This window comes from Myotis yumanensis, unplaced genomic scaffold, assembly GCF_028538775.1.
Source record: "Myotis yumanensis isolate MYYU_CA2020_CCGP unplaced genomic scaffold, mMyoYum1.0.hap1 SCAF_19, whole genome shotgun sequence".
In the NCBI taxonomy this organism is placed as follows: Eukaryota; Metazoa; Chordata; class Mammalia; order Chiroptera; family Vespertilionidae; genus Myotis; species Myotis yumanensis.
Genome location: NW_027223770.1, coordinates 11,665,350 through 11,766,670, shown reverse-complemented (window position 1 = coordinate 11,766,670; position 101,321 = coordinate 11,665,350). Strand labels below are relative to the sequence as shown.

The 101,321-nt window shown below is 40.8% G+C and overlaps 2 protein-coding genes and 1 non-coding gene across 4 annotated transcripts; 2 read left to right on the top strand and 1 right to left on the bottom strand.

Annotated features, from left to right (window-relative positions):
• Positions 1-18,468: 18,468 nt before the first annotated feature.
• Positions 18,469-77,179, bottom strand: KNTC1 (kinetochore associated 1). The gene is made up of 63 exons (XM_070400268.1): positions 77,051-77,179; positions 72,452-72,572; positions 70,614-70,729; positions 70,183-70,261; positions 69,282-69,359; positions 67,812-67,846; positions 67,464-67,574; positions 66,277-66,370; positions 65,874-65,926; positions 65,531-65,646; positions 65,050-65,101; positions 64,200-64,298; positions 62,612-62,655; positions 62,439-62,504; positions 62,265-62,340; positions 62,023-62,148; positions 61,843-61,932; positions 61,415-61,468; positions 59,044-59,105; positions 57,415-57,526; positions 56,254-56,397; positions 56,005-56,061; positions 55,813-55,914; positions 53,815-53,934; positions 53,585-53,728; positions 52,973-53,071; positions 52,096-52,199; positions 51,843-51,942; positions 50,812-50,946; positions 50,155-50,274; positions 49,025-49,097; positions 48,370-48,437; positions 46,578-46,858; positions 46,030-46,202; positions 45,505-45,602; positions 44,415-44,553; positions 44,133-44,189; positions 43,076-43,242; positions 41,714-41,818; positions 40,733-40,861; positions 39,774-39,890; positions 38,509-38,618; positions 36,890-37,097; positions 35,394-35,483; positions 33,893-34,064; positions 33,748-33,806; positions 33,404-33,620; positions 32,079-32,152; positions 31,590-31,800; positions 31,361-31,470; positions 28,682-28,728; positions 27,366-27,444; positions 26,157-26,275; positions 25,623-25,758; positions 25,149-25,244; positions 24,761-24,817; positions 23,657-23,711; positions 23,509-23,572; positions 22,845-22,974; positions 21,156-21,245; positions 20,591-20,736; positions 19,737-19,827; positions 18,469-18,758 (listed from the first exon to the last, which is right to left on the bottom strand). Exons 1-63 carry the CDS (start codon positions 77,177-77,179, stop codon positions 18,738-18,740), a joined length of 6,627 nt encoding a protein of 2,208 aa, XP_070256369.1. The 3' UTR covers positions 18,469-18,737.
• On the top strand, positions 73,004-73,110 carry LOC138998215 (U6 spliceosomal RNA). The gene has a single exon (XR_011469087.1). It is a non-coding gene; the product is annotated as a U6 spliceosomal RNA (small nuclear RNA).
• Positions 77,180-82,759: 5,580 nt separating the features above from the next.
• RSRC2 (arginine and serine rich coiled-coil 2) lies at positions 82,760-100,140 on the top strand. 2 transcript variants are annotated; one of them, XM_070399624.1, is made up of 10 exons: positions 82,760-82,895; positions 88,139-88,295; positions 89,391-89,434; positions 91,848-92,038; positions 92,809-93,012; positions 94,542-94,664; positions 96,794-96,873; positions 97,311-97,543; positions 98,317-98,406; positions 99,175-100,140. In XM_070399624.1, exons 1-10 carry the CDS (start codon positions 82,890-82,892, stop codon positions 99,352-99,354), a joined length of 1,308 nt encoding a protein of 435 aa, XP_070255725.1. In that variant the 5' UTR covers positions 82,760-82,889; the 3' UTR covers positions 99,355-100,140. The 2 variants fall into 2 exon arrangements, with proteins under 2 accessions (XP_070255725.1, XP_070255723.1); XM_070399622.1 differs by having other exon boundaries at positions 91,827-92,038.
• Positions 100,141-101,321: the final 1,181 nt, after the last annotated feature.

Here is a 101,321-nt window from a genome sequence, read left to right as displayed (position 1 = left end):
AAGGGAATTAATTAGAGGAAATATTTTAATATTGCTATTTGCCCTTTCTCTATAATACAAGTGTCAGGGATGAAAGAAAATTAGTAAAATGTACATGAAAATCTTCCTCCTGTCAGAGTCTGGGGCGTGCCATGGGAACCAGAGTCAAGTCCCCGCCCACCCACTTGCGCTTCGAAATTGCACAAGACCCAGACCCAGCCGGCCCCACCCCCATTGAGCTAGATCCAGATCCGGCCGGCACCTCCCTCGTCAAGCCCCACCAGGCAGTGGGCACAGCCTCAGGTCCCCTGCTCTGGCCCAGTGCCATGCAGCCTCAGGTCCCTGCTAATTGCTCATTAAAGCTCATTTAAGGGAACTCAGCCTCCGCTGTGGGCGCAGCCATCTTGACCGTTATGGTGTAATGGTCAATTTGCATATACCCTCTTTATTAGATAAGAAGATTTTTATTGATTTCTCTCTAAAGATCAATGGAAAAAATATCATTGGGTGAGGATTAAAAACAAGTTTTAAAAAAAGACTAATAGCATCTGATCATCTTCCTTATACAGGGTGGGACTTTAGTAAGTTCCCTGCCCTGGCCAGTGTGGCTCAGTGGAGCGTCCGCCTGTGGACTGAAGGGTCCTGGATTTGATTCTGATCAAGGGCGAGTACCTCAGTTGCAGGCTCCTCCCCAGCCCAGGCCCTGGTCAGGGCTCGTGCGTGTGGGAGGCAACCAATTGATGTGTTTGTTTCTCTCACATCGATGTTTCTCTGTCTTTCCCTCTCTCTTCCATTCTCTCTAAAATTCAATAGAAAAATATCCTCGGGTGAGGATTAAAAAAAAAAAAAGTAAGTTTACTGTTGTTCATATGGAAAACAATACAATCACTAATTAATAATAACACAAGAGTAAACTCTGTGCTTCCCATCCTCACAGCTGTAACCCTACCTGGGTCCCACCCTGTTCGCCTCCATCGGCCAGTGGTTTTAGAGCTGGGCTGGAACACTGTACGTGTTTATTTAAAGCCACTTATCACCTATAAATCCGAGCAGAATTTCACAGGAGGCCTGCGGTGCTGCACAGCGGAGAAATGCAACTGCAGAAAAAGGAGAAGAGCAGCGTGCAGGGCAGGCTGACTTTCCGTCGGCAAACATTGCCCACCTGCTCCTTCTCTCTCCCCGTCTCCCTGTGTTCACTGGCGAAACCAGCCTCAGAATTCACTAACATGCCCCCCCTTTTTTTTGGGGGGGGGGGTAAATAGTTTGCTCAGTGGATAGAGCGTTGGCCCTCAGACTGAAGGGTCCCGGGGGGGGGGATTTTATTTATTTATTATTTATTTATTTATTGTAAACTGTAATTAGAAGATAAAATTAAATAAATGAAGTTTTGAATGGGAATGTCAATGATTGTGTTTGGAAAGCAGAAAACTAGAGACTGGCTTGTGTCTCGTTGGTGGAACACAGTTCGTGTGGGCGGGACCTGTAAGGCTTGAAGAGCCTTTATCTTGGGAGGTAAGTCATCTCCCCAAAGCCCACTCCCCACGGACTCGGGCAGGATTTCAAGGCAGATTTGAGGCAAAAGCTTTCTCTAACATGTCACCCTCTAGGTAAAGCCACCCTTGTTCTAATATTAAACCACATAAGAAAGTAAGTACCAATATTAAACTGAATTTTTTTAAATCTTCACCTGAGGATATCTTTCCATTGATTTTTAGAGAGAGTGGAAGGGATGGGGAAAGAGAGAGAGAGAGAGAGAGAGAGAGAGAGAAACATCGCACTAACATGCCTACTTTTAGAAAATGGAATGAGATAAAAATATTATACTGCTCTCTGGGGTTCCCAGAGAGGCTGACATTTCAGTCATATATATATCCTATATAATAAAAGGGTAATATGCAAATTGACCCTAACAGCAGAACGACTGGGAATGACTGGTCACTATGACACACACTGACCACCAGGGGACAGACGCTCAATGCAGGGGCTGCCCCCTGGTGGTCAGTGCACTCCCACAGGGGGAGCTCTGCTCAGCCACAAGCCAGGCTGACAGCTGCCAGCACAGCAGTGGTGGTGGGAGCCGCCCCTGCCTCCTCAGCAGCGCTAAGGATGTCTGACTGCAGCTTGGGTCTGCTCCCCGCTGGCAAGTGGACATCCCCCAGGGCTCCCGGGCTGCCAGAGGAATGTCTGACTGCCAGCTTAGGCCCAATTCCCCAGAGAGCGGGCCTAAGCCAGCAGGTGGACATCCCCCAAGGGGTCCCAGACTGCGAGAGGGCACAGGCCGGGCTGAGGGACTCCCCGAGTGCACAAATTTTTATATATATTTGTATTTGATTTTTAGAGAGAGAGGAAGGGAGACGGGGAGAGAGAGGGAAACATTGATGTGAGAGCACAACATAGATCGGCTGCCTCCTGCACGCCCCCTACTGGGGAAAAAGTCTGCAACCCATGCATGTGCCCTGATGGGGAATTGAACTGGCGACTTTCAGTGCATGGGACAATGCCCAACCAACTGAGCCACACCAGCCAGGGCTCAAAAAATATTTACACAAAACTACTAAAATTATTATAGTCAATCCAGAAAAAAACCTTTCTCAATATTTTTATCTACTGTTATTACTTCTTTTTTTTTTTTTTTTTTTTAAATTATCTTTTTTTTTTTTTAATTTCTTTCTTTTTTTTTTTTTTTAATATATTTTATTGATTTTTTACAGAGAGGAAGGGAGAGAGATAGAGAGCCAGAAACATCGATGAGAGAGAAACATCGACCAGCTGCCTCCTGCACATCTCCCACTGGAGATGTGCCTGCAACCCAGGTACATGCCCTTGACCGGAATCGAACCTGGGACCCTTCAGTCCGCAGGCCGACGCTCTATCCACTGAGCCAAACCGGTTTCGGCTGTTATTACTTCTAACAGAGAATTTTCACGTAAAGCTCCTAAGAATTGTCTTTCTAAAACAAAAAAAAAATTGAATTATGCCTCTTTTCCTACCTCAAAAACCTTTAATTATCAAAAGAAGAAAGTTCAAACTTAGTGTGGCCTCTTGCCGCCAGGCTACATGATACCAAAGTGGTATGGCAGAAGCAAGAGAATGAACTTTGGAATCAGACATTCGTAGGATGAAATGTGAGCTTTTCCACATTTACCGCTAGGTGCCAGGGACACAGAGAGGATGAAAGAGGCCTAGGGACCCTGCTAGCCTTTTAAAATATATATTTTTATTGATTTCAGAGAGGAAGGGAGAGGGAGAGAGGGTTAGAAACATCAATGATGAGAGAGAAACATTGATCGGCTGCCTCCTGCACACCCCCCACTGGGGATTGAGCCTGCAACCCAGCCATGTGCCCTTGACTGGAATCGAACCTGGGACCCTTCAGTCTGCAGGCCGATGCTCTATCCACTGAGCCAAACCAGCTAGGGCCCTTCTAGCTCTTTCAGCTCCTGATATATATTTGAGGTATAATTCACATACTATAAAATTCACCTTTTTTTTTGCCACTTATTTTATTGGCTATCTTGTGCCAGACACATAGCAGCGTTATTTATAAATAGCTAAGATCTGGAAATAGCCCAAGTGCCCATCAGTAGATGAGTGGATAAAAAAACTATGGTACATTTACACCATGTGCTGGGGTCCAATCCCAGCGGGTCCAGGGGTCCCCAAAGGTGTGGACGGAGTCGGCGAAGAAGGAATGACACGAAGACAGCCTTCAGTTGATCAGCAGCCTAGTCAGGACCTCTAGCCAGGATCTCCAGCCAAAGTTCTGGTCGGAGTTCTGGTTAGGAACTGATGAGGATCTGATGTTTATTGTCTTGTTACATCCATATTTATACCAGCCGATTTTAATCCTGTCAATTCTATTACAAAGGTTAGGGCGTTTCTTATCTCCATTCCAGGGAGTAAAGATTATGTAGCTTAACTACCCGCCTGGCACTTAATTAAGGGGTTGTATCCCCTCCCTAACCTCAGGGAAAGATCCCCACCTGAGGAAACAACCTTTCTCCGAGAGGTGACCTTGGTTAAAACACATGGCACTAAAGGGAGCAAACATATTAAGAACAGTATGCTATATATGCCAGGTCCATTGAAACATATGCTGTGCAGATGTTTCTTTCCTGCAGCGACTGTGTCAAGCAGCAAGGATGGACCGGCTCCCGGCAACCATGGAATATTATGCAGCAGTAAAAAAGGAAATCTTACCCTTTGTGACCACATGGATGAACATGGGGAGTATTATGCTAAGTGAAATAAGCCAACCAGAGAAAGACAAATGCCATGTGATCTCACTCATAGGTGGAATCCTAAAGCCCCTGGAATCCCCTGAGAGACGTGCCCGTTATATGCTGATGAGATGACTGGGAGCACCGGGGCCCCCAGAGCTTCAGGATGGGGGCTGGTGGCCAGGAAGACCAGGGCATGAATGGAGAGGTGGAACTTGCAGGCCCCACCCCGGACCTCCAGAGAGGTGAGCAGGGCTGGACATTGAGTGGAACCACCAATTGCCGGTGATTTCATCACTCCTGTTTACATAACGAAATCTCCATTACAAACCCCAAAGCTATGGGAGTCAGTCAGCATCCCAACTCCCCAGCATAGAGGCTTCAGTGCTAGGGACCCGCCCAGACCCTGCCTACGCACCTGTGCGTTTGCCTCCCGCATAATAAATCAGTAATAGGAGGAAAGCAAGGTCCTGAGTTCCGGGAGCCGTTCTAGCAAGTGATCGGACATGGAAGCCCCTGATTATAGCCGGTCGGTCGGTCAGGAGTACAGGTGGCAACCAGGGGCTTGCAACTGGCGTCTGAAGCGGGGGGTGGGAGGGGTGAGGAGGTGGGAGGGGTGGGGATACTCCGGTGGGGCCGAGCCCCTCACCTGTGGGATCTGATGCTAACTCTGGGTAATTAGTGTTACAATTAAACTGAATTGTAGGACACCTTTTTTTTTAACCCTCACCGAAGGATATTTTTTTCTATTGATTTTTTTGAGAGGGTAGAAGGCAGGGGAGGGGGAAGAGAGAGATACATCGATGTGAGACAGACACATTGATTGTTTGTATCTTGTGTGTGCACCAACTGGGCCCGGGGATTGAATCTGCAACAGGAGTACGCACCCTTGACTAGGAATTGAACCGGAGACCCTTTGGTGCACCGGCAGATGCTCCAACCGCTGAGCCATACCGGCCAGGGCAGGCTGCCCTTTTAAAAAAAAACTGTTTTTGATGTCAGAGAGGAAGGGAGAGGGAGAGGAGAGAGAAATATCAATGATGACAGAGAATCATTGATCAGCTGCCTCCTGCATGCCCCCACTGGGGACCGAGCCCACAACACAGGCATGTGCCGGGACAGGGAATCAAACCATGACCTCCTGGTTCATAGGTCGACACTCAACCACTGAGCCACACTGGCCAAGCAGAGCGGCCATTTTTAAAAATATATAATTTTATTGATTTTTTACAGAGAGGAAGGGAGATGGAGAGGGAAAGAGAGAACCATCAATCAGCTGCCTCCTGCACACCCGCTACGGGGGATGTGTCCGCAACCAAGGTACATCGATCCCTTGACCGGAATCGAACCTGGGACCCTTCAGTCCGCAGTTCGACTGAGCCAAACCAGTTAGGGCAGGACAGCCATTTTTAACCAGAGAGCTGGAGAACTGGTTGGTGTGTAGGGGGACACCCCCACATTTGGCGTCAGCAGTGTTGTGGGTAAAGCAGACCCCCCATATCACAAGCCACGGGGTGGAAGCTGAGTGTGGCTTCCACACAGTAGGAAGGCCCCGCAACTAACCCTGCGCCCAGGCGGCCGACCGAGCCGATAGCAGCCCAAGGAGGAGGCGCAGGCGCCCAGAGGCAGAGCCGCGGGCACAGCTCTCAGAACACTCTACCCTGGAACTGAAACAGCCAGACACCAGCGCACAGGAGGAAAGCCAGAGACGGCACAGGGACTTCTTCAGCAAACAGCACACGATTTCTTAAACTTAAGGAATTCAGTTAAAGGAGAGCAGGTACTCTACTGAGATCCAAATTAGGTAGAGTGCTAGAAACGTCTCAAAACAAAGAGCAAAATGATAGAGCGCTCGGAGGGACCTGCTTGAAGAAAAGACTAGCCACCCTGACTGGCTGCACCAAGGTTGTGGGTTTGATTCCCCGGCCGGGGCACATCCAAGAGTCAACCAGTGAACGCATCCACGAGTGGAACGACAAATCCATGTTTCTCTTGCCCGGCTGGCGTGGCCCAGGGGTTGAGCGTGGACCTAAGAACCAGGTTTGATTCCCCGTCAGGGCACATGCCTGGGTTGTGGGATTGATCCCCAGGAGGGGCCTTGCAGGAGGCAGCTGATCAATGATTCTTTCTCATCGTTGATGTTTCTATCTCCCCCTCCCTCTCCCTTCCTCTCTGAAATCAATACAAATAAGTTTTTAAAAATCCATGTTTCTCTCTCTGTCTTAAATCAATTAAAAATTAAAAAAAAATAAAATAAAAAAGTGTTCTAAAGTTCTCATCTTACTGGGTGAAGGAGAAGACGAGAAATGGACCGAGGAGTCGGGGCGACCGTGCGCCTCTGAGGATCAGAGGAAGGAAATTCATCACGTAACCACGGGGGGAAATTCATCTCTTGCAACCAAGCCTGGGAACCCAGGAGCTGGGGAAGAAAAGATGGACATATTTGACTATGTCAACATTAAAACGTTTTGTGTGACAAACGATGCCATAAATAAGGCCAGCTCAAATGGTGGCGCTGGAAAAAGATTTGTCACATAAATAACAGTCACAACTGCCCTTGAGGAACGTACTGCGCGCCGGGCACCGTGGTCTGTACATTCCAGGTCCTAAGTCATGTATGTCCAGGACAAACACTACGAAGTGGGATGGCGAGGATGAGGGTGACGGCGACGCCCTGTAGGTGAGCCCACGGAGGCTTAACCAGCTTAACGGACTTGCCGAGGTCACAGCAGGTCCGGGGCGGAGTTCTGAGTGACCCTTGGCCGCCGGCCCCAGAGCCACTGCTCTCAATCACTTCTGAGCAATTCAGCCAAAGGCCAATGGACACTATATAAAGAGCTTTTACGGACTGACCTGAACAAGACAAACAACCGATGCAGAAATGGACTTAGCCTATAAATAGACCATCGATAGACGGCCACAACCAAATGGCCAGGGCACATACAAAAAGACCCTCACGTCCAACAGACGTCAGGAAAGTGCCAATGGAGGAAGCAAGGGGACCTCCCTACGCATCCATGAGTGACACGGACAAAAACAAGCGGCCACAGCAAACGCTGCCAGGAATATGGAGGAAAGGGCGCGCTCGCTCACACATGTGAAGGTTTGCAGCCATTGCGGAAAGCAATCTGGCAACATCTGTTACAATTGAAACTAAACATACCCTTTGACTCATTAATCCCACTTCTGGGAATCTGTCCCAAAGAAATAAAAAGACCACTAGTTAAGGATAAGGATGTTTATTGGAGCTCGTGTGTGTGTGGGGGGGGGGGGGGGGGGGGAGGCCGGGGAGGGGGGAGCAACAAAGCAAATGCCCATCTAAAGAAAAAGGGGAGGATGGAATGGATTATGCTATATCCTCCCAACACACATTTTTAAAAATATATGTTTTTATTGATTTCAGAGAGGAAGGGAGAGGGAGAGAGAGATAGAAACATTAATGATGAACCCGGCAGGCGTGGCTCAGTGGTTGAGCATGGACCCATGAGCCAGGAGGTCACGCTTTGATTCCTGGTCAGGACATATGCCCTGGTTGCAGGCTCGATCCCCAGTGTGGGGCATGCAGGAGGCAGCCAATCAATGATTCCCTCTCATCATTGATGTTTCTGATTCTCTCTCTCCCTCTCCCTTCCTCTCTAAATGAATTTTTTTAAAAAATATATTTTATTGATTTTCTACAGAGAGGAAGGGAGAGAGATAGAGAGCCAGAAACATCGATGAGAGAGAAACATCAATCAGCTGCCTCCTGCACATCTCCCACTGGGGATGTGCCTGCAACCCAGGTACATGCCCCCGACCGGAATCGAACCCGGGACCCCTCAGTCCGCAGGCCGACGCTCTATCCACTGAGCCAAACCGGTTTCGGCCTCTCTAAATGAATTTAAAAAAATATTTTTTAAATGTGGTGGATTCATACAATGGAATATTATAAAAAGGAATGAAGTGTTGACACATCCCACAATGTAGGTGGACCTTGAAAGAATGCTAAGCAAACAAAGCTACATGAAAGGCCCATGTTTTATGATTCCAATGATACAAAATGTTCAGAACAGGTAAATCCTGAGAGACAGAAACCAGATTAGTCCAAGGATCAGGGAAGAGGGAATGGGGCGTAACTGCTTGGTGAGTATGGGGGCTCCCCTGAGGGTGATGAAGCTGTTTGAAACTGGATAGAAGTGGTGGTTGCGAACATTGTGAATGGACTAAATGCCACTGAATTGTTCACTTTAAAAATGGTTCATTTGATGTCATGTAAATTGCACCTCAATATTTTGTTTAAAAGGACCTTGAGGAATTTTTGCCTAAGGGTGTAATGTTTGGAGCAGCTGAGCCCCTTGGTAGTGTGAGGGGGCAAGCAGATGAAAGGATGGCCGAGCAGAAAGATGGAAAGAACCTGGGCTCTTTGGCGCGCTCTGCGAATGGGATCTCTGTACTTCTGATGATGCAATGTAGTAAGTAAATGCCTTCTTTTCTTACAACCATTTCTAGTGGGGTTTTCTGTTACTTGCAGCCTAATTGATATGGACTTCAAGGTTCTGGAAAAGGAAGGCAAAGGCATTTCAGTTTATAAATAGCTAATGATGAAGAATTCTGAATAGTAGTTAATTCTCAGGATTAAGCATGGAGTGTGTGTGTGTGTGTGTGTGTGTGAGAGAGAGAGAGGGAGATACCCAAATGAAGCCCAGTCTCAGCCTCCCTGTTGTGTCTAGCCGGTCTTAGTATTACAAAATCAGGGTGGACTTGCTTTAGGTGCAATACTGAAATAATTATAGGCTTGTCGGCTCTGAGAACTACAGGCAAGATGGAACCGCTGGCCCCACCATTGAGAGTGTGTGCGGCTTCCCTTGGGATTCGAGAACTTCACGTTGAACACCGATATGCCACCAAACATTGTAGAAAAGCTGCCCTTTCTCTGTGCGAGGTGTCAGTCCTACGTGGTGAAGGTGAGCGCTTCCCTTTTCAAAGTCGGGGTGACTTTCCTGCATCACGAGGCTGTGACTGGGGGGAAGCAGAGAAAGGGTGGTTCTCTCTCCACTTCTCCTGTCCCTCGCCTCTGTGTGGTTCCAGTGAGCCCTGTCTACGCGGCTCCTGCTCTACACACACAGAAAGGTTTCAGGAAGGGGCGGTGGGGCTGGGCGGGGTTTTTTGAGGACGTGTAAAGGTTAATGTTAGGGATTAGTACTTGAAGGGCTGGATCTGATCTTGCTCTCACTGTGTTTCTTGGCAGTTAGGCGTAAGTGGTTGTGTAATGTGTAAACTATGGAAATAAATGACTGAAGTCGCCTCGGTAAAAACCTGTTCCACGGCGGATGGATGAAGGGAAACAGATCCTTTATCTGTGCTCATTAAGGTGCGATGTGTGCAGGTAAAGGTGGCAGGGAAGCGTCCGCCATGACAGTGAGGGGAGGTTGGTTCCTCTGAGACTCTCTCGGGGCTGTGGAATGGCATTCCTCTCTTGTCTTCACTTCTTGATGGTGGTTTTTTCCACTCAGCTGGGAATTCATAATAGTCAATGGGTCTTGTCTAGGAAGAGGTGAGCTGTTTATTCCAGAAGACTTGACTCGCCTGGAATGTGAGGTATTTCCAAAACAATGAGTAAATGGGCTAAAATAAAAGAAGAAACAAAATACAAAACCCTGCTGACTTTCAGAGGGCCCCGGGGATGAGGACACTGAGCAAAGTCTAACCCAGGCCAACCGCCTGGCGGGGGGCGCGGGCCCTGCTGGGGGCCAGCTGCAAGGAAAGGAAGAGGAAAGAGGAATAAAATCTTGTTCTCTGAGATTTGTCCCTCCAGTTACTCTTATGTGCTTTGAAACCTGTTACTTCCTTAGCTTTTCTATAGACTCCAGGGGATAATTAAAATACACAAGAGATTGGGCCCTCACTGGTTTGGCTCAGTGGATAGAGTGTTGGCCTGTGGACTGAGGGTCCCAGGTTCGATTCCAGTCAAGGGCATGTACCCCAGCCCCTAGTCGGGGCAGGTTTGGCAACCAGTCAATGTGTCTCTCTCACATAGATGTTTCTCTCTCTGCCTTCCTCCCTTCAAAAAAAAAAAAAAAGCAATCAATGAATGCAAAAATAAGTGAAGCAACAAACCGATGTTTCTCTCTTCACCACCCTCTCCAAAACCAACCAATCAATCAATCAAGAGAGAGAGAGAGAGAGAAGCACCAGCATATGCTTTCGTATCATTTGATGAGGAAAGTTTTCCTAGATATTCTGGCTCCATGTGACCAAAACATCAACTACAGGACTTGTGACATTTCGGGTTGAGGATGAAGGGAAGAAATTTTGTAAATTACCACTTCTCCTTTTGAGTTATGAAATATAGTATGGGTTATGAGTAATATATCCTTTTGAGACTTAAAAAAGAACCAAATCTATATTAAAAACGTTGGGGGGAAATGAGTTGACAATCTTGGTTTTGTGATAATGCGATAATTCGATTCCTCCTGGTTTATCGCGTGATCTCTTTTTATTACTGTACAAGGAATATCCCAATGCTTCATACGTATACGCATAGCCATATAAATGAGAGATTCTCTTAAGTAATTTAAGGAAGTTGGATACTGAGTAAATATAATATAAAGAATGAATGGGTGCCCTGGCCTGTGTGCTCAGTGGTTAGAGCATTGGCCCGTGGACCGAAGGGTCTCGAGTTCGATTATTAGTCAACGGCATGTACCTGGGTTGCAGATTTGATCTCCAGCCTCCAGGTGGACAGGTGTAGGAGGCAACCAATCAATGTGTCTCTCTTACATCAATGTGTGTTTTTTTCTCTCTCTCTGTCTTCCCCTCCCTTCCTTCCACTCTCTCTAAAATCAATGGGAAAAATATCCTCGGGTGAGGATTAACAAAAAAACAAAACAAAAAAGAATACTGTAAGGTCTCCCATAAGAATGGGTAGAATTAAAAGAACTGACAGCCTGGCTGGTGTAGCTCAGTGGTTGTGCGCCAACCCATGAATCAGAAGGTCATGGTTTGATTCCCAGTCAGGGCACAAGCCATGGTTGCGGCTTGATCCCCAGTGGGGCGTGCAGGAGGCAGTGATGATTCTCTCTCATCACTGATATCATTGATGTTTCCATCTCTCTCTCCCTCTCCCTTCCTCTCTGAAACCAGTAAAAACATATTTTAAAAAATGAACTACTGCCAAAACCGGTTTGGCTCAGTGGATAGAGCGTCGGCCTGCGGACTGAGGGGTCCCGGGTTTGGTTCCGGTCAAGGGCATGTACCTTGGTTGTGGGCACATCCCCAGTGGGAGATGTGCAGGAGGCAGCTGATCGATGCTTTTAACTCTCTATCTCTCTCCCTTCCTCTCTGTAAAAAATCAATAAAATATATTTTTTTAAAAATGAACTACTGCTACACAAAATAGCATAGATGAATCTTTCATTATTTATTTATTTATTCTTTTATATTTAGATTTTTAATGTTATTTATGTAATCTGACCACATTTATGTTGTTTCCCAAATTTGTGTTTGATTTAAATGAAAAAACATCTCATTACTCATTTAATTGCTTTTTTAATGATGACCAGTCAATAGTTGAATACTCATAGATGAATCTTTTAATGTTGAGTAATGAATTCAGACTCTAGGTCAGCCCATTTATAGAAAGTTAAAAACCATGGAAAATGTAATAATCTATGATGATAAAGGTCGCAACAGTGGTTACCTTTGGAGAGAGTATGCTCCAAGGAAGGGGTACGAGGTAAGTCGTCTGGGGTCCTAGAATGTTCTAGATTTTGATAAGGATCATTATTATACAGCACCATAAGCATGTAAAAGGTACCCACTGGTCTATGGTACCTATGACACTAGCATCCACTAAAAAAGAACCTGTTGGCTTCCCCAACCGGATAGACATGATCATCAAAATTAGTCTTTTTCTCTTACTCAAAAACATGTCAAAAACTGCTCAAGGGAGGGATCCAATGTGTTTACAATAAACATAGCTTCCAAATCTCTGGGCCCCCGAGAGGCCGTACAAAAAAGACTGCATATCCTACTAATACAATTCTCTCCTCTAAGTAGTCACAGGCATGGACATCTAAGCCACCTCATCCAAAACAAGAGATGATGAAATGCGTGAGTCATGAAAATTAAATATAGTGCCTTCACTTATTTTGGTGTTGCTCACTTCCCCTTTTGTCTGTGTGTAAGGAGGTGCTGTCAATAGTTCATGGGATCATGACACATTCAAGGAAAATATTTCACCCTGATAACGCATAGTCAAAATCCCCCTAGCTCATACATATTTGTTAAGAGCCTACTATGTGAGGTGCTGTTCCAGGAACTGGGGACAAAATGATGAATAGTGAGGTAATCAACAAGTCAACAAAGATAACTTTGGGTGGTATTGCAAAGGAGTGTCAATGTCATAGCAAGTTGGTTGGGCTGGTTGGGAAGGCTGGTCAGGGGAAGGGGGAGCGGCAGGCACTGAGGTTAGAGAGACGGCGGGGCAGGCTCATGCAGGACACCCTAAGCCACAGCACGCATGGGCAGGTAGCAGAGTTGTAAAGAGCCAGCTTTTAAACACAGTGCTTTTTAAAAAATGGGACCCTCCATAGGGAATACCTTTTTGGAGGTCCACCGAGAGATGGGCCTTTTTAATATTTCATCTTCTTAGAATGCATCCTGTTTGTCATTGGAACAAGGGGGCCCGTGGGCCTTAGCCGGCAGTTTGGGTTTTATGCCGAGTAAAATGGGGAGCCAATGAAAAGTGTGAGGTCAGGCATTGAGGATATTTGGCTTATCTCTTTTTATATCTATAATAATAAAAGGGTAATATGCTAATTAGACCGGACATCATTCGACTGGACATCATTCCGGACATCCTTCTGGACGAAAGCCAGGGCCGGAGGGAAGTACAGGTCCCGGGTGCCAGAGGGAAGGTGGTGCCAGCAGCTGGGGGAAGGAACACCTACTCTCTCTCTATTTATTTCAGAGAGGAAGTGAGAGGGAGAGAGAGATAGAAACATCAATGATGAGAGAGAATCATTGATTGGGTGCCTCCTGCACACACCCCTACTGGGGATCGAGCCTGCAACCTGGGCATGTGCCTTGGCCAGAATCAAACCTTTGACTCTTCAGTCCATAGGCCAACACTCTATCCACTGAGCCAAACTGGCTAAGGCAGGAAGGCCAACTCTTGCATGAATTTTGTGCATCGGGCCTCTAGTATATATATTGATTTCAGAGAAGAAGGAAGAGGGAGAGAGATAGAAACATCAATGATGAGAGAAGACACATTGACTGGTTGCCTCCTGCATGCACCCCAACCAGGGCTGGGGGTCAAGCCTGCAACCGAGGTATGTGCCTTTGACTGGAATCAAACCTGGAACCCTTCAGTCCACAGGCCGATGCTCTATCCATTGAGCCAAACTGGCTAGGGCTGGCTTATGTCTTAAAAATATATTTCGGCAATAGTATGGAGACAAGAGTGGAATAATTTAGAAAAATGATCATAGCTAATAAAAATGGTATAATAAATATAACAATAGATCTGGCTAATTGTATCTATGAACTTCAAATGACCTTATCTTAAAATAAATTCAAATATATTATTTTTCAAAAAATTACTTCTCACCCAGCCAGTGTGGCTCAGTGGTTGAGTGTTGACCTATGAACCCAGAGGTTGTGGATTCCTGGTCAGAGCACATGCCCAGGTTGTGGGATCGATCCCTGGTGGTGGGTGTGCAGGAGGCAGCCGATTGATGACTTTCATCATTGATGTTTTTCTCTCTCCCTCTCCCTTCCTCTCTGAATACAATTTCAAAGCATTTTTTTTTTTTTAAATTACTTCTCTGGCATACCAGAAGCTAACCCTTTACCTATGACAAGGGTGGGGAACACCTGGCCCGCAGGCCATCTAAGGCCGTGAAATCATTTGGTCTGGTCCTGCCAAGGCATTAGTGGTGAGTTAATTAAATGTTTGACCATATATAGCAGGCTAATTTTTTTTGGTTAGTTGTAATTATTTTTAAATAGTTCTTTATTGTTGAAAGTATTACATGTCTCCTTTCTCCCCCGGCATTGACCCCTTTCAGCCCACCCCCGCCCCCAACCCCAGGACCTCACTGCCCCATTGTCTGTGTCCATGGGCCATGCATATATGCATACAAGGTCCTTGGTTGACTAGCAGGCTAACTTTTAAGCTGATAATTTTGCATGGCCCCCAAATGATGTTATATCCAAGTGGCCGTTGGCAGAAAAAAGGTTCCCCACCTCTGACCTGAGGTCTGAATTCTGAGCAAGCACACGGGTGTTAGGACTGGCAAAGAACCGTTTTGGCTGAGCTTGAGACGGTTTGGCAGGCGGCTCATTTCCATTTGTGACGGTCTAGTGCCACCCCTTGACCCTTCCATTCCTTGCACATTTATGCCCAAGGATACAACTATGGGCTCTGCTTGCAATGTCAGCCTCATGTGTACTATTCTTAAGGTTCAATTACATAAACATCAAAGAAATACAATCCTAAACAGTGAGACACCACTGTTACCTAGCAAATCAACAAAAAGATTTTGAAATTTTTAAAAACTTCTATTGATTTCAGAGAGGAAGGGAAAAGAGAGAGGTAGAAACATCAATGATGAGAGAAAAATCATTGATCACGCTGTACACAGAGGATGAGCCCACCACCTGGGCATGTGCCCTGACCAAGAATCGAACCGTGACCTTCTGGTTCATAGGCCGACGCTCAGCTACTGAGCCAAGCCGGCCGGGCAGCAAGAAGTTTTTAAAAAGTAAGATCGCTTCGCATTGGCGAGGACGGGTGCAGGACAGCCGACATTTGCCAAGGTCTCTTGACATGCACGCAGTGGCAGTTTGCATCTAGAGCAGTGATGGCGAACCTATGACACGCGTGTCAGAGGTGACACGCAAACTCATTTTTTTGGTTGATTTTTCTTTGTTAAATGGCATTTAAATATCTACACTAATAAAAGAGAAACATGGTAATTGGCGTACGACCGCTACCCTTCCCATTGGCTAATCAGCGTATCCTTATGCAAATTAACTGTCAGCCAAGATGGCGGCCGGCAGCCAGGCAGCTGGAAGCTAACAGGAGGCTTGCTTGCTGTGGACTCCAACGTTCCCGCCGGCCTCTGAGCTTCAGTTGGAAACATAGTAACATTTACAGAAGATAAACAAAACTCCAGAAACCTCCTGTCAGTCAGCCGGGATCTCAGAGCTGGAGTCGCAACATTGTTTCGAATACAGAAAACAAAGGCCAGAAACCTGCTTTCAGCGGAGCCTCAGAGAGAAAGCCGGCGCTCAGCTCCAGTGACAGCCATAGAAGGTAAATAAATGCCAGAATAAAAAAAAAAAGAAAAAAAGGAGAGGTTTGGAGCTTCAGTTGCCCACCAGCCGGAAAACAGCCCTCAGCCCCTCACCCAGACTGGCCAGGCACCCCAGTGGGGACCCCCACCCTGAAGCAACAAGATGGCGGCTAATTTGCATACTGAAGGCAGGCAGCAGTGGGCAAGGCTGTCTGCGGTCTGGGACCCGGATCTGTGACCCTGTCGGGTGGGATCAGCGGAGCCTCGAGGCCTCCCGGCACCGGGATCAGCGTCACAAGGGGCAGCGCCCAAACCCCCTGATTGCCCTGCGGCTCTGTGTGTGACAGGGGCGGCGCCACAACCCCCTGATTGCCCTGCGGCTCTGTGTGTGACAGTGGCGGTGCCCCAACCCCCCCACGGGCCCTGCTCTATGTGAGACGGGGTAGAGCCATACCTCCCCATCGGCCCTGCCCTGAGTGTGACAGGGTGTGGCGCCTCAACTACCCTGCCCCCCCCCCCCCCCACGGGCCCTGCTCTGTATGTGACAGGGGGCAGTGCCCCAGCTCCCCTATTGGCCCTACTCTGTGCGTGACAGGGGGGAGCTCCTCAACCCCCTGATTGACCCTGCTCTGTGTGTGACAGGGGGCAGCTCCCCAACCCCCTGATCAGCCCTGCTCTGTGCATGACAGGGGGGAGCTCCCAAAACCCCTGATTGACCCTGCTCTGTGCATGACAAGGGGGAGCTCCCCAAACCCCTGATGGGCCCTGCTCTGTGTGTGACAGAGTACGGAGCCCCAACCCCCCTGATGGTCCCTGCTCTGTGTGTGACAGGGGGCAGCGCCCCAACCCCCTGATCGGCCCTGCTCTGTGCATGGCAGGGGGCAGCGCCCCCAACCCCTGATCGGCCCTGCTCTGTGCATGGCAGGGGGCAGCGCCCCCAACCCCTGATCGGCCCTGCTCTGTGCATGGCAGGGGGTGGCGCCGCAACTTCCCTATCGACCCTGCCTTGAGTGTGACAGAGGGCGGTGCCCCAACCCCCCAATTGGCCCTACCCTGAGCGTGACTAGGGGTGGCATCACAACCTCCCCATCTGCCCTGCTCTGTTCATGACAGGGGGCGGCGCCCCAACTCCCCAATCGGCCCTGCTCTGAGCCCGACCAGGGGCTGCACCTAGGGATTGGGCCTGCCCTCTGCCACCCAGGAGCAGGCCTAAGCCAGCAGGTCATTATCTCCTGAGGGGTCCCAGACTGCGAGAGGGCACAGGATGGGCTGAGGGATCCCCTCTCCCCCCCGAGTGCACAAATTTTTGTGCACCGGGCCTCTAGTATAAAATAAATATCAAAAATATAAGTCTTTGTTTTACTATGGTTGCAAATATCAAAAAATTTCTCTATGTGACACAGCACCAGAGTTAAGTTAGAGTTTTTCAAAATGCTGACACGCCAAGCTCAAAAGGTTTGCCATCACTGATCTAGAGCCTTAGAAACGGTCTTCATGTCCTTTGATCTGGTAAACATGTTCCTGGGAATGTATCTTAAGGAAATCATTGCAAGTGTGGGAAAGCTTTGCGGGAAATAGTGGTGCAGTCTGTGCATGTCCGGAGAGAGCAGGTGAACGGCCACTTACACCGCCTGCAACTAGGAGGCTTTACGAGTGGGGCATTCAGGCTTTGGGAAATTCTGTAACTTGCCAGGGTTCACACAGCTGGTACAGGATAGAACCATATTCAAATCCAGACGTGTTTTATTCCAAAACCCATGCTTTAAATCATGATGCTGATATAGAAACAAGTATTTTCTCAACTGGCACAAAAAGGCCAACCAATATTCGTATCATCAAGTTATTCACAAGCGTAGCAACAGATTATGAAGGCGGAATAAGAGCTACGATTATTTTTGTGCCCGGCCGTGTCTGCTGGCTTTCAGCACCACGCTGCCCTTCTGGGCCATCCTCCTACTTGGGGCTTACAGCCTGCACACGCCACGCCCCACGCTCCCGGCCAGACGGCTTACTGCTCTGTCCCGTCATTTCTTGGCACTGGCACGAGGATCAGAGGTTGGTGAAAGCACAGAGGTACTTCCCTTCGGTAGTGGCTTGGCAGAGGCAGCCACAGCGGAGGATGCCCGAGGACGGCTGCGGTGGTGATGCCGCAGCAGTACTGGAGGGAGGAGACTCAGCCCCCAAGCAGAGGGCTCCACCAGCTCCGTGGAGAATGGGGGCTGGAGGCTCCAACCCAGGGGCAGGAAGGGGCAGCTCCCCGACCTTAGACTAATAGCCTTCCCTTGTGCCTCCCAAGTGGCCTCCCTCCATCCCCCTTTTGGCCTTTTGGTTCTTTTAACAACTTTGGAACCAATTCCTGGCATTCAATCCATCTCCACTTGAATTATCTGGAGTGTTTTCTATTTTCCTGTCTGGCCCCGAACTGACATACTCTGCATCTGCAGCAAAAATTATATACTTTTTAAAAAATCCTCACCCGAGGATATTTTTCCATTGATTTTTAGAGAGAGGGAAAGACAGAGAGAAATAACAATGTGAAAGAAACACATAGATTGGTTGCCTCCTGCACGTGCCCTGACCAGGGCCCGGGTTGGGGAGGAGCTTGCAATTGAGGTACCTGACTGGAATCAAACCTGGGACCCCTTGGCTATCCACTGAGCTAAACTGGCTAAGGCAAAAAATTATATACATGTTTACTAGAATAACACTAGTTAGAATGACATTCTGGCCTGGCTGGTGTGCCTCAGTGGTTGAGTGTCCACTTATGAACCAGGTCAGGGCTCATGCTCAGGTTGCAGGCTTGCCCCCCAGTAGGGGGCCTGCAGGAGGCAGCTGATGGATGATTCTCTCTCATCATTGATGTTTCTCTCTCCTCCCTTCCTTTCTGAAAAAAAAAGAAAAAAAAAGAAAAAAGACTGACATTCTTATTTTTATATGAGGAAGAAATAGGCTATAAGTACTTGCTTTTCTTCTGCAGGGAGCAAAATATCTTTGCATTTTGTTTCCTTCATATATGGTAAGAAAAATTGTCTCTCTAAGTTATACAAGTAACTTGGCAAATAAAAGATTTATTAACTCAGGATATAACTTTTTTATGGGACAAACTACCAAGTATCTTAGCATCACTTGCCAGATAATATTTGACAGCAGCTATAACACAGAGATTGCACAATTTTAACAACCGTAATAAATATGGTCAGTTGACAGCGGGCTCCAAACTTCCTCTGGCTCTTCCTGAGAAAGGTTTGATGACTGACTATGATCCATTAAGAAACATCTAAATGGGAAGAAACACAGAAGTATTTTTATGAATGTCATTTAGGTTTGTGTTTTTTTAAATAGAAAATGCTCAGATAAACTAAAGAACTTAAGGTTTAACTGTATTGCTAAAAATCTACACATAACATTCTTGAGCAGTTCAGATGAACAGGACTATAGAAAAACCTATTTTTAAGGGCCACAAATTCATCTCCTAAATTCATATTCTCCCTTTTTGAAAAAACCAATTTTATGCCACTGAGCACAACAGACTTGGAAGTTATTAATGAAAGTTATCAACACGTAGGCTTATTTTAATATGTCTATTTTGGACCAAAGGAGAGAAAACCCCCCCACAATATTTAGGTTTACTAAAACTACTAATTCATGATCAAAATACAAATATTTACCTTATATTTAAATTCAAAATAAAAGCAGAAGTAATTTACATGCATATTTTATATATAAAGACATTTGGAAGAATATATACCAAAATGTTAACAGTGATACTCTCTCTTGGTAGTGAGATTTCAAGAGATTAAGAACTTTGTTTTTTTTTGCTCTTGCAAATTTCTTTTTCCTTAAGGAACACTTATGTCTTAGGTAACTAAAAAAGGAGAAGTAAAAGCAATTGATACTCAAGCACCACATTAACCAAGGCCTTTGGAAATGTAGTGTCTCACTTGCTTCAGTTTGAAAAGCAAGACTTTAGGAGGAAGCTGGAGAGCAGGTGGCCCAGGTGTAAAGCCAGAGCTGGCCCAGGGTCAGTGACCGGCTAGAGGCCACATGGCTGCTTGGTGCGGAGCTCAGAGGAGAGCTATGGCCTCTTCATTGCTGGCCTGGGACTCTCTTATAAAAAAAGGAAAATATAAAAAATATATGCAGTCACGTGTGAAAACACAGTGATCTCCAGAACAAGTCTGGCTCAATGTCAAGACCCTGGAAACAGAAATGGCGTCAGGCTGGTGAGAGTCCAGGTAACTGCGGGCAGCTTTACCTTCAGAATCTCACAGGGCGCGGCGTCTGCGGGCACGGGGTTCCCACGGTGCTTTGAGTACTCACTTATAAAGATGGAAGCTTCATCTATACTACAGCATCAGAGAGAAAAAGAAGGGCATGAGGAAAGTTTTGGGGGTGGGAACTATGCTCGCTAACTGGATTGTGGTGATGGCGTCACTGGTGTAGACATGTGTCAAAACTCATCAGACTGCATGTCTGAAATACGTGCAGCCGGTTCTATATAGATCATGCATCAAAAAATAACGCTTGTTCACAAATGACAGCAAGTGACTATGGTTGGACCCCAGCGATACACAAGCAGAAAGAGATCCGAGCTGTGGTCAAGAGAGAAGCACGCCTCCCATGTGATCAGCACAGCTAGGTGAACGGAGGGATAGACCCAGGAGGCATGTTAATCCCTTGCCTTTCTTCAGGGTCACCCCATTTCTTCTCTCTCCTTTTCACTTTACAGATCTGTTCCCAACCCGATCCCAAGAGAAGCTTGTTGTTTCCAAACTTGTGGATGCTGGAAAATTAGATAACCAAGCTTGGCCAACATTATGATACATGAGCTGAGCAAACGCTAAGAACTAAAGCTGTCACGTAGGGTTTCAGAGCGGAGCTGTGAGACACCTACTTTGGAGGTTCAGGCAGCTTGTTTGTCTGATTCCCAGTGCATGTTCCAAGGGACTGGGCTACAAGACAACTGACCTCTGGGTACGGGTAGTAACGCTACAAGGTAACGTTTAGAGCCTTGAGTTACAACCAAACAGCTCTATAAGTGTTTGATGTCTTCCTCCAAAATAAAGATACAATTTAAGGACATTCTATGGTTTTTTTTAATTGACTTACCTTACTTCATTTGCCAAATAGTTTACCAGGTCAGTGATGTTGTTGGTGTTTATCAGGTGCAGTTTCAACACTTGAAAGTATTTTGTCTTTGCCAAAATCCCAAACTCCTTCTTATTTCTGATATTATTCAGAACCAGATTTTGAATCTATAGAATGACAGGTATCGTCATATTAACAACGTGTTAAATGCCAAGTCCTAGTTAATTCCGAAACATTTCTGACAATCCGGAGTGAGACTGTCATCGTGATCTAACTCACTCCTTTGTGAGGGGGTGGGCCGGGGGACGGGGACTGCGCTGGCCCGTTTCAGTACTGTATACAGTGAATAAGTAGGAAGTAATTGTGGTTAAGCACTCTGGGACTTTTAATAAAGCACAGCAATAAACAAGACAGCCAGGGTCCCCGCCGTTAAAAAAATGTATAGGTTTTAATAAAAGCAAATGAATTGTATGTATTAACGAAAAGATTGAGACAGTAATTTTCCGCTTCATCCAGGTTTCGGGAAAACGATTACCTTCTAATACCTAATTTTTCATAGCAAAAAGGAGATGAAATTTTCTCTTACTTGATGTGAAAACCCTGCCAGCTGGCCAGAACTCATATGCTCCTCCAATTGCTGTAAAATGACCTGAGGGCTGCACGAGTTCAGAAAGGTCTAGAGAAACAAATCAAACATAGTTGACGGAAAAGCATAATTACTACTCATGTCTGTCCAATCTGTAAAGCATTCATTTTTTTTAATTTGAAATACCTTAAAGGATTTCTATTATAGGAAAAAATGCCTCTGTCAACCAAAAATTATTGAAATAAGGTAAGAAGCATTTTACAAAAATGCCCATTCCAACCGTAAGAGCTGTTTAATAATAAGCATGTTGTCATTCTAAGTGCCAAAAGGAATCTATTTAAATACTAGCACTCGGAAGAGTAGCAACAGATGAGGTTATGAATAGTCAGGAAAGAACAAAGTCAAAGATAAGCACAGACGGCTTTGAAAAAAATAAAACGAGTAGAACAAACGACAAATGAAACATTTCCAGATGCTTTGTTCTACTTGTTCTGTGTTACAGCGGGAATGAGTTTTTTTGTTTTGTTTTGTTTGTCCTCACCTGAGGATATTTTTCCATTGATTTTTTAGAGAGAGTGGAAGGGAGGGGGAAAGACAGAGAGAGAAACATTGATGTGAGAGACACACTGACTCATTGCCTGCCGCACACTCCCCGAACCGGGCCAGAGATTGAGTCTGCAACTGAAGTACGTGTCCTTGAACGGAATCGAACCTGGGACCCTACAGTCCAAGGGCCGGTGCTCTAACCACTGAGAAAAATGGCAAGTTATTTTTTTTAAAGTTTTGTCCTTAGAGTCCTTGTGGCTCCCTTTGGGGCACCCACACACAGACCTGACTCTCCGCTCTCTTCTACCTCCCTCTTCCAATCACGAAGTCAAGCTGCCTTCCTCGTAGTCTTCTCCCTCCAGTTCATTTTCATTCATTGCTACCACCTACTTTGAGGATTGATCCCCTCACGCTTTCCTGGCCTCTCCACAAGGTTGCTGCACATGGATTTAGTGAGATAATAGATTCCCCAGAGTTTCATTTCTTTTTTTCCCTTTTCTTTATTGATTAAGGTATTACATAGGTGTCCTTATCCCCCATTGCCCACTCACCCTCCTAGAGTTTCATTTCTTGACACCTCTTTCCTCCAGTCAAGCTGAAATGGATTATTCCTTCTGAAGTATTTCTGATCATTTCACTTTACTCTTCTGGGAAAACTGACTGTTCCCTACTGACAAAGATGCACTCTTTTTTTTTTTTTTAATATATTTTTTTATTGATTTTCCACAGAGAGAAAGGGAGAGAGATAGAGAGTCAGAAACATCGATGAGAGAGAAACATCGACCAGCTGCTTCCTGCACACCTCCCACTGGGGATGTGCCCACAACCAAGGTACATGCCCTTGACCGGAATCGAACCTGGGACCTTTCAGTCCACAGACCGACGCTCTATCCACTGAGCCAAACCAGTCTTGGCAAAGATGCACTCTTAAGGCTTCCCTCAGACTAGCCTCCATCTAGCTTCCAGTCTTACCTTCCACTAACCCTCCACCCCCACCCCACAATCCACAATCCTGCCCTGTCCACACTGATGTGCCCCTGCTCTGCTGGTTTGGTGAAAAGAACACGCAACCTTTCCCAGGGGACATGCAAGGCTAAGACCTTCCATTTCTTTGGCAGCCCCAGAGCATACTTTCCCGGATACCTTGATATGCTGGTGTCTTTTGCCTGAGTGGGGCAGGAGCATGAGACAGGCTAACGCAAAAGCTGGAAGCTCTAACTGGACATACTGCCTGGCGACTCCAACCATGTCGAGATCATCCGAAACGGGACATCTTGGAGAGAGCACACGATTAGTCACAAGATGACCCTGTCCGAGTCCCTTGTTTCTAGTGTTCCCCACTTGTTACTTGCCTATGCTTTCAGTAATTCTTAAGACACTGAAGTGCTGTGCATAACACCTGCTTAGCAGTGAGCAACTCACGTCTGCTATGGCATTCTTCCTGCAGTGAAAGGATCTACCCACAGGAATGCAGACCACTGGCTGCTGCTATGATTATGTGTGAAAGCCTCCACATAAAGACAAACGTTCTACGAGACAACACTGTGTCTGTCACTCAGGGTAGTCACAAACGGTACTCTATACTCACATTGAAATTGGGGACCAATGGCATATTCGGTTACCAGTGGTACCACACATGGAAAGTAGACATTATAAAAATAAGAGATATTTAATTTAAAAGCAAGTGGTATGTTTACCTTCCCAAGAAAAAGAAACTACCCCGTAACAGGTATCTATTAAAAAGGAATTTCACAAGCAATAAATTGGATTTTTTTTTTTTTGGTAGGAAAACAAATATTTCACTTACTCGAGAATAGCAATGAGACTCTCACAACAATCTGATAACTGGCTGGGGCTTAAAGGACAAGAGGCTGAAAATAAACAAATAAAAACAATGTGTACACACGCACAACCACAAAATGCGACCCTCCGTGGCCCAGAGGAGGGGACAGTACCTGAAAGCAGCGGGACCTGGACCACACGCTGCCAGGCCTTGCTGAAGTAGGGCACCTGTGGGGACAAGTGTGTCAGAACGCACGCCTGGGCCAGCAGAGGCTGCTGGACAGTCACAGCACGCACACCCAGAGCTCACAAGCTGGATGCTCAACCAAAGTCCTCAACTGAGACCTCTGTGTTTGAGGTGATTAGATTGTAGGATAATTTTTCAGCAGCCCTGGCCGGGTAGCTTAGTTACAACAAATTAACATTTCTCTCTTTTTCTCTCTCAAAAGCAAAAAAACCAAAAAAACAAAACAAAACCCCACTTAGTTGTACATTTAAAAGGGTGAATTTTACATGTGAATTATAATTTTTTTTTATTGTTAATTCTCACTTGAGGATATTTTTCCATTGTTTTTTAGAGAGAGCGGAAGGGAGGGGGAGAAGCAGAGAGAGAGCAACATCAATGTGAGAGACACATCGATTGGTTGCCTCTCACATGTGCCTTGATCAGGGCCAAGGATCAAGCCTGCAACCAAGGTACGTGCCCTTGACTGGTATTGAACCCGGCACCCTTCAGCCCGTGGTCTGAGGCTCTATCCACTGAGCCAAACTGGCTAGTGTGTGTGTGTGTGTGTGTGTGTGTGTGTGTGTATCTTAATTAAAAAAAAATGAGATCTATATGTGTTGATATGTAACAATCTGGACGACACCAATACATTATATATTTTTATGTGATAATGATGATGTGGGTGCACAACTTATGAAATTTAGAAGAAAATGACGTGGTCTCTGACTTTAAAGATCTTCAAAGTCCACGAGGGGTGGTCGAACGGGTAATTAGGGTAAACTGTGCTCTGACAACCATCACAGATGAGTCAGCGCTTTGAGGTGTGAGGCACGGAGCCTGGAGAACTGGGGACAGTGAGGTCTTGGAGGAGGTGACATCGGAGCTGAGTGTTCCGAGTGTGAGCACCACTGTCAGGAACATCCTCCCACAGCCGATCCGTTCTGTCCTTTATTAGGGAGACAGTCACTAACCGGGCGTGCCCAGGAGTCACCAGGCCAGAGAGCATAGAGATTAAATTCTATAAAACTTACTTAAAAAAAAAATTACATACCTGCCACAAAGAATGGATGCTAGAAATGGCTGTTAAAACTTTCCTTAGATAAGGAATCTGTGGGAAAATAAACAAAAAAAGAAATGTTCCAAAGATCACCAAAACAGAAAATTTCCACATGAGATACCGGATTCTCTCAAAGGAAGCATCAGTCAAATTCATCTTCCCTGAGAACCACCGGGGCAGTGCGCTTACACATCCACGAACATCAACGAGGCCAGGGAGCCCGCCCTCCCTGCTCCCTGGGAGATCTGCATCATTCTGAGTCTGCACTTTCTCTGGCCTCACATGAAGTCCTGAGCCAGGGAGGGTGACGTTTGCAGCATGCATCCGTTCAGCAGCAAGCATCGCTGGAAACGACACTGCAGGGGAGGGTACCAAGTCTTACCATGTTGAAGCCAAGAAGCTTTTGCAAGAGTCCGTTCCACAGCTGCAGGTCATAGATTTTGTATTCTAAGCAAAGCTCAGTCACCAGTCTCACTGCCTACGGGAGAGAGAAGAGTCGTACTGCTCTCCGGCACCAGACAGTCAAACCACCTCTGCCAAAGGCATCCGGCCCACCTGGGCTCCGACTGCCTCGGACACTAACTTCCCACAGACAACGAGGAGGTGAAGCTACACCCTTCCTCCCCAGGGCCGTCTCTTCTCTCGTCCAGACGAGGAGGGACAGGCCTGGGGAAGGGTGATTTCTCTTGAGAGGGATGGCCTTAGCCTTCAGGAAGAGAGGTAAGACGCCCAAGTCGCCTCGTCACCCGCCAGGACAGGACAGAAGAAAAGCTCTCATGCGGCAGACTTGCCCGGGAACAGTTCCTCTGGTTTTGTCTTTCAGAAAGCTGAGGTGACGGGTGCGCGGTGGACATACCATGGACTCGTGGCTGTGGTTTTTCCATAGGCCCTTAATCATGCCTTCCTTAGGACTGTTGCAAAATAACTCATAGGTGATGGGGATATTCAACATCTCAAAAGACGCCAGGAAAGTTATACATTTCAAGTAAGATCTGGAAAACAGAGGCATTCACAGTAAACATTCTCTTAGGCCACGTTTACACTTAAAATAAAAGCCACCATCTGGATAAATTAGGCCTGTTTGTTTTTAAATGCCTATTCTGGGTTTCTGAAAAGATCCACTGAACATAATATTAGGAAGACATCAGTTTGAGCAAGAGGCAGAAAACAGTCAGTGTCTAAAGGTCTCGCAGGAGCGAGGGGAAGGAGAGCTCCTCACAGGCCTGTTTCCCTGTTGCCACCATGTCAAGGACACCCAAGGTCCGTTTCCACGCCTCGCTAATGCCCTCTCCGATCCACGGCCCTGCCAGCTACCCTCCCAAACAACGACCTGCTGCTGTTTCTTCTTGTTGTTGCCTATTTCTTAATGCGATTTAAAAAGTCTACTTACTTGACTTCTTCGATGGGCTTTTTGAAGAGCGATTCTATGGTTTCCTTGTCAGCCAAATACAGGAGACACTGAAGAGCCCGCGTTCTGTGGGCAAAGGTTAACTGGCCCATATCCCATGTCTGCAAAACCAAACATGTTCGGGGAGTTGCATGTTTGCATGCTGTGCTTGAGTCAAAACTCAGGTAACACAAGCAACATCATTTTAAAAACATTTAAAGTCAATCTCCGTCCTGAGGGAGTCAGTAGTTGGCAAAGTGTGGTCCATGGAACCCTGAGCAGTGTTCCTTGAACTCATTCAGGAGGGAACGGTCAAAACTGTTCTCCTAATAACACTGCTGGTTCAAACCAAGGAAGGGACGCCCCCCTGTGGCGGCGCTGCTGTATGCTGCACAGCCCGCAGTGGCAGCACTGAGAATGAGCGAGGACCTCCACTCAGAAGGTTTGATGAAGCAGTAAAAATTAATTTGATTAAACCTCAACTCTTGAATAGATTAAGAGCTCACATTTGAATATTAATTAATTAAAGTGTACTCATGAATATTGTCTGACAAAATAGGAAGTGTTCGTCGGGCATACCGCAGTGTGATGGTTTTTTCAGGGGAAAGCGTGAGCCACTTTTCCTGGAATGCCATTTTTACCTGAAATAATAGCTGATATGCATGAAAAAAGGGAAAAATTCCCTCTCACTGTCGAGGACACACCCTCAGCTTCTCTCACTTTCCCCCTCTCCTTCCTCCTATCCTTCTAGCTACACCTTTGTCTCCCTGGGGTCCAATGGCCTCCGCACATTTCTAGATGCACAAGCCTGAAAGCAAAGAGGCCCTGCTGCCTTTAGGGGAAGCAACAGGGATGGGTCGGTCCAGCTCAAATTCACAAATTCAGTGCGTGACTGGAGGGGAAGCCAGTTGCGCAAGGCCCCGAGGCCAGGGTGGTTTTCTCTGGTTGGCCCCTTGCTATCAGGAATGCTGACCAACCAGGGAGTTAGCAACCGTGAGTGTAGATAACCTGTGGGAACTGGCACACCATTCGGTTTGCTAAGCGGGATGTTACAGAAGCCAGCACTACAGGGAGTTGGGCATACTTTGAATAAGTACACAAGTGAGCATTATCTTAATCACCTGTTAATGATATCGAGCGTGGCAAGTATGCAGAGAAAAATATTAAGCTGAGATGCAGGACATGAGTTTTGACTAAGTTCCCAGGACTTACAGTTGTAGCTGATGTTGCAAATATAAACAGCATTCTTGAACTATAATCAATCGGACGAGACTGAAGGAGATACAGGACTCTGAAAAAAGTTGTTATATTTAGATACACAGAGAAAGTCATTAGGCATCCCAAACAGAGATCTGAAGGGTTCTGGGTCAAGGACGGTTTTGCTTTCCCTTTTACCTAGATGATAACACAATAAACAGTCTTCTCATCCATCAAATGGCTAGTTGATCTCTGATCATTTAAATTCTATGTAAGAAATTAACACAAACCATAGCTGCAAAACACACCAACTACTACACACGGCCGATTTTGTTTTCAGTCGCAGGATGGGATCAGAGGCGCCGGCGTACTGGGCGGGTGTGGGGGGCGTGGAGCTTTCAGTGGGAAAAGGCCGGAAGTTACGCAATTGGCATGAAGGAAAAATCCCTTTTGGGCTCCTTTCTAGGGATTCTCTCTCTCCGAGTTGTTTCCACGACTTCGCTGCGGCTAATTTAGTCAGACATCCTAGGGCCTGCCTCGTGCCAAAGGTGCCTCCACCCCCAACACTGTGCAAGCACTCAGTGAAGTCCAGAGGCAAGGAGGCGGGGGGGGGGGGGGGGGGGGGGGGGCGGAGCAGGCCAGCTCTGTCCGAACCAGGAGAGATTTCTTTCCTTGGGCTGGTCCTTCCACGTCCTCTCTCAGATCTCCAGGGCTGATGCAGGGCTTCCTGGGGGACCTGACCTACTTGCGGCCTAGACCAGGAACGGCAGAAAGCTAGCATGTGTGTCACCACGCCCTCTCCCACGCCTGGGCCAAGCAGCACTAATGGGTTACCACATTCTTTCTGATTCCGGCCCAGAGAGTCTTCCCAGGAGAGCAAGTCGTGACCAATCAGACTGAGCACATGGGTGAGACCGATGTGCCTTCTCTGGTCTCAGTCTCAGGTTGGAAGGGAGAAGAAATCCTGGTGGCCCACGGCTGAGCCAACCCAGCTCACCAGGGGGAGAGAACACAAAGGGGCCTTGGGCCTAGGTCTCAGCTAATTGGAAGTTTTCCTTTGCCGGAGGCGCAGTCTCTGCCAAAGGTGTTCTAAGAGGCCATTAGTAGGAACTCGTTGAAGGTTCAGAAATTCTGAATCTTGGCTGCTGCTTATTTATTGCGCTGCAGACACTTACACCTGCTCACAGCCACATATCAAAGAATTGGTTCTTCTCAGAGACTCATCCAAGCTCTATCAGGAAAGGGCCTTCAAAACCGACCTCTGACAAATTTCCTAGTAAGATTCCGACTGGGCAAGAGGATACGGATAAATATAAGCAAAGAAAGAATACCTTCGCAGTGCTTCATCTTCTTGAAGTTCAAATATTTCTGATGGGTTCTTTGAGAAAGTAAAAAAGAAGAAAAAAAAAGTCAAAACTTAATCAAGTTTGTTGAGCTAGATAAAATTATGGAAAATCTATTAGATGAAAAACCCAATATAAAAATTATGTCTATATGCAAGAAATTTCAGTACAATTCACTACTTTAAGATTCTTGCTTAGAAAATGGGTTTACTAACATTCATTCAGTCAAGAAAATATTTGCACATATATGCATGGCCCAAGCACACAGACCATGGGACAGTGAGGTCCTGGGACGGGGGGAGGGGTGTGGGAGGGTTGGAGGGGTCAAGGAGGGAAAAAGGAGACATGTATACTACTTTCAATAATAAAGAATTATACCAAAAAAAAGGAAAGAAGATATTTACTGAGCACTCACTAAGTGCCAGGCATCATTCTGGGCACATGGGTTCCCTGAGCAAACAAAACCAACACTCCTGTCCTCCTGAAGCTTGCAGTCATTGGGTAATTTTTAAAAGGACTCTATGAATTTTAAATGAGTCACTCACTAATTCAGTATATTTTCATGGGATTTACAAAGCAATGTTTTAGGTGCTGTGTTCGGACCAAGTTCCTGGCCTTGAGGAACTTTTCGGTTTAGAACTCCAAATGTGTTAAACCATTCTGGTTCCTGAGTCAGCCACGCACTCCGAAGGGCCTAGATGTGCCTCTGACTCCTCTGTGCCCCCTGAAGCACAGATTTTGTTCTTGGTAAATACTTAGAAGAAACAGGACAGACATTTCTGCATTTGGATTGCTGAATCCCTCCATAAATTTAGATTTAATGATATTATTTCTAAAGAAACTGACATCGGCAAACCCACAATAAGACCTTTTACAAACCAAACTGGCCTGCACCCTTCCAAAACAGTGTCCGTCAGAGTTAATATAGGTTCAAGTGTGAATTCATGGACACAGACAAGTGCGGTGAAGGCCTGGGGAAGGGGCGGAGTGAGGTGGTGGGAGTCAATGGCGGGGGGGAGGGGAGGGAGAGAGGACATCTGTAATACTTTCAACAACAAAGATAAATCGTAAAAAAAGAATTATCAATAGATGTCAAATTGGGGCATATGCGTGGTGGGGGAGGAGTTTGAAGAGAAACAAAATATACTGTTTCAAAGTACCTCCCTCTAATAATTACAAAAGGAAACATAGTAACTGTGTAACAGAGAAATAGACAATATTTTCACTAAGGTATCTAATTTTTTTTAAATAGGTTTATTTGCGTTACACTTTATTTAAAAAAATATTTTCATTGATTTCAGAGAGGAAGAGAGAGGGAGAGAGAGATAGAAACATCAATGATGAGAATCATTGATCAGCTGCCTCCTGCATGCACCCCACTGGGGATCAAGTCCGCAACCTGGGTATGTGCCCTTGACCAGAATTGAACCCGGAATCCTTCAGTTCCTAGGCTGATGCTCTATCCACTGAGCCAAACCCTTTACTTACCAAAAGGGCTAAGTAAATTAACCTCACCTATTAGGGCAAACAGACATCTGGGCCAAATGTCATACCCTGAGAAGGACATAATATTGTTTAGGTAGTACTCTGGCCCAAAATGCATAATTCGAATCTTATAATATGAAAACATTATACAAATCCAAATTGAGGGGCAGCTTAGAAAATAACTGGATTCTACTCTTCAAAAATGTCAGTGTCACGAACGACAAGGAAAAGTCATGGAACTGTTCTAGATTAAAAGAGATTACAAATGTAACAAATAAATGTTGCACATAATCCTGAACTTGATCCTGGTCCCAGGAGGAAAAATTGCTATGAAAAAGATTATTGGGACAATTGGTTCAATTGTAACATGGACTATAAATTCTCAAGTCTGTTTGTATTGTATCAATATTATGTCAATATTAAATTATCTGACTTTGATAATTATACTGTGGGTAAGTAAGAGAAAAGCCTTGTTCTTAGGAAATATGCTTGTTACTATTAAAGGGTAAAGGGGCAAGACATATGCAATTTACTCTCAAATGGTTCAGAAAAATATTATGAATATATATATTATGGGGAGAGTAATAAAGCAAATATGGGAAAACGTTGAACTCTGATAGAGCTGGGTGAGGGATAGACAGGAATTCTTTCATACCACTGCAACTTTTCTGTATGATTGAAATTACTTCAGAATACAGTAAATCCCATGAATCTGAGTGTAAGAACAGGCTATTTCTTTTATACCTATATTCACCTGGAATCACCAATTAAAAGGTAAAATAGTTACAAAACAATATTTAAGCTAAAAGAAAAAGTGGCCCAGCCAGTGTGGCTCAGTGATTGAACATCCACCTATGAACCAGGAGGTCACGGCTAGATTCCCAACCAGGGCACATGCCCGGGTAGTGTGCTCGATCCCCAGTGTGGGGCGTGCAGGAGGCAGCCGATCAATGATTCTCTCTCATCATTGATTGTTTTTTTTAATCTTTCTCCCTTTCTCTCTGAAATCATTAAAAATACACATATTTTTAAAAAAGTAAACAACGTCATTAAAACTCATCAGATAATAGGAGGTACTAAACTGAACAAAGGTTTCTTCTTTTAAGATTCTGTGCTCCTAAGTAGAAGGTTCTCCCAGTGTGAGACAACAGATACGGAAGATACTCTTGAGGACAAACTTACTTCGCCAGGTTTTGTGGATGGGCACAGCCATTTTTTCAGCAACATGTCCCACACTTTTTCCAGATTAATTTCATTGACTTCGGCGATTTCTTTAGCTGCCGCGTGAATATCTAAAATATTCAAGATGAAGAATCAAAAAAAGAAAAGTCCGCATTCTCGATGCAAGAGAACTGGGAATCAAAATGACAGCTCTCCTTGGACCACAAGATAGGAAGGGCGTCGTCCTTACCGGGATAGTCCTTGCCAGAGGCGTTCTGAATTCTGAGGTTGATGCTGGGATGTTCGTACAGACTGACGATGAGATGTGCCGGTTTTCCAATCACCCTCAGATACTCCGCCGTGTTCAGCTTGTGGGCTATGAGCACGGCCTCTGTGCCTGACCGCCGGTACTGAATGTGGAGCTTCTTCAACAAAGCCTCGGCTTTCTCATGCGTTTCCTCCTTTAAAAATTCCCAAGCACAGAGAAACGCTTGCTTTCTCAATCTCAAGGGAGACACAGAGTAGCCTTCTTTACCAATCCTGGGAGGGAGGGCCCTGCCTTAGTCACATCCTTAAGGATCCAATGGAAAGGCCTCATTCTCTTTTTCCGTTATAGGTACCCAACCGTGGGAAACCCTGGGAAAAGCTTACCACCAGGGCAGGATGAGGAGGCATGCTAGGTGAGCACAATTTAAATAAAAAAGAAAGAGGAGCCTTCGATTTCAGCGTTCAGACACACCTTAGGTGGGATATTCTGTAGCCATTTCTCGGTTAAATACAGGCAGAATTTCAAAGTGGACATCTTGAAGGAACCTGAAAAGATAAAGAAGAGAGCAGATCTTAATCTTTCAAAACAATGTGTTAGTCAAATTAGCAAGTTTTTTTTTTAGTTACAAAAATGCATGCTCACAGTAAAGAACAACCTAAACAGGACAGAAAAGTACCAACTAGGAAGCAAACCCAGAGGCCCCTTCTTTAGCTTCCATTTCTATTTCTGAGCCTTATACTCCTCCCAAGTCTCCTGTGTGGGCGCACACACATTTTAACCCAAAAGGGATAAGATCATACGCACAGTACAATTTGCTGTTCTCACTTAATATACATCTTGGCCCTTTGCGACAGCATGGATGGATCTGGAGAGCATTATGCTAAGTGAAATAAGCCAGCCTGAGAAGGACAAGTGCCACATGATCTCACTCATTTCTGGAATCTAATGAACACAATAAACTAACATGCAAAATAGAGAGACTCACAGATAGAGACCAGGCTGACAACTGTTTGGGTGGGGGGGAGGGCGTGGGGTTGGGGGATTGAGGGATTGAGTAAAAAATTTAAAAAAAGAAAAACTTATGGGCACAGACAACAGTGTGGTGATTGTTCGAGGGAGGGGTGGCTAGGGAGAGGTGGAGAAGAGTATGGGAGGGATTAATAGTGATGGGGTGGTGAACACACAATACAGTGTACAGATGATGTGATGTGGAATTGTGCACATGAAATCTGTATAATTTTGTCAGCCAGTGTCACCCCAATAAATTCAGTAAAAAGGAAAAAAAATATATATATGTATACATATATAACATTTGGACATCTTTCCAAATCAACTACATAGCATTCTATTCTAAGAATGTGCTCTATTTTTTAAATCACTTTCTGACCAATGGACATTTTTTAAAAATAGTTTTTTTCAACTTTTGTTACAACAGAAACCATGGCAACGAGTACTTGTGTTTGTGTACCTGTTTGATTAGGTGAGACTATCTGAGGACTCATTATTGGAAGTATGACTGGATAGTGGGAAGTTAAGCATCAATTCACAGTCCCACCATCGAGGTGGAGCCCGTATCCACACGCCCTGAGCAAGGAACAAGGAGCCTTACTTCCCAGACTGGGGCCATTTTAACATCCAGCAGTAAAACAAGTGAAGAGAGAGGGCACATACTTTTCTGAAGTATCATATTGCTTCTCCTCAAAGCTATAAACGTAGTTTTGTTTTGTTTTTTTACTCAAAGTTCACAAAGCAACACAGCTGGCCATTCTAAGGGCAGTTAAAGGAAGAGCCCCTACCTTCTGGGATATCCTGGGCAAGACTGAAGGCAATAGCGACCGCCCACTCCGGGTTGACTATCGACAGTAAGTAGGATTCGATGGTCTGAGCAATCTTGGTTATTTCCTTGTTCATCAATGTTGAGGACTTCGCTTGTGGTGACTTCACTAGTTTTGGCTTCAGTTTTTTTTCAAAGACATGCTTGGCGACGGACACATACAGGGTGTCCAAAGAAAACTTCAGAGAAGAAAAAAAGAAAAGTTAAGGCTGATTAATGGGTGACAGAAAGCAGCATAAAGTCCTCCCCACAGGATCCGACTAACGGAAGGGTAAGGAAACGCCTTACAGAGCTGGCACCTGTTACCTTCATCAGCTTGGAAATGAGCAGCAGCGTCGGGAAGGACTCCTCGCTGAGCTCCGTGGCTGGAAGGGAAACAAGGACGGTGCGATTGGCTTAAGAGGAAAGTGTTGGCTACTCAGTAAAATTCGTAAGGAGTTAAAGAACGTACAGAGGATTTTCCAGAAGTTCTGTGCGGTGCCAAAAAATATGAGGTGGAAAGGCAGCCTGGTTTGGGCGGCTGATGGCAACGTTATCACGTGCTCCAACATATACTGATACTCGAGGTCCACTGGGGGGGAAATTCTCCTGTAGGACTTCAGGTGCTTTAGAAGACTCAAGGCCTGTATCACAAGAAAAAACATTTTCCTTTGAGATTAAATTAACCCTAAGTGTTTTAAAATTATCTACCTCTTGACTGGCCGGTGTAGCTCAGTGGTTGAGCGTCAACCAATGTATGAACTAGGAGGTCCTGGTTTCATTGTGGGCTTGGTCCCAGTGAGGGGCATGCAGGAGGCAGCTGATCAATGATATTCTCTCTCTCTCTCTCTCTCTCCCTCCCCCTTTCCCGCCCTCTCTGAAATTAAAAAAAAAAAACAAACCACCTAACTCTATACCATCATAGATTTCTGTTTCTGAGACGGTACTGTTTTCATCAAGATGATGGAAATCTTTTGTAGTTTTACCTTTAATGTTATTCTTCTAAACCAGTGATGGCGAACCTTTTGAGCTCGGCGTGTCAGCATTTTGAAAAACCCTAACTTAACTCTGGTGCCGTGTCACATATAGAAATTTTTTGATATTTGCAACCATAGTAAAACAAAGATTTATATTTTTGATATTTATTTTATATATTTAAATGCCATTTAACAAAGAAAAATCAACGAAAAAAAATGAGTTTGTGTGTCACCTCTGACACGCGTGTCATAGGTTCACCATCACTGTTCTAAACCATAATTAATACGGTCATGAAAAAAATTATACCATGTAAATCCATGGAACCCTGTTGCTGGTAGGATGTTTGGTAAAGGAGAGTGTTCCCTATGCTCTCTTCAAATAGTTTGAGAGCTATCGCCAAAACACTTGATTTCATTTTAAATATAGAGACAGTAGATCTAAAATTAATCCTCTATATCCTTTACTTCTCTTTGGTTTAGATCTCATATTTCTCAGACTTATATTTCTCAAATTACCTTTTGAATCAACTCATTCTAATTTTTAAAAAATCCAATTTAAAAAGATATAAAAGCTTCTATGATCAAAATTCAGAAAAAAACTAAGAAGTTACTGAAAGTACAGAAATAGAATGAGTGAGTCCTAAACCTACCTACTAATAGAGAAAAGCTGACTCAAATGCAGGTCCCACATACATGACCTACCCCCGCCATAACAAATAGTTTTGCCTTAATTTTTCCAAATCAGTCTGTTACTGACTTTGTTCTCTTAGGTTTAAATTGCCTCAGTACAGCAAAAACTGAATTAAGGTAAATGATAAAAATATGGGAAGCACAAAAAAACTTTTTATTTCTGTATCCCTTTTAAAGAAAAGGAACTAGAATAAAACGTAGAGTTTTAAGGAACCTCAAAAGACTGTCCAGTGAGACATCGGATAACTAATTTTTTAAGGATCCAAATAAAAATAAAAGGATAATTAAAAAATATATTTATTATACCTGGTTAATATTAATGTTGGTTATTTTTTCATCGGCTCTTTCGATCACTTTCAGGACAACTTCAACCATTTCATAGTCATAGGGATCCAACTATATAAAAACAAAAATATATCAAAACCTGAGAAGATGGTACCTGGCTGGTAGTTGGTTTTATTCAGCTATGTTCATTAGTACAGAGACTGCAAATACAAAATCTCAGTGCACAGCAACAGTAAATTAGATTATTCTTTAAAGAACATTTTCTCACTTCTAAAATTAGTTCTGTGAGGATAAACATACATGCTTTAAAATGCCTCAAAATGTCTTTTTTAAAAAGCTGGATAAAGCAATGTTGTTTTAATAAAGAAAGAGATTCGTACAGGCCTAAAACCCTAAAAAGATAAACATATTAAAATTTTATAATTTTGAAAGATTTTAAAATTAAAATTCTATTTCTTCCATTTATGATGGGAAAACTAGAATAGAAGGAAACTGACCTTTTCTTGGAAATGACATAACTAGAATGTTAGCCTCTAAGCAAATGCCTCCCAGGGTTCCATTCCAGCTCTAACCATATACAGACATGAATAATTAATTGGGTGGCATCTATATGTTTATTAAAAGGGAATATTCTCTTTGTTCTTTGTTCCTACTTACACATCATTAGTTTTTTTTTCTTCATTTTTTAAATGCCAACCCAAGGCACATGAATAACACTGAACAAAGTGGGAAGATGATCTCTATGGTACCTAAAAATTTTGAGCAAGTTACATATAATTTTTGGCTGAAGTGCAAGCAAAATATAAAACTGAAGTATTTCTTAGAATCTTATTTCCCCTTCCTTCGAATTTCATCCCAACACCAAACTACCTCTTGACCTAAAAATTCCAACTCTCAGATCTCCTAACAAAAATAATTAAACAAGAAGGTAAACATGTATGCGTAACGATATTCATTGTAACAATTTGTAGTAAAAAAAATTTACAAATAATTTAAACGTTCATCTATAAAGGCCTGATAAAACACAGATTTCATCCATATTGTGGAATAACAAATATGTATTTGTCAAAAATGAGATAGATGGATATTTACTGACATTTAATAACAATATAGTAAGTGAAAAAAGAGAGTAACAGGATAATATATTTAGTGTAAGATAGTCACCAAGCTATTAACATTTTTATCTACGGAAGTAGGGTTAAAAATTTTTCACTTTTTAGGTTTATACTTTTCTCTCTAGTTTTTCAAAGAATATGTGCTATTTATTAAAATCTGAAAAAAAAGGCTGTATCTACTTTTTTTAAAAAGAAAAACTGCTGTATTAAGCTATATTAAAAAATCTAAAATTACTTCAAAAGTAAAAATTTATAAAATAACGCAGGGCTTACATTTCCAATTTGGTCCTTAGAGCTAATTAATTAAGGGGGGAGGGGCATTCACAATGACCCGAGGTGCTCCTTCCACCAGCCCTCTCCCTTAGAGAGTCTGCCGACCACGCTCACTTCCCCACACTCTACCTTATGGAGTATCCCACTCAGACTGATGACCAAGTCTTTGGTGCTCGTCAGTAAAGGCACCATTTCCAGGGCTTTGGCCAGGAGTCTGGCGTGCCGCTGCGTTGTGGAGGCTGAGCTCGCGTCCCCCTGGCTGTGGCTGGCGTTCGTGTTGTGGAGCAGGGTTTCAATGAACAGCTGAAGAGCTGCATCACAGTTCAGCTGAAAGGTGCTAAGAGAAGCATTCGGTTACACACCAAGCCCTGCAAATGCACACGTTTCCACACAAATATCTCGGAAAACTTAAGTCCCTGCTCCTATCGCTGAAATCTAACCCTCCTGTTGTCGAGTCTTTTTTTTAAAAAAATATATTTTACTGATTTTTTACAGAGAGGAAGAGAGAGAGAGATAGAGAGTTAGAAACATCGATGAGAGAGGAACATCGATCAGCTGCCTCCTGCACACCTTCTACTGGGGATGTGCCCGCAACCAAGGTAACTTGGCCGGAATCGAACCTGGGACCCTTTAGTCTGCAGGCCGACACTCTATCCACTGAGCCAAACCAGTTAGGGCCTGTTGTTCAGTCTTATAATCAATCAGCTAATCTACCTGTCACCGGAGTTAACTATTGCCTTTAAAAAAAAAAGATCAAAGGTTATTCTTGCTCTTTTGCCATCTTGGAGCCTGTGGAGGCCTATTGGCACCAGGACCCCTCAAACGACCAATAGTCTGGAAAGCTGTGGTCCAAGATCATTTTTGTGGCTATTAGCAGGGTCTCGAACCAGAGAGAGCAGACAGCTCTTCTTAAAATTGAAGGTATTCATGCTCAAGATGAGACTGAATTCTGTCTAGGCAAGAGATATGTAAATTGATAATATGCAATAAAAACTGTAAAAATTAAGAGTTGAAACTAACAATGTGCCAGGAAATAGGTCATTCTATTAGAAACATCTAAGATATAAATTACCAATCACCTATTCCTACTCATCACAGTAAATTTTATCTGTAAGTAACATTTAATCTTTAATTTTTTTATTCACTTATTAAACTATTTTTTAAAATTCTCCCTAAATCCTACTTTTCACTGATTTTTATTTAAGATTACCTTGCTCCTAAATTGATCTGAGTTAGAAGTTTAATTGCTCAAAAGAATACTCCCAAACTTCCCTGACTGTGGGAGTCATCTGCAGCTCCTATTAAGGATCAGATTCCTGGGCCTTTGCCCAGACCTGCTGGGGAATCACCAGGGAGGGGCCCAGGAATCTGTATTTTTTAAATCATGTGTCCTAGGTGATGCTTATCATGAGGGGAGTTTGGGAAAACACTTAAAAAGGTGTTATCTTAAGAGAATTTAATCCTGGATTTATTCAGTTTGAGGCTGAGCAAAAGAAAACATCATGCCTAGCCAATGTGGCTCAGTGGTTGAGTGTTGACCTATCAACCAGGAAGTCACAGTTTGATTCCCAGTCAGGGTACATGCCTGGGTTTTGGGCTGGATCCCCAAATTAGGGTGGTGGGGGGAAGAGAAACTTCAGAGGTCTGGGGACCACAGTAATAACCATCCCTACTACTGTGTTCTCACGGTAAGGATTGCCACAGTTTGTATGGCTAACAGCAAAAATACCATTCAAGTTTTAAGTTACCTGCAATATTCCAGAAGGAGGCTTGTGTCCATATCTGTATTCTCCACAAGAGCTTTAATGAGGTCTTTCTTGGTGAGAAAATGTTGCCTGAAAACCGGCTGAAAAGAAATCTAGACATAAAAAGAGCAAAACAAAAAACTCCACTAAACTGAAATGCATTAGAATAAGGGTAGCATTGTGCTGTGCCTTTTTACTATCTTTTTTTAAATAGAAGCGCATTTTTCTGAGACACCCCCCCCCAGTTGTTTTTTTTAGCATACTACCCAACCTGACCACCATTAGGGGACTTCAGGTATATTTTGCGGTGGATCCTAAATCTCTCTCAGTCACACTAACCCTTGCCTCTTCATCGGTAAGTTTGGTTGTTAGTAACAACCAGTCCCATGACTGCACAGGAGTTACACCCCAAAACACATACCGTTTCTGTAGTGGTTACATTCTTGGTAGGTCAACTATTTGCAAATTAAATAAAACGTTTTACATTTATAGTAAAGAAAACAGGATTTCGTTTGTGTTTGAAAAGTAAAAATAAAGGCCATTTACTTTTCCCTAGTCGGAGTTCTTAAAGCTTACTGCACCTGTACATACATTTTAATATTATCTTAAACCAAGTAATAGCAGCACAAAAGTATAAGGCTAAAGGCTAGGCCTGAAATAGTATAAATAGTATAAATGCTAGACATATTCCTATAAATGAGAAAGGTAAACAGATGAAAATGATGTCAAGCCTCTTAATTTCCTTAAAAATACAGAGAAAAGAAAATGAGACAAAAGGCCTCTACTTCTTTGAAAGCACCAGTGAGTGTACTTAATATATACGTACACACATTTAAAACATACATATATACCATATATACATATGCATATATACACACACACAAACACACACACACACACACACACACACACATTATATGTATCTATATTTCTCTCCCCAAAAGTAAAGAATGAGAGCTTTGAAGTTTTCTAACTGGGTAGATCAGTGATGGCGAACCTTTTGAGCTCGGCGTGTCAGCATTTTGAAAAACCCTAACTTCCCTCTGGTGCCGTGTCACATATAGAAATTTTTTGATATTTGCAACCATAGTAAAACAAAGACTTATATTTTTGATATTTATTTTATATATTTAAATGCCATTTAACAAAGAAAAATCAACCAAAAAACTGAGTTCGCGTGTCACCTCTGACACGCGTGTCAGAGGTTCGCCATCACTGGGGTAGATATTAGAATGTATGGAATTTTCGGTACCACAGAGAATACTTACACCAAGTTTACCAAGGCGAATACCCCACTGGGCATCAGTACTGAGTTCACGAAATCTGAGCTCCATTTCTGTTTCGTGATAGAGACTGGCCAGCTGAGAGCCCACCAGGGATATGGCCTAAAAAATGAAAACAAGTAAAATTCAACTGCACACAGAATATGTTCCAACACCTTTTAGATGAAAACCAACAATAAAAATCATAACCTTTCTTTGTGCTAATCATGTGACATGCTATCTATTGCTCTGTACACAGTCATTGCTTATACAACATTCAGGTCATTCAGCTTTTGGCACGATGCCATCAATTTAGCCTGGCTTTCCTTCATAAGAAAAGACCAAATTGTAGTTATCCTGCAAAAGCAACTCCCCCTTCCCCAGGGCAAATTTTAAAACACACACATCGAAGAGAAATTTTGCATCAACTAAACTTTGTCCTACAAAAAAGAACAAGGTCATAGCTCAAAGGACTCCAATACACTAGAGTAAGCATAAGAAATGAGGTCTATGGCTGCGTATAGATTTTAAGAAATAAAACATTGTAATTCTTTTGGATGAGCAATGCTTAGAGCCTGCATACATTCACCGAAGTGCCACTAGTCAAGCAAAAGCTGGCAGAAACCAAGTGAGGTGGTATAACATTCCTTCTGTGAAATCTTAAGATCTGATGGCAAAGCCAACTTCTTTTCCCCCAAAATCTTCAATATTTTTTAAAAATCTATTTTTATTGATTTCAGAGAGGGAGGGAGAGAGAGACAGAAACATCAATGAAGAGAATCATCAACTGGCTGCCTCCTGCTCGCCCACACTGGGGATTGAGCCTGCAAATCGGGCATGTGCCCTGACTGGGAATCGACCCATGACCTTCTGGTTCATAGATTGATGCCCAACCACTGAGCTATGCCGGCTGAGCTAAATCTTCAATATTTTAAGTATTAACGGTCTGCACTCCCAGGTCATACCAAAATTTTGTCGTAATTCTGCCATGCTTTATCGATGAGCTTCCAGAGACTTTCAAACACTTCTTTTTGGGGTAAGAGAGTGCAGTAACTCAATGCCAAGTCAAGATCCACCAGGCGACAATTGAATACCTATGGGAAGAAAGCACCCAGAGAAGCAAATTCTTTACAATCAAAACAGAAAATGGGCTCTAAAAGCTCGTCATTAAATTTAATTACAGACCCTATTAAAGAACAATCGTTTCACACAAGGTTAGTTATTGTAACACAGTTCCAACTTGTTTGTTTAGTTTTAATGTCCTTTATCAATATTATAAGTTTAAGGAAAGCAACTATAAGAATTGTGTTCTAGCACTGGCCAGTTTTAGCTCAGGGGATAGAGCATCGGCCTGCGGACTGAAGTGTCCCGGGTTTGATTCTGGTCAAGGGCATGAACCTCAGTTGCAGGCTCGATCCCTGGTCCTGGTCAGAGTGCATGCAGGAGACAACCAAATTGATGTGTCTCTCTCACATCGATGTTTCTCTGTCTCTCTCTCCCTCTCTTCCACTCCCTCTAAAAATCAATAAGAAAATATCCTTGGGAGAGAATTAACAAACAAAAAAAGGATTGTGTTTATGGCACAGTAACCTTACCTTTTCTTTTGAATGACTATGACATCACTTTCTTCAAATCCCCTCCCCTTCTTCACTCTTTTAAAAAAATATATACATTTTTATTGATTTCAGAGGAGGGGAATGGGAGAGAGAGAAACATCAATGATGAGAGAGAATCATTGATCGGCTGCCTGCTGCACACCCCACACTGGCATCGAGCTTGCAACCTGGGCATGTGCCCTGACCGGGAATCGAACTGTGACCTCAACCACTGAGCCATGTGGGCTGGGCTCCCTCTTCACTCTTAACCTGAGACAGCAGAAGCAACCAGAAGAGAGAGAGAAAAAACACACCCGAAAACAAAACAGCTTACCAAGAACAAATACTCACTTTGTGCAACAGTGTGGTAGCATTTCCCCTGACAAACGTAATGGCTTTCTCTTTCAATGCCACCATAACTTTCCTTGAATTAACCAACATGGCCTCTCCAAATAGCTTTTAGAAAAGAACAAAAAACTTGTTAGGTCCACTTCTATGCATCACTGTGACAACTTTCATCAATATATGCAAAAAGCACAGGCAATTAATCTATAATGACAGAAAGCTGGGGCTGGGGGAGAACGGACTAGGAAAGGGCAAAAAGGAACCTTTTCAAATATCTAGATTTTATTTATTTATTTATTTAAAAATATTTTTATTGATTTCAAAGAGGAAGGGAGAGAGAGATAGAAACATCAATGATGAGAGAGAATCATTGATTAGTTACCTCCTGAAAGCCCCACACTGGGGATTGTGCCTGAAAGCTGGGCATGTGCCCTGACTGAGAATTGAACCGTGACCTCCTGGTTCTAAGGTCAACACTTCACCATTGACCCACACTGGCTGGGTTCAAATATCTAGATTCTTAAATCTGTCGATACCTTTGAGTCTATAGCTTTACTTTTTAGCCTATATCTTGATTGTTTTGTTGACAAGGCGAATAAATTGGGTGATAACCTTCAAACATATGCATTTTAATTTTGAAAGCTAGACTTCAATGAAGTTTCATTTTTCAAGAATTGTTATTTAATAAATAGCAATAGCCCTGGCCGGTTTTGCTCAGTGGATAGAGCGTCGGCCTGAGGACTCAAGGGTCCCGGGTTCGATTCCGGTCAAGGGCATGTACCTTGGTTGCGGGCACATTCCCAGTAGGGAGTGTGCAGGAGGCAGCTGATCGATGTTTCTCTCTCATCGATGTTTCTAACTCTCTATCCCTCTCCCTTCCTCTCTGTAAAAAATCAATAAAATATATATAATAAATAAATAAATAAATAAATAAATAAATAAATAAATAGCAACAGAGTAGTAGCAATGATCGCAATCCCCTGAGACCAGCTTCAAAGGCAAGTTACGAACAGGCAGTTGGTCTTCTAGAATCTGTTCCCTGATGCTGTCAGGTAATAAGTATAGTTTGGGCCACAACAGAACAAACAGCAGACGAGAGTTTTGGACTCATGGGATCCCTGGCCTCGGAGGTTTCCTCATTTGGAAAATGGAGAGTCTTGGGGTTGTTGCAAAGATTGAATATGAAATGTGTGCAAGGATCTGACCACCACCTGAATCTTAGGGACACTCAACAAATGTTTCTTAAATCTGATGAATTATTGATTTCCTTGTTATAGAGCCAAATAGGAAAATGTGGACCCCAAATGCCTTTGTTTGGCAGTGTTTCTGTGTCTGTATTCACCCAAAGTATTTGTCCTCGAACTGTACCTTTTCACTCAAACTGGCATCCATGAAGTTTGACACAGAGTACTGAAGACAGGTACCAAATGAAAGAACGACAAATCTCAGGGCCAGCTCCCACTGGCTCGATTCCTGCAGGCTCTGAAGCAGGGCGGAGATGGAATTTATGCAGGGTAAAAAAGTAAGGCTGTCTCCTGTGAAATGATAAAAAGTATTTTAATATTTAGATATTTTTAAACAAATTAGATCATATAATTAGAAATTGTTTTGAGGGACAGAATTACTTCCTCATTGCAGATAATAGTCTCCAACTTAGTAAATGAGAGTTAACAATGAGGTTTGATTTACGCCAGAAAATCTTAAAGTCCGCTAGATAATGAGGTATTTTGATTGTGACCTGCCTATTTTGAGATGCTTAAATCATTACCTGAGGAAACCATTTCTCCACTTGGAAAACCAAAATTTCTGAACAGCTTCAAAAACTTAAGGCTATAAAGCTAATCACATAGTTTTCTGACCCTTTGAAAGAATAACAATGTAACAGTAATCCTATATAATAAAAGGATAATATGCAAATGGACCCCAACGACCAGAATGATCGCTCAACCAGTCACTATGAGGTGCAATGACCACCTCTTGGTTCCTTTCCCCGGCCGGCAAGCTCCCATCGCCCAACGGGGGTGGGTGGCAGGGGATGCAGGCGGCACCAGGCCAAGGCCCCCGCCCTGCCAGTTGCCCAGCACACAGAGGGCGACCCGCAGCGGAGGCGGGAATGGCCAACCTCTTGGCCTCTCTCCCCAGCTGGCAGGCTCTGATCACCCCATGGCGAACCAGGAACTAGGGGGAGGTGGGGGGCAGGGCTGGCTGGGGGCAGCCAGGGAAGATGGCCCCGATCATGGCCCTGATCGCAGGCCAGGCATAGGGACCGTACCCATGCACGCATTTCGTGCTCCGGGCCTCTAGTAAATAAATAACTATATTAAGAACATGAAGTCAGAGTCATATTCAGGATTCCAAGGAATATCTACATTGGTATATTCACAAAATCATCATACAAAGGCTGTGCATTTCTGATGTCAAATACCTTCACTGATGGAGCAGTATGATAAACTCGTAGAATCCAGGGGATGTCTCTTGCTTTCTACAAGAGAATAAATTAAATAAAAATCAAGAAAATAACTCTCTCGTGGAGCGCATACGCACATCACAGAGACATCCTTTTGTGTCTGGCTTCTTTTGCTCGGCATGATGCCAGGGAGGTTCGCCTACATTACTATGTTGTAGTTCTAGTTCCAAACCTCTATAGTTTAAACTCCTGTCAATAAAGCAGAGAAACACAGACAATAAGGCCACGAAGGAGATTTACCAGCTAGAGGGACCAGTGATGAGATCAGCTCGTAAATCACAGGGAGCACCATCTGCGACTCCAGAACGATCCCATCCTCACTGAAGAAGTCGCTGTAGGACCACTCTTCATATGGGTCTTTGTGTGTTCCAAAAGAAGTCTGAAGACCAAATCGCACAGAAAAGACACCATAAGGAAACTCCAAAGCACACAGAACTATCCTCACCAAGCAGAATCCAGAATCAGGGATATTAGAGTCAGATGCAGTTTGATGGTCAAATACAACTACATAGTCTGTTCCTTCTGGTCGATGGCTTATCACAATGCCATTTTATTTTACTATCTATTTAAAATATATTTTTACTGATTTCAGAGAGAAAGGGAGAAGGAGAGAGATAGAAACATCAGTGATGAGAGAGAATCATTGATCAGCTGCCTCCTGCACGCCCCCCACTGGGGATCTGACCCGCAACCCGGGCCTGTGCCCTAACCGGGAATCGAACTGTGACCTCCTGGCTCATAGGTTGATGCTCAACCACTGAGCCACACTGGCCAGGCTGACAATGCCATTTTATGTTATTTTACTTATTTATTTTATTTTTAAATTCTCACCCGAGGATATTTTTCCATTGATTTTCAGAGAGAATGGAAGAAAGAGGAAAAGACAGAGAGAAATATCGATGTGAGAGAAACACATCGATTGGTTGCTTTCTGCACATTTCTGACCAGGGCCCCGGCCAGGGAGAAGCCTGCAACTGAGATATATGCCCTCAACCGGAATTGAACCCAGGACCTTTCGGTCTGCAGGCTGACGCTCTATCCACTGAGCCAAACCAGCTAGGGCAACAATGCCATTTTAAATTAAACTGTTAGCCTAAGATAAGGACAATGCTCAGAGGTGCCTTGTTTGAGGCCCAATGTTTCCTAAGACTGTGCAAATTAGAGGCAATCAATGTGACTGGAAAAGAGAAGTGGCTTCATACCCACTGGTCCAGAATAAGAAACTACAAAGAGACAAGTCACTATCTGTGTAGACGACGCACGTGGCTTAACAGTGGTGCGTGGGGAGTGGCAGAGCTTTGGCTTAAGGAGAAAATTCAAAAGCATTTACTTTCATCAGGATCTCCCCATCGTCCATCTGGCACTGTCTGGAAAGCTCGACGGCCATTAGCGTGTATTTACACAGTTCCAGAGCATCTAGGAGGAAATCTGAAAGATAATCAAGAAAAACCATTAACTAATAGTTCACTTATTTAGAACACTGACAATTCAAAATTCTAAGGCAGGCCACAAAGCAGAGAGGTTCCCACATAACCCTACGTAACGCACGTCAAAGGTTTTCTGAAGCTTGGCTGGAAAGTTAAGACCAGGTATGGGGGGGGGGAGGGGGGGGCAAGGAATGTCACAGTCCTACGAAAGTCAACATCGTCACGGTCCGAAATGACATCGTTACTACTTGGTGATGTTTTAAGAATCCCCACAGAGAATGGATCATAATCATCCCTTTGTAAAATGGAGATACGGTCAACCTCTTGTCTCGTGACTGCGATGTCCAATTGTAACGGGGCAGTGTCTGGGAGCTAAGCAGGACATGAACCACAGAAGATCAAACTCTGTGAAGGACAAATCTTGTCACCTGGACTGCAGATGGTGGCAGCTTGGCACGCGAGGTCATGTATTTCGGAAGGAAGGCTTAGTCCCACCGGTGCCGTCATCGGAACGTCATTAGCCAACATCTGACAAAGCTTCTGACACGTCAGAAACAGCAGCTTCCCAGTGTCCGTGTTGCAGTGATACTTAAACAAGTCTCTTCGGAAGAAAGGGAGAGCTGGAAGTTAGAACACTTATCGAAGGTAAATGCACTTGCCTTGCTTGGATCAATATACAACCACCACCAACTTTTAAAATGACTTCATGGTCAATAGTTCATTTTGTTTCTCAACTTATTTAGGATACTGTTAGCTGTCAGATGCAAGGTGAGGTTACCTAACTATGCAGTGTTAGTCAGTTGTCTTCTATGCTACCACCTTCGGACCCAGAAGCCCAAAATAGGCTCGCAGGGTGAGAAGCCGAGAATCACGGTGGTGGAAAAGGAAAGTGTCACTGGTCCTCCCCTGACCGCCGTAGAAGTAAACAAAGCAAACGCTCCCTCCGAGGAGCTGTGGGGTGCGGAGCCAGACGCACCTGCATTTTTTCAGCGCCGTTCCCACCTTCCCGTCGCTCAGGGCCCTCAAGGTCAGCTCCGCCTCCAGCTCTTGCTCGGACACCTGCAGGGCCAGGGCCTGTCGGTGCAGCTTGGACTCGGTGCTCAGGCTCTTCTTGGCCGCCGCCGCCGGCTCTGCAGTGCCCCTGGGTTTGTGCTTCGCCTGCGCGACTTCTTGAGCTTTGATGTACTGTTCACGGAGCTCTGCTACCAGGGAGTGATTGCTATAATCTTCAAAGGCAAGAAAGACCTCGAAGTTCTCCTGCCACAAGGAAAGCAAGACAAAGCCCCAAGTCTGTTTAGTTCATCCGCTGTACAAAGCACCGGGATGTCTCCAACTTCTTTTTCCCTCTCCCTCAAAGACTACTCCTGTGTAAATTAAGGATTTACTATAAGACTGCGTACATCTAAGCACTATGCTGTACACCTGAAACGAGTACAATATTGAATGTCAACTGTAATAAAAAAACTTTTAAAGTTAAAACAAAAAACACTTCATAGTCCAAGTCATGAAAGTAACAACTGACAAGGTTAGAAAATAGGAAAGCATTACTTGAACCCAGGTGTTCTCACCTTCAGCACTATGGACAGTTGGGCCAGAACTATGGGAAGCCCTGAATAGGAGGAGGGATAGGTACTCGATTTGGGCAATTCTACTCTGGAGGCTGGAAAAACCCAGCTTTGCTCTTTTCTATCCTAACTCCTGGTTGGCTGTTAATGGATTTTTCTGACCCAGCAGGTCCATCCCATGGAAGGCCAGGTGACGACGCCAAGAGGTGGTAGGAGTGAGGCGGACCTTTCACCGGACGCCTTACTTCAGGGCAGGTTTCTCAGTCTTGCCGGATGAGTCTTTGTGGTGGGGGCTGCCTTGTAAATAGCAGGACATGTAGCAGCATCCCTGGCCTCCACCCACCAGATCTGGTGCCATAAATATTCAATAAACAGTAGCACGAAAAATACACATGCCTTTGCCTGGATCAAAACCATTGCTTTAAAAGCTCTCTTTCAAATTGAAGAACATGAAGAAGTTAACTTATGCTGACTCCCCAGGTGGTTTCATGGAGACATCCGTTGTCTAATACAGTAGGTCTCAAACTTCCTGGTACAGCACCCCTGGACACTCTGAGGACCCCCAAGGAGTTTGCTTATGGGATATCTATCAATACTTACCATATTAGAAATTAAACTGAGAAATTTTTTAAACAAAAGGGGCTATAAAAGTGCACATTCCATTAGCCTTCAGAGTGACGATGTCATCATTTCATAAAGCCCATGAACAAAACACCCCCAAACAATTCCTTATTATTGCTGTCAATGTAGTTTTTATCTCATGGACCCCCAGAGAGGGTTCCAGGGTCTCTTAGGATTCCATGGGCTGTACTTTGAGAGTTAAATCTGCCAGTGTTAACTTAAGTTTCACAAAGAGATCCTCTACTTTTTTTCAATTTGATAAAACTTATCCCTTAACTTTGAAAGTCCTTTTATTTATACAATCTTTTACATTAGGAAGGCCCTGGAGCCAAAATAAAACTGTTTTCAAATCTCATATCTTAGGACAGTTAATCAATTCAAAGGTAACAAATATTAATTTTTAAGAAAACTGAGTTGTCTAAAATAAAACTATATAGAAAAATACTTAAGGCACTATGAAAGAGTAGACAGTATATCCAGTCTCTGAGGCCCGTGCAGAAAACTTAAAGGAGGGGCTCACCATCTATGTCAAAGGCACTGATTAGTCCAGTAATAATGTTCAGTATAGCTTAACACCTTTACCTGTAAGCTAGCAACAGTTTTAAATAGATTCAACATGTCTTCACACTCATCCTTCTTCTGCAGATTGTCTGTAATTAAAATTTTTAGTTATTGCAGACATCTAAATTCCCACATCATCACAATTTATAAAAGCCAAATTTTAATTAGCTAGGTCTATTGAGATGCTGATTTGAGACAACTTAAGTTCAAAAACAAATCTAATTATTCTTTCAGAAGGTACAAAAGAGAAGCTTATAGGTTACAAGAGAAATGGCAATTTTTCTGAAATAAATTGTAGCTTTTTTCTGCCCAAGAGTTACTTTGTTAATCATTTTATTTAAGTTCAAGATTAAATAGGTCCCCCCCTCCCCATCATAACCAAATGATAAGAAGAAATATGAATAAAAAGTGCAAGGCACCAAAGAAATCTAGTCTAGCATGAAACAGCTTCCTGAAACATAACAAATGAAAAGTTGATTTTAGGTGCATCTATTCTTATGCTACAAATCAACAGGATAAGGCAAGGAAGACTTTTCATGAAGAAAAGTGGGTGGGGTCATCAAAAACCATCAGGCAGAGCAACTGAGGGTCAGGATAAGATTGGGATTTTCGTTCCCTTCTGAAAAGAATAAACTTTAGAACAAAGCCAAGGTGGGGGGACAGAGGTAGGCATTACCTCTCTGAACATCGCACAGCACTTTAAGAACGTCTACTGATGTCTTCACTACAGACATTCTCCAGGCCTTGTCCTAAAGAGAAAGATGCAAAATGAAACCTACGTCCTTATTTGCCACTTTCGTAGTACACACACATAACAAACACATGAAAACAATGGGATCAGAAAAAGCAATAAAAAATTGCTGGAAAGTCCCTCTCAGGGGCACTCCCAGTGCATTTCCGCATTTCAGGTCTCGCTCTTCTTCCCCCCTCTGCCCCCCACCCCCGCGAGTTACCTTTGCCTTTCCCTCTCCTAGAGCTGGGGAACCAAGAAATGTCCGTCACCCCCCCCCGCCAAAACCCACAAAAAACAAACACCTCATTTCCCTAAAAGTAAAAAAATTTTGTGAACTGCTGAGACAGGTTAGGAGGTATCTATCTCTAAAGGTTTAAAAAACTCAGCTACCCTGGATAAATTAGGTATTAGGTTCCTTATCTCTATAAAGAAGTGAACTGGCTCTCTCGAAATGGTTTCTAAGTTTCAACCTTCTAAGATAATTTATATTTATATGCTGTTTCTGTGGCTGACATTTGATAGTAATGGCTATGTCCCATACAATGAGGAAAACTGCTTATACTGCAAGGCATGATGGGAAACTCCTAAGTAAACAAAGACTTCAATTAATCCTAATTCATTTAGTGTGGGCTCAAGCCAAAGCTCCAAAGCAGCCCTATGTGGCTTTTTTCTTTATTTTTTTAAATTTTTTTGAAACTTAACTTTTTATTATTGAAATGGCTTTTTTTCTTTTTAAAAAAATGTTTTTTATTGATTTTTAGAGAGAGAGAGAGGGAAACATCAATCAGCTGCCTCCTGCCTGCCCTCTCCTGGGGATTGAGCCCACAACCCAGGCATGTGCCCTGATCTGGAATCCAACTGGTGACCTCTTGGTTTATGGGTTGATGCTCAACCACTGAGCAACACTGGCCAGCTGGCTTTTTTTCTACGTAGTGCATTGATTGACACAGGAATTTTTATATTACGCCATTCTAGCAGTGAGAAAAGCAGATATTCACATTTGTACTTTTACCCTATTGCTTCCTCTCCATAAAAATTAGATTTATCTACATTTTATTCAGTGAAAATCTCACCTCTTTAGAATCATCTGGTTTTTCTTGCATTGCCAGTCGTGCCCATATAATGACCCTTTCTGCAGTCTTCTTAGCTTCCTCTGGGGGCAGAGACCGCAGCAAAAGGACAGAGTCCTCACCCTATAAACAGCGTTTACAGGAAGAAAAAACAGCTGACACCTTTGTGCAAAAAACAGTTGGGACTTACTTCTCATTTTCTATTTAAAGAAAAAAAAGATATTTTGAAAACTAGATTATGGTAAGATAAAAACATGAACATTCTGTTGACGATAGCAAACAAAGAAATTAAATTAAAATGCTACTCTTTGTACTTTGTAATTCTATGCTTACTGAATTATAGAAAAATAACGACACTTCTGAATAAAAATAAAAAGCCCATAACCTATTCTGGAGTCAAAGGGTGCCACAGAAAACGTAAGACGTGAATCTGAGTTTTGTTAAGTAGTAAAGAGTGTGAAAACCCATTAGCTATTCACAAAACACTTTTACAGAACCTACAGATATGAAAAACAGGGTCAACTTAACATTCAGTGTTTTTATCTTGGTATAATTTTATCTTGTGTTAATCTATGTAGATAATTTGGTGGTTTTGAGTTTTTAAGGGTTTCGCTAACAAAGAAAGCACACGGAAGAAAGGACACTGTAACACATCCACACCTGGTCTCTATCTATCAGGTCTATAACCCTCAGACTGTAGATTTCATCAGGAGGCAACATGTAGGCTTGGGCCACCTTCAAAGCGTCTTCTAAGGAGGTTGGGACATCTTGTTTGAGAATGTATCTGACCACCCTCTGAAACAGACAATAGACACATTAATTTCTTTGTTAAAAAATCTCAGAGAACCCAAAAACCATCCCTTCGAAAGGTAAAGTATTCATTAAAATAAGGCAGTGCCCTAACCTGTTTGACTTAGTGTATAGAACATCGGCCCTCGGACTGAAGGGTCCCGGGTTTGATTCTGGTCAAGGGCATGGTTGCGGGCTCGTCCCCAGTGGGGGCCGTGTGGGAGGCAGCTGGTCGGTTTCTCTCTCATTGATGTTTCTAAGTCTCTATCACTCTCCCTTCCTCTCTGTAAAATCAATATATTTAAAAAATAAAATTTAAAAAAATAAGATAAGGCAGCAAGAAACTAAGCTGTATGAAAAACATTAAAAAATAATTTACATTCTGACTTTTTAAAAAAATATATATTTTATTGATTTTTCCACAGAGAGGAAGGGAGAGGGATAGAGAGTTAGAAACATGGATAAGCTGTCTCCTGCACGCCCTCTACTGGGGATGTGCCCGCCACCAAGGTACATGCCCTTGACTGGAATCAAACCTGGGACTCTTTAGTTCGCAGGCCGATGCTCTATCCACTGAGCCAAACCGGTTAGGGCTACATTCTGACTTTTATGACAGTCCTGCCCAACTCCCCCTCCCCCAGCTTTATTGGGGTATAAATGAAAAATCATAGTATATATCTAAGGTGTACAATGTGATGATTTGATATATTCATTTAGTTTCTTAATTTACCATCTGTTGTCCTCTCTACCCTAATAAACAATTAAGTGCCCTATTAACATTCTGTTTGACAAAAGCAAGTTAGTGGAGAACCTAACTCTATTACCTTGAAGAACGTGAAATTCTCATTAAATTTCCCAGATTGCCCTAGAAATGGGGTCCAAAGACTCCTCATTGTACTTACCATTATTTCCTTGTTTAAGAGGTTCACCTCCCTTATTCCGTAGCCTCGTAAAAGTTTTTTCATTTCCATTAGTTTGTAACTCTCCTGTAATAACTTGACCCTAAATGTAAATTTATTGGTATTAACATGGATTATCTTCTCTTATGAAATACCAGGGGACACGGTAAAGGGCAGAACACCAGAAATGACTGTCAACTCAACACACGAGGTTTATCCAACACCAACGAAGCTGCTTGGTGGGCTGCAATCTTACTTGGGGTGGTCCATTTCCAAGTGCTGCTTCACCAGCTGCTCCACCGCTGCACTCCAGGGAACCACGGCTGCGTACATTATCTTAAGCACAGCATCGAATATGAGCTACAAAGACACACACAGGGCAGTGAGTAGCCTGGGAGGTCGTGCAAATTCATGACATTGCCAACTCTGTAGCAGAGGTTCTACATCTACTGTATGACTGCAAAAGTATACCTTTTTTCCGATTTTCACACATAAAGGGCAATGTTAATATTTAAAAAAATATTCTCGCTGAAACCGGTTTGGCTCAGTCGATAGAGCGTCGTCGGCCTGCGGACTGAAAGGTCCCAAGTTCGATTCCGGTCAAGGGCATGTACCTGGGTTGCGGGCACATCCCCAGTAGGAGATGTGCAGGAGGCAGCTGATCGATGTTTCTGTCTCATCGATGTTTCTAACTCTATCTCTTTCCCTTCCTCTCTGTAAAAAATCAATGAAATATAAAAAAATATTCTCTCTGTTGGAAATTAAGTCATATAACTCTATTACTTTCTACAGACTGTCTTTAAAAATATTTTTTCATGAGTTTTTTTATTCATATTTTATAATGGTGCTTAATAACAGTGAAGTAGAAATAAAGGCATATTGTAATGTATTTTTCAAATTTCTCTATGTTTGAGAAACCATATGCATCCAATTGTCTATGGTGGTTCTTCTTGGGTGGGAATAAGAAAATGTTTCCTTTTAATTTTCATAATTAAAAAAAATAGAATTATGGGTGGTTTTTTAATTATTCCTATTCCTTTTCCATTCTACACAAATTCTCTTGTGACGAGAAAGTCAGTGTTAAGAAAAGCTGCAGTGCTGAAAAGGAAACTGCATGGTCACTATGTACTCACGTCTGTGTCAGATAAACATCCTATGACCGCCATGGCTTTTGCTTCCCAGGCCGTCTCAAAGAGTGACGTGGACTTTGAGCTACATCTCTTCAATAAATCCTAACGCGGGATAAGCACATATATTTTTAAATTTAAAACAACAACAAAAAAGTAAAACACACATACAGATATAAATAACTTTTATGAATGTGTGAAAAAACAAAAACTAGTTAGCAATGGTAAAAAAATACAAAATTGCTAAAACCTTGGCCTTCAGTTTTACATGGTACAGAAAACTTAGGAAGGAAACATTCTTGAAGAATCTATAAATAAGATTACTGCACCTTATTAATGTCTACAAAAAAATAACTGCTAATATTTATAGAGCTCATGTTCCTATTATCTCACAATAACCGTTTGTAGAAAGCCCTAATATTATCCTGTTTTGTTCAAGATTACCAGTCAATCAATAACAGAGTTAACCCACATTCTTAATCAATAATCTGCACAAATCCTAACGGTAAAGCATTAAATGTTTAACTCAAAGGACTTAATAATACATCGTATTGAAATTTAATGCAATCATACACTGCATAGATGCAAGAAATCAGACTAGACGTAAGAAAAAGTTACCTCTATGTAGAGGAGAAGGAGTTCCTCCTCTTGCAAGTCATGTTCCCTCATGTAAACTCTGATAAACTTCTCTAAGATGGAAGGAATAAGCTCGGGCGCCAACACTTTATCGAACATTCGGAACACAATGGTGGTAGTGTTCTCCTGGATGCCAAAAAAGACGGTATAAATGCCAACTTTACTCATCCTGGCTCCAGTACAAAGTAACGTTGATAAACCTAGACCTTTACCTTCTCAAAATCAGAGAGGGCCAAGTTGCAGTTGTATTTCCTGTGCAATGTGATCAACTCTCGCAGGTTATTTACCAGGGTCCTTAACTGACACACTTCCTCCGTGTTTTCATAATCCTTCTGGAATAGAGGTGTTAAGGATACGAAAGAAAAGTGTGAGGGAAATATGCAAAAAGGTCAGAATTATTTAACACAAAATGTGAAACTGCCATGATTATGTACATAAGAGGAAACCTGCAAATTATGCCTTTAAATATTGTAGGATTTTAACTAATTGACTAGTACAAATGAACAGATCAGAATTTGACAGAAATCTGAAATTTTCTTTCTTAAAAATATAGAAAATTATTATTAGTGTAATATACTTAGGTACATAAACATCATTTAGATGGCCCTCAATGTCCTATCTGTATTGATCGTGACCAAACTTTTTTTTTTATTATTAACTATACATTTTTTATTGATTTCAGAGAAAGAAGGGAGAGGGAGAGAAAGATAGAAACATCAATGATGAGAGAAAATCATTGATCGGCTGCCTCCTGCACTTCCCCTACTGGGGATTGAGCCCACAACCTGGGCATGTGTCCTTGATCGGAATCAAGCCCAGGACCCTTCAGTCCGCAGGCCGATGCACTATCCACTGAGCCAAACCAGCTCGAGTGTGACCAGACATTTTTTAAAGTTATATATAAGGACCAGACTTTTCAATATTGGTAAAAGGCAATTAACCGGGAAAAGACAAAGTAGTGTTTTATAGCAAAGAGAAAATGCTCTTCTGCAGAAAAATATATTATAATGACCACTATATATATGTTGATTTATACATTAATACACTGCTTGAAACATATAAAAAATTCCCATTTTATTTTTAACAGTATATAATCAATAAGTATCATTGACAAGAACCTGCTATATCACAAAGTAGGAGGACATTTATTATTTTGGGGCTAAAGAAATTTAAAGAATTCAATTTCATAACATACATTTTAACCTCAAGTAAGGTCATACCTCTGATACTTAAGTACTTAATACTTCAGAGTTGAGATTAAGCTGAGATGTCGCATATGTTTATAAACAAAATTATGGCATACCAACAAATTTTTAAAAGACAAGAATGTACTCCCTCCGCCCCCCCCGCCCCCCCCCCCCCCAATATAATGTATGCTTTCTAGTTTTTAGACCTGAGGGGGAAAAGAAATGAACTTAAGAAATTTAGAAGCCAAACAATAAATTCAGTTAATTAAATTCAAATTAACATCAGTATTCCTGATCTTAGTTCCCTTTCAGCATTGCTTTATTTTTCAGACAGCCGGAAAGTCCCAGATTTTTTTCAATTTTCATTTAAAAAATTCAGTGGTATTTAAGCCATACCGGCTGCTGAAATGTCTAAGGTAAGCATTCAGAACTGGGAGTAGCTCACTTGTTAAGAAGTAAATCTGATTGACATAGCCTTTGAAAACAAATCCTAACGCATTAGTGAGGTTTGTTTTGTAAAGCAATGTGAAATGCTTCTAAGGTAGAAAATCCCCAGTATACTACTTAGGAGTATGTTTATATATTGTTTCTGGCGCTGGCCGGATAGTTCAATTGGTTAGAGTATCATCCTGCTACACTAAGGTTGTGGGTTCGATTCCCCTAAAAGGGTACATACAGGAATCAACCAATGAATGCATTAATAAGTGAACAACAAATCAATGTTTTTTTCCTCTCTCTCTCCCTTCCTCTCTTCTCTCTAAAATAAATAAGAAGTAAAATATATATTGTTTCCCTTTTGGTTAGTTCAATAGAGAAAAAGAGTGCATTAATATAGGTTGAAGTTATAACACAAAAAGCAGGAAGAAAAAAAAAGGGAAATTTTCCTTTTTGTGGATTTTAAAAGTACCCATCCAAAGAAAAGAAAACAGAAAATTGCAGAAATGGATATATTTCTAGTACATAGAGACAAACTCTTTAACATGAATGAATGTTTTATCACTAAGTCTGTTTTCCATGTCATACCAAGGAAATCCAATGCCAGGAGGACACCAATCCCATCTCATCCGGTTTTTCTGCTGTAAAAAATACCTCTGCCAATTGAAGTCCATTTTCTGGCCAGTTTGCCTTTAAAAAATTTTACAAACCATTAAAAATAATGATTTATGCCATTGGGAGAGTCTTAAATGCATTTTCAATGCTAATTACACAAATTACCTTATCAGTTAATTCAAGGTTCCTGGCTGCTTGCTCCAACCATTTTGCAAGAATTTTCTGAAATAGATATATTATTTAAAAATATAATACTCAATTACTTAATCACCAAAATAACTTAAAACATCCATGATAATCTTTCAAAAGAGACAGTAAAATGAACTAACTGGTGTTATGTGACTTAATGTTCAATGATATGATGTAAAAAATAAAACTGAGTCACCAAAAGTGGAAATACTAAAGGCGACTCACCTGTCCATCCGGTACAATCCTTCTGACAAACGGGATCACGTCATTTTTAAGCCAGGGACAGAGCTTTTGCAGAGAGACTGGTGTAGAAATCGAGTTGAGCAAGTTCTCAAGCATTTTCACGTCAAACCTGCTTTCAAAGTTTGCCTAAACCATACAGAGTGAGAAATTAAGGTTTATCTGCCAAATTGAAACTGACAGCCTCCCCAAAAGGAAAGGCCTCTTAGGAAGTCATTCCAAGAATTATTTTACTATTTTGACGAGCATCAAAGGTGATTTACTCTAGATAAATGATTTGAGCCGGGAGCCACAAATTTCATGAATCTCATGACAGAAAATTCCAAATAACAAATTAAGTGGCAGAGGAACTGGTATGGGTGGCCTTCCAAGGAAAATGTAATTGGAGGTGACAATACAGATCCTAGCAATGTGTCCACTGATGACATCACACCCAGAAAACTCCTTTTTGGACCAAACTTTATATGCCAACAATTTTCCCTTTACCACAATCTGGTCTGCAATAGGAATACCTTCTCTACCAGTGCTACAGAAGAAAGCCCACGGTCGGGGGTAGTGGAGGAAAAAGGGGAAATCTGTAATACCTTCAACAATAAAGATAAATGTTTTTAAAAAGCCCATCAATAAATCACTTAATCAAATGTTGTTTTTGAGCTAAGTTTTAGGAGTTAATTAGACTCTGATTGATGAGATAGAGTAAGCTCCTATTATTTATATATATAAAAGCCTAAGTGACCATTACGACTGGTTGACCGGTCACTATGATGTGCACTGACCATCAGGGGGCAGATGGTCAACGCAGGAGCTGCCCCCTCATGGTCATTGCACTCCCACAGCTAACCACCTGTGGCCAGCCAACCTCCCACAGCCAGCCGGCCCTGATGGGCCCCGATTGCCGGCCAGGCCGAGGGACCCCACCTGTGCATGAATTCGTGTACCGGGCCTGTATTATCTTTATAATATTTCCTCTGAGTTAATATCATCACAGAATAGTTTACTCTGGGAAAGGTCATATTTTATCAATGTGAAAACATCCCATTGCCAAGTTGCATTTGCCACCCTGTTCGTTCCCAGCACTGATTCAATCACCTATCTTAGGGGTTATAAAGCCATTAAGAAAGAAAAAAAAAAAGCAAAACTTATTACCCGATGTCTAAGCCAAAGGTACTGTGCACAAACAAGGTTTCCTTCTCGTAGCTGCAAAAAAATATCCTTAAGGTCATCTTCATTATTCAGAAATTCAATCCAAGAACTACCACTGCAAAGTCAAAGAGAGGAAAAAAGTTACTAGTTTAAAAAATATATTAAGGAAAAAAAAAAAAAAAAAAAATATATATATATATATATATATATATATATTAAGGTTATTAGTTACAAGTGGATATCACTATGCATTTTAACTAGTTTCCCCCCCAAAAAAAGTTATTAAAAAGTTCCAAAGATTAAACAGTGAAAAGTAAATTTCCTTCTTATCTCTGACCTATGAGCCTCCGGTATTGTCTCTGGAAGTCATGTCTCTTCTTGCAGGTCCTTCCTGAGATAATGACTAAATACACAAGCTTCCATTTTTAATTTTTAAAGGAATGAGAGTTTTCTTTACATACTATCTGTACTTAAAAAAATTCATACAAGCATTTCCAATAATGTCAGGAGCAAGAATACCTATTAACCACCATTATTTATTACTTTATAAGCACCAGTCAATCACCTTAGGGAAGGGGGAAAAATGAGGCAAAATTATCATTATTCAAATATATAATTATATACTTGTAAAGAACAGAGCAATTGAAATATTGCCATGAATAATAAATTCAGTAAGGCAGCTGGGTGAAAATTAATTTTAATACTTCTCTATGTTCTTTTGAAAATATGAGGGGAAAAAGTCCCATTTGTAACAGTAGAGAAAAAAAGATAAAACAAAATTTAAACAAAAAAAGTACAAAATTTATATAAAGACGAGTAAATCGATACCACTCAGGAACATAAAAAAAAAAAAACAGGAGAGAATGAGTAGAAAGACACATACTGTCCTTAACTAGGAAGATTCAATATTGTTAAGATGCTGTTTCTCCCCAAATAGATGTTAGGTTCAGCACATTCCCAATTAAAATAAAAGTAAGATTTCTGTAAACTGCGTAAGCTGATTCTGATTTCAAATATCATACAAAAGAAAAAAAAAAATACAACCATGAGAAAATAGCCTTCCAAATCCTGAAAAATAAAAATAAAAACTACCTAAGTTAAAACTATTTGATACTGGTGAGTGTATCAAATAGGGAGATGAGATCAATTGAATACAATTAAAGCCCAGAGATAGACTTAAACTCATGTGAGATTTTTAGCATATGATTAAGGGAACATTTCAATTGGCAGTGAAAATGTACGTCATTTAATGAGAGTACTGGAATAAATGACTAGCCACGATGAAAAAATAAATCTTGCCTTCATTTTCACTTATCCTGACAAACACACTTGTGTGATCTTTAGGGTAGTTATACTTGTAAATAATAGTATTCTTGGTGCACACATTAGTACATCTAATAAAATCTATTTCCAGACGTGAAATTGCTAAGGCAAAAGCTATATGCATTTAAATTTGCCTTTCCAATGTATCAATTCCCACACATGATGGAGGAACTGCCTAAAGCTTAGCAGGGGCAAATATTTTCCATCCTCAGAAACATAATTCATTCGTAGCAATATTGTATCTCTTACGACATTCCAAATTTAAATCTAATTCACAATCTAAACATTAAAAAGGAGGTATGCACACACCTGAATTTTTCTGGTCCAAATGCTCCATAAAAAGTAGTCAATTTTTCATGAGCCCTTAGAACCTAAAAAGTAATAATCGATCATCTGCGTGCTGTGTGCAGTAATATTAAAATTAGACCTTCTGTTGGAGAAGGCTTACACAAGCCTCATCCTGTCGATTCCCATAAGTATGACTGCCTTTCAACACAAAACAAAAAAGAGTTGGAATAAAGGAAACATTTCCAATCACATTCAATACAATAAAGCTGCAAAAGAGAGGAAGCCATTTGCACATTAATTGTGGGTGCCTAAAAAAGCAATTAGTTTTCCACTAATTTATAAATGCCCTCAGGGTGAAACCTAGCTAGATTATACCAAAAATTTACTTTGAGAGTTAAAAAATATATACGCACATGTACACACACACACACTTTTTGTATCATAACAATCATCATTACAGTTGACATTTATTTGCAGGCTTAACAGGTGCCAGGCACTATGCAAAAAATGATTTATCTAAATAATTTCATTTGACCTCAAAATAACCCTCTATTTGGTTATTAAAGTTACTCTTGAAAAATACTACAGGCCTATCTCTAATTGAAAAACATACAGTCATGAGCTGCATAATGTTTCAGTCAATGACAGACCACACATACGATGGTGGTCCTGTAAGATTATGATGGCACTGAAAAATTCCTATAGCCTCGTGACATCATAGTGCAAAGCATTACCCACATATTCGTGGTGACGCTGGTGGAAAGAAATCTACTGCACTGCCACTCATACGGAAATACAGTACATGTGTTAGGTACAATACATAATACTTGATGATAATAAATGACTATGTTTCTAGTTTATGTATTTACTATACTTACTTTTTATTGTTAGTGTACTCTTTCTACTTATCTAAAAACAGCTGGCACCCGGCTGGTGTGGCTCAGCGGTTGAGCATCAACCCTGGAACCAAGAGGTTGCCAGTTCGATTCCCAGTCGGGACACATGCTCGGGATGTGGACTCAAGTCTCCAGTGGGTGTAGTGCAGAAGCAGCCAATCAATGATGTTCCTCTCTCTCATCGATGTTCCTATCTCTATCTCTCTCCTTTCCTCTCTCTAAAAATCAATGAAACATATTAAAACAAAAGTCTGCTGCACCAAGTGCCCATCAGTAGATGAGTAGTTCAAAACCTGTGGTACATTTATACAATGGAATACTACTTGGCCGTAAAAAAAATAAAAAAAAATAAATCTTACTCGTTGCGACAGCATGGAGAGACCTGAAGAGCATTATGTTAAATGAAATAAGCCAGTCAGAGAAAGACAAGTACTATATGATCTCTCTCATATGTGCTATCTAATGAACAAAATGTACTAACAAGCCAAAGAGAGACAGACCCATAGATAGAGAGCAGGCTGACAGCTATGGGGTGGGGGGCTTGGGAGGCTGAGTGGGGGGGTGGTGGAGGCATTGAGGGGAAAAAAAAGAGGAAAAACTCAAGGACATGGACAACAGTGTGGGGAAGGAGGGGTGGGGGAGCTGGAGGCGGGCATAGGGGGCATAAATGGTGACGGAGACTTGACTTGAGCACACATACACAATCCAGTGTACAGATGATGTGATGAGGAATTGTGCACCTGAAACCTGTATAATTTTGTTAACTAGTGTCACCCCAATAAGTTCAAGAAAAAGGGAAAAAAAGTTTTCTGTAAAGCAGTATGCCACATTCTGCCAGCAGCAACCTCATCCATGCTGTGTTTACTGCAGCTCCCGATTGCATCATTTTCTCTTGTGCTTGATTTCATCTCATGTTGTTTTATACTCTAATGTAGCCTAACTGTGCCGTGTTTCTAGAGTCCACAGTGGTGGACAGTAAGGTCCTAGCCTTTCACACTCATCACCATTCACTCACTGACTCATCCAGAACAACCTCTAATCCTGCAGGTTCCACCCATGGAAAGTGCCCTATAGAGGTACTGGTTTTTATCTTTTATACAGTATTTTTACTGCACATTTCCTATGTTTAGATACGGCGCAAATACTCACTGTTGCTGTTAAGACGGCCTCCAGTATTCAGAACAGTAACATGCTGCACAGGGTGTAGTCTAGGAGCAACAGGCCAGGCTATACGATCTAGTAGACTGTACCGCGCCTAGGGTTTTGTGGTGTGTGTTTTTTTAATTTTTTAAGAATTTATTTGAGCCAAACCGATGACGTATGCCAGGGAGCAAGAGCTCCAATGCTCCTGTACCATCTAGGTCTGTGTAAGGGCACTCTGTGGTGTTCGCACAATGACCACATCACCTAACGACACATTTCTCAGGACCATTAAGTGGTGCCTGACTGTAAAGCATATTCACTCGAAAATTAATCCATAAATATAATGTAATTACCTCTTTTAAGCCATAAGAATAGACAAGAACAGTTCTGTCTTCTTTTTTCAAAAGCTAAGATGAACAAGAAACACAGTTAGAATATCTGCTGTTAGGTTTTTCATGAAAGATGAGTATTTTTGTGAATTAAAGGAAAAATTCTCTCTAAAAATAAAATTGCATCCAACTTTGAAATAAACAGTGAACAATAAAGAAATGACCTATCTTAAAAAGCAATGCGTTTTATGAAAGAAGCTCACAACATTTTGCCCATCTGTTACACCTGGATTTTAAGGAATATAACTAGCAGTGGTGTTCAAAGGTCATGGAGAACAGTCAACAGCAAAAATACACTTTTTAAAAGGCCTATGATAGAAAAAGAACTCGTTATTTTTGAAATTATTTGTTTTGCATAAGACAAACACGTTTTAAATGTTATGAAAACGTACCCTGGTTTTGGCATAACTTAGCATTTCCTGGGTTGTTTCATAGGTTATCCACTGAGCCTCCAAGCAGTAATTCACCACAAAGTCATCGTCCTGTTGCATAAATGCCAGACATGGTGAGGTGACCTAACGTGGACCCATCTGTCAATCCAGACACCCTAACACATGGCAGGGAAAACACACCTGGATTTTACGTAGCGTCTCCTTAGCCTCATCTACAAGTTTCTGCCATTCTGTCTGCTCACCGGTGTCCACAGAACTCAGAGCGAGTTTCTCCAATATATCATTTGATTTCACCTTGTAAACAAGCTGTAATATAAACATGCCACATCAAGTACTTTGAAGCCAAAAATGCTGTCTCTCTAGCATCTGGTACATGAAAAAAAAATGTTTTTCAATGAACAAATAAATTCACGAGTGATTACCTCAACATCCAGCCCAAACTGAATGGCAAAGCTCTCGGCTTCAGCAAATTTGTGTTTGTGAAGTAACCGACTCAATCTGTGAAGTGGGGGGGGAAATTTCGGTAAAATTTTTATTAATCGCGGGATTTAAGCTTTTCATTAAGGGATAAGGGTTAAAAGAAAATGAGAAGTTACCTGTTTTCTGGTAAAGCTTCTGTAAGACATCTGAGTACTAAGACAGAGACTGAGTCTTCAGAGAGCCTGAAAAAAAGTTTTCATTCTAAGTGCATTTGTCAGTCATATTAATAAGTAAAATTTAACTTAGCTGTTATTTAACAACTTATCTGATGAAACAAAGCATGACCTACTCTGGATCATTTTTGCAAATTCCCTCCAGAAGGTATATGGTATCCTACAACAATAACAAAAACATGTCTAAAGTTAATGTACAGAATTCATTCATTTTTTAAAATAGTAACAGGAGTTTTCTCATTTTTTAAAAATTTTTATTATTATTTTTTAGTTCACACCTGAGGATATTTTTCCATTGATTTTTAAGAGAGTGGAAGAGAGAGGGAAAGACAAAGAAATATTGATGTGACAGAAACACATCGATTGGTTGCCTGCTGCACAAGCTCTGACCAAGACCGGGGGAAGATCCTGCAGCTGAGGGACGTGCCCTCGACTAGAATCGATCCCAGGACCATTCTGTCTGCAGGCCTATCATCTATCCACGGAACCAAACCGGTAGGGTCAGAATTAATTCATTTTATAGTTACTAGAGTAACAACTGGTTTAGGCAAAAGTTATCTATCAATGGAATTCTAAAATCACTGGGAAAACTGTTGGGGAAAAGAATATTCCCGTAGTCTCAAAGTAACACCACAAAAACAACTTACTACATACAAAGGGCAAAAGGTACCTTTACAATGGAAATCTGGCATCGCCGCCTTAACCATGTCATCAAATGTAACAACACCAAAGCAGGACAAACAGACATGAGCCCCTTAATGTAATGCAGCTAGGACACAATGTTCCTATGCAGTGTTCTTGCCAAAAAAGATTAGCATGAACCTAATCATGACGGAACAAACAAATCCAAATAGAGCAGTGGTTCTCAACCCTCCTAATGCCGCAACCCTTTAATACAGTTCCTCCTGTTGTGGTGACCCCCAATTTCATTGTTACAAATTGAACATAATTAAAGCATAGTGATTAATCACAAAAACAATATGTAATTATATGTGTTTTCCGATGGCCTTAGGCACCCCTGTGAATGGGTCGTTCAACCCCCAAAGGGGTCGTGACTCACAGGTTGAGAACCACTGAAATAGAGGGATATTTTATAACACAGCAGCCTAGGACTCAAAAAATGTCAATATCGTAGGAGACAAAAAAGATTAGGGAAAGGTTCAGATTTAAGTAGACTACCATGTTACCATACAACAAAATCCGATACATGATGCTTGGTTGGATCCTGGATCAGAAAAAAATATAGCTTAAAAAAAAATAGCTTTGCCACAATTGATAGCATTTGAATTTGGATGGTATAATTCATAATAGTTAAATTTTTTAAGTGTGATAACTGTGTTGCAGAAGATACCTGCTGAAGTACTTAGGGGTGATAGGTCATGATGTGGGCAATTAAAAATGTTTTTAAAGATCACAGTTAAAAATTAAATAAAAACAATGTCTCCCTGCCTCGTTATCATCTAAATTTCTTGTGAAGACACAAGAAAATGGAATGTGCCATTGACTGATATTTTATTTGATTAATTTTCTGTTCTTTTTTTAAAATGAAGACTGACCTTGAGCAAATGTATTTGAGGATATATGATAACAATAAATATAGTTATAAACCTGTGATCTACTCAGGTATTCCACTAAATTCCACTCAGGCTTAGCTTATTCTTAATTATTTAAATATAAAGTAGTTCAAAATGTACATCAACTTACTGTGCTAATTCCTGTTTGGACCAGAGAAGAAACACCAGATACTTCCAAAGAGTACAGTATTTCCATCATAGGTAATGAATAGACCATGAAATTTTTCATCTGGGAAAAAAAAAGTAGAGCAATTAATTTAGTAGGTCAATATAAACCTCCGAGCACAAGCCAGCACTTTACAATCAAGGACACAGATTAAAACACTTGGTACAGAGCAACATGGGAAAACTAATTTTGAGTCTGTTACTGTATTACGTAAATGTTACATATAAAATTATGTTCCATCCCACCTTCCAAATCTGAAGAATGAAAATCCACATAGTTCAAGTCCATTCTACAATCTGTATTTAAGGTGAATGTAATCCTTCAGTGTCAGAACTATGTAAGAGTCACTTTATTTTTAAATATATTTCTATTGATTTCAGAGAGGAAGGGAGAGGAAGAGATAGAAACATCAATGAGAGAATCATGGATCAGCTGCCTCTTGCACGCCCTCTACTGGGGATCGAGCCCAAAACCAAGGAAAGTGTCCTGACCAGAAATTGAACTGTGACCTCCTGGCTCATAGGTTGATGCTCAACCACTGAGCCACCCTGGCCGGGCAGGAGTCACTTTAATAAACATTCTCTTGTGGACATTTTATTCCTAAAATGCCCCAACTAAAATGTAGAACTGGGATTTATATCCATATTTTTCAAACAGGAAAAAAAGAACTCTTGCAGGGTTATTTCTTATTTGTGAGGGGTCTGCATGAACTAAGAGCTAATATGTTGTGAGCATTACCTAACAATTACTTTTATATTAATGCTATTTCTACCACATAATATGAAAAGACAACGTGAAACAAATTTTCAAGTACCTTCTTATTAGTAGATGTCAGAGCTACTAATTTGAGATTTGTAATCCCTTGCCTAAAAGAGAAAAGAAGGGTTAAGTGAATCACATAAGATTTGTAAGCTAAGTCAAAGTGACATTCTGCATAAAATTTAAAATTCATACACAGATGACATTGAACTTGATTTCTACACATTATGGTTCAGAAGACTGACACTCTTCTTTTTTATGAGTCATTTTTAATCTGAATGCATAACTCAAGCAAGATGCAAATTTCCTTTGTTTGCCTGTTGGCTTATTTATTTTGGACAGACACTCTAACACAATCACTTGAAGGTTCGTATTGCCTGTTCTCAATAAGCTTGGCCAACAATGACATGGTCTTTACCCTGTCGGTCTGTTCACAGTGCTACTTAGAATGCGATATATAGTGAATGATGAGATCAGAACCGGGCAAGAAACCTGGTCCTAACAGAAGGGCAAGCACTACCAGCATCACAACGTACCGCGTGACTGAAGAAGGCGAATCTGCTTCGGTGGTAAGAAGGAACTCTTCTACATGAAGAGAGGGCCAGTTCCATATGGGAATTAGAGTGTAAATATCCCATAAGCTCAGCACATTCTGCAAGAGAGACATTTCATTGACACGTCTTCTTAATGACTAAAGATTTCCATTTCAGGATGGATATATATATGTCTATATATATATAAACATATATATAGCGTAATACACAAGACAGTATTTCATCCACCCTGGCTAAGGTCAGTGTCTTTGTAAGTCTGACAACATTTTTGGTGTTAAACACAATACGAAGGGGAAACATGAAAGGAGAAATGTCAAAAACATACATCAGCATCAAGAACAAAAAGCAGATTATCTATCAGCTGGAACTTCTTTGCACCTACAAAAGAGAAAGCAAGGTGTATAAGGATTATATTCTGCGTTACATATAGCTATGTTTAAATAGTAAAGTAATATTTATGGACAAAAAGTTCCCATTCTCATTTATTCCTGTTTCTATATTTTTTAGATGATCACTAAAATGTAAAACCTCCAAAAAAAAAAAAAAAAAAAAAGAGTAACAAAGGTAACATATCAAGAAAAAGTCATGTATGTGGAAAATTATCAATTTAATCTGCCTCATTTCAAAGAGAGGTTTGGTCAAGGACCCAAAAGCCAGACTCAGAATATTGACATGAACATTAGAAATCACTAATAAATACCAAAAGTAGTTTAATTAACTTATTTTACCTTTAATAATCTCTGCATCAATAACATTCTTAACTGTCATTTCTTTCTTGAGCGGATCTGGCTCCCATTTGGAGATTGCGCAATTACCAGTTCCCTACAGAAGTGACAACAGTAGGTCAGTTGCAAATTTCATTCTTAGAGCTGCATTCTTCTCAAAGTGGAAACACCTAAGTTGTACACATTACTAATTTCAAAATATATACTAATATATTCAAACCCAACTCGCTTTCATCTTGTAGTTCCTCTCTTTATTTTCAACAGAACAGAATGAAAAGGACAGTGAGCTGCTGGTATCTGTTGTGTTCGCACAAATATTTAATAAGGAGTATGTATATTCAGGCAACTCACTCTAAAGACATGAGCTAAACTTTATTTTATGTTTTTAATATATTTTTATTGATTTCAGAGAGGAAGAGAGACGGGGAGAGAGATAGAAACATCAATGATGAGAGAGAATCATTGATCAGCTGCCTCCTGCACGCCCCTCACTGGGGATGGAGTCTGCAACTCGTCTCCTGACCAGGAATCGAACTGTGAACTCCTAGTTCATGGGTGGACGCTCAACCACTGAACCACACTGGCTGGCCATGGGGTAAACTTTAACTTCGCATGTAAATTTGGCAAGTAAAAATGTTGTTAAATGTGCCCTAACAGGTTTGGCTCAGTAGATAGAGCGTCGGCCTACGGACTGAAAGGTCCCAGGTTTGATTCTGGCCAAGGGCATGTACCTTGGTGGCGGGCACATCCCCAGTAGGAGGTGTGCAGGAGGCAGCTGATCGATGTTCCTCTCTCATCGATGTTTCTAACTCTCTATCCCTCTCCCTTCCTCTCTGTGAAAAATCAATAAAATATATATTTTAAAAAAGGTGTTAAATGCTGTAATTACTCTGAATCTTTGCCTACTCCTTAAATATAATAGTAGAGGTTTTATTTGTTGTTGTTTTTGTCTACATTCATAATTAAAAGAAATCATAAATTTCAGGTAGAGATTTATGAAAATAAAGATGCAGTATTTTTTCAATATAGAAACTTAGGTTTACTTACTAATTTTGTGAACTTAATTTTATAATTCCTATTTCTGTTACCGGTACACATCACAAATCAATTTGTAATTTAATCAAAATAATGTTTTAATGAAAAAACATTTCGGAAACAAAAAACAAACATTTTATAAAAAGAATTATTACCCCAATGATCATAGGGATTTTGCTTGCTAAATCTCCAGCCACAAGACTCAGACAACCAAGAGTATGATACTTTTCAGTAGAAATGAAACTGGACTTGATTTGTCCTTGTAACTGCAAAATTTAAAAAATAAGAATGTTATACATAGGCTCCACAGTCCAAATGCCTTGAAAAGATTGATAAAAATCTTTTTAAACCAATGAATTATATTTTTATAAAAACGGAAATGTTATTAATATGTTATATCATGCTAATTCCCAAAAGTTCAACCAGTAGACAATTATATCCAGAAACACTCAATTTTCATGAAGTCTAAGTTTTAAGAAGATAAGGCAATTTTATTTTCTTACCTTTTTTGCTTTATTGAAGTCTACATTTTCAATCGCTGTATGAAAAAGAGAAAGCAGGCTAAACTTGTAGTATTAACCTGTACAGCACATACAAATCGCCCCCTTTGGGTCAAAGTGAAATTACATGCAGTCTAGTGAGAAAAACACTGGTCAGAAATTAATACGACAGTGGTGACTTTTCAGTTTTGCCCTTGACCAACGATATAAACTGTGACCCGTTGTGCCCAGACCACCCACCAGGCTGCCTTACGGTTCCTACACGTTCCCTTCCTTTCCGTTCCCATTGAAAGGGTCTTCTATTAAAATAGGCTCCAACTGTCCTATTCAAGCTCTGAAGTCCTACCTGTGAAGTCATCACTTTGCACGTTTTGGAAGAGCTACTTTATTTGACTCCTCTTTCGTTGAACTGGAGAGGTATGTACCTTAAAACTTGTTGTATTCCCCAGACGTTGCACATTTTTGGCACATAGTAGATTTAAAAATATATATTTGTTGAATACATGCCCCCAAACAATTCTTCAATCTCTCTTAGCTCAGAGGGATGTATGGTCCACACTATTCACTTAGCACATAGTGAGTTACTGTTAAGTTAGTTTTGTTAACTATATTGTTAATACTTATTTAGTCATTTCTGTTTCTGGGTTCATTCATTCCATCAAAAAGCATTTATCGCTCCGTCTTGCATCTCGGCCACCAACGTGCTATCCAGACTGAAGAAGATCTGGACACCATGGGGCCTTGTGAGCCACAGCTGTGGCCCCGTTGGCAAGCACCAGAAGCAGCCGGGAGGCCGAGTTTATGCTGCTGGCTTGCATCATCATCACAGGATCAACTTCAACAAATATCACCCAAGTTACTCTGGGAAAGTTGGTATGAGGCATTACGACTTAGGGAGGACACAGAGCTTCTGCCCACTGTCAACCTTCGTCAAGTGTGGACCTTGGTCAGTGAGCAGCCCTGCAAATGCTGCCAAAAACAAGGCAGGAGCTGCTCCTATCAATGAAGTGATTCCATCAGCTATTACAAAGCCGGGGGGAGGGAAGGCTCCCACAGCAGCCTGTCACGGTGAAGGCCACATTCTTCAGCAGAAGAGCTGAGAAGATTTTTAAGTTGGTGGGGCCCATGTCCTGGCAGCTTGAAGCCACACGGAGGGAGGAAAGTTCAATAAATGCTTATAAGTAATTAAAAAATTAAAAAAGCATTTATCAATACGCTAGTGTATGTCTTGTCTCCCCAACTAAGCTGTAATCTTCTTGGAGGTTATAAACAAATTATATTTCTTCAGATTCTGTTGCAGCCCTAACAGTGCAGAATAAGTATATTACAAATACTTAAAAGGTATATTCAGTATCATATAGAATGTAATTGAACTAAAATAATATTCTTAAAGAGAACATTTAAAAATTCACCTGGAGGACTAGTAAAAAATATCGCCGTAAATCAATAATAAGAAAATAATACATTACTTACCTTGCTGAATTTTTACAAGCTGAATGTTTGTAATATAAAAAAATCCATTGTTTGTAAGCAGCAGCATATAATAGGTACCTATAAAAATAAAACCAATCCATTTTCTCTAAAAGTACGTGAATATAAAGTTTAAGCCAGGATCTGAACCTAGCTTAAAAATACGTTAATTTGCTCATTTAAATTCTAATCATCAAATAATAATAATACAGGTAAAACTTAATTACAAAGAACTGCAAAAACAATGTTAGCTCCTGTGAAGCTTTTATAAAGCAAACTTCACTTCCTAGAAAGAAAAAACAAAAAAACCTCAGATATATAAAAATAAATTAGCCCTAACCGGTTTGGCTCAGTGGATAGAGCGTCGGCCTGTGGACTGAAAGGTCCCAGGTTCAATTCTGATCAAGGGCATGTACCTTGGTTGCGGGCACATCCCCAGTAGGGGGTGTGCAGGAGGCAGCAGATCGATATTTCTCTCTCATCGATGTCTGTAACTCTCTATCCCTCTCCCTTCCTCTCTGTAAAAAATCAATAAAATATATTAAAAATTAATTAATTAATTAATTAATTAAGGTTCAGGTAACATTTGTTGAAATGGAACTATGACAAATATGCTGGAACCCACAAAAAAAATTTTTTTTTAAAGAATATAATGTCTCCTTACTGATCTATTGAACTCTCACAACTGTAAAAATTAGTTTAGAATATTATATTTAGGAAAAGTACATGTAAGTCTCTGAAAGAAACTACAATAAAAACTTGTTTCTTACAATAATATTGATCACATTACTAGAAAATTTAACACTGTGTAGGTAGCATAATAATGAATTTACATAATTCATTTACTATAAATCTGGTTTTTTGATTGGGTATTAGAAGACATAAAATATTTCAAAAAACTTACCTTCACTTGAACCATCTTTCTCAATAACAAGAGTTCGGTAGGTACACTGATCTTCATCGTTAGCTTTCTGAACAAAAGCCTATTTGCAAATTAATTTCATATAAGATTAAGCCCAGAGAAATATAATCAAGAATTTTATTCTTTAAAATCACAGAGCTATCGATTATCATTAGCAATAACTGCCAAACATTTTAGTTTTAAAATGAAAAACCATTTTGAACAAGCATACTAAGAATATTCGCAAAGCTTAATTTTACAATTTGGCATTTACTTCATATGTTTCTAAGGCATGATTCTTAAATTTAAATAAGAGCAACATTATTCTTTTAATTTAAAACACAAATTAAGTCTTGCTTTGCTCAAGTTTTTAGTTGTCTAAGAGATCATTTAGAATTTAGATAAAAGAAATGAAAAACAAAATAGGGTCTTACGTTAGTGAGCAAGGTCTGCTTGGACGTCACATGGATAAAATGTAAGTTGCCACTCCTCTCCCCAACCAATAGGAACTGTCCTTCTTGACATAAGCCAACTACATCCACTTGCGTATCTGAAAATTTGAAATTGAAGTTACTACCTACCTTTGAAAATGTTTGTTTTCAAAACAAAAAATTATTCGTTCTGTCATTACAAGTCAACTGTTCAAGCTTTGTTTAAATGTTTTTTAAAAAATTTGTAATCAAAGTAGAAAAGAATGCTACTGACTCTTCATCAGTCAACAAATATTTACTGAACTGCTTCTGTGCTAAGCATTGCTCTAGGCCTTCTGCACAGTTGAGAATGTGAGTCTCATCTTCATGGAGCTCAAATTTTAAGGCAATAATAAAGATGATAAATAATAAGCATAATAAAATTATGTGGCATGTAAGATGGTGATAAATTCTCTGGAAAAAAAGAAAAAGTAGAACAGGGAAAGAGCTCAGAGGAGCCATGCACGGCGCGGTATTAATTAGAGTGCTCAGGTGAGATATGAACAAAGACTTGAAGGAGGTGAAGTTCTTGTTTGTGCAACAGCAAGAGGCCTAGAGGAGTGAAATGGAGGCTGAGAGGGGAAGGGGAAGGAATAAAAGCAGTAGCATGTAAACTGCTTAAGAATTGAAATTATTCAGTAGCAGTGTCTTTTAAAATAATATATATTTTTATTGATTTCAGAGAGGAAGGGAGAGGAGAGAGAGAAACATCAATGAATCATCGATAGGCTACCTCCTGCACGCCCCCCACCAGGGGATCAAGCCCGCAACCCTGCCCAGGAATTGAACCATGACCTCCTGGTTTATAGATCGACCCTAAGCCACTGAGGGACACCAGCCGGGCTCAGTAGAAGTACCTTCTACAAATGTATCAGACACTAACACAGCCCATGACTTCACTGGTGAAATTGTGAATTTTGTGGACCCATCAGGGTAGAATTGGTAAGATCCCACAAAATAGGAGCGTCTTGCCTCCATAGTGTGATCAAGATTGTGTTCTCACAAGCATGCCTGGATTTCTTTTCAGTCGTCTCAGTTCTTATGCAAACACTTTAACCATCATCTTCCTCTCACATTTTCAGAAAAACCTTTCACAATATTTTCACCTGTTTTCCAGCACAATCACTTATCTCTTAATTTACTCTTAAGTCTATATTTGCATATATTTAAAGCTCTTTAACTCAAAGAAGAAGTCATAAGTATTGAAAAAGCTTTTTATAGTGCTACACATTCTAAAAATATTCAAATATCTGTTGATGATACTGGAATTATGTACAAGATTCAGATACCTGAACACAACTGGGTTCAACTGTTTCCTACTGTATTGTAATACAAAAGCCATGCCAGTAAAGTAAATTGTAGCTTTACCTGTATGTTTCCCCTTAGATCAGTGGTTCTCAACCTTCCGGCCCTTTAAATACAGTTCCTCAAGTTGTGACCCAACCATAAAATTATTTTCGTTGCTACTTCATAACTGTAATAAATTGCTACTGTGATGAATCGTCATGTAAATATCTGATATGCAGGATGGTCTTAGGCGACCCCTGTGAAAGGGTCGTTTGACTGCAAAGGGGTCACAACCCACAGTTTGAGAACCACTGCCTTAGACCTACTGAGAAGGGTTCACCCCAATATCTTTTGAGTCTAATAACTCAGCACAAAAAAGGCACTCAAGATTAATGTCTTGAAATTAGTCCAATTTTGAGTCTTAGAGGTAATAAAGAAAAGGCATTGCAGTAGAAATTGGTAGCAAATACATGGCTTCCGATTTATTTTATTGCTTTACAGTATGTTAAACTTACCAAATATAAGGTGCAACTGAAGCGATCTACAAATACTGTCAAGCAGTATCACTGACTGGTCGGCTATAATGATAAACCCATCACTTAAGCTGCATGCTTGTATCTTTGGATTTAATGAGGCCTGTGGGAGGGAAAAGCATGAGTAAAATAAGATATTTTTATACATGTTCAACAATACTCATCAACAGTAGCATCATAGTCCCAAGTACCCAAGTTTAAAACCTGACAGGCCTATTTTTTTTTTTATTTTTTTTTTTTTAGCCCATGTGTCTAATTGGTCAAGTTTTTTCTTTGTACAGTGTATCTTGAATCCACTCAGATTACAAAATAGGGAAATAGTCCAGGATTGCTAGGAAAGGGCAAAGGTTTCCTAAACACAAGCCTCGGTTCCCTACGGGTTGATCTCAGGCCAACAGGAGCCAGCGGGCATCAACATAAACAAACCAGGATTGGCATGAAGTCTCAAGGTCTGGGACATGACAGGGAGGGGGACTGCGGTGTATTGTGAACTGGAGAGTACATGCCCACACACACTTAAAGAGAGCAACATCAGTGCTTGCTTTGGCAGCACACATACTAAAAGTGGAACCGTACAGAGAAGATTAACACGGCCCCTGCGCAAGGATGATCTGCAAATTCGTGAAGTGTTCCAGTAAAGAAAAGAGAAAGAGAGAGAAAGAGAGAGAGAGCGAGAGCAAAATCAGCCAAATTAAAGCCCCTTGGGATGCCAGGCATGGCCACATCTTCCAGTTTCTCAAGAAAAGCTGCATCGCCCTGACCAGTTTGGCTCAGTGGCTAGAGCGTCGGCCTGCGGACTGAAAGGTCCCAGGTTCGATTCTGGTCAAGGGCACGTACCTTGGTTGCGGGCACATCCCCAGTTAGGGGGTGTGCAGGAGGCAGCTGATGGATGTTTCTCTCTCATGGATGTTTCTAACTCTCTATCCCTCTCCCTTCCTCTCTGTAAAAAAATCAATAAAATATATTTTTTTAAAAAAAGAAAAGCTGCATCTTTATGTGAAATGTTCTGATTTTTAAACACTGGCAGCTAAGTCAACATTTTAAAAAGCACTATGCAAGCCAAGTATGAGTCTCCTGTTTTCAGCTTCTGTTGATTAAAGCTTCCCACACATATGTACCCTGAAGCAGTTGGACAGTTTGGTGATTGAAAAAGCTGCATACTCTGGACAAATGTCTCAACTGACTCTCCTGTAAAACAGGATAATAAGGATGTCCCAAAATTCACACAACAAGTAATTTTGATAGAAAACACAGGTTTATAATTAAAAATTGTAAATTTTTTATTGATTCATAAAGTATACAGTATAGGGTTATGTATGGAATAGCATATCGGTTAAATGGCCTCCACGGCTTTGCTGGCATTACGCACTCTTTTGTTGAAATTTTCCATGACCGTTTTGCATAAATGTGGCTGAATTTTGTTGATACAGCGCAATTTCCTCCTTCAAGGCATGGGTGGTAGTGGGCTTGTTGGCATAAACCTTAGACTTCAAAAAACCCCCAAGAAAAAAGTCCAATGGCATTAAATCGCATGATCTGGGCGGCCAATTCTGATCACCAAAACGGGAAATTACACGACCAGGAAATGACTCATGCAGTAATTGAATTGTTTCTCGGGCTGTATAGCATGTGGCACCGTCTTGTTGAAACCACATGTCGTCCACATCCATATCTTGCAATTTAGGCACAAAAAATTGGATTATCGTGTTGCGATAGCGAGCACCATTAACTGTTATTGCCTGAGCAGCCGAATTTTGGTCATGGAAAATTTCAACAAAAGAGTGCATATGTGCCAGCAAAGCCGTGGAGGCCATTTACCCGATATGCTATTCCATATATAACCCTATACTGTATACTTTATGAATCAATTAAAGATTTATAATTTTTAATTATAAACCTGTGTTTTCTATCAAAATTACTCCTTGCGTGAATTTTGGGACACCCTTTAATAATATCTACAACACTGGCTTGTTTGGAGATGAAATTAACTCATGTAAAGGGCTTAGAAGACAGCCTTGCATATAGCATGCTTAATAAACGTTAACTATATTCTTCCATGCTCATTTTTAGGCTAATCAGTTCATTTTATGCCTACTTCATTGGTCACGTTCTCCAGGTGTAAGTCTTGAAAACTCCACCACATTCTGACCCCTTATGCTCTTTTACTTGCTTCTTTGACTAGTGAAAAGTTACACCAAGACATTGCAAAACATGAACTTTGCTTTCACCTTCTAGGGATGAATCCATACTGTTCTCTCTGCTTGAACTGTTTAACTCTTTTTAAAAAATATATATTTTTATTAATTTTTTACAGAGAGGAAGAGAGAGGGATAGAGAGTTAGAAACATCCATGAGAGAGAAACATCCATCAGCTGCCTCCTGCACACCTCCTACTGGGGATGTGCCCGCAACCAAGGTACATGCCCTTGACCGGAATCGAACCTGGGACCTTTCAGTCCACAGGCCGACGCTCTATCCACTGAGCCAAACCGGTTAGGGCTAACTAATTTTTTAAGATTATTTTTTCAGAGCAGTTTTAGGTTCACAGCGAAATTGAGGATTTCCCATATACCCCCAGCTCCCACACATCCATAGACTCCATTATCAGCATCTCTCACCAGAATGATACATTTGTTACAAAGGATGAAGCTACATTGACACAACATAATCACCCCAAGTACGTGGTTTCCTTTATAGTTCACTCTTGGTGTTGTATATTCTGTGTGTCTAGACAAATGACAGGCAGCTATCCTTATGGTGCCATACAGAGTATTTTCACTGCCCTAAAAACCTTGTTCTCTGCCTATTCATCCCTCCTTCTAAACCCCAATACCTGGCAACCACTGATCTTTTTCCTGTCTTCTTCTTACTCAGTATGTCATACAGTCTAGTTGGAATCACGGAGAATGTAGCCTTTTCAGATTGGCTTCTTCCACTTAGTAATATACATCTAAGGTGCAATTTATCTCTTTTTCCATTGCTTGTGCTTTTAACATCTTATCTAAAATGGCTTTGCCTAATCCAAGGTCACAGATTTCATTTGATTGTATTTTTAATTTAAAATTCCACTCATTCATTGCTGGTACCAGGGAGAGCTGCTGACTTTTGCATATTAACCTTATATCCTGCAACCATGCTATAATCACTTATTATTATAGTTTTCTTTGTCGAGTCTTTCAGATTTTCGACATGGACAATCATGTCATGTGAGAACAAAGACAGTTTTATTTCCTCCTTCCTGATCTAGGAAAAGTTCTGTTTGAAAATACAAATCTTAAGATATAAGGGGGCCCTAGCTGGTTTGGCTCAGCGGACAGAGTGTTGGCCTTCGGACAGAAGGGTCCCAGGTTCAATTCCGGTCAAGGGCATGTACCTTGGTTATGGGCACATGCCCAGTAGGGGGTGTGCAGGAGGCAGCTGATTGATGTTTCTCTCTCATCGATGTTTCTAACTCTCTATCCCTCTCCCTTCCTCTCTATAAAAAAATCAATAAAATATATTTTCTTTTAAAAAGATATAAGATGCCGAGGCTGGTTTGGCTCAGTGGATAGAGCGTCGGCCTGCGGACTCAAAGGTCCCAGGTTCGATTCCGGTCAAGGGCATGTACCTGGGTTGCGGGCACATCCCCAGTAGGAGATGTGCAGGAGGCGGCTGATCGATGTTTCTCTCTCGTCGATGTTGCTAACTCTCTATCTCTCTCCCTTCCTCTCTGTGAAAAATCAATAAAATATATTTTTATTTTTATTTTTTAATATATTTTATTGATTTTTTTATAGAGAAGAAGGGAGAGGGATAGAGAGTTAGAAACATCCATGAGAGAGAAACATCCAGCCGAAACCGGTTTGGCTCAGTGGATAGAGCGTCGGCCTGCAGACTGAAGGGTCCCAGGTTCGATTCCGGTCAAGGGCATGTACCTGGGTTGCGGGCACATCCCCAGTGGGGGGTGTGCAGGAGGCAGCTGATCGATGTCTCTCTCTCATCGATGTTTCTAACTCTCTGTCCCTCTCCCTTCCTCTCTGTAAAAAATCAATAAAATATATTAAAAAAAAAAAAAAAAAAAAAAAAAAGAGAGAGAGAAACATCCATCAGCTGCCTCCTGCACGCCCCCCAGTGGGGATGTGCCCGCAACCAAGGTACATGCCCTTGACCGGAATCGAACCTGGGACCCTTGAGTCCACAGGCTGACGCTCTATCCACTGAGCCAAACCGGTTCGGCAATAAAATATATTTTTAAAAAAATAAATAAAAAATAAAAAGATATAAGGGGAATTCAGATGGAAATTTCCAATATGGGCACATCTCCAGTAGGGGGTGTGCAGGAGGCAGCTGATTGATGTTTCTCTCTCATCGATGTTTCTAACTCTCTATCCCTCTCCCTTCCTCTCTATAAAAAAAATCAATAAAATATATTTTCTTTTAAAAAGATATAAGGGGAATTCAGATGGAAATTTCCAATAATATGAAACTGAACCTCGATTACCTGAGAGGGTGCTATATTCATTCACAAAACATTTACCAGGTATCTACTGGCCTATCAAACACTCAGTAAAATTCTGTGAATAACAGCATCAGAACCATTACCTTTTCGGAAGAGATCTTGGCTAGTAAATCTACTTGATATAAAGCAGTTCCATGTTCTTTTCTTGATCCAACACCTAGGTACCCACTTCCTGTATCATCACTTGTTAGCAGCTCAATCTCATTCCACATGTTTCTGAGACTGTTTTTGATTGGAGAATCACTGCCTTCCCTATGACAATACGCAAAATTAGACACCAGTTTTTATTGTTTAACAGATCGAGTTTGTTGGGAAATGAAAAGGCTATGATTATCACCAGATAAGCACATATTGGTTTAGGAACAGTAACAATTCTAATCTTATCAATGTCATCCTAGAGTTTCTAGCATTTTGTGTACCTGGCTTGAAATTATAATAAGGTTTCATTTGAAATAAACCTTTAACCAGTAGAGCAAAAAATCAATAAAAGCTCTGGAGAGAATCGAAGATGGCGGCATAGGTAAAACACCAGAGACTGCCGCCGTGGACAACCACTTCAAAAATACAACTAAAAGTCGGAGCGGACATCAACCAGAACCACGGGAAGGCTGGCTGAGGAGAGTCTCTTCAACTAGAAGCAAGAACAACAGCATTCCGACGCTCAGCGGAGGCGCAGTGTGGAAAATTTAAAGGTACGGCGGTGCGGTGGTGAGGGTGCGCGCGCAAAGCGGGCTGGCGGCTGAGGGCGCGATTGTCGTTTTCAATTAGGAGCGAATCTCAGACTCTGGGCTACAGATCCGGGCGAGTCTCTAGGGACCCAGACTCAAACGGGAGAAGCGGGACTGTCTGGCTACGGCCCCTCCGAGGTTTGCAGCGATTGCTGGGACAGAGAGGCAGAGCCCCTGGGGATGGACTGAGAGCGGCCATAGCTGCTCCCTCCCCCCGCCCTGTTGAGCCCGCCCCGCCCAAACCCTGCGCACAACCATTTGCCGACCGCCTCAGGCAAGGGCTGGACTAGCACCTCCCCTGAGGACTGAAGTTTTCCCACAGCTGATTTCCACCGCCAGTCCGCCTGATGGTCAAATCCCTCTAGTGTTAACTACAACAATTAAGGCTTCGCTAGAACAAGACTGCGCACAGAGACCACAAGGGGGTGCACCAAGAAAGCATAAAAGATGCGGAGACAAAAAAACATGACAGAAATGGAGGATATGGAGCTAAGAATCGCAATTTTGAGGGCTTGCCATAAATTTGTGCAGAGCCTCACGAAAACTAATGAGACCCTCGATGCTACGATAAAGAAATTAGAAAGTAAGCATACACGGACTGAAATAAAGAATATTATACCCAATAGCAGACCAGAGGAGTGCAAGAATCAAACCAAAGATTCGACAAAAAACACCCAATTGGAAAAGCATAATGAAAAAAGAATCCAAAAGTGTGAAGACAGCGTAAGGAGCCTCTGGGACAGCTTTAAGCGGACTAATATCAGAGTCATTGGAGTCCCAGAAGATGAGAGACAGCAAGATATTGAAAACCTATTTCAAGAAATAATGGCAGAAAACTTCCCCCACCTAGTGAAAGAAATGGACTTACAGGTCCAAGAAGCGCAGAGAACCCCAAACAAAAGGAATCCAAAGAGGACCACACCAAGACACATCATCATTAAAATGCCAAGAGCAAAAGACAAAGAGAAAATCTTAAAAGCAGCAAGAGAAAGAGGCTCAATTACCTACAAGGGAATACCCATACGACTGTCAGCTGATTTCTCAACAGAAACTTTGCAGGCCAGAAGGGAATGGCAAGAAATATTCAAAGTGCTGAATACCAAGAACCTACAACCAAGATTACTTTATCCAGCAAAGCTATCATTCAGAATTGAAGGTCAGATAAAGAGCTTCACAGATAAGGAAAAACTAAAGGAGTTCATCACCGCCAAACCAGTATTATATGAAATGCTGAAAGGTATCCTTTAAGAAGAGGAAGAAGAAAAAGGTAAAGATACGAATTATGAACAACAAATATGCATCAACAAATGAATCTAAGAATCAAGTGAATAAATAACCTGATGTACAGAATGAACTGGTGACTATAATGAATCAGGGACATAGAAAGGGAATGGACTGACTATTCTTGGGGGGGAAAGGGGAATGGGAGATTCGGGAAGAGACTGGACAAAAATCATGCACCTATGGATGAACTCAGTGGGTGGGGAGTGAGGGTGGAGGGTGGGGTGGGAGCTGGAAGGAGGGGAGTTATGGGGGGAAAAAAGAGGAACAAATGTAATAATCTGAACAATAAAGATTTTAAAAAAATAAATAAATAAATAAAAGCTCTGGAGTCAGATTGTATGGGATATCTTAGGATGGTAAGGTTCCAGATGAACTTTAAAAAAATGTCCATTATCCCAGCCAGTGTGGCTCAGTGGTTGAACGTTGATTTATGAATCAGGTCAGGGTTCGATTCCAGTCAAGGCACATGCGTGGATTGTCCACTCGATCCCCAGTGGGGGGCATGCAGGAGGCAGCTGATCAATGATTGTGTCTCATCATTGACGTTTCTATCTCTCCCTCTCTGAAATCAATAAAAACATATTTTTTAAAATGGGGTAATCTATATCATAGAAGACAGATGAGATTTAAAAAACAGTAATAGCCCTAGTTGCTTTGGCTCAGTGGGTAGAGCATCAGCCTGTGGACTGAAGGGTCTCAGGTTGGATTCCAGTCAAGGGCACGTGCCCAGGTTTCGGGCTTGATCCCCAGTAGGGGGCATGCACGAGGCAGCCAATCAATGGTTCTCTCTCATCATTGATGTTTCTATCTCTCTCTCCCTTCCCCCTCCCTCTCTGAAATCAATAAAGATATATTTAAAATAAATAAATAAATAAAAATAAAAAATAGTAATAAATAAATATCCATTTATGTTTCCAGTATCTTACAAAAATGAACAATACTGGGGAAGAAGAAAAACCTGGATTAGGTTTCTGGCTGAATCAAAGAGTATATCTGTAACCTTAGTCATATAACCATCTCAACAAAGATTTATATAACTCATTTTATGTGCGGTCTGAGTCAGAACAGAATACTAAGATGAAAAATGAAAAACAATCTCTGGATTAAGACTTTAAGACTGCTGGGGAACAATAACCAAATAATTACAATTGTGTGTTTTTTTAATATATATATTTTTTATTGATTTCAGAGAGGAAGGGAAAGGGAGAAACATCAATGATGAAAGATAATCATTGATTGGCTGCTTCCTGCACACCCCACACTGGGGATCAAGCTCACAATCCGGGCATGTGCCCTGACGGGGAATCAAACCGTGACCTCCTGGTTCATAGATTGACTCTCAACCAGAGCCACGCCAGTCCGGCTAATTACAATTATTTTGATACACGTCAGAATATGTTTTAAAATCTATGGCAAGTGCAGCACAGGGAAGGAAAATTTTTATGTAAACTATGCACTCTTCCATATTTACTTGTCCTTTTAGCAAGCAACTTAATCTTTGTTTCTCAATTTGCTAACCTATAGAATAGGAATATAGTTGTACCTACCTGAAAGGTTATGAGTTTTAAATGTTCACAAAATAATTCTAGGGCCCTAACCGGTTTGGCTCAGTGGATGGAGCGTCGGCCTGCGGACTCAAGGGTCCCAGATTCGATTCCAGTCAAGGGCATATACCTTGGTTGTGGGCACATACCCAGTAGGGAGTATGCAGGAGGCAGCTGATCGATGTTCCTCTCTCATCGATGTTTCTAACTCTCTGTCCCTCTCCCTTCCTCTCTGTAAAAAAATCAATAAAGTATATTATAAAAAAATAATTCTTGGTTCATGGAAAGCACTCCATTTTAAGGGTTAGCGAATTTATTATTGCTCTTGGTGGAAGCAGTAATAATTTAAGGTCACAGTTTTTTATTTTTATATTTTTTAAAATATATTTTTATTGATTTCAGAGAGGAAGGGAGAGGGAGAGAGAGATAGAAACATCAATGATGAGAGAGACTCATTGATTGGCTGCCTCCTGTGTGCCCCAGGGATCAAGCCTGCAACCTGGGACCCTTCAGTCCGCAGGCTGACACTCTATCCACTGAGCAAAACCAGCTAGGGCTATTTTTCAATTAGAATTAACAAACAAAGTCATATTAGTTTCAGGTGGACAACAGTGAGTTTTTGTTAGAGGAGCTCTTTAAATACAGGAGAAGAGTTCTTACTAAGAGGGTAAGCAAGGGCACAGAAAGAAAGCTTGTCAGAATAGCCTATAGTTTTAGTGGCTGGTGTTCCGGTGGGAGTTGGGAGATTGAGACAGGCGTGGCAGGATACTAGTAGAGTGAATACTTTTATGGGTCTCAGGGTCCCACATCTGTAAAAATAGTGATGGCAGAAAAGGGTTTTATCATTATGAAGTGTATATTCTTTTTTTAAAAATATGTTCTTATTGATGTTAGAGAGGAAGGGAGGGGGAGGGGGAGGGGGAGGGAGGGACAAGGGAGAGAGAGAAATATCATTTATGAGAATCATTGATCGGCTGTCTCCTGCACGCCCCCTACTGGGGACAGAGCCCACAACCCAGGCATGTGCCCTGACCAGGAATCCAATGGTGACCTCCTGGTTGATGCTCAACCATTTGAGCCACACCGGCCAGGCATGAAGTGTATATTCTTGTAGGAAGGTCATAAATAAAATAGTTAACACGTATTGAATATACAAGATAGTTTGGAATGCTTTATTCATTTAGTCAGCACAACAGCCCATTTGACAGATGAGATTAAATAAACGGCCACTGTCACCTAAAGCGAGTAAATGATGCAGCGAGACAAGAAAACGCCAATCTCCGCCTGCTATGACCTGTTACACTCCCTCCCTACGAAAAAATAAACAAACGCACAATTACAAACAGGTCAAGTGTATCAAGTAAACAAAACGGTGCTAAGGGATGGGGAGGGTCTCTTAAGGAGGACCTGTTTGGAAAGGGAAGGAGATGAAATCTAACCTGAGACCCGAACAGCAAGAAGCCAACTATTAGTTGCCAAGTCTCAGAGGCTGGGACGAGTTTGGGGCGAGAATGGAACGGTGCGGGAGCTAAACGCATCCTCGACTTCCAGGTTGGGTTTATCCTCAGGACAAGGGAGAAGACACCAAGCAAACTGAGTGATACGATTTAACTAATGACGTGGGAGCACTTTGGCTGCTGGCTGGAGAACAGATCCGCGAATTAAGCGAAATGAAACAGTATCAATCAGACCACCGTGCATCAACATCGGCTGGACGCCGGGACCAGCAAGAACCGACTCGAACCTCTCCCACCAGAGTCTGGAAGGGAAAACACCCCACACTGTGCTGAGGGCGCTGCTACTTCGACCTGGACCCACTCCCAGTCCCTACAGCAGCGCGACAATCCCCCCCCACACACACACAGAGACAATCCTCACCTGCAATTGGAGAAACTAAAGCGGAACACTCAGTTTTAGGGCCGCTCTTTTGGACTCTAACCGCCCTTAAGGTCTTCAGGTTCTAGCCGGACTTTAAATTGGCGGGAGAAGACCAAGCCCAACCCCTCTTACGGCGGCCGGACAAGGCCAAGATTGCTGTAGAATCGAAATAGGAAGTCGCCCCACCCTAAATCCCACCCTTTCCGGTCGCCAGGCTGAGCCCTCTAGTGGCTCCGCCCTCCTTCCAGGCATTCCACGCCCCCTTCCAAAGAGCAACCAATCACTGCCCCGATCACCGCGTTGCTATAGCGAGTCTTATCACCACCCTCTTTACTCCCAGCAAGCTGTGCGGAACGCCGGGCCTCTTCCCCTTTGTGCCATCCGGGTCTTTTTGCCCGAGTTGTTCAGTCTGTGGCGAAGCGTCAGGGCGACTAGTACTGTAGAGAGCGGCAAGTAGAGGAGCCGCTTTAGCGGCCAGGACTCTGACTATGGAGGTAGGTGCCTAATCTGAGTTGGAAGCCAGGGATATTTTTCGGCTTCTCTCAAAGAGTGCGCGAACGGCTGCCGGAGCTGTTGTCCGCGCGTGTGTGGACAAAATGGCGCCGCGGCCTTCTTCTGCGCCCGCCATCATGGCTGCCGGCCTCAGGGAGGGGGACTAACGCGGTGTCTGTGGGGGTGGGGAGCTGCAAGGAGTGTCTTTTTCCAGAACTTTCCTCTTCCCTTTTATTTTTCCCTTTCGGCCCGCAGAACTGCCTTCAGTTAAGCTTAATCCCTCGGGTCATTGATTTACATGGAGTTTCATTAAGGATTTGGGAATACGTTCGCGATGGGGCAGAGAGAAAAGTGATCCGGGTCGTCTGAAAAATATTGGGTCAAGTAAGGTCTAGAAGGGATAGAAAGGTGAAAAGAGCAGTCTTGTAGCGGTTTTTTTTTTTTTTGTTTCGTTTTTTGCTTACGTTCAAAAAGATGATTCTAGTTGCATAGTTTCAGTTAGCGTTTCGTCTGTGTAAACCTTCGTTTGTTCCTCATTGGGGAAGATGTTGGTGGAAGGGAGTGAAAATTCGACTTCATTAGAAAAGGCTTTGGAACGACGGATTCTGATGGATGCTCCGTTTCCCGAGCGGCTCATGATAGAATCGGTTTGAAGTCTTGCTGAAGCATTATAATCAAGCCCTATCTTTGGATCGTTCCGTTAAATAGAACACTCTGAGGTGTCCTATTTAACCTTAAATTTTAAAAAATAAAGCTCTTGAGTGATCTCTTCTAAACATGATGCCTGCTTTGGGCTTAAGACGCCCGAACCCGATGGATCTCGTTACAGTCTTGTGTAATTACTTCATTTTTACTTAATCCCGTTAAAAGAAAAATGCAGGCATTTTGCATTCTTTTCCAGTGACTAAAAATTTTCTCATTTTCGAAAATAAATAGTACTGGTAAGCATAATGAAAAAGACGTAGTTTACTGTTCCTATTAGTTGGGATATCAGTAATTAGTAAGGATGGTTCCCCCCACACACACACACTGAATTGTTTGAATTTGCAATCTATTTTTTATATACATATATATATATAAAATAAGGTTTCAGACAGTTGGCAGGCTATTTTGTATTTATGCAACTAATCGATTTAATGTTTTCCTTTGTGTTTTGGGCCTCTTAATGTATTTCACCTGGTCTCATGTTTTTAAAAATGAAATCAACTCAAACGTGTTTCTGCAGTTCCTCCTTCAATAAAAAGACATAATTCCTGGAGAAGTGGCCTAGTATTAAATCCAACTATCTTCTTTGCACTGGGAAAAATGTGTGTATGCCAAGTCTTGAGCTTTACTAGGGTTTTAAACCAAATGTAAATTTCAAGAAACAATGGTGGCCTTCCACTAGAGCAAATGCTGGAGTACAGGGCAGTTTTGCAGTTTAAGGTGTTCATATAGAAGTCCCTGCTGAATGAAAAGCTTAGAAATTTAAAAAGGTTTTTTTTTTTTTCATTCTCACCGAGGATACTTTTCCCTTGAGCTTTAGAGATAGTGGAAGAGACAGGGAGAGATCGAGAGAGAAACACATCATATGCCTCCTGCACGCCCCCAACCGGGGCCAGGGATTGAGCCTGCAACTGAATGAGGCATGTGCTCCTGGTTGGAATCAAACCTGGGACCCAGTCTGCCGGCTGAAGCTCCATCCACTGAACCAAACTTAGTAGGGTAAAAGGTTATAAATTGTTAGAGAAATTCAATATTCAATTGGTTGGGGGTGGTAGTTTCATCATGCTAGTTTAAAATATGCTCGAGTAAATAAAAGTTCTGCATGAGCTAAGCCGCTGCCTATCATTCCTGTCTGTTGAGTGATGGGGTGGTTTTGTTGACCTATGGTGTGTTTACAGATGGAAGTGGCTGTTGGGTGTCATTAGGCAGCCTGTAAGACCAGGTGCCTTTCCTCAAGCCAAGAGCATTGGACTTCCTTTAAAAGCCAGTCTTTCGTGATGTTAAGCACGTATTGCTAAATAAACCCAGAAAACTTTTATTGCCTGCCTAGATGTTGGCTTTTCCGTGGAAAGGTGGTTTTCAGTTCTAGTCATGATAACTGTAAAAGTGAGCTGTGCCAGTGGTTCTGGAATGCGCTCTTGGTGTATCAGGCACTGTGAGAAGTGACAGCAGTGCTCCCAGTTTTTGCAATTTCTTATTTAAAAAAGGACCAGTGTTGTGAAAATCAGAATCTTTAATTGTTTAATACAGTTTTGTTCATAGTAGACAGTGAGGAGTATCATCTTTATTTATTTTTTTAAACAAAACAGGACACAGGAGTATCATCTTTAGATGAGTCAGCTGTGTTGCTGGATCTCATTTTTAAAATGAGAAAGTTGAGCTCGATTCTAAGGGATGGAAGCCTTTCAGTATAAGATTTTTTTAATTTATTTTATTGATTGGTTTTTAGAGAGAAACATCGATTTATTGTTCCACTTCTTTATTTATGCATTCATTGGTTGTTTCCTGTATGTGCCCTGACCAGAGATGGAACCTGCAACCTTGGCATAACACAACAAGCTATCTGACCAGGGTCCTTGTGTTTCTTGCTGGGGGTTTTTGGGTACCATTGTTAGAGGCTTAACACATAACTTATGTGTTTAATCCCAACTAGCCTGTAAATCTTTCCTTTTTAATTTATAATTTTATTCCTGGAGTCTAGCATGGAGTTTGGTACATTTTTATACTCAGTAAACAATTGTTGAAATAATGCAACCTCTCACACGTCATTTATTAAAAAGTTTGTTTTCTAAACTAACCTTCCTAAGGGGAGAATTTTTTTTTTTTTTAAGTGTTCCTTTTTTTTTTTAATATTTTAATAATTTTTATTTCTTACAGTATTACAAAGAGTATTACATATGTCTCCTTTTTTCCCCCCTTGACATTCCCCCGGCCCCTACCCCCCCACCCCCCACCCCCGCCCCGTGTCTTGTGTCCATTGGTTAATCTTATATGCATGCATATAAGTCCTTCAGTTGGTCTCTTAATCCCCCCCCAACCCTCCCCAGGCTTCCCACTGTAGTTTAACATTCTGTTCAATGTTGCTCTGCTTCTGTATCTACCCCTGTTCATCAGTCCATACTGGTCCTAAGGGGAGAATTTTATGTTTTATTCCTGCTGATATTGTATAATGATCCCCCATTTATCCAATTCGGCTTTCTTCTGTAAAGGGCAAGATCATAAATATTTTAGGCATTGTGGACCACATAGAATCTCTATCATATTCTTTGCTGGTTGACTTGTTTGTTCACTCCTTTTGACAATGCTTTTAAAAATGTGAAACAGATTTGGCTCAGTGGATAGAGCGTGTCTGCCTGCAGACTGAAGGATCTGGGTTCCATTCCCGTCAAGGGCAAACAGCCGGTTGCGGGCTCGATCCCCAGTAGGGGCTTGTGAGAGGCAGCCGCTCAATGATTCTTTCATCATTGATGTTTCTAGCTTCCTCTCGCTTCCTCTCTGAAGTCAATAAAAACATTTTTAAAAAATACACAAGTCATTCTTAGCTCAAGAGTCATATTTTGCCAGCCCCTGTCCTAAGTAATCAACTCCCCAGGCATATTAATCTGACTCATTTATATAAATTTCTTGCTTTGTGGTGGTCCTCGGGTTATTTGTAATTTGGACCACACTGTTCAGCAGAGCCCCAGAAATATTTTTTAACAAAAAACTAATAACTAGAATTCATTTATTTCTTTGCTAAGTACTATGTAGTTATGTGCAAGGCAGATGAAATTGCCTTCTGTAAACTGGAAAACAAAGTGATATTTAGATGACAGAATCTAGTTTGAGGTATATGGGGTCTCTAGGAAAGAGTATGTACAGTTAACTTGACTAACGTAAATTTTCTTATATTGTGATAACTTAAAAACTGCTTTAAAGCAGAAAAAAACTTAATGTTTCCATAGCATATGTGAGGAGAGGCAGACCTTATTTTGCAGCAGCACTCTGCCAAGGGGCTGTTTTCATTAAAGAGGGTTAATGGAATTAAGATTGGGTTCTCAGATAGGTAAGTTAATTTTCTGTTACTCTTTTCAGCAGTATTCTCTCTGCTATTTTAACCCTTTTCGGTCCAACGTGGAGGCTGACTCGACACACCAGGTGCTAGGAGCAGGTCCAATGTCGAGCTGAGGTCTAGTGAGACAGATAACTTCAACATTCAATCCCATCCATTAATTTGGACCAGACTGTTTGAATTCCAAAAATAAAATTGGACCGCAAAGGGTTAAGATTTTACAGTATGGGTATGGAAGTCTCTTGAACAGCTCATTTAAAGGTATTGTTAAAGTTGGCTAATTGAGTTCACAAATTTTAAATGAACTAAATTTTCTCTATTTGAATGTTCATTGGAAATAGTTGGAGCCCTTCTCTTCCCCCTTATTTTGAAAGTTAAAAAAATGATTAAAAATACGTTAGTCTAGCCCTAACCGGTTTTGCTCAGTGGATAGAGCGTCGGCCTGAGGACTGAGGGGTCCCAGGTTCCATTCCAGTCAAGGGCATGTACCTTGGTTACGGGCACATCCCCAGTAGGGGGTGTGCAGGAGGCAGCTGATCGATGTTTCTCTCATTGATGTTTCTAACTATCCCTTTCCCTTCCTCTCTGTAAAAAATCAATAAAATATTTTTTTAAAAAAAATACATTAGTCTAATTGCATATGCCTTTGGTATTGGGTTAGTCATTTTGATTTATTCATGCCTATTTATCTTCCCTCCCCTCCCCATCCTCCTTTTTTTAATTTACCTCAGAGAGTAAGGGAGAGGGAGAGAGATAGAAACATCAATGATAGAATTGTTGATTGGCTGGCTCCTGCATGCCCCACACTGGGGATTGAGCCTGCAACCTGGGCATGTGCCCTGACCAGGAATCGAACAGTGACATCTTGGTCATAATTTGACGCTCAACCACTGAGACATGCCAACTGGGCTCCCCACCCTCTCTTTTAAGAAATTGGTGCCCTGACCGGTTTGGCTCAGTGGATAGAGCGTCGGCCTGCAGACTGAAAGGTCCCAGGTTAGATTCCGGTCAAGGGCATGTACCTTGGTTGCAGGCACATCCCCAGTAGGGGGTGTGCAGGAGGCAGCTGATCGATGTTTCTCTCTCATCGATGTTTCTAACTCTCTATCCCTCTCCCTTCCTCTCTGTTAAAAAATCAATAAAATACATTTTTTAAAAAATTGGTAAGTGTAATTAAGAACTTACGATCATTTTCCTTTAAACTTTTAGGCTAGTGATACAGAGCGAGATGGACTAGCCCCAGAAAAGACATCCCCAGATAGCGACAAGAAAAAAGAGCAGTCAGATGTATCTGTTTCTCCTAGAGCCTCAAAACATCATTATTCAAGATCACGATCAAGGTCAAGAGAAAGAAAACGAAAGTCAGGTATGAATTGCTGAAAATGGTAATAAATACTACCAGCATAATCAGTAAACATGTATAAGACAAACTGTTTGTTGATATAAGTAATGTGTTCTCCCCATTTTAGAGATGGATAATGAAAATCCATTGGTGATTTTTCTGGAGACCTTTTCAGTTATGAGCAATACAAATATTCTAATGTAGAAATTTTCTTACTTGTCCAAAGGCTACAGTGTATGTTTAAATTTGTGTCATAGTGACTACTTTTTAACTATGATGTTTAAGTTTCATTTTTTCAACAATGGCAAAATATGTTGAAAGATGTAGTAGTCTGGACAGAGGTATATTATTCTAGACTTATTTAATATCCTTTGTTGTAAGTTACAAGAACATTTTTAGCCTTGGGCTTTGTTTTTTGGTGTGTGGTTTTTTAAATTGATTTTTTGAGAGAGAGAGAGAGAGAGACCAGTTTGTTGTTCCACCCATTTATGCATTCATTGGCTTGATTCTTGTATGTGCCCTGACTGGGGATCGAACCCACAACCTTGGCAAATTGGGATGATGCTTTAACCAACTGAGCTACCCGGCCAGGACTTCACTTTTTTTATTTTTATTTAATGTTAGAGTATTTCTGAAGCAAGAGGTTTTGCATTTAGAAATGCACCTTATTCATTTTAAAAAACTAGACTGATGCATTGTAGATAGCATGATTTTTTGCTATTTTTAAAAAAGTATTACGATTTAATAAAGAGGTTAAGAGAAGTAGAATAGTAATGAGTTACAAGTTTTAAGGCTTGAGCTCTAGTTCTTTATCCTTTGTGTCCATATTATAAACGATTTTGAGTCTAAAAGACAATGTCTTTTTTACTTGTCATGGAACTTTTTTTTTTGCTTCTGTCTCTTGATTATATTCTGGTTTGTTCGTATTGCTTGATATGTCCTAAATATGTACAGTATTAATGTGATAGAATAACCCTACTCTGCTATAAAAAAAATAGTTTCTGAAAGAGACTACTAGTAAGTCAAATGGACTGGAAATTGTTCTTTATATGAGTATTGAAATTTGTGTTTGAGATGATTCTGTATCTTTGTTTATGGTGAATATTTGTGTCTTCACAGATAATGAAGGAAGAAAACACAGGAGCCGGAGCAGAAGCAAAGAGGTAATTAACACTTTGTAGTGAATAGGCAGTTTAAAGTACTTGTAAAATATCTGGTAGAAATGTTTGTGTGTGAATATGTGATATTGTCAAGGTAAGTACCAAAACTTGACATTTAAAAGGTTTAATTGAATTATAAAATAAGCATGATTTGGATTCATCGTTTTTCAAAGAAGATAGTTGTTTATATGAAAAGTTCATTCAAAAACTATTAATTTTATTATGCTGTGAAAGTATTCACAATAAAAATTTCATATGAAGAATATAATTGGATTTTTAGGCCTGTCACACAGAGCTTCCATTAATCTGAGGTCCCGAGTCTCCTTATGCCTGATAACCATTCAGGATTTTTAAATAGCAATACACTAGATATCTGTGGGCTACTTTTTCTTTATGGAAGATAACAAGAGTCCTCTTTTCATTAGTTAACTATAGTTCTGTTTCTGTAATAGTGGTATTGAATTTTGAAGTAAGAGCATCAGTGAGGGACAGCTAGAAAAGTGGCGGTGACAGCAAAACTTGAGGAAAAAGAAAGGCAGCAGCTCTATTGTAACGGAGTTAACCCACCTGAGAAGACAGAGCTAGCCAACAGGGATAGCGGAAGTAGCGGCCAAAAAGTGCAGTCTTATGGGGGCTGGGCAAGGGTCCTAAAACAAACATGGGCAGGGACTTCACCTCTTCCCCTAATGGAAGCTCTGTTAAATTTTTAATTTAGGAGAGTTTTTGTGAAAATGACTATTTTGTTTAGCTCACATGATAACATTTCTATAATAAATCATACTCAGCGTGCTAATGCGCGAAGAGACTGAACTGAAGACGCTGCAGACTCAGATAGCAAAATAATAAGCCTACTTCATGATAAGGTAACTATTAGTCATTCAAACTCCTATTTCCCTTAAGTATATCTTAAATCAGTTAAGGGTTTTAATGGTTTTTTAAAAAAATTAATAGTAATGTTACAAGTGAAAAACTGGTTTGAAATAAACTCTAAAACCTTTGGAAGTTTAACTAAACACCTTTACAGTTTGCTGCTGTATGGCAAAATCAAGGGAATATTTTTTATAAGCTCATTTTAGAGAACTGGCATTGAAACTAAAATTTAGCTGTGTCTCCAGGTCTCTTATTTTTCTGCAAAATAATAAATACTATCATCATTTTCAGATATATCATCATGCATGTTCTAAAATGTTTGGCCAAATGTTTGTTTTCAAATTAATCTTGAGTGTAAAGAAATAACTTACAGCCTATTTTGGGAAACATGAAATAAGTGTCCTATCATAGAAAAGCAGTGGGCTGAGCATCAGGAGAACATGGGGCCTGGTTTCAGCTCTGCTGCTGTGTAGCTTTGTGACTACATCTTAGTTTTGTTATACATAAAGTCAGAGGAATTAGAGGGTCTGAGTTTCCTTTGAGCTTTAAAATTGTGATTCTGAGATATCCAGGATTTTAAGCTTTAGCCACAAGATGGATTTGACAAATATTAATGTGGGGAAATATATGATGTTTTACACTTCTAACTAAGTACGTGAGTATAGGATGGAGACTTGATCATACTATTTTAGCTCAGTCTCTGAATGCATAATGTTGTGAAAACAAAAGCCTTGGTTTTTAATCTTTCAAAATAACGGGAGAAGTATGTATTGTGTTATGGTATGGGGATTAATTGTTATATCTAGTTTGATTGCATAAAAATTAAAACAGATACGGTTGCCATTTTCTATCCTAGGTACATGAAATGTAATAGAACTCCAAGCCTGTTGGGATATTGCAAGATGAAAAGTGATTGCCTCACAGTTTTAGACATTGGGAGAAAAATCAAGAGACGTCTTTTAGAAAGGATATTGCAATATAGCTATAAAAAGGACACTTCAGCTCTGCGTAAAGTAACTTGAAATTGCAGAAAATATTAATACTTAGTAAAATTAATTTTATTTAGCTACCTAACTTGAAATGCATTTTCTGGTGCATTTCTGTGTGTCCTTCTTATCTTTATTATTGTTAACTATTTAAATGTCAAATAATATTACATATTCTGGATTTAGAAGTTGATGTATATATTTGGTCTGTTCATTTAAAAGGTTTGTTGGAAATTTTTCAAAAATTTTGATACATGTGTACTTCCCTTATTTTAGATAAAAAACATTAGGGGTTCATATTTTCAACGTTGAAAATTGTTTTAATTGTGGTATTGAAAATATTTGGGGGAGGAAACTGCCTTTGGGGGGTTTATAAAGGAAGGGTAAAATTATTAATATACCTGCAACATATGGGTGATGTGAAACTAGGTCGTTTTTAAAATTTGCCACATACTCCTAAGGTTACTAATGTTGCATCACAACATTTTTGTTTACTGATACCCATACTAACTTTCTTTGTTGCACTATTTTCCTGAAAGAACCAACTTCTTCTTAAACAGGCAAGAAGACATGAATCCAAAGATAAATCCTCTAAGAAACACAAGTCTGACGAACATAATGACAAAGAACACTCTTCTGATAAGGGAAGAGAGCGACTAAATTCATCTGAAAATGGTGAGGACAGACACAAACGCAAAGAAAGAAAGTCATCAAGGGGCAGAAGTCACTCAAGATCTAGGTCTCGTGAAAGGTAACTAGTTCTGGTGTTTATGAGTACCTTCTAAAGAGCTCCCTAAATTGCATAAAGCTTCTCATTACCCAGCACTACCCCCAAAAATCTTAATTAGAACATTGATTTTTTTTTTTTTCTAACTTGACTGTTCCTGTCCACTGATGTCCACTAATAGAAATCTTTTGGGCTATCTTTTGCAGTGAAAAAAATTCTATTGCTAAACTATGTTTATATAATTTAAACAATATGACTATCTTTTTACATTGCTGATACAGGATTTATTTGCTCCTAAATTCTAATCTAGATGTTCCTCTTGTGGTATAGATGAAAATGCAGAGATTTTTGAGATACTGGGTCATGGCTCCAATTTGTGGAATTTTTGGTTTTTGTTTTAAGAATCGAGTATTTAACTTGTTTGTAGATTTCTGTGGGGAATATGTGGTAGATTCAGTCAAAATTTTTCAGTAGTAGACTTAACACGATTATGTTCTTAAATTTTACAAATACTTTAGTAAGACAATAGGTTTTGAACTATTAAATCTTAAATTGGGTAGGATGCTTTGCTTTTTTGATGTGTTATAGTTGTACTGTGTTTGCTAAGAGACATTAAGAACAAAGGTTAATTTTTTATTGTAACTTTGTATTGAAAACCTCAAACTATCTTTTCTGTACGCATTACAGTGTAGTTTATTGTATCTTGACTGCATACACTACAGATAACTAATTTGTAACATCTATAAATTGAAAAGACACACTTTTAACTACAAATTTCTGTGCTTTAATTTTAGGCGTCATCGTAGTAGAAGCAGGGAGCGGAAGAAGTCTCGATCCCGGAGTAGGGAACGGAAGAAGTCAAGATCCAGAAGCAGAGAGAGGAAGAAATCACGATCCAGAAGCAGGGAAAGAAAACGCCGAATCCGATCTCGTTCCCGCTCAAGATCAAGACACAGACATAGGAGTAGAAGCAGGAGTAGGACAAGGAGTAGAAGTCGGTGGGTATTCACCATCTTGGTTAAATTCAAATAAGCCCTTCACAGGCTCTGTTTGTCTTCTTTCAACCTGAGAATATTTAAATTGTGGGTCAAAATTTACAGAATACGTAATCATATCCTAACGGAGAAAGAACAGATCTAAATATTTATGTGGCATTCTTTCATAGTCTAATTTGACCAGATTGTTGTGAAGCAGGTGTGAATAGTCCCATTTAAAGTTATTTTAGTTGTTTGATACACTGAATTCATTTTCATCGTGCTTGAGTTATAATCACAATAGTTTCTTACATCCCTACTCTGTGGTATATATTACGGCATAGTTCTTTCTGTGTATTAGCTCATCTGATTCTCAAAACAACTGTTTTGTGGGCTAGGCTCATCAGACTTAGAGAGGTTGAATAACTTGCCCAGAAGCCCAAAATTAAACAGTTATTAAATGATAAAGCCCAGACCAGTTCCCAAATGTGTCTGAATGTAAAGTCAGTGTATGCGCTTAACCCACCGTACTGTATATACTATCTCAGATACCCAAAAAAATGAGCACAGATTATGCTTTATAGAATTGTACACTTAAGACTTACGTTATTAACCAGTGTAACCCCAATAAATAAAATTTTTTTAAAGATGACCTTAATTCAAACCTGTCATGATTGAGAGGAGGCTTTAATTTGTTGAGACAGGACAATAAGGAGCATGGGGGGCATTATTAATATTCAGGGAATATGTCCTCATTTACATAAGAATATTACAGTGTACTATATAGTCACAGGTACTGTTACTAAAGTAATGGGAAAACTTTGTTAATTTTATTGTTTACATCCATTTAATAGATGGAAATATAGATAAAAGTGGACTTGAGCTTATTACAATAACTTGGTTTATTGTTTGATCAGTTTATCCATTTATAATCAGTTTTTGTAGTGCTTTACTCATTTGAGCTTTAACAATTGTAAGATTTAGTGAATCTAAGGTACGTGGTAATTTGACCATTAATGTTTTAAATTGCCATTTGGGGAATTCAGATCCTTATTTATGGTGTTTCTAGTTTTGACTATTGATACTTTTTATTCTGATCAATGCCTGTCTTTTATATGTCTAATTCTTTGTTACAGTGATTCATGCTTTGTATTTTTTAAAACATCTGCAAATTCATTCATTGTAAGTTAAAAGGCTAGGAACATTTAACCTATCCATCTTACTATTAGGCATTCTATATATTGACCTACTCAAGTATGAAATGACTAATGTACATGCCTAGTCTTTGCAACATTGGGTGTAACGGCAGCGAGATTGGAATTAAGCTAAATGTCCATCTATAACAAGGCCGGTTAAATGAACTTAGAAACTAGTCATATACACAAGGAACTTAGGATATCTGTGGAAGATGTAGGGCGGGCAGAAAGCAAAGGGTTCAAAATATATTTCCTATGCAGTTTTATTTTTGTTGAACCATGTAAATATAATTGATTTTGATTCAACGAAGTTATTACTGGGCCATACTGAGACATGTAAAATATGATTTATTACAGAGATAGAAAGAAGAGAATTGAAAAACCAAGGAGATTTAGCAGAAGTTTAAGTGGAACTCCTAGTCCACCTCCCTTCAGAGGCAGAAACACAGCAATGGATGCACAAGAAGCTTTGGCTAGAAGGTGTGTTTATTTCCTTTTTATTTGATCCATTTTTCTCCCCTTTTCAACTTGAAGTAGATGCTCAATTGTGTGGACAAAATGAAAGCTTTCAGTCAGAGAATAATGGAAATAGTTAAATGTAGCCATGAATGCTGTCGCACCTCTGTGATCTAGAACTAAGTAAGTAGTTTACTTCTTACTCTAAACATTTACTTATTGCACAACTGTGGAAAGATTCTACAAGGGTTCCGCTTTTTCCCTTCATGATTAACGAACTTTTCTCAACTCTAGACTCTTAAATATTTTTAGTTTGGAATTGAAATTTTTTAAAAAATCTTAAATCGGATTTCAGAACTTGGTTGAGTTTGCCTCAAACTGTTTTGTGGGTTTTTTGTTTGTTTTTCTCCTTCAAGAAAAGAATCTCTGAAACAATAAATAGAATTTTGTCAATGGTTTCCTTATTATAAACCAATTAACTTGATGTTGTAAATTTTATTCCTGAGAGCATAGGGAGACCGTTGTATTTTTCCACTTTCTAATGGTTCAAAGGTGTGTTGGGACCACACACAGCAGGACTGTCTTACTGAAATCTGCAAAACCATTAAAAGAACTGCCTCATCAATAGAGTCACAAAGTAAAGTAAAATCCAAGTCCTTATTTGCAGGTTTTCCCATATTCTGAAAACTATACTCTTTTGATTTTGACTTTTTTTCTTTATGAAATTGAGTTTGTATTTTTTTTCCATTACAAAAATACAGTTATCAAATGTAACCTGATGGGCTGCTGCCCTGTGAACCCAGCCTGGCAGAAACTCCAGCTGAGCAGCAGCAGCAGCAAAGGTGTGAGCTCACCCCTTCTTCATTCCATTCACCTTAGTGAATGGTGTTTATTCCAAACTTGCAGTGGCCATTTTAAATGTGCAGTCAATAGTAGTCAAGCATATTTTCATTCAAAACTAAGATCAACAGAATTAGGAAATAATTTACGACAATATTAGAACTAATTTATAAAGAATTGGTTCATTAACTCTGACCGGTATTTTTTTAAGTCATAACATTTATTTACTACACGTTTATTGTTTAATTTTTGGATTTTATTAAAATTGAAACTTACTACCTTCTAAAAGGTGGGTTTTTTTTGTGTTTTTTTTTGTTTTGAATTTTGTTTTACTTAAAAAATGATCTACAACTGAACTACCACTATGTTTTACTACTTGATAATACCACATTCCTCGCCCCTTGATAATAACACACTCCAAGGAAAAAGGGGTGGCCTTTAACTTATAATTAGTAAATCAAGGAATTCTTCAAAGAAAAGGGTTTCTCTTCCAGGAACTCATTATGAAGATAATATTACTTAGGATTTTCCATTTAGGGCAGGTACTGACTTGGCAGCACATTTCGTGTGTGTATTGATTAGTGAATTTAATGTGAGCCAGAAATATGTTTTTATTTTGGGGGATGAATTTGCGTTTCATGTTTCCAGTTCCTTTGCTAATGATAAATTCTTTCAGTTGCTAAAAGTGATTTCCTAATACTGAGGTTTTTTACCCTCTTTTTATTAGATTATAGAGGATAGTTTGTATTTGTGTGCCTGTATTGGGAGGAGGTTGGGTTGTTTTGTTTTTATTAATTTGAAGGCTATATAATAAAGTCTATTTAAATGCAAAAATCATTGTCTGCATGTAGATTGGCCTTATTCTATATCAGCCTCCCCCAAGAAGCATTTGGTAAATCTGTAAGCCTTATTTACTTACTACATAACATACTCTAAGACTTACTCAGCTTTCAATGTTATTTGTAAGCTATCATTTTACCCTTATTTCTGTGACCAGCACTGAAAAAAACTGAATAATTTTAATTTTTAAATGATACTCTGTGGGAACTATGTGTGAAAATTATTCCAGTTTTGGGCTATTTAGTGAATTTAAAGATGTTTAAAACCAGTTTTAAAATATTTGCCTGTGACTGATAGCATCTGAACAGTGATTCCCTGGTTGCCCTTTTTTCCCACGTGTAGATTTCAACTTGGGAAAGTGTTAAACTTAAAATTCTAGAAGTGTTTTGTGTCTACTTGTGCACATTCAGAGAAGTACAAAGATAAATACTGGTTTTATATGATTTTAAATTGATTTACATGGTCTTTGACAGGTTGGAAAGGGCAAAGAAGTTACAAGAACAACGAGAAAAGGAAATGGTTGAAAAACAGAAACAACAAGAAATAGCTGCAGGTAATTTTAACACTTACCGTTTGTGGGAATAATGCTAGTAATTTAGAGAACTTTTTAAACTTGTATTCTGGACTGACAGAAAAATGTAATTAGAAGTCTTTCTGTTTAGTATCTGTTAAATGTGCGTAATACTTGTTTTAGTATTTTTAAATGTTTGTGAAATGTCTGAAATAATTTTGTAAACTGAAGAACCATACAAATAAAAGTTTTTATTGTGTTTATAAGTTTAGATACAAGCACCAAAGTTCATTTCCTTGAAACGAACTTTTTACTATTTGCGGAATTCTTTTCATTTTCAGGAAGTAAATGAAGTTATAGTATATATAGGGGGTCATATATAGAAATATATGTATATATCAACAAATACATTCCATGAATGTTGGTGAGTGTTTCTGCTTTGTAACCTAATGCCCAGTCATACTTCTTTCATCTTCCAGCAGCTGCAGCTACTGGGGGTTCTGTTCTCAATGTGGCTGCCCTGTTGGCATCAGGAACGCAGGTAACTCCTCAGATAGCAATGGCAGCTCAGATGGCAGCCCTGCAGGCTAAAGCTTTGGCAGAAACCGGAATAGCTGTACCTAGCTATTATAACCCAGCAGCTGTGAATCCAATGAAATTTGCTGAACAAGAGAAAAAAAGGAAAATGCTTTGGCAAGGCAAGAAAGAAGGGGTAAGTTCTTCTATTCCCCTCTTTTGTCATTTATTCCTAATTAGCAATTGCTTAAGAAAACAAATATGAATTGGAAAAAATTAGTCTGGGTTTTTCTTCTGAGAGCCTAATTAGAATAGTTTAATTTGCTATAGTTATTACTGGAGGAAAATGCATCATCCAGGTCAGGCTTTCAAAGCAAGCCAATAGTGTTATATATTTATTTTTTATGATGTACTTAATTTTCTTTGCTTCATTCTATAATAGAAATCTTAATCCTATATAATAAAAGCTTAAAATGCTAAGTATCCAGTCAACCATTCAAAGCTTAATATGCTAATGATATGCTAAGGCCTTTAACCGTTCGCTATGACGTCCATTTACCACCAGGGGGCAGACACTCCGACCAGTAGGTTAGCTTGCTGCTGGGGTCTGGCCAATCGGGACTGAGTGAGATGGGCCAGACAGGCCCTGGAGCCCTCCTGCGGTCCCTCCCCAGCCCCAGCGTGCACCAGTGGGGTCCCTCAGCCTGGCCTGCGCCTTCTCGCAATCTGGGACCCCTTGGGGGGGATGTCAGAGACCCGATTTTGGCCCGATGTCGCAGGCCAGGCCAAGGGACCCCACTGGTGCACGAATTTGTGCACCACACCTCTAGTATAATTATAAGCTCCATTGATAGAATGTCATAAATGCTATTGTTCCTTCTACTTCATACTATATTATGGAAAGATTTAATACCCTAGTAAAAGGTATTTAAATTTTGCATATTCTAAAAGTTCACCATTTCTTAATAGGACAAATCCCAGTCTGCTGAAATATGGGAAAAGTTGAATTTTGGAAACAAGGACCAAAATGTCAAATTTAGGAAACTAATGGGTATTAAGGTGAGTATATATACTTTCTATTAAAATCATACTAACATATTTTCAGGGTAACATTGATTCTCAACTTCAAAGTTATTTCAGTGATGTATCAACTCTGGGTACTTTTCTTGTTTGTTTATGTTCTCCACATTAATTTTACAGAATTAACTAAAATATTGTTATCACTGGTTGACAACACAAATTATTTTCCTTAAATTAACAGGTTTATTGATTTATTACTGTGTATTTGTACCTTAGGTGAACACTGAGTTCATAACCTTCTGTTTATGAAAAGGAATAATGGATTTGCTTAAAAAGAATAAACACTTCTCATTTTAAGGTTAATGCTACCTGGTGGAATAGGACCCTTTTGATATTTAAAATTTTAAAGAAGCTTTTTTATTTTTTTTAGAACATTGAGTTTTTGCTGAGTAAAGGGTAATACAGGTACAGTGTTAGATTTCATGGAAAGTTCCCCAATGCTCAGACATTGGTCATTATTAAGGAAATTAGTTTTTCACTAAAGGGATATTAAGCTGCACTGAGCTGGCTGTTTACACTGTGTGGCATGTGCTGCCCGTTCTTCATCATGTCCATCCACTTAAAGTTTATTTTTTTTACATCCCAATACCTAGAAGGAACACATGTGCTGAATGAATGAATGAATGAAGCTAAGTAATTGAAGTCAAATATGTATCCCAAAAATGTAATTTACCTGTACTGTCAAGTGAGAGAAGCACTTTTTATTCCTATTAAATTCATTTTAATAATACTTTTCTGTCTGTTTAGAGTGAAGATGAAGCTGGATGTAGCTCAGTTGATGAAGAAAGTTACAAGACTTTGAAGCAACAGGAAGAAGTATTTAGGAATCTAGATGCTCAGTATGAAATGGCAAGGTCACAGACCCATACACAAAGAGGAATGGGATTGGGTTTTACATCATCAATGCGAGGAATGGATGCAGTTTGAAAAAGATCGCTTAATGTTTGGAACTTTCTAAACTTCTGGTTCTGATGTCAGGTCCTTGTTCACCAAACAGCTAGCATTCTAGCTTGCATGGGTGTTGCATTGACTTTAATTTATTGAAAAATAACGATTTTTTTGTAAATATCAGATCAGTGATACTGGTGTTAGTGTTGTAATTAGGTTAAACCCACTTCCATTAAACTTGACAGGACTATAGAAGGACAATATTTTTTAGTTCATGAATTCTACTTTCAAAATATATATAAAAGCTGCAGGTGGGATAAAAATCTCATACATGGATTTTTTCGTGTCCGCTGTCTTGTGTACTTTTGTACTTAACCTTGTACAGTTATTTTCATCTCTTGAAACATGAAAGAAATGTTATGTAGATGTTCTTTAGAAGATCTGGCCATTTGGTACATACCAGCACAAATAAGCTGGGTGGTGATGAAAATAAAAATGGTTTTCTCAAAACTGGTGGTAATTTCAGTTACCTGGAATTATTTGAATTTATTTTATGGTTTCTGTAGCATTTTGCAATTTCTATTAGAAAACACTGGCTAAAAATTCTTCTTTTTTTTAAATTTTTTTGGCAGTACCATAGTGAGCAAAAATGTAAAAGGAAGTTGGGAGCAAGTAAACTTATTAAAATACTACTGTTTTCCTACTATTATAAGGGCCAGAATTGGTGTACAGTATTTGTTAAATATTCCGTATGTTATTCAGGAAATAGATTAATACTTTAAAGGGATGTAAGCACTTTTATTTTAATAAAGTGCCTTATAACAAGTTCTTTGTATTCCCTTTGCTCATTATCCATTAGAAAGTAAAATACTAAAAATTTGGTGATGGGAGGGGACTACAGAACTTGTAATTCATTAGCTTTCCCTAGAAAAATCCTTTGGGAAAGATTGCCACAATGTAATAGCACAATACTGTGAATAGTGGTAAAATTTAAGCCTTTACTATTTTCTAAAATATATTTTTGATTTCAGAGAGGAAGGGAGAGAGAGGTATCAATGATGAGAGTCATTGATTAGCTGCCTCCTGCACGCCCTCTACTGGGGATCAAGGTCCGTGAAGTCCGAAAGGTTGGCGACCACTGCTCTACAGCATTTTAGGAGCTTGCCATTTAATGAATGACATGGTCCATCTTGCACTCATCTAGTGCAGCGTTTTAAAAATTAGTAGCCAAGTTTAAACAAATGAAATTATTACATCTAAACTAATTCAGTAGGTAATCAGTATTTTTAGTTAAGATTTTACATATTTTCATAAGTGTTTTAAATCCAGTGTGTATTTTGTCTTAACATCCTAATTGGGACCAGCCATATGTAGCCATGGGCAACCATATCCAATTGCAGATCTAGAGGGAGGTAGATTAGTAATTGTAAGTTGTATAATTAAATTTTAAGAAGCAATTATTGGAGTCCAGATTTGGGAAGCCAGTTAACTGCTTCACACAATTGGAAATAAGTGTATATGGGAGGCATACTCGGTAGATTTGATTTTATTAAACCTTTTGCTACCCCTTCTTTTCTGTATGTTACTGTGCTTTACATTTCAAGGCCTGTGCTCCATGATGGCTTTACCCTTAATAAGCAACAGGGTAGAGTTGCTGTCCAGGAGGTACTTGGGGGGGAAGCAGGGCAGTAAAACTAAACCACACTGAGGCCCAGTGTATGATGAGCAGTGTGAGAGCAAGTGGGTTTGAGGTTAACTTGGAAGGTAGGGTAGGATTTCATAGCTGTGTATAGGTGTTGAGGAAAACGGCAAATTAAGATGAGGTTTTATTGGGTGAATTTTAAGTTTAGAAAACTTAAATACCATTTAAGAAGTAGTTGGGAAGAGATGGAAATAAGTTCTTTTATATATTGTTCCTGGTTAATCAAGAGTTTCATAGGCCAAAAGATTTATATACTTAAATGCAATTTTAAAAGTTTTTTATTTTAGAGGAAGGGAAAGGGATA

Excerpts from the sequence above, each read along its gene's own strand:
- KNTC1 (XM_070400268.1), bottom strand. The coding sequence starts at position 77,179 with ATGTGGAATGAGATTGAGCTGCTAACAAGTGATGATACAGGAAGTGGG. Across the intron at positions 56,398-57,414 it reads ACCTTTGGCTTAGACATCGG|GCAAACTTTGAAAGCAGGTT; the intron begins GTAATAAGTTTT and ends TGTATGGTTTAG. Across the intron at positions 20,737-21,155 it reads TGGCAGGGTTTTCACATCAA|ATTCAAAATCTGGTTCTGAA; the intron begins GTAAGAGAAAAT and ends GTCATTCTATAG.
- RSRC2 (XM_070399622.1), top strand. Across the intron at positions 93,013-94,541 it reads AGGACAAGGAGTAGAAGTCG|AGATAGAAAGAAGAGAATTG; the intron begins GTGGGTATTCAC and ends GATTTATTACAG. Across the intron at positions 96,874-97,310 it reads ACAACAAGAAATAGCTGCAG|CAGCTGCAGCTACTGGGGGT; the intron begins GTAATTTTAACA and ends TTCATCTTCCAG.